General features: G+C 28.6%; 36 protein-coding genes across 36 annotated transcripts in view; 18 read left to right on the forward strand and 18 right to left on the reverse strand.

Moving 5' to 3' along the window:
- GO595_006543 (AGC family protein kinase) overlaps positions 1-901 on the forward strand; it is a gene marked incomplete at both ends in the record, with an annotated part of 1,164 nt that extends 263 nt beyond the window's left edge. Inside the window, one exon of the mRNA XM_067919908.1 lies at positions 1-901. This exon is cut by the window's left edge and continues 263 nt beyond it. Coding sequence (XP_067773421.1) covers positions 1-901 — 901 coding nt within the window.
- A 120-nt stretch (positions 902-1,021) lies between these two features.
- On the forward strand, positions 1,022-2,035 carry GO595_006544 (AGC family protein kinase; the record flags this gene model as incomplete). The annotated part of the gene is made up of 1 exon (XM_067919909.1): positions 1,022-2,035. One exon carries the CDS (start codon positions 1,022-1,024, stop codon positions 2,033-2,035), a length of 1,014 nt encoding a protein of 337 aa, XP_067773422.1.
- Positions 2,036-9,806: 7,771 nt separating this feature from the next.
- Positions 9,807-10,790, reverse strand: GO595_006545 (CMGC family protein kinase; the record flags this gene model as incomplete). Its single annotated transcript, XM_067919910.1, has 1 exon — positions 9,807-10,790. The coding sequence occupies one exon, from the start codon at positions 10,788-10,790 to the stop codon at positions 9,807-9,809; it is 984 nt and encodes a 327-aa protein (XP_067773423.1).
- A 1,078-nt stretch (positions 10,791-11,868) lies between these two features.
- On the forward strand, positions 11,869-12,429 carry GO595_006546 (DJ-1 family protein; the record flags this gene model as incomplete). The annotated part of the gene is made up of 1 exon (XM_067919911.1): positions 11,869-12,429. One exon carries the CDS (start codon positions 11,869-11,871, stop codon positions 12,427-12,429), a length of 561 nt encoding a protein of 186 aa, XP_067773424.1.
- A 450-nt stretch (positions 12,430-12,879) lies between these two features.
- GO595_006547 (uncharacterized protein) lies at positions 12,880-14,055 on the forward strand (the record flags this gene model as incomplete). The annotated part of the gene is made up of 1 exon (XM_067919912.1): positions 12,880-14,055. One exon carries the CDS (start codon positions 12,880-12,882, stop codon positions 14,053-14,055), a length of 1,176 nt encoding a protein of 391 aa, XP_067773425.1.
- A 650-nt stretch (positions 14,056-14,705) lies between these two features.
- On the reverse strand, positions 14,706-18,383 carry GO595_006548 (Response regulator receiver domain containing protein; the record flags this gene model as incomplete). Its single annotated transcript, XM_067919913.1, has 1 exon — positions 14,706-18,383. One exon carries the CDS (start codon positions 18,381-18,383, stop codon positions 14,706-14,708), a length of 3,678 nt encoding a protein of 1,225 aa, XP_067773426.1.
- Positions 18,384-19,510: 1,127 nt separating this feature from the next.
- GO595_006549 (glycosyl hydrolase) lies at positions 19,511-22,132 on the forward strand (the record flags this gene model as incomplete). Its single annotated transcript, XM_067919914.1, has 1 exon — positions 19,511-22,132. One exon carries the CDS (start codon positions 19,511-19,513, stop codon positions 22,130-22,132), a length of 2,622 nt encoding a protein of 873 aa, XP_067773427.1.
- A 1,053-nt stretch (positions 22,133-23,185) lies between these two features.
- On the forward strand, positions 23,186-24,070 carry GO595_006550 (AGC family protein kinase; the record flags this gene model as incomplete). The annotated part of the gene is made up of 1 exon (XM_067919915.1): positions 23,186-24,070. The coding sequence occupies one exon, from the start codon at positions 23,186-23,188 to the stop codon at positions 24,068-24,070; it is 885 nt and encodes a 294-aa protein (XP_067773428.1).
- Positions 24,071-27,032: 2,962 nt separating this feature from the next.
- On the forward strand, positions 27,033-29,297 carry GO595_006551 (dnaK protein; the record flags this gene model as incomplete). Its single annotated transcript, XM_067919916.1, has 1 exon — positions 27,033-29,297. The coding sequence occupies one exon, from the start codon at positions 27,033-27,035 to the stop codon at positions 29,295-29,297; it is 2,265 nt and encodes a 754-aa protein (XP_067773429.1).
- Positions 29,298-39,142: 9,845 nt separating this feature from the next.
- On the reverse strand, positions 39,143-40,594 carry GO595_006552 (enolase family protein; the record flags this gene model as incomplete). Its single annotated transcript, XM_067919917.1, has 1 exon — positions 39,143-40,594. One exon carries the CDS (start codon positions 40,592-40,594, stop codon positions 39,143-39,145), a length of 1,452 nt encoding a protein of 483 aa, XP_067773430.1.
- A 384-nt stretch (positions 40,595-40,978) lies between these two features.
- Positions 40,979-41,461, forward strand: GO595_006553 (calmodulin-like protein 4; the record flags this gene model as incomplete). The annotated part of the gene is made up of 1 exon (XM_067919919.1): positions 40,979-41,461. One exon carries the CDS (start codon positions 40,979-40,981, stop codon positions 41,459-41,461), a length of 483 nt encoding a protein of 160 aa, XP_067773431.1.
- A 527-nt stretch (positions 41,462-41,988) lies between these two features.
- Positions 41,989-43,491, reverse strand: GO595_006554 (RhoGEF domain containing protein; the record flags this gene model as incomplete). Its single annotated transcript, XM_067919920.1, has 1 exon — positions 41,989-43,491. One exon carries the CDS (start codon positions 43,489-43,491, stop codon positions 41,989-41,991), a length of 1,503 nt encoding a protein of 500 aa, XP_067773432.1.
- A 657-nt stretch (positions 43,492-44,148) lies between these two features.
- Positions 44,149-46,245, reverse strand: GO595_006555 (protein kinase; the record flags this gene model as incomplete). Its single annotated transcript, XM_067919921.1, has 1 exon — positions 44,149-46,245. The coding sequence occupies one exon, from the start codon at positions 46,243-46,245 to the stop codon at positions 44,149-44,151; it is 2,097 nt and encodes a 698-aa protein (XP_067773433.1).
- A 1,100-nt stretch (positions 46,246-47,345) lies between these two features.
- Positions 47,346-48,665, forward strand: GO595_006556 (TPR Domain containing protein; the record flags this gene model as incomplete). Its single annotated transcript, XM_067919922.1, has 1 exon — positions 47,346-48,665. One exon carries the CDS (start codon positions 47,346-47,348, stop codon positions 48,663-48,665), a length of 1,320 nt encoding a protein of 439 aa, XP_067773434.1.
- A 648-nt stretch (positions 48,666-49,313) lies between these two features.
- GO595_006557 (uncharacterized protein) lies at positions 49,314-52,238 on the forward strand (the record flags this gene model as incomplete). Its single annotated transcript, XM_067919923.1, has 1 exon — positions 49,314-52,238. One exon carries the CDS (start codon positions 49,314-49,316, stop codon positions 52,236-52,238), a length of 2,925 nt encoding a protein of 974 aa, XP_067773435.1.
- Positions 52,239-57,180: 4,942 nt separating this feature from the next.
- GO595_006558 (putative phospholipase B-like 2) lies at positions 57,181-58,752 on the forward strand (the record flags this gene model as incomplete). Its single annotated transcript, XM_067919924.1, has 1 exon — positions 57,181-58,752. One exon carries the CDS (start codon positions 57,181-57,183, stop codon positions 58,750-58,752), a length of 1,572 nt encoding a protein of 523 aa, XP_067773436.1.
- Positions 58,753-59,348: 596 nt separating this feature from the next.
- GO595_006559 (3'5'-cyclic nucleotide phosphodiesterase family protein) lies at positions 59,349-61,709 on the reverse strand (the record flags this gene model as incomplete). The annotated part of the gene is made up of 1 exon (XM_067919925.1): positions 59,349-61,709. The coding sequence occupies one exon, from the start codon at positions 61,707-61,709 to the stop codon at positions 59,349-59,351; it is 2,361 nt and encodes a 786-aa protein (XP_067773437.1).
- A 1,582-nt stretch (positions 61,710-63,291) lies between these two features.
- Positions 63,292-64,638, forward strand: GO595_006560 (WD40 repeat-containing protein; the record flags this gene model as incomplete). Its single annotated transcript, XM_067919926.1, has 1 exon — positions 63,292-64,638. The coding sequence occupies one exon, from the start codon at positions 63,292-63,294 to the stop codon at positions 64,636-64,638; it is 1,347 nt and encodes a 448-aa protein (XP_067773438.1).
- A 1,346-nt stretch (positions 64,639-65,984) lies between these two features.
- GO595_006561 (uncharacterized protein) lies at positions 65,985-67,361 on the reverse strand (the record flags this gene model as incomplete). Its single annotated transcript, XM_067919927.1, has 1 exon — positions 65,985-67,361. The coding sequence occupies one exon, from the start codon at positions 67,359-67,361 to the stop codon at positions 65,985-65,987; it is 1,377 nt and encodes a 458-aa protein (XP_067773439.1).
- Positions 67,362-72,592: 5,231 nt separating this feature from the next.
- Positions 72,593-73,315, reverse strand: GO595_006562 (TIGR02452 family protein; the record flags this gene model as incomplete). Its single annotated transcript, XM_067919928.1, has 1 exon — positions 72,593-73,315. One exon carries the CDS (start codon positions 73,313-73,315, stop codon positions 72,593-72,595), a length of 723 nt encoding a protein of 240 aa, XP_067773440.1.
- Positions 73,316-80,764: 7,449 nt separating this feature from the next.
- On the reverse strand, positions 80,765-84,136 carry GO595_006563 (actin; the record flags this gene model as incomplete). Its single annotated transcript, XM_067919930.1, has 2 exons — positions 80,765-81,936; positions 83,578-84,136. 2 exons carry the CDS (start codon positions 84,134-84,136, stop codon positions 80,765-80,767), a joined length of 1,731 nt encoding a protein of 576 aa, XP_067773441.1.
- Positions 84,137-85,183: 1,047 nt separating this feature from the next.
- Positions 85,184-86,074, reverse strand: GO595_006564 (inositol hexakisphosphate kinase 3; the record flags this gene model as incomplete). Its single annotated transcript, XM_067919931.1, has 1 exon — positions 85,184-86,074. The coding sequence occupies one exon, from the start codon at positions 86,072-86,074 to the stop codon at positions 85,184-85,186; it is 891 nt and encodes a 296-aa protein (XP_067773442.1).
- Positions 86,075-93,641: 7,567 nt separating this feature from the next.
- On the reverse strand, positions 93,642-94,667 carry GO595_006565 (CAMK family protein kinase; the record flags this gene model as incomplete). Its single annotated transcript, XM_067919932.1, has 1 exon — positions 93,642-94,667. One exon carries the CDS (start codon positions 94,665-94,667, stop codon positions 93,642-93,644), a length of 1,026 nt encoding a protein of 341 aa, XP_067773443.1.
- Positions 94,668-95,715: 1,048 nt separating this feature from the next.
- Positions 95,716-97,230, reverse strand: GO595_006566 (CLPTM1-like membrane protein cnrB; the record flags this gene model as incomplete). Its single annotated transcript, XM_067919933.1, has 1 exon — positions 95,716-97,230. The coding sequence occupies one exon, from the start codon at positions 97,228-97,230 to the stop codon at positions 95,716-95,718; it is 1,515 nt and encodes a 504-aa protein (XP_067773444.1).
- Positions 97,231-97,688: 458 nt separating this feature from the next.
- Positions 97,689-98,063, reverse strand: GO595_006567 (Profilin A; the record flags this gene model as incomplete). Its single annotated transcript, XM_067919934.1, has 1 exon — positions 97,689-98,063. One exon carries the CDS (start codon positions 98,061-98,063, stop codon positions 97,689-97,691), a length of 375 nt encoding a protein of 124 aa, XP_067773445.1.
- Positions 98,064-98,968: 905 nt separating this feature from the next.
- On the forward strand, positions 98,969-100,330 carry GO595_006568 (serpin family protein; the record flags this gene model as incomplete). Its single annotated transcript, XM_067919935.1, has 1 exon — positions 98,969-100,330. The coding sequence occupies one exon, from the start codon at positions 98,969-98,971 to the stop codon at positions 100,328-100,330; it is 1,362 nt and encodes a 453-aa protein (XP_067773446.1).
- A 921-nt stretch (positions 100,331-101,251) lies between these two features.
- Positions 101,252-101,773, reverse strand: GO595_006569 (HMG box family protein; the record flags this gene model as incomplete). Its single annotated transcript, XM_067919936.1, has 1 exon — positions 101,252-101,773. The coding sequence occupies one exon, from the start codon at positions 101,771-101,773 to the stop codon at positions 101,252-101,254; it is 522 nt and encodes a 173-aa protein (XP_067773447.1).
- A 1,129-nt stretch (positions 101,774-102,902) lies between these two features.
- On the forward strand, positions 102,903-107,057 carry GO595_006570 (ABC transporter family protein; the record flags this gene model as incomplete). Its single annotated transcript, XM_067919937.1, has 2 exons — positions 102,903-103,805; positions 104,949-107,057. The coding sequence occupies 2 exons, from the start codon at positions 102,903-102,905 to the stop codon at positions 107,055-107,057; spliced, it is 3,012 nt and encodes a 1,003-aa protein (XP_067773448.1).
- A 1,915-nt stretch (positions 107,058-108,972) lies between these two features.
- GO595_006571 (SWI/SNF and RSC complex subunit Ssr3) lies at positions 108,973-110,064 on the reverse strand (the record flags this gene model as incomplete). The annotated part of the gene is made up of 1 exon (XM_067919938.1): positions 108,973-110,064. The coding sequence occupies one exon, from the start codon at positions 110,062-110,064 to the stop codon at positions 108,973-108,975; it is 1,092 nt and encodes a 363-aa protein (XP_067773449.1).
- Positions 110,065-110,125: 61 nt separating this feature from the next.
- GO595_006572 (alpha--mannosyl-glycoprotein beta-2-n) lies at positions 110,126-110,740 on the forward strand (the record flags this gene model as incomplete). The annotated part of the gene is made up of 1 exon (XM_067919939.1): positions 110,126-110,740. One exon carries the CDS (start codon positions 110,126-110,128, stop codon positions 110,738-110,740), a length of 615 nt encoding a protein of 204 aa, XP_067773450.1.
- A 348-nt stretch (positions 110,741-111,088) lies between these two features.
- Positions 111,089-112,327, reverse strand: GO595_006573 (C2 domain containing protein; the record flags this gene model as incomplete). Its single annotated transcript, XM_067919941.1, has 1 exon — positions 111,089-112,327. The coding sequence occupies one exon, from the start codon at positions 112,325-112,327 to the stop codon at positions 111,089-111,091; it is 1,239 nt and encodes a 412-aa protein (XP_067773451.1).
- A 696-nt stretch (positions 112,328-113,023) lies between these two features.
- Positions 113,024-113,950, reverse strand: GO595_006574 (cell cycle control protein; the record flags this gene model as incomplete). The annotated part of the gene is made up of 1 exon (XM_067919942.1): positions 113,024-113,950. The coding sequence occupies one exon, from the start codon at positions 113,948-113,950 to the stop codon at positions 113,024-113,026; it is 927 nt and encodes a 308-aa protein (XP_067773452.1).
- A 319-nt stretch (positions 113,951-114,269) lies between these two features.
- On the reverse strand, positions 114,270-116,843 carry GO595_006575 (WD-40 repeat-containing protein; the record flags this gene model as incomplete). The annotated part of the gene is made up of 1 exon (XM_067919943.1): positions 114,270-116,843. The coding sequence occupies one exon, from the start codon at positions 116,841-116,843 to the stop codon at positions 114,270-114,272; it is 2,574 nt and encodes an 857-aa protein (XP_067773453.1).
- A 345-nt stretch (positions 116,844-117,188) lies between these two features.
- Positions 117,189-118,115, forward strand: GO595_006576 (Succinyl-CoA Synthetase subunit; the record flags this gene model as incomplete). Its single annotated transcript, XM_067919944.1, has 1 exon — positions 117,189-118,115. One exon carries the CDS (start codon positions 117,189-117,191, stop codon positions 118,113-118,115), a length of 927 nt encoding a protein of 308 aa, XP_067773454.1.
- A 4,233-nt stretch (positions 118,116-122,348) lies between these two features.
- Positions 122,349-123,338, forward strand: GO595_006577 (DNA-directed RNA polymerase I and III subunit RPAC1; the record flags this gene model as incomplete). The annotated part of the gene is made up of 1 exon (XM_067919945.1): positions 122,349-123,338. The coding sequence occupies one exon, from the start codon at positions 122,349-122,351 to the stop codon at positions 123,336-123,338; it is 990 nt and encodes a 329-aa protein (XP_067773455.1).
- Positions 123,339-126,164: 2,826 nt separating this feature from the next.
- On the forward strand, positions 126,165-126,990 carry GO595_006578 (uncharacterized protein; the record flags this gene model as incomplete). Its single annotated transcript, XM_067919946.1, has 2 exons — positions 126,165-126,864; positions 126,971-126,990. The coding sequence occupies 2 exons, from the start codon at positions 126,165-126,167 to the stop codon at positions 126,988-126,990; spliced, it is 720 nt and encodes a 239-aa protein (XP_067773456.1).
- Positions 126,991-144,179: the final 17,189 nt, after the last annotated feature.

Below are 144,179 nucleotides of genomic sequence, written 5' to 3' on the forward strand. Positions count from 1 at the left end.
AGCTAAAAATGCAATACCATCTATCAGGGCTTTTATTGAAAGTGAAAGGTTACCAACAAATGTCAAAAAGCTATGTCAAAAAGTTTTATCTTCATCCATAGCATTATCTCGAGTTTTTTCAATCATTGAATGCGTTGAACCACCAAAACGCCCTGTAGATGAGATGCCAAAACCATCAATTAAGCCCGAAGATATGCTTGTTTTGTGTCGTATTTGTGAAGAATATGTTCCTTTGTCTTTGATTGAATCTCATTCTAACTCCTGTATGCGTGCGTATGAATCCGAGTATAAAATCATGACTGTTGACGACAGAATCACTAAGCTTGAGAACTCTATCAGAAATAATTTCCTAAATCAGCCATGGCCGGGTGATGAAAAAAAATGCATAGAAACTTATCTCCCCATGTTTCATCTTATTCTTCTCCTTGAGAAGGTTCGTAAAGTCAGTACATCGTCATCTCGAGATGCCGAAATAATATCATATACTAACAAATCACTCAAAACTCTGCAAATTCCGCCAGACCAGAACGCAGAGTCTATGCTTTCTAAAGCCAAAGAGCTTACAATTCAAAAGCTTCATGCTTGTTCAACATTAACAAATGCTACTAACGAACTTCAATCTACACGTGTTACTGGCAATAATACGCCTTCTATATCGTTATATGTTTCCATAGCTGATTTTGAGTTTATTAAAGCCATTTCAAGTGGTACATATGCTCGAGTATTTCTTGCCATTAAAAAGAAGACAGGTGACATCTATGCGATTAAGGTAACATCAAGGTCATCACTTGCGCAAAAAAACCAGCTCCAAAGGCTCATCACAGAGAAAGACATCTTGCTCCAGAACGATAACCCATACATTGTAAATTTCTGTATGTTTCAATGCCCATCAAAAAGTTGACATCGGTTTTTGATGTGAAACAGGTCAAAAAGTGACGCTCATCGAATTTTGATGGGCTTTTAAATGTTTAACTAACACATAGATTATTCAATTATAGGAGTCCATAACCTATATTTAGTGATGGAATATCTCCCTGGTGGTGATTTATATTCCTTGTTAAACAAAATCGGATGTTTAGATGAGGTAAATGCAAGAATTTATACCGTTCAAATAGTTAAAGCATTAGAATGTTTACATAACTTAGGTATTATTCATCGAGATCTTAAGCCAGATAACATTTTAATTACGGATGAAGGTAAACTTAAACTTACAGATTTCGGTTTAAGTATATTTGGTACAGCAGATCGTTGTATGGTTGATGACACCAACAATATGACACAATCGAATGATAATGATAATGGATCATTTGTAGGTACACCTGATTATTTACCACCAGAAATCATTCTATCACAACCACACGATTTCACAGCTGATTATTGGTCATTAGGCATTGTTATCTTTGAGTTAGTTATAGGCGTACCACCATTTCATCATAACACTGAGTTTGAAACATTTTCTGCAATATTGTCAAATCATATTGATTGGTCCCTTTATGAAAATGACTTAAGTCCTGAACTAATTTCATTATTAAAAGGATTATTAGAATCAGATCCCACTAAAAGACTTGGAGCTAAAGGGATCAACGACATTATGAGTCATAAATGGTTTGAATCAATTGATTGGAATAATATTGATTCATTACCACCACCTTTTATACCAGAAATTGATAATAAGTTAAGTACCGAATATTTCGAACAAAGATACACTTGGAAAATTAAAGACGATGAAGATATTATTGAAGATATTAAAGAAGCCAAAAAAGGCGAAAAAGAAAAAGGAAAAAGTGACGAAATCGATGAAGACATTTTACAGTTCCCGTCGGTGGACGTTAAAAAACTGTCGCATGCAAACAAAGAGTTAATGAGAAAAATGAAACATAGAGCAAAAAGTGACATCGACGATACGTTGGGGGGTACCAAATTTGCCGATATACCAATATCAAAAAGTTTCACTGCAGATATTGTCGAACAAGAACTACCAAAAGTTTATCTTCAACAACAACAATTACATCAAAGTGAAAATGACAAGGAATGAAAATATGCGATAAAAGAAATGTATTTAGTAAAAAAATGTTTGTAATTAAATGATTTACCAACAAAATAATACCAAACTGTTTGCGTTTAAGGAAACATTCTGAAGCTGAAGTCAATGAGAAAATGTTCGAAATTGTTAATTTTTTGGATTTAGAGAATTACATGGAATGTTATCACTTGGGTGTGGTTACATCATGAATTTAGAAAATTATATACAAGTTTAAACGCAATATTACTCATAAGAACAATTGGATCAGTCAGATTTAGAACTAAATCTTTGGTAAATGCGTTTGCTGTTCTTAACAGATGAAGATAAAAAATTACATGTATAAAATTAATAATAAATTCTATTATATTCATGTTAACCTTAAAAACATTTGAGGCACCATTTATAAATATGAAATTAAGTTGCTTCAGTGAATGATAAATTGAATAATATATGTTTATTTAATAATGTTGATGAGAAATATATTTATAAAATGTAATGCGACTTGAATTAAAATGTAATTTATTTCAAAACTTTCTGTGTTTTAAGATTTTAGCGAGTATCTTTGGAATTTGCAATTGCGTTTAATGATGATGGACTTCCGTCTCCATTAAATCCAAAATTAGTATTATTTTCATTAGTTTGAAATGATTTAACTCCAAATCCATTAAATCCAAAATTAGTATTATTTTCATTAGTTTGAAATGATTTAACTCCAAATCCATTAAATCCAAAATTTGTATTATTTTCATTAGTTTGAAATGATTTAACTCCAAATCCATTAAATCCAAAATTAGTATTATTTTCATTAGTTTGAAATGATTTAACTCCAAATCCATTAAATCCAAAATTAGTATTATTTTCATTAGTTTGAAATGATTTAACTCCAAATCCATTAAATCCAAAATTAGTATTATTTTCATTAGTTTGAAATGATTTAACTCCAAATCCATTAAATCCAAAATTTGTATTATTTTCATTAGTTTGAAATGATTTAACTCCAAATCCATTAAATCCAAAATTTGTATTATTTTCATTAGTTTGAAATGATTTAACTCCAAATCCATTAAATCCAAAATTTGTATTATTTTCATTAGTTTGAAATGATTTAACTCCAAATCCATTAAATCCAAAATTTGTATTATTTTCATTAGTTTGAAATGATTTAACTCCAAATCCATTAAATCCAAAATTTGTATTATTTTCATTAGTTTGAAATGATTTATCAGAAATTGGATCAAGTTCAATATCTTTAGCAGTAATTTCAATTCCTTTTTGTTCAAGAAGTAATTTAACTATTTCTGTATGACCTTTACCAGATGCCCAAATAAGTGCTGTCCAAAATAATTTAAATAATTTTCAAATATTATTTTGAAATATCAAATTATGAAAATAAATATTATCTTTAGCATTGATATCAATTCCTTCTTGTTCAAGAAGTAATTTAACTATTTCTGTACGACCATTCCAAGATGCTGTAATAAGTGCTGTTTTAAATAATTTAAATAATTTCCAAATATTAATTTGAAATATGAAATTATTAAAATAAATTTTAAATAAAACAAATAAATATCTTTAGCATTAATATCAATTCCTTCTTGTTCAAGAAGGAATTTAACTATTTCTGTATAACCATATTCAGATGCTCTAATAAGTGCTGTATTAAATAATTTAAATAATTTCCAAATATTATTTTAAAATATCAAATTATTAAAATAAATCCAAAATAAAACGAATAAATATCTTTATCATTAATATCAATTCCTTCTTGTTCAAGAAGTAATTTAACTATTTCTATTTGACCATTTCTAGATGCAACCATAAGTGCTGTTTTAAATAATTTATATAATTTTCAAATATTATTTTTAAACATGAAATTATTAAAATAAATTTTAAATAAAACAAATAAATATCTTTAGCATTTATATCAATTCCTTCTTGTTCAAGAAGTAATTTTAATATTTCTGTATGACTATTTGCAGATGCTAATGTAAGTGCTGTACTAAATAATATAAATAATTTCCATATTTTATTAAAAAAACTTCAAATACTTAAAGCAAACATAAATCACAAAAAACAAAAATCACTTGCATTAAGATCAATTTCCTTTTGCTCCAGAAGGAATTTAAATATTTCAACATATCCATTTTCTGTCGCTATGATAAATGCTGTTTTAGAATCATTAAATAAAATCCAAATATTTACATAAAATTTGAAATGGTTAAAAGTAATATTAAAAATTCTTTGTAAACGCCTTTTGCATTTATATCAATTCCTTTTTGTTGGAGAATTAATTTTACAAATTCAATATTTCCAGAAGAAGTTGCAAATGGTAATGAATATGTTGGAAATTCTTTTCCTTTAAGGAGATATTTCACTAAATTTATATTACCGCTTTTTATTGCGATTTGAAGCATAATATCATTAATGTTAAGACCATCATCTTCTAAAAAAGAAAGAATTTCATAGTTATTTGTCTCAATACATTTGATTCCAAAATTTATCCGCTTTCCTTCATCGTTATTATAATTTTGTGTTGAGCTTTTATAAAGAAATGAAAAATTAATTAATTTAAAAGACCCAAAGTTTGTATCATTTTTAGATTCCTTATAATTATTATCATAAAGATAACGAAAAACATCATTTCTATGAAATTCAATTGCAGCGTCACAAGAATCAAGAAATGAAGTTTTTTTTTGTTCACAAAGATGAATTATTTCAAGATTTCCTCCTGCTATAGCAAACTTTCCCGTATTTTTTATATTAGAACCATTTGATAATAAAAACTTAAAACAGTTAATTGATCCATAAAATGCAGCATAATCAATTAATGAAACATTTTCTTTATTAATAAATGTATATCTTTCATAAGGTGATTGTGCGATTTTTTGATTAAAATCAAATCCGTTTTGTGCTGATATTTCTTGAAGTTTTTCAATATCATCATTTCGAATGATGATTATTTGTAAAATTTCTGATGGATTTCCTTCTTCAATCCATTTTCTATGAAGTTTCCAATTATCATTTCTAATTTCTTCAAGTGTTGTTTCATTAAAGTTCTCTTTTCGGGATATAATATTAAATAATTCGGATTCATTTTCATTCATTAAATGTAAAAAATAAATATTATGCTTTATTTTTATGGAACTTTGATTAATTAATTTGTCATCATAAATTTTTATAATGAGATAATTTGATTCATTATGTAGTTCTTGCTTGAGAATATTTTCTTCTTTAGATTCAATATTTTTTAGAAAATGAAAAAGGATTTTATAATTTTTCTTTTGCGAAATGAACGACGAATATATAGATTTGCAAATTATATTATTAAATATGATAGGAAAATTCTTATCAAAAAATTTCATTGTTGATTGTGCAACGAATTCAATATTTTCTTCCTCTAGCTTAAAGATCATTTGGTTGATGAATATTAAGTTTTCAATTTCTGTGTTTTTATTAGACTCTTTCAACGGGGAGCAATCGTGCGATATTGCCATTTTCAAAAATCTATGGGTTAGGTACATGCGGAAGTTAAGTAGTCAAAAAGCGACGATTATTGTATCGTCGCATGGCAAACCTTATTTTTTATAAATGCTTAAACCTGTGACTAAAACGTATTTTTGTACTTCACAAAAAGAAAACCGTTTTCCCCCTGAATTTGTCGATTCACAAAATCCTAGATATATAGTAGTACAACAATGTAAGTGTAATTTTAAGGATTACTTAATATCTGATGTTTCAATGCACGCTGATTTTATTGAACGTGATCATTATGATGATTATTTTTGTATTTATACGAATGAAAATAGAACTAAATATAACAAATTTGGATATAAAAGTAGAAAACCAAATTTTAAAATATGGTTTATAGAAATGAATGGTAAAGAAATTGATCCAGAATATTTTATGTTAGAATTATTATTAATTTATTAAATAAAAATCATTTTTTATCAATGTTTAGTATTGAGAATGCTACGAAAGGTATAAAAACTAATGTTGTTGTTGCTTCTGAAATTATTGATAAAGATGACTTACAAAAAGTTTTAGAAAATTACCCTACAAATGATCAAATAACAAAAATACTTAATACTATAACTTCGATTACATTACCTCAATTATACTATACTAAATCACAATCAGATGAAAAATATTCTACCAAAAGTCATACTCATAATACAATAAATAATGATTTAACAGTAAATGGGAATGTACAAGTTACTTCATTAAATGGTTTTCAATTGGCAACTTCAGAAGGTGGTAAATGGGATACGAAATTATATGTACCATCTATTATTACATTAAAAGAAGATGGTGTTGTTGAAGTTGGTCAATATATTGATATGCATAATAATGCAGATTATGATAAAGATAATACATGGAGAATAACTGCTAATACTAATTCATTAGATTTTAAATCAAAAACTGGTTCATTATTAAGTTTTGGAAGTAATGGTAATATTAAATGTGCAACTATTAATAATGTAGATATAACTAAAATATTTTCAAATGATCATAATCATGATGAGATTTATGCTAAAAATAATCATGAACATACAAACTATGCGTCATCAGTTCATACGCATAGTTATAATAATTTAAATGATTTAACAAATATTCCTACAGGTTCAAATACAGAAGATATCCATTGTTCAACAATTGATGGTTTTGCTTTAAATCCGGGACCTTCATCAGCATTTGTCGATATTAGTGTCCCTTCAATTGCAGTTATTAAAGGCGATGGTGTTTTAGAAACAGGTCCATACATAGATATGCATACTAGTGATGGATATGAAACTGATTATAGTTGGAGAATACAATGTATTGATAATGATATAGCATTTAAACGAAAACAAGGAAATGGCTTTTCTTACTCCTCATCTGTTGATGCCTTAGGTTGTAATAAAATAGGTTGTAATGAACTAATGTACTCTGTGAAAACTAATGGCATTGATAATACAGGAAATATAAAATTCAATACTGGTCAATTCACTAGTTTAGTAACTACTAAATTAACATTATTTCACAGTATAATTGAAGAATCAGGCGATACATATCAATTATTATGGAGGATATATGGAAGTACACCTACTGCATATGTAAAATATGGAAGATTATATTCCGAATCAGTAACACATAAGAAACAAAATGATGGTACTATTTTTGATACATATAGTTCAATATATTATATAGCAACTACATTTAATAACTACTAAAATATCAAATTTAATAGTTGGTGAAGTAACAGGTAAGATAGATGAACATTTATTAAATATATTTAAACACTTACACTATAACAATGTTAAATTTTCCAAAGGTTCTTGGAAACACAATCATAAGATTGATGTTACTACATATGGGCAATTACGTCTTTTGACAAATGAATATAGGGAAGAAATCATAAATTTCCAAAAGATTGAATAATCACCTGGGATGACTCGTTGAAAGTTTGATCTAACTATTAACGCGAGTCAATTTCATAATATTTGCAGGAAAGTTCTATCAGAAGAGAGAAATATAGTTTCCATTGTAGATAAACTTAGCGAATTATCATCGAGATGGGTTATTCATTGTCATTATAAAGAAGGTAATTTAATAGCTATCGTTCCAATCCCCAGATGGTTAATATAATCGGCCATGTCAAAAGATATATGGAGAACAGATGACACATCATGTACAAATTCCTAACAAATATATATTGTTCCAATTTTAGTAATAGATAAGTTTGGTAGTCCACTTATGTTGGGATTATCTTGTATTAGTGACAGAACAGAAGAATCTCTAAAAATAATATATTCAGATATGTTAAAATATGTACATAGTGTACGCATCGGGATAATGGATAGACATAAGGGACAGTACAAGGCATTCAATGAAGTTACAGGAGCTAAAATTGTATTTTGTCAGTCACACATTCGAGAAAATATTAAGAGAAACTCATTACGGCTTTTATCGCTTTCGATAATTTCATTCATTCTGAAATTTCAGAGAAATAATTTGTAGAAATAATTAATTGTAGATTAGTGAAAAAACCTGGTAATTAGCACTTAAAATTATTGATGTCAGATCTAGATAGTTATAGCCCGAAAAGATCGAAAGATCCTCGTCTTGACAGGAATAAGATTCACGAATTATGTCGAAGGTGCTTTTGGTAATGTAAAAAACATAATGGATCATAATATATCATAACTATATTATGTAATTGAATCTTTTGACATATGAGCTGAAATGCAAAGGGAAAATCACTACAAAACAGTGAGAAAAAATAGGAATATTGTTATAAAAAAATGTGATGTAAACTCGTTGGGAACTATAGCAATGGAAAACCTAAATGAAGTATAAAATCAATTGAAGAGTGTTTGTATGTTATTCGTTGCAAACAATATGGAAAAAGTCAATGATTAGATAAATAATTGTGATCACTATCATTTTACTGAATATGGACTCCCTTGTATATGTAAATTGTTTCAGAAAACAAGCAAAGATAATATTTAATTAATAGAAAAGATATACCACTCCGTCTATTAATTTATGATTCAACAACGGAATATAAGTTAGAAGATATTTCGAGTGGAATCATAAAAAATAAAGTTGCTAACACACAGTTAAACAATAGATCATTCACAAGTACCATGTCCCTTTTTGGACCAATTGTTGCAAGGATTGTTGGAAATTATGAAAAGATAATCAAACTAACTGAACAATATTCCAATTCAGTTCAACAAATTTCTCAACCTGGTGGTGCAAGAGTTATAGTACCAGCTTTGAATGCAAATATCAATTATATCAAAAAACGGAAAAGATGTGTCAATTGTAAAGAAAAGAAAAATAATCAAAAAGCATATATAAAGACAATGAAAATAGATATAAATACAGATTTCAATCATGTGACCAAAGAAGGAGCATTTTCCTAAATGAGGGTATATCACTTTTTAAGGAATAACAAACCAAATGAAGCTGTAATATTATATAAAAAATCATTTGAATCATTTCAAAGTTGTGGTAACCTCAATATACAAATATTAGCCTATTATTTGCTTGCAAATATGTGGGCTCAATACAAATGCGATTTTTGTTTGAATCCAGAGATTCAAAAATTTTGTTCGCATCCATTATTCGCACCTCTATATGATTTGGCTGCTGCATATGATAAAAGAGATATAGTATTTTTCATTGATAGATTAGAATCAGTGAAAAAAATATATGTTGATGAAATTTTCAATGATATAATAGAAAAAATATGAAAGTTTGTACTTCAATGTGCTATTGGTGATTTTTGCTGTGCTTTCAATGAAGTCGAAATCAGTTTTTTAGCAAGATCATTACATAGCAATATAGAAAAATGTAAAAAAATATGCATCAATTTGATTATAAATAATGAAAAGCGAGCTTTGATGAATGAAGAAAAAGGAATCTTTCATGTGATTCCTGAAATAAAGGAATCAATATACTCGAAGAACATAAGGGAAATGATGGAATCCATTGAATTTTATGTCCATCAACTAAAGTCAAACTCAAAATTAAATGAAAGTATGTATTTTTTTTAATTTTTCATTGGATGTTTATTATAAACAATGAAGCCTGCACTCTAATTTAGGTTTAAGTTTTGGCTCCAATAATAAAGAAAAGCATTGAAATAATATCTTTTCTAATACTGAAGCACTGTTTCCACATGTCATTACTAATTTTTTAAAATTTATCCAATTGCTCGAATCTTTAAAAAACTGTTACAAAAGATATAACATTTATATAAATGGTATTTTTAATAGTTTTAATTCGCATCATCCTTTCATTCTTTTGGATGTTCGTTTTTCTTTTCTCCGAAAGCGATTGTTCCTGTTGCATGTCGACCCAAAATCATCTTTTCTCCAGGTTTATTGTTTGCATGAACATGTGACTTTCTTGGTGGCGTTTTCATTAAGACTCTCTTCTGTTGCATTCTCGTCATTTTAATTGGGACATCAACTTGTGGCAATTGTATTCCATCTTTCTTTTTCGTTATGTTCATTTTAACAACGTTTCCATCATCTTTAATTGTCTGCTTCAATTGTTTCTCTTGGTTAAACAATGCGCTAGGAATTGAATTTGGTTGAGCAAATGGCGCACTTGAATAATTTGCGTTTGGATTCTTGAAGAAACATTGCTGTAAAATATTAAAAGCGGGGTGTTTTAATGCCTCATCTGCTGTAATTCTTTCAGATGGAACATAAGCGATCAGTTTTGAAAGTAAATCAAGAACAACTGGCTCAGCCTTTGGCAAGATCTTGGATAATTTTTGTTTTGGATATTTTATAAACTCAAAGTCAAGAGTTTTGAGCTTGTTTGGAGGACATAGTTTTGACAAGGTTTGTTTGGTCGGAGTTCCCAAAATTCTGTGAATACGGTTAATTTGATCGATGGAGGTTTTGCCAGGGAAAAGTGGATAATTTGTGAGGAATTCGTACAAAATGCATCCAGTGGCCCAGATATCGATGCCAGGACCATAAGAACCATGTGATAGAATGCACTCCGGTGGACGGTACCATCGGGTTGATATGTATTCTGTAAGTTCTGTGACTTGATTAAGATCTTTGGCAGATCCAAAATCACCAAGTTTAAGTTCCATGTTGTAAGGATTAACAAGACAGTTTTCTGGTTTAATGTCTCGATGAATTATGTTTTTGGAATGAATATACTTGAGAGCAGAAAGAATTTGATATGTTAGTTGAAGTGCTTGAAAAACTGAAAGTGGGCCATTACGTTGACTCATGACTTCAAAAGCATTTTTGTCCATTAAATCTAAAACAAGGGAAAGACGGAATTTTGCTGGTTCATATATAACTTCATGAAGAAATACGATATTTTGATGCTTTCCTAGTGCTTTTAAAACAAGAATTTCTTCGTTTTGTTGTATATCTTCAATTCGTTGAAATTTTTGCTTGAAGACTTTGAGTGCATAAAGTTGGTGGGTGGTTTTATGTTGTATTTGATATACGGTACTGAAATTTCCTTCTCCAATTCTTGCTATTACCAAATAATCGTGTAAGCCATCTATCTTCAAGGACATTTGGGCTTGGGAGTTATATTCAATTTTTGCTTACGGTCCCATAAGGGCCGCCCCAAATTCAAATAAACCAACTAAATTCAAAAGATTATGAGAACTGAAACAAATTTAAAATTTTTCGCTATTATTCCATTTTCATAAAAACAAAATTTAGGATATTAAAAAACATATAAAGTGTAATATGTAAAAAAAGTATTTTATAAAAATATTTTTTATACGTTGGTAAAAAAGCATTTTATATGAATATGGAAAATTTTATTCTGTTGATTTTTGTATGAATTCAATTTTGAAACTGAGGCGAAATTTTCAACGAGCCCTGCGTGAGCACGCAAATCCTCATAATGCATTCAATTCATTGTGTAAATCATGCAAAAGTGGTTGAAATCCATTTCATGGACAAAGATTCAATAAAATCAAATTTTAGATGGCCCACATAAGATAGAATTTGACTCTGTTCTCATCTTTATTTTTATGGAAAGTTGAAACAATTGAGTTGAATTAAAACCTGCGTCAAAGATAATAAATTTATTACGAAACAGTTATATGCTTGGTTAGCACGGCAGAAGCATTTGTCAATCTTTCCACCTCATTTCATCAGCGGCAGTTTTGTCAGAGATGGAAAAATTCATTCTTGTTGCCCTAACAAAAAAACAACTATTGACAACATGATTTCCTTTGTTTTTCTGGAATTACAGTCGTGTATTGTAATTAAATTTGGAAATTTTAAACAAAGAAGAAGAATCTGAGACAAGTGTCGGATAAGAAAAGTGTCGATAATTGTGAGCTTTATTTGTTCACATCACAAATAATGAAAGCTGTCATTCTCATTGCCCCAGGATTCGAAGAAGTTGAAGCAATAACCCCAGCTGACTTCCTTCGACGCGCAGGAGTAGAAGTAATTTTGGCTTCAGTTGGACATGATGATCTTTCAATCAAAGGAGCACATAACATTGTTATTAAGTGCAATGCAAAGTTTCCTGAAATCTCTAAAAACATTTATGATGCAATCATTTGTCCTGGAGGATTACCAGGTACAACAAATCTTGCCAAAGATGCAAACGTTGTTGAAGCAATCAAAGCTCATTTAGCTGCTGGAAAAATTGTTGCAGCAATTTGCGCAGCACCAGGTTTCGTACTTGCTGAAGCATGTGGAATCATGAATGGAAAGACAGGATGTGGATATCCTGGCTGTGATGATAAAATCACCGAAAATGGCGGTACAAAGGTTGAAGATCGTGTTTATGCTGATGGAAACATAATAACATCACGTGGCCCTGGAACAGCTTCTCTTTTCGCCTTGGAAATTCTCCGCAAACTTGTTGGCAATGAAAAAGCAGATGAAATTGGAAAGGGAACACTCACACTCTAAGGACTAAACACCAATTTTTAAATGAATTCGATTTATTTTTATCACCAACTGCACTCGATTTCATAAACTCGAAGTAAAATCTGCATGTTCAGCATTATCTTTAAAGAAGTCAGAAATCATCAGCATAAAGCATGTTATATGGAACAATTTTAAAAAGCAAAACTTTATGTTGGACAACTCGCTTTAGACTTTTTAAAAGGGGAAAACATTTGTTGTTGCACGAATGTACATATGAAAGTTGGATTTAAATAAAATTTGATATCTTAAGATTAAATATCAATATTTTTTCTATTACAGAAATTGGAGTCCAATAAAATTTTTTAGTCGTTTTATGTATAAATTATTTCCTATATCCTTTCTTTTAAGATTTTTGTATTTTTTTAATTATAATTTAAGAAACTGCGGAATTAAGAAACCGTTAATAATGGCGGTTGTTAAAACGACTCACAAATGCCAAAGATAAGACAAATCATAGGAATTGCAGAAATCTACATTATAACGCTTTTCATGTCTTCTTTGATTTTATTTATTGCATATGGGATTGCTGTTAGCACACCAACAAATATCGAAACATCCAAATGTGAATCTCCACCAAAGGTCACATTATACAAAAGTGTAGATCATAGTTACCTTACCAAAATCATCAATTCAGCAAAAAAAAGAATTATATTTGTAACCGGTAATATGAGCATGACTTCTTTCCAATATATCAAGGAACCTTTATTGGTTGATGCTAAAACTAGACTCGGTGAATCCAATATCAAGTTTGTTATATCTAACCAAAACAGTCAAATTTCTTCTTTTTTGAATAGCTATTTTCCGAATAATGTTATTGTTACAGATCAATTTGAAATCCCCATATATTTCCCAGTCTTCATTGTTGATGATACAGCATATCTCACATCTAGCATTTTTTCCAGTTACGAAGGAACATCAACACATTCTTCATCACAAATTATTATTATCGAAAATTGCAGCCAACTAATCGATGACATCACTGCTTTTGTTGACTCTTATGAAGCGAAATCAAAAAATCCCGAGTTATTTACTTATCCCGAAATTATTGAATATATTGGCAAATCATCACCAATTCTTCCAGCTAAATGTGGTAACACGACCAGCTTCTTCATCAATAACCCATCACATGTCTTACCTCTGAAGATTAACACATCATTATATCTTACCGAATTCTTCAAAACTCCGCCAAAAGAACTTTTAATTTATACATTTTCCACCCAAACGTCCGAAGAGAACTTCTATGACGACGATTTCTCTTTCCATGTACTTCTTAAATCATTGCAAATTTACAATCATACAAAAATTCGATATTTGGCATCTTCAAGTTTTGCACTCAACGACGAAATGTACAAATGGTGTCGTTCATTTGTGTCGTTTAGTAATTCGCGTCTTTCATTGTATTCGAGTGATTTCGATGGTCCGAATTTCATTGTTGCGGATAACACGTCAATGTTATTCAGCCACGAAATCAGAACATTTGAGATCGAGAAATACGCATCGATGCACTTGGTGACTGACGATGCGAATGTGAATCATGAATTGAGGGAATTCTTCGACGAAATATGGAACGATGATAGTACACATGAGTTCAAAGTTAATTGGAACTAATTGAAAAAATTTAATAAAATGTTTTTGTGGACTTCATAACTCGAAATATAAAATATGTAAATGTTTTGCATTTAAATTTTGTTCAACAAAAATGATACAAAAATTTATCGATTAATATTAATAATTTAAAGAAAACTTTAATTTTAAGTAAGTTTAAGCAAGTATGAAAATTACCTTTTTCCCCATGTGGTAACTTATATTCGAAAATCCTTTTGAAGTTTTATTATAATTTACAAATAATTTTTATTTCGCAATATTTTATAAGTTTGATTTTTTTTTAAGAAGTTTTACATGCTTTCTTGTTATTTTTATGAGATTCTTCAATTTTACTTACGAAAACTTGTGTTATAAATTGAATGACTTCTTCCAAATTTTCTTGTGGTATATAATATTTTTATATATTTTATTCAGACATATTCCCATAACACATGAGTTTGAGTCGTTTGGAAAATTTCCATAAACATATGTCCATAAAAAACACGATTTCCCTGTGTTTTTTCTATCATGAAACAGGGCTAATGACTTTTCAGTGAATAACTTCAAGAACAAAACCAAATTCTGAAGTAATTATTCGTCAAAACTCAATTCGAAGAACAAAAAATCGAATTATACCAAAACATTTTTTATTAAAAAGCCTAAACAAACATTTGTTATTTTGCGTTAAAAGGATGACTCACAGCGAAGTTGATACAATTTTCCAATTTCAACGTTGTTATTGGCTTACTTACGAACATGTTCATTCCAGCGCCCATACATTGATCTTCGTCTTCTTTTGCACTGTTTGCAGTCATTGCCACGATTGGAATATCTTTATACCAATCATCAGATTTTCTAATTTCTTCAGCTGCCTCAGGCCCATCCATTATAGGCATATGATGGTCCATAAATATCACGTTAAACCCTTTTTCTTTCTTTAAAGTGTCGATACATTCTCTTCCATTTGAAACGATCACAAATTTCCGACCCATTTTTTCGAGCAACTTCTTAATAACCCATTGATTCATTTGATTATCTTCAGCTATTAATATTCTAAAATCATTTGAAGCCGTCGTGACACTTTTCTCGTAATCCTTTGAATTCAGCACTATATGTGTTATAATTCCATGGAATTTCATCCAAAAAGTATGTATGAAGACAAATGTAAAGTCATTTAATTCATTATCATTATTATATTTTTCTAATATTTCTTTATTTGTATATGTAACGAGTACTTTTAACGATTGATATTTTTGTTTATAATTTTTAGCTTTATCTAAATCATTTTCATCACAAATAATTAAAATGAATTTCGATGTAATAATTTCATTTTCATTTTCTATCGATTGTAATCCATAATAATTACAATGTTCTTCGAAACAATTCTCATAAAAAAGATTCTTTGTTAATAACATTATTTGGAATCCTTTAGCTTTTTGTCTTGGTGAGAAATAACAACAATAACCAGGTTCGAAAGGTAAAGTTACGATGAAAGTTGTGCCGAAGTTAACTTTCGTATGATAATTAATTGTACCATTTAACATTTCGACCATTCTTTTCACTATTGTTAAACAAGCACCAAAACCTGGCGGAGGTCTATTTACGTTAACTATTAAAGTTGGGAAAGCTTCGAAAAGAGTTTTCTCTTCTTCTGGTACATAACCTATACCAGTATCTTTCACTATTATTATAATGTTATTATTATTAATATCATATTTTAATGATAATAACACTGATGCGTTTTCAGTGAACTTTAATGAATTCGATAATAAATTCCATGTAATCCGTGAGAAGAAATGTGGATCCCCAATAATACTTAAAGGTATTCCTGGCTCAACATATACTTGGAATTTATCATTTGCTAATTTAAATCGATTTTGAAATACAGGAAATATTGAATCAATAGCTTCGAAAGTATTAAATAATATCTTTTGTGGTATGAATTTGTTTTGTTCTATCTTCGCTAAGTCTAATGAATCATTTAATAAATCTAAAAGTTTATCAAATGATGCATGAATACATTGAACTATTTCAGCTGCTGATGGGGGAATCTTTGTCATCTCAAGTAACTCAAGTAATCCACTCATTCCATTTAATGGCGTACGAATTTCATGTGACATATTTGCTAAGAATCGAGATTTCGCTGTTAATGCTTCTTCTGCTCTTTGTTTTTCTAATTCGGCTTGACTTGCAAGTCCTTTTAACTCTGTCACGTCGACTAATATACCTGTGATTTCATTAGATTGATTATTATGTCTTAAGCCTCTCATCATAAACCATCGGATCTTATCAATCATAAATGGGATTTCGACTGAGATCGAATCTGTTTGATTATTTAAGAATTGTTTGATTTGTGATGAGATTAATTCTTGTGATTCTAAAACAACATTCGATTCGATAGTTTCCCAATTCATTAAAAATGGTTTATGTGCTATAGGTAATGATGCATATACTAAGTTCTCTCCTCGACTATCAATGAAATTCCACATACGAACATTAGAATATAATAAACCAATATCAATGAATTGACTTAATTCGGCAGCAGAATTTATCATTTGTTTATGTTCTGTTACATCATTAGCTAATATAAATAATATCCAACCAGAAGATAATGAAAATGTAAATTCGAAATTTCGATAATTGTTTTCAACTAACATCGATGCTGCAAATTGTATCGAGTTCCGTTTCGATAAATATATTTGTGATAAAGCTTCATGGAATTTACTTTTATCTAATTCATGAATATTTTGTAATATTTCATTAATGTTCTTCTCTCGATATTGTTCTATTAAATTATTATTACCAATCATTCCAAATATTTGTCGTGTTAATGGTGCTATACACCAAAATATGATATTACTATCAGAATTAAATGGAATATAATTCTTAGAATGATCAATACTTGCTTGAATACTTAAGAAACTTTCGAATTCGATAAACAATAAAAATCGTGTATGAACACTTATATATATAAAATATTTATCTTTTCCTTTAGCATTTCGTAATCGAATTGGTGATATAGTTAATGGATGTTTTAATTCTAATATCTTTCGATCATAAGAATTAATTAAATCATTTAACGTTAAATTAGATGTATGTTTATACCCTAAATATCGTGCTAATTCTGTACATGAATCTAAAACGAAAAAGAAATTGAACATATTTTCAATGACTTTTTCATCTTTTAATTGGAATGAATTATTTTGTCGATTCGGATAAAAGTTACTAATTTGTTCGACTAATGATATATTAATATTTTGATTATAATATTGATCAAAATATGTCGAACATTTAGTATAATATTGTGTATTATTAGAATCATGTTGAAATCCTTCAATTGTTGGATCGATATTTGAAAACATTTCATAATTACCTAAATGATGTATTAATGTACCATCTTCTTTAGTCTCGATAATACTTATATGATTATGAATATCAAATAAATTAATTAACTTCGGTAAATGATTCGATTTGGAATCTAATCGCATTAATCTTCGAAATGAAATAATTGCTGCTACATATATAATAAATTGTCGTTCATAAAAACGTAATTGTAACATTTCACGTCGAATAGAAAATATAATGATAATACAATGATGATCAACTTCAATCTTATTACCAATATATCGATACTTACCAATGTTACGTCCAATGACTCCAAAGTTTTCACATTCATCATATATCTTCTTAGCAAACTTTTCGATTGATGTCTTGTTCTCTTCATCAGTATATATCAATGATATCTCCGAAAATATTCCTTTCTCGACAGAATAAAACGCGGCGCCTGTAAAGTCCATTTTGTCTTTGATGTTTTCCATTAGTTTACAGATGTCAATTTCATGTTCGGCTTGTAATGACTCCTTTAAGATACCAATGTATACTAAAATGACATATGACGCATGTAAACAATGATAATCAAAGTTGGACATTTCTTCTTTGTTCCTACACGTGATTTTGCATTCATTGTTATACATATCAAATGTTACTTCTAATGATTTTTCATTAGTTTCTTGATCAACATTAACTTTACATTTGACTTGATTACTACTCTCTAAGCCATAGCCGGTGTAGAAGCCTCCATTAATGTTCAAATCCGGAAATATTGTGTCCGGTCTATAGCCATTTCGGACAAAGACTAAATGTGAATATGGTAATACTTTGATGACACCAATACGATAAACTCGTGACATATGATAATAAATGGTACTGAAGGCATTCTCTTTCTTCTTGTGTTCACGTAAAATATCAGTGATTCGTGCTTGAATATGTAAACAAATTTTCGACGGGGGTTTTGTCAGAGGTTTCCCGCGGTTTGTTACAAACCATAAGTTAACATCTAGAGGAGTCGTCATTCCAAAGATACGTGCAACTAAAAAGAGAATATATAGAAGTAATATAAAAGGAAAAATTTTGGAATAACTGTTGAAATTGGTTTGGGTATGACAGACTTGTGAATTATCTTCTTCGTGTCCAAATAAATAAATGGTAAAATGACGTTTTAATAAATATGATGAATTGGTTGATCTTTCAAAAACTAAATAATTTGGAAGATTTTTAGAAGGATTTTCGATTAATGTTAAATTACGCTTCTTAAGAGATATAGATACACCAAACTTATCTGGCGGTTGGCGAATAAAGCTGATGGTATTCGGAATTCCATTGGAAATATTCTTAACATAAAAATTAACAATGAAATTTGAGGAACAGAGAAGATGGTAATCATAAGAAATATTGTGAGCCTTTAGTTGAGAAATAGTTGATATAGGAATAATGGGTGAATCTGATAAAATAAGATCAGGAGATTTCCATTTTCCAATATTTTTTATTTTGAACATATTGGAGATATGTGCTAATGATGCAGGAGCTGACGTTGTAATTAATGCATTCTTTATTGCAACTAAAGCCCCAAAAAATAAAAAAAGCAAAACTGCAGTATAATAAAAGTGACAGATAAATTTAAACGATACGATATAACTTCAACGAACCCAATTTTCACAAAAAGTGACCGCTACTTTGGCCAGATATCAATTCAATTTATGAATGCAAAAAACACTTTATCCTCTTTGTTTTTTCTATTATTATACGATTTTACATTAATGCTGATTTCAAGATCATTAATATTTTTGTGGCTTGTAAAAATAACAATATGAATAAAACTTCTAAAATTAATCGATACCATTCTTTCACAAATCATGAAAACTTTTTTTTATCACATATATTTCATTTGAATTTTATGAAGCTATGTTTAAATCAAAATAAATTTAATATCCATTTTCAAAATGATCAATATGTGATATCATTTTCTTGCAAGAAATAATTTACATTTTAGCTTTGAACAAATACATCATTGATTACACTCGTTCTTAGGTTCGAATAAAGAAAATGGCCTCAGTTTTTTTTTCATTTTTTTATTTGGTCGCTGAAAAGGAAAAAATTATTTGAATGGATATAAACTATTAAAAAAGTTTGACTAAGTCAAATGTTTTCTTTCTTCCTGGTCTGGGCATTCGCTGTTGACCAATCAACATTTCGGCAGTGCAAAGACTCCTTGTTCTGTGAAAGGAATAGGTTTGTTGAAGATCAGAAATGGTCTGTTATTTCTACTGAATCTAAAATCGAAGATAATGTTTTCACAGTTCCAATCGAGAATCCAAGGTTTAAAAACCGCTTAAATCTCCTTGTTACTTTTAATCCAAATTTTGTACATTTTAAGATAACTCCTCCAACTGAAACATTTCAAAGATATGATTCTTCATCTGAGCCAACAATAGTAGACCAAGAAGCCTTAAAAGCGCGTTTTGAAATTGAAGAACATAAAAATGAAACACACATTACTTTAATTCGTTTAAATTCAAGAGTTGAAATTCAATTAAACCCATTCACAATTCATATATATGATCATGACAATCTCAAATTATCTGCTGGCTATGATGATAAATCAATTTTTGAAACAAATGTTAACAAAGAAGAATATCCAGATTTATTCAAAACAGTTGAATTTAACAAATACACAGAAACTCTTAAGAATGGCCCCACATCTGTTTCCATGTCATTTAAATTCCATGGTGATGTTAAATTCAGCGGATTAGCCACGCACACCCTATCGTTAAACCTCCCGTCAACCGTCAAAACCGGCGAAGCGGTTACCGATCCCATCCGATTTTTCAACACTGATATTAATCACTTTGAAGTCAACTCTGTTATGTCCATGTATGGATCCATTCCATTTTTAGTTGGTCATTCTACCGAAGAAAGCACAGGCTTATTCTGGTGTAATCCATCTGAGACATGGGTTGATGTTGATTCCGAAGAACATACCACACGATTCATTTCTGAGTCAGGTTTCATCGACTTTTTTGTCTTTTGTGGTTCTCATAAAGAAGTCATTCAATCATATACAACATTAACAGGTAAGCCACCAATGCCACAAATATTCTCGTTAGGATATCATCAATCACGTTGGTCATATACGTCAACAAATGAAGTCCGAACAGTCACCAAGTCATTAGACAATGCCATGATTCCACACGAAGCCATTTGGCTCGACTTAGATCACACTGACGATAAGAAATATTTTACGTTTGATTCAAAGAATTTCAAAGACATCAAAAATCTGACCAAAGAATTCTCACAAAATAACCGCCACATCATCACTTTGATTGACCCCCACCTCAAAGTTGAGCGCGATTACCAAATCTATTACGAAGCTAAAGAAGGGAACTATTTTATTAAGAACAAGAACAACAAAGATTACTTTGCCAATTGTTGGCCAGGCCGTAGTGGTTGGGTTGACTTTCTAAATCCATCAGCACGTGAATGGTGGTCCAAACAATATAATTATACATTATATCGTGGATCAAGTAAGTCAATATTCATATGGAATGATATGAATGAGCCAACAGTCTTTAAAGCGCCTGATGCAACATTACCACGTGATACAATCCATTACGGAGGTTATGAAGATCGTGATGTACATAATCTTTATGGACATTTTATGGTATTATCGACTTATAATGGATTAGTTGATAGAGATGAAGACAAGAATGAACGGCCTTTCATCTTAACAAGAAGTTATTTCGCTGGCACACAAAAATATTCATTCATGTGGACAGGTGATAACTCTGCTGATTGGGATCAATTACGTAATAGTCTTTCACAAGTATTAAGCTTAAGTATTTGTGGCTATAGTTTTTGTGGTTGTGATGTCGGAGGGTTCTTTAATTCTCCCGATTATGAACTATTAACACGTTGGTATCAACTTGGCGCATTTTGTTATCCATTCTTTAGATGCCATTGTCATCATTTAAGTGATCGCCGTGAGCCTTATACATTAAAAGATGAATGGTTCGAAGCAGCAAAGACTGCCATCCAAGAGAGATACAAATTGATTTACTTATGGTATACCGCTGCTTATCATTCATCGACTAATGGTACACCGATAATAACTCCGTTATGGATGGAATTTAATGATCCTGAAATCCAAGAAGTATCTTCACAAGTTTTAGTGGATGATATTCTTATGGTTAGTCCTGTATTGGAAAAAGGAGCGCATGAAGTTAATGTCTTCTTCCCGCGTAACTCGAGATGGTACGAGTTTAGGACATTAAACGAAATCAAAAACAATGGCGAAGTTATTTCAATACGTAACGTCGAAATTGAAGTTCCAGTCTTTATTAAAGGTGGGAAAATATTCGCATTGAAACAAACACTAAGAAAAAGTGCAACGGACATGTTAAATGACCCATTCGAATTGATCGTTGCACTTGACAATAAGTTTGAGGCAACAGGTGACGTTTACGTTGATGATGGTCATAGTTTTAACTTCAAAAAGAATAACGAATTCATTCATTTGAATGTCACTTTCGAAAATAACGTTCTGAAATTTGAAGGAGACGTTGATGCGAACAAAGATAGTGAATTCTGTCAGAACTTTGATGCTAAAATCGAAAAAATTCAAATCGCTGGTCTTGAAAAGATACCAAAAAGTATTAGGTCATCGAGAGAAGACGCTAAGATCCACTTCGAGGATGTGGACGGTGTTCTTGTAATTGATGCTGTAATAGGACTTAAGGAAGATTGTGCATTGACATTTGAGTACTAAAAAAAACAAATAAAAAATATTAAACATATCAAAATAAATAATTTTTATTATGCTCTGTGACGCGTTTTTAATAATGGAATTAAAATTCGAAGTTCTAAATGCAAAAATCATTTGGAAATAACAATTGTTATGAAAATTTGTGTTTTTAAAGTTGTTCTTTATGTTTTCTTGTATAAGAGCACAATAATAATTGCAACCAAAGCGACGACGCCAATGGTTACTCCAATAATTAAACATTTTTGATTTTAATCTTTAGTATACATAATAAAATGTATAAAAATGAAATGAAATATAGATTTAAAAAATCATAATGCTTTAGTGAAAGTTTCTTCATGCTAAGAGTGTGTTATGTATAAAAATTAATTTTGATATAACGTTTAAAAATATTTTAATGTCGAAAAGGCTGTTGCTCAACAAATTGTTCCTTCATATCGATATTTCATGTTGATGTAAATTTAGCTTTACCTCAAAACGTACATGGAAAGCATTGTCCTTATCATTTGTATAATAAAACTAATCAAAAAGGTTTTCAAAAACTAAAAAGAGAAAACAATTTCAAATAAAATTTTTATTGTAATGTCATCTCGAGAAGGATGGTTGTACAAAAAAGGGAAATTTTTTAGGAATTGGAAAAGGAGGTGGTATGTATTACAAGATAATCATTTAAGTTATTCCCAAAAACAAGGAAAAAGATCAATTAAAAGAATAAATCTTCAAAACGTACAAGCAATTGAAATATTAAATGAGGAAAATAAACAACAAGCATTTCAAATTGTGTTTTTTGGATCAAAAACTATAAAACTTTATGCGAAAAATAAAGATGATTGTATAAATTGGGTTGGAGCTCTTGAAAGAGAAAGAGCTCGAATTCAAACCAAATCTGATCAAAATTCAAAAGCCAAAAATAATGAGCCAAAAATTATTGGACTTCAAGATTTGAATATAATACGTGTTTTAGGTCGTGGTAAGTTTAGTAAAGTTAGTGTTGTTCGGAATAAGCATACAAAAAAACTATATGCAATGAAATCAATGAGTAAAAGACTTCTTGAAGAAATGGAGAATATTGAACAAAGTTTAACAGAAAAAAATATTTTATTCCAACTAAATCATCCATTTCTTGTGTCTGCACATTATTCATTTCAAACTCCACAAAAAATATTTATTATTCTTGATTATATTCCAGGCGGTGAATTATTTTCAAGACTAAGAGAAGAAGGACGTTTCAGTGAAGAACGTGTAAGATTTTATGCTGCAGAAATACTTTTAGGAATTGGATATTTACATAAAAAAGGATATGTGTATAGAGATCTTAAACCAGAAAATATTTTAGTTGATTATAATGGTCACATTAAAATCACTGATCTTGGACTTGCTAAAGGACAAATGAATTCTGACTCAACTACTACAACATTTTGTGGAACCCCTGAATACATTGCACCAGAAATGATTCAACAAATACCTTATACACGTTCTGTTGATTGGTGGAGTTATGGAATTCTTCTCTTCGAAATGATTTCGGGACTTCCTCCTTTTTATGATGAAAATACTAAAAAAATGTATCATAAGATTTTAACAGAAGATATTATCTTTCCTCCATATTTTTCGGATGAGGCTGCAGATTTAATATCAAAACTCTTAGATAGAAATCCATCAACAAGATTAGGTTCTTCTGAAAATGATGCAGAAGATATTAAGAGCCATCCGTTTTTCAATTCAATCAATTGGGATGATGTTTTAAACTTAAAATATACTCCCGAATGGATACCTGTAATAAGTAGTGAAACAGATACAAGTAATTTTGATGAAGAATTTACTAAAGAGGATGCAGTCGTCTCTTTCGAAGATGAAAGTCTTATTGTGAATGAAACTCAAAAGGCATTTGATGGATTCACATGCACGAAAGATGATTCACTTGGAGACATGTTAAATAATAAGTAATGATTTTTTCTAAATTTTAATAAATTATATTCAAAACTTTTAAAATAAAAATTGATTTTGGTCAAATTATTCTTAATTATAAAGATTTTAAGTAAAAACAAATATATTTATTGATTTTAAATAAATAAATATATATATAGAGCATTCCATTATATGCCAATGCAAACTAATTATTGACTTTACAATATAAGGAATAATATAATTTGATTTAAATTAAACATCGCCAAATGATATATATATATATATATATATATATAATATTTAATTAAATATTATCAGTGATGTTATTTTCTTGAAAATCTTTAGCAAATGGATCTTCTTCAATATGCGGAATATTAATTCCTGATGAGAAATTATATGTTTTCTCAGTTTCTTCAGAATTTGTATTTTCATTTTCGGAATCTGTTTCAGATTCTTTAGAATTTCGTTTTCGAATAAATAAAATGATAAGTAATAATATAATTAATATAACGATAATAACACAAACAACAACAATAATAATAACTGTCGTTTGATTATCATTTTGGTTGGAAACATCATTAGTTTCAACATTAAAATAATATTTTAAATAATATGAATAATATATAGTATATTGAATAATTGTATATTTGTAATAAATAAATTCTATATGCGTGAAAATATATGTTGTATTTAAATATGTTAAAGAATATGAATTAGTTAGAAATGAGTTATCGATAATAAATGTTTCTGTAATTAATGCTGATAATGAAATGGAATATGTTATGTTTCCATATGTACAACTTTGCATGAATGTATTTGATTGTGTAAATAAATTTGATTGCGTGTATGTGTTTGATATAGTATACGTATTACTATTCGTAAATGTATTTGTACTAATATTTAAATCAAAATGATATGAATATTCACAGCCTGGTTGTAATTTTTCGATTGCAAGTGCTTTACTATATGTATTTTCAGCAGCAACAATAATTATTTCAATACCTTCATCAAATGTTTGTGGAAATAATACCATATCGCATTTAATTGTTTCGTCATCCCTAAAAGTACAAAGATTTGTAATGTTCCAATTTTCAAGCGGAAGTGTTCCATTATTAATGTATGTTGTCCCATTATATATATCAAATGTTCCATTATGTTTTATGCCATTAAGAAAAATTAATGGAATCGAAGAAAGTTTCGTGTTGAGAATGGAATAAAAATGTATATTTAAAATTAAAAATGTCATTTTATGGCTGAATGTCAAACTAATAGATTGCACAGCAGAAGTTGGAATATCCTTTTTTTGAGCATACATGAAATTAAACCCTTTTTGATTTGAGATATTTTGATTACTTGTATCTTGAATCAATAAGTTTGAATTATTTAGATTTGTATTATATGGATAATAACAATACATATTTATAGGTAATCCAATAGCAGATGAATATTTTTTTGATGAATTAAAAAAATTATTGGATTTAGTGATAAAAGGAATATTACTTATATTCCCCTCTATAAATACACCAATTGTATCGCCTGACTCCCATGAATCTATGTATGAAAATAATATGATGTTAAGCATGGACAAAGTTTGTTTAAACATGTTATTTGTGATTTTGTCTCGCATACTACTTGGGACTTTGTTTTTAATAGCCATCAAATTTCTGAAATTTTCGGTATTTGAACCAGTAAATTCAGTTGATCTTGAAGATTCTTTATCTGTTATTTCGATTTGTCCTGGTGTTATAGCGATAGCAAGTGTTGCAGTTACAGGAGGCAATTGTGTTTTGATGTATTCATAAGAAAATATTGATGCAGCAAAAAAGAATAGCAATGTTTTAGTTTTGAATCAGCCTCGAACGGTTTCTTCTATTGTTTTTGACTTTGAAAGCATTCAATTTTCTATCGTTAAAGTTGTGCATGCTGTTAATTTACCTTTCACTAGAATTAGTAAATTAAATCATATTTTAAATACATATCTACAAAGCAAATTGCACTAAAGAACTCAAATAATGTCAAGCAAAATGATTCGTAATTAATTTTCAAAATCTAATGATTCATCATTGTTATTAATTTTTAATATTTAATTCTTATCTACCACTAGAACTTCCATTATCTTTATTTTTTCAAATTTTGTAAACATTAAATTTAGCAATATCACCACACCAATTGTAACATTGAGCTTATTAAAATTTGTATAAAAAATATATATATTTTATTCAAACACTTCTATAATACACAAATAAAATATGTTCATTTAACATTTCCTTTTCCCTTCGGAAGTTTGTTTTTCACAAAAATGTCCATTAAATACAAAGTATATGGATCAAGATTTTTCAAGTCAAAATCAACTGTACCAACGATTCTGTTGTACTCTGGTTGGTAGTGAGATAAAATTGCCATAAATTGATGAACATCTTTATCTGATTTGAGTTGAAGAATATTTTGTTTTAACTGATCAATATTAACATTGGGAATAGGTTGACGCGTAAAAGTTGCGCCAATCATTGGAACCGGAATAAATGTTTTGGATTCCAAAAAATCCTGATAATTTTGCCCAGAAGTTGGAAGATTGTTTGTAAAATTACTTAACTCTTCAACGAACCGTGAAATACAAGAAACCCATGGAGTTGAGTTTTGAGCTAAGATTGGTTTGGATTCATTTAATATCATTTTGTGGATTGCCATCAAACAAATCGAAAGTTCTGTATCAATACCAAGAAATCTAGTAATGTTGACCACAGTTTCATTCAGATCTTGAAAGTAATCAGTAGTTGTTTGATATTTATTGTGAATTAAAAAATCATAGATTCGAAAAAAATCGAGATTTTCCTGTGGATTTTGGAAAACAGTCTTAAACATCATTTCGAATGCTTTCCCTAAAGGTGAATTTAATGATTTTTCGAATATATCTAAACAAAATGAACAAATCTCTGTTTTCATCCTTTTTATTCACGTCACTTTTTGCAAAAGTGCTGTCCTATCGTTTACATAAAGCCAAATGTTATTATTTCTTCTTTATCTTCCAGATACATTATCTTCCATTTATGGCATAGACTTCGGCTCTCAAAATGTAAGGGTATCTATTGGCGTCCCAGGAAAGCCAGTCGCAATTGTTCCAAATGACGAAGGTTATCGAGCAACTCCAAATTATCTTGGATATGAACAAAACACTGAATTTACCAATGTATCTCAGGCGGAATGGGTTGTAGGAAGCAATGCAGCTAGGATTTATCAAAAAGATCCAAATCGTGCTGTAAAAAATCCTTTTCAATATTTCAACACAAATCAAGTTCCAATTGAAGGTGTAAATCCAATCACATTAGGAGCAATTACTCTTTCACTCTATTTGAAAAATTTCATGAAACAACACGATAAATTAATTATTACAGTTCCATCAATCTTTCCACCACAAGCAAGAAGGAGAATTGTTCAATCGTTATCCCTTCTTAACATTTCTTCTGCTCAAATATTAGATTCAAATGTTGCAGTTGCCACATTATATGCAATTGAAAGATTGAAAAAATCTAATGATCATGAAAACGTTACTGAAAACGTAATGTTTGTTGACATTGGATCCATTCAAACCGAAATATCCAACTGGAAATTTGAACGTTTAACTTCTGGTGTTATTCGAATTGAATTATTAGATTATCGTTTTAGTGATGAAATTGGTGGTGGATATATTGATGATGTACTTTATGAATATGTTGTTCAAAAGCTTCCATGTTCACCTACACCATCTGAATCTAAAAGTATTCGACAATTAATGATAAAATGCAAAGAACGTCTTGCATCAGGGCATGATCAATCCCTTAATCTTCTTGACATGTTTAATATTTCTATTCCTATTACCACAGCTCTAATTGATGAAATTGCATCAGGCATAATTTCAAAACTTTACAATTTATTTAACGGAATCCAAATTAACGGCTCCATTGAACTTATTGGCGGTTCAACACGACTTCCATCATTTCATAAAGTGATTCAAGAAAGATTTTCGAATCATTCAATTCGTCGCTCATTAAATTCAGATGAAGCTGTAGCATTCGGTGCCACATATTATTCCTCATTACAATCGGGAACAATTATTGGGTCACGTTTAGAAATAATTCGTCCATCCATATATGGCCTTGAATTCTTCTGTAATAATCGATTAACAAAACTTATTCGAACGGGAGAAATTAGTGATCGTAAATCGATTACAATGCATAAGTTTAAAGATTTTAATTTTTCATTATATGTAACAAAAGATATACAAAATGATAACATAACATCCAAAGTATATAACTCTGTTAGAAATGATTTTACTAACGTTAGTCTTCTCGGGTTAACAGAAATCACAAGGAACATTACAAATCGTATAGCAAATGGAAGTAAGCCATTCATACGTATTAATTTCGGTAGGTCTCAAGTTCTTGATTGTCATGATTATATATCGTCATCACTTTCTGCTAATGTATCCATTAATGTCAGCATTAAAGGCGAATATAATTCTCTTGAATCAGCACCAATGAATACGAATCTTCGAAGTAAATTAATGTTTTCCGATGAAATTAATTTCAACAAGACAAATAATATTAATTTCATCAAAGATTATATTAACACTTCAACAGAAAGAAAACTTCATGCTGAAGTATTAAATAAACTTGAAAGTTTTATCATCGATCTTCAAGATAAGATCCAATACGATAATGATTTCGCCGATGTTATAACAGACGAAGAAAAATCCGAAATCATAAACATATTATCACATGAAAAAGAAGCAATTGATTTCTCAGGCGCACGTGTCACAAGTAAAGAACTTGAAAAACGTTATGAGAAAATCGAAGAAAAACTTTCGGATATATTAAATCGATATAATGAATATAAACAACGGCCATTGTACATAATGAAATTAAATAAAACAATACAAAGGGCATATAACGAATTAGAAAAGGCGAATACTGATAATCAAACAATTTCCGAATTTAAGGAAATTATCCAAAAAGGCGAAGAAATGATAAATGATACATTAAAAATCGAACCGAAGAATAACCCAAACATATTCATTAAGGACTTACAAGAACAAGAACGAAGGCTATTGAGGAGATTCTCAAGTTTGAAGGCGCCACGTAAAGTGTATAAGCAAACAAATTCAACAACTAAAGTAAAAGATAATAATTCGAAAATGAATGTGACGAATAATGAAACTGATCATAGTAATAATCAATCAGAAATTATTCGAAATGACCAAAATGAATCAAATTTCTCAAAGGAATTGTAAACAAACACTTCAATATATTTTTTTATGTAATCGAAAGTATACAAATAACATTTGCAATATGTTGGAAATCGCAATTGTTTCGAATGGACTATAAAGCATCGACTTTTTGATGAAACTCATAGAAAAAGAGAAAAAGTTGATACGATAAATTCAAAGTGCTGTCATAACTATTCAAACAAAATTAAGTTCACAATTACCATACGATAGGTATATTGTGGTTACAAAATCGTTCAACAATTCATTTTCACCATCATACATATTAAATTTGATGTAAGAAATAAAAAAGAAACACATCAATTGTAAACTAATGCTTAGACGAAAAGCTATATTAGGAATATGCCGACTTTATTCGAAAGATTTGCAATAAATTTTTTTGTTTGCATTGAATAGCCGAATCAAATATATGATATTCAAACTCTTTCATTGTCACCTGAAATTACAATGATATGGCAGGCACGCATGCAAATAAATGGCACATTTTTTTTTTAAAAAGGAGCTACAAAAAAACTCTATCGGAGCGGTTATTATCGCAATCACAAAAAATTGTTTTCATATAAAAGTGACTATTTGCATTTTTCTTTTAAAACATAATATTATTAATGTTTCGTTTGATTTCCGAAAGCTCTTTATGTCACCGTACGAGAAAAATATTATTATTATTTTTCAAAATTTGTTGCCATATTTGAGAGCTATTATTGCCGCGTTTGATTGATATACAATTTGATTGACTAAGTTTGTTATCATTTTGTCTAAGTCTGTTGCCATAAATGAGTATATGAAATAATCTGCGATCATTATAATTCAAATATTTCCTAACAGATTGTGATTTGACAGTGATCGTTGTCATATGACAAGAGATTTTGAAAATGTTAATATGGCACGATTGCCCCCATTTGATAGAGTCTATATTAGACATATAAGAATTTATTAACATTGTGAATGTTGTGTGTTTTTTGTTATTGAATCAAAACAATACATGACTCAATCTGAAAACATTTGGTTTACGAACCTCTCAGAAATTTTTCTTTGAACAGTCTTCAAAATAGCAAACCGCTAAATTATATGAACTTTTTGAGAAAATTTTTGAAATATGCCACATATCTCAAATATATATATTTTTTTTAATGGCTCAGAACTTCAATAATCAATTTCTCGAACTTTTATCGTTCTTGAATCAGCAAGGAGGATTTGATATCAATGCCAAGTATGTTGGTTTATGAATATTTGGTGTTTCACATTAAAATTTGGTATTTTTTAAATTTTTCTCAAACACTATTTCAATGGGCATTCACCAAAGGTTACCCAGACGTTGTATGCGGTCTTCTTCAGATAAAGGGATTGAATATCAACCAATCGGATATTTATTCATTTTTTTTAAAATTTGTTTTAAAAGTATGATGACTTATAAAAATGTTCGGAAATTATTTCAATTATTTAATACACCACTTATGTGGGCATCATGGCATGGTTACACAAAGGTAGTTAAACAACTACTTGAAAAAGGCGTCAATGTGAACGATAGAAATATTTATTTTTTGAATACAATGTTTTTTTTAATAATTCGAGATTTTACAATGATATTTGGTATATATTTTAATAGTTTAAGACTGCATTGATGTATGCAAGTGAGCATGGTTATTCAAAAATTGTTAAAATCTTCTTAAATACTGAAGGAATTGAAGTTGGTGCAAAGGATTTTTATTCAATATTATTAAAAATAATTTCATTAATTTTATGCTTTCATATGATTTTTGGAGATTATTTCAATTTATTGGCACAGTACTTTCTTATGCAACAGAAACCAATCGTCCCGAGATTGTGGAATTACTACTTAACCCAGCATCTAAAAAAGATAGAAGCAAGAATAATAACAAGATGGCTCCTCTTCAGAAGGTAATCGATAGTGATTCTGATGATATTTGTTTGTTATGTTTCATGTTAATTTTAGTGATTTCATATTTCAAAATTTCATTTGATAATTATTTTAATTATTTGAAACTAAATATACAAAAGCATCTAAAGAGAGTACCAAAGAAACTAGTAAGTCTACAACCATTACAAATGAACTTGATTTCAACTCAAGAAATATTTTTTTGTTTTATTTCATATTGATTCAAAATAACATTTGGTAATTGTTTGATTAATTTGAAACTCCGTTACTTTTTGCCGCAAAGTATAATTATCTCAATTTAGTTAGAGCTTTACTCGAACTCGAATCCATAGAAGTCAACACGATGAATATTTCTTTTATTTGTCTGACGTTTCAATATATTATTTGGTAATTGTTTTAATTATTTAAAACTGCGCTCATGTTAGCAATACAAAACCATAATACAGAAATAGTGAAATTGCTACTTGAATATGATGCAGATATTCACATTCTTGATATTTATTAATTTTGCTTGGTATTTATTTAAAAAATTTGAAATTTCAACATAATATTAGGTGATTCATTAAAAATTATAAAAATGTACTCACGCTTGCAAGTGAAATTTGGGCTATTGATATTCTCAAGCTACTTATCGAAAAAGCAGAAAATCCATCGTGTACAAACATCAGAAAGCTATAAAAAAATGCAATAATTCAAGATCTTATTCATCAAAAATGTTTTATCTATATTAGAAATAATCAAGATCTTATGTATGAAAAAAATTAAAAAAAAAAAAAATATTAAATTTATGGATTCAATTTTCATCCAAAATCCGTAAATAATGTTTTTACATATATATGCTTTCTTCTTCAATAATAGCACTATAAATTATGGTATGAATTGTAAAGTACACGTTAAAACAGCACTTTATCATCATTACAAGAAGTTGATTCATTATTTAATGAAATCTCAATATTAAAAGAATGAATACGTAACATTTGCAGAACTTAAAAGCCATAGAGATACTATGGAAGATTCATTAATCGTGTTTCCTAATATTAGGAATTCCCAACTTTGATTTGTTTTGTGTTTGATGGACATGGACGAAGTTATACTTCTACAATTTGCTCATATGAAATTATAAAATATTTTCAATCATGTGATTTAGCAGAAGATGAAATCATTAAAAAATTCATTGAACAATTTTTCGAATGTATATTACTGAAATTAAAAGAAATGAATGTTAAAGATGGTTCAACTTTAGCTTTAACATTAGTGTCTAATAATGAAATCATAATTTCACATCTTGGCGATTCACGAGTTTTATTAGTTGAAGAAAATGGTGAAAGTAGACATGTAACAATCGATCACAAACTTGATGACAAAAATGAGATAAAACGAATATTAAAGGAAGGAGTTAAAGTTCAAAGGAGAAGAGTTAGCGGAACACTATCTATTACACAATGCTTAGGCGATTTCTATATACCTGGAATAGGTAGAACACCAACAACAGTTAAACTGGAGTTAACACATGAAGATAAATGGCTGATTTTGGATGCGACGGATTATTCGATTTGATTACAAATGAAGAATTTGCTAAAATTGCAATGAAGGCTGATAATCCGACAGAATTGGCTTACGATTTGAGAAATATAGCATACCATAGATAGAGCCCTGATAACATATCGGTAATTGCGGTGGATTTGCAAAAGAAAAAAACTATTTAATGTATTTGAATGTGTAAGCGAGTTGTTGTTTTCTGTTTCTATTATATATAAATTTATTCTTTAATGTTAAAATATTTATTTATTGTTGAATATTCGAAACACACCGCATTCTGTCAAAGCATATGCTTATTTACAATTAACGAATAAACTTATTTACTAGCACACAATATTTTTGTATTCTGTTAACGTTTTAATAATTTTATTTATTCTCAATGAGTTCTTTTTTAAAATTTCTTATTGTTTGCTTTGCTCATCGAACAACGCGAAGCTTATTCTTGTGAAATTCCGATACTAAATATTCAATTGAAATTGTGAAATTGTTAGCGGAAATGAATTTATGATTATATGTATCTCTTGGTTGACTCAGTACAAAAATGATAGCAAATTATTAGTTCAAGCAAGCTTAATCCAGTTGGTGAAAATAAAACGCGGCCGTTTAGAGGAGTACTCCTCAAAATTCTAATGCGTCATTGCCGTTAATTGTGTAGAAGTGAACTTTTTGAGCGTTTTTCTTTCATTTGTCCGTTAATGTTGAGCGATATCACTTTCTTTCTTTCATTTTTTTGTTGTTTTGGCAATTGAAATGAGGGAAATTTCTGTCACTTTTCGATAAAAACATTACGTTTTCAGCTTTGTAAACAGCTTCCGATCGCAAAAACAACAAAACATGCATCAACAAAAGTTAAATCAATGAACCAACGAAAACGCGGCGCGGTTGAAACTCTCTGTATCGTTTTTGACTGATTTATTAGCAAGTTTCTCAAGTTTTCTCGCAAATGTGTTCTTTCTTTCTGGTTTTACCCATGTGTTTCTTTTGCTTATTACAAACCTCTCCAAAAAATTCAGGTTCAAAGATTTTTAGTGATCAATTATCTATTTCTCAAACTCTCAAACATTCTCCTTATTTCACTTTAGAATCCAAAGGGCATACATGTTTACCTATCTCAGCCCATAACAAGGAGTGTGTATCCATTAAAATCACAAAATTTATTATGCAAACAGCGAATGAATCAAATACATTTAATTATATCACAGAAGAATATCAGCATCATTCCCCTTTATTAAAGTTACCGATATCATATGTTAAACATTATTTCAAATTCTTTTCTTTGACATTTAATCATTTTTCATTAAAAGCTCATTTACCAATTTCAATGAATAATAATTTCATGAAGAAAATGTTCAAATTCAATGAAAATGCTCAAGTTCTAACGTATAACTTTTTTATTTTGGGATTTTTTTTCTTTTATGAAATCAAATTTTTAATGAATAAATTGAAAGCAAACGAAAAGAAAAAACAGAAAAATATTTTAATTTTTGTTATGTTTTTCATGAACTCTTATGAAATATTTTATGAAAATACTTCAACACTTACAATCATAAATTCAAATGAATTTAATGAAATTTCTCAATATAAAAATATAACGAAATATATAATTATCAGTGAAAATATTTATGAAATTCCAGGCAGTTCATTTACAGAATGGTCTTCAGTTGTTTCAGTTGATTTTGGTAATTCAGTCACAACTATTGGAAGTTATGCATTTTCGTCATGTTCTAAATTAGTTACGATTATAATTGGAGAAAATGTTACAGAAATTGGTGGTTCATCATTTTCAATGTGTTCATCGATCAAAAACATTACAATTCCAAATTCAGTTACAACAATTGGAAATTCAGCATTTTCAATATGTTCTAATTTAACTTTATTAACACTTGGCTATGGAATAAAAGAAATTGGAGGTTCAGCATTTGGTAATTGTTATAATCTTGAATGCATTTATTATTATGGAGACACCGAACCAGAAATTAGAGTAAATGCATTTTTTAATGTATCAACAAGTGTTATCACATATCCAACATATGTAGGAAGTAAATTTGGAAATTTAGATGTTGCCAAAGACAACACAGAAGGAACATGCGAACCACTTCTAACGCATTCATTTAGTCAGTCAAATACATTTACTGCATCACTTCAAAGTGATATTTCATTATCATTTTCATACACATTAACAATTACATTATCAATTACACATTCATTAACTATTTATGAAACAAAAACGAAAACATTTTCATTATATATAAGTAATTCGACATTTTCATATATTGAAACAGAATTTATTTATTACAATTACACAATTGTTATTTATTCGACTTATTATAATTATTATTCCAATTTCTTTACAATGTTTTACACTTCCGATGAAAATTCACCAAATGGAATTACGACAAATGCTTTGATTGGAATTATTTGCGGATCATTTGCATTTGTTTTGATCATTGTTGGAATTGTTATATTTTTAGTGAAAAGTAATAAGAAGAAAGAAAAATCGAATTCAAAGTTACAATTTAAGGACACGACAACGTCAAGTACAAAGCAAATCGAAGAAGTAAATAGTTTAGTTGAAGATATTGCGAAAGAAGATGAAGACAATTGGCTATGAATAAAATGTGTAATAATGAAAATTTTTTGATTTAATTTTTATACAAATTAAGTGTTGTCATATAAAATAAAATGAAATCATATTAACGATCATATCATTTTGACTTTAAAATGTTTTGAATTAGTTTATTTGATTATGGAATTTTAAATTTTATGATGTTTAAATAGTATCACTGACTTTAAATATAATAATGTAAATATTGTTGCACAACGATCAATAATTTTGAATTATGATTGTGTTTACATTAAATGTTAGCTTTTGAATAAAATTGGATAAACTTTAATTGAATTCATTATTCTCAAAATCTAAAAATATTTTATAGATTGAAGATACAATGTAATTGATTTCGGACATAAAGAGCTCTTAATCTTTTGTTTATTTCATATAAAATCATAAATATTCAAACAAGAAATAGCTGAATTGCCAATGTTATAAAAAAGTATTAATTTTATGATGATGGAAACATCTTAGATAAATGAACGGCACACCAAATTAAAGCATAAATTTAGTTCTATAACATATATTCATTATGTTATTTAAAAGTGTATTTATAATGTTATAAAGCTGTTTCTTTGATTGTCGTTTTAAAAGATCGATTCAAATATCTCAAAATTGGTTTGAAAAACGACAATAAAACAACAGGTTTTTAAAAGTTTAACCGTGAGATTTTAAACTTTTGAGATAGCCGATGTGTAATTGGTGAAGGTCTATATATATATTACAAGCTGAAAAATGAGGATCTTTCTTTTATTCAGCATTTCGATCATGATGAAACGATTTATAACCGATACAAAGCTTATTACACCTTATGTTGTTCAAAAAGAAATATTACAAATACAAAACCACGAAAACATGAAAAGTATGACTTACAAATGTGATGGGGATGTATCAATTAATGAAATTATGAACAAAAAATTAAAAAGATTTAACAATAATTATAAAGTTTTGATAAACAAATTATTTTTAAATTTGATACCATATAATGAATCTACAATAGTTGTACATCAGAATTTTAATAACAAACGAAAAATTCAAAGAACATATTTTTCAAACATTTTGGAAAAATACTTTGAAATTGATATATTTGTCAAAAATGGTATATTTGATAAATCATACAACAAATCTTATGAATATGTATATCCTATAAAACGTGAATTTTCACATTTTTTGATGATGCGAAACCACAACGAAGAAGGACCAAACATTTTGAATGTTTTACATCATTTAACCATCATTTTTTCAATTACATTTCCGGTTATTTATATCAAATTTTATCAGAAAAACACAATTTCAGTTCAGAAAATATTAACGACCAAATATACATTGAAAGTAAAAGATAAGAAAAAAATTGAAAATATTTTAATTTTTGTTATGTTTTTCATGAACTCTTATGAAATATTTTATGAAAATACTTCAACACTTACAATCATAAATTCAAATGAATTTAATGAAATTTCTCAATATAAAAATATAACGAAATATATAATTATCAGTGAAAATATTTATGAAATTCCAGGCAGTTCATTTACAGAATGGTCTTCAGTTGTTTCAGTTGATTTTGGTAATTCAGTCACAACTATTGGAAGTTATGCATTTTCGTCATGTTCTAAATTAGTTACGATTATAATTGGAGAAAATGTTACAGAAATTGGTGGTTCATCATTTTCAATGTGTTCATCGATCAAAAACATTACAATTCCAAATTCAGTTACAACAATTGGAAATTCAGCATTTTCAATATGTTCTAATTTAACTTTATTAACACTTGGCTATGGAATAAAAGAAATTGGAGGTTCAGCATTTGGTAATTGTTATAATCTTGAATGCATTTATTATTATGGAGACACCGAACCAGAAATTAGAGTAAATGCATTTTTTAATGTATCAACAAGTGTTATCACATATCCAACATATGTAGGAAGTAAATTTGGAAATTTAGATGTTGCCAAAGACAACACAGAAGGAACATGCGAACCACTTCTAACGCATTCATTTAGTCAATCAAATACATATGCACAGTCAGATTCAATTTCAATCTCAGCATTATATTCATTTAGTCAATCGAATACATTTTCTATTTCGAATACATTTACTGCATCACTTCAAAGTGATATTTCATTATCATTATCATTTTCATATACATTAACAGTTACATTATCAATTACACATTCATTAACTATTTATGAAACAAAAACGAAAACATTTTCATTATATATAAGTAATTCGACATTTTCATATATTGAAACAGAATTTATTTATTACAATTACACAATTGTTATTTATTCGACTTATTGTAATTATTATTCCAATTTCTTTACAATGTTTTACACAGATAATAATGATAATCAAAATAACGATAATAAAACAACGATTATTATCATTTCTGTTTGTGTAATTGTTATAGTAATAGTCATTATCATATTATTAATTATATTAATGAAACATATTCGAAATAAAAAAGAAGAAATTTATGAAAATGATAAATCAGAAGAAAATGAAAACGAAACGACGAATACATTTACTACTGGAATAAGTAACATAAATATTGCAGAAGATCCATTTGCCGAAGATTTTCAAGAAGAAAAATTTATTGAACAAATATAATTTTCAATATTAGATATTTGTAAATTTTGTAATGATAATTATAAATATTATATGAATCTTATGAAATCAAATATTTTGATGATCCATAACATTAATGCATTACATCTTCTTAAAAATAACTTTAAAATTTTTGTAATGATATTAAATGGATATGATCAAATATCTTTAATACATTCAATACGATGAATAATGATGTATAAATATCAAAGAACATATGGCTTATTTACATCACAAACTATAACTTTCACACTTACACTTAATTAACATGGAACTAATTATCAATCAATCAATAATAAAAAAATAAGTGCCAATGGTAAAATAACATATTCAAAATTAAAAAGTAAAGCGAAAGTAATAAATCAATTCATAAATGATGAAGTAAATTAATGCTATAAATAAAAATGAAAATAAATTTAAAAATGTTTATTTATTGTAAAACTATTTTAGAAATGAGTGTTAAGAAGCATAAAACCATAATGTGTATAATGTAAATCCAACATTCCGTTTAAATAGATTTAAAAAATTGAATAGTTTCAAACATCATTAAAAATGCAGTAAATTGATTTAGAGTCAATGAAAAACAACTCGAAGAAATATTACGTTGCAATTATTTTTTTGATTTTGTCATGAATATAATTTATAATCATTGAATATATTCATTTTTGTGTTATTATTTACCTGTTGGTTTTATTTGTGTTGTTGTTTTAATAAAGAGAACTCATTTATAAGAAGACTAAACTATTGGGAGACCGAAAAAACAAATTCAAGAAATAAAGTTAAACATTCCAAATGTCACGAATGAAGAATGTTTAAAAGATAAAAATTAGTTCAAAAATTCTGAAAGAATTTAGTGGAAGATTAAATTTTTTTTGAAATAGCACAAGTTTTAATTATAAGTAGTAACAATGAAGAAGAAGCTATAAATTTCCTTCATACAATGATTTGATATTAATAACCATTAAATAATAACTCCAACATAAGTTTTTCAAATTAATTTAACTATTCTTTTATTTTTTTTGCAAAACGTTAAATCACTTCAGGTGTATTTGTTTATAGACATGTGACATGAAACTTTTTTTTTAAAAATCAATTGAAAAAATTAGTTAAAACAATAAGTTGAAAATATTTTCATTTTTCTGTTTGCAATAAATGCAAAATAAAACATATTTAAAGCGTTTTCTGTCATTACCTTTTCATTGTTTATTCATCGAGCATGTCCTTCTCCTTCAAGTATTCATATATCTGAAGTAATCGCGTGTACTTTTCGATCCTTTCTCCGCGTGCTGTTGATCCAGTCTTTATCGCCTGCGCTCCAATCGCCACAGCCAAGTCGGCGATCACTGAGTTGCATGTTTCGCCAGACCTATGACTTACCATAACGTTTTGTCCCGCGTCGAGAATAAGTTTTGCTGCTTCCATCGCTTCGCTTATTGTACCGATTTGATTTACCTTTAGTAACAATGCGTTGCACCATTTCCCTTCAAGTCCCTTGCGAATAGTGTTTGGATTTGTTGTGTATAAATCATCGCCAACAAGTTGGCACTTTTCGCCGATAGCCTCATTCAATTTGACCCAATGTTCGTAGTCCTTTTCATGCAATCCATCTTCGATTGAGACAATCGATGGATGTTTTTCGATTAAGTCCTTCCAATATTGTATCATTTCATCGCCGGTCTTCTTAACGCCAACTTCAACTTCATATAATTTACTTTCTTCATCATAAAATTCGGATGCTGCTGCGTCAAGGCCAATGCGAATGTCCTTTCCGGGTTCATAACCGGCATCACGTATCGCATCTTCGATGATCGAAATTGCTTCTTCTGGTGTGTTGAGAAGTGGCGCATAGCCTCCTTCGTCGCCAAGGTTCTTAGCGGAGATGCCATATTTCTTGACAAGTAATGCCCCAAGTTTTTGATATGTCTCAGCTACCATACGAAGTTGGTCTGGATATGGAATGCCTGGTGCTGGTGAGGCCATGAACTCTTGTAATTTGAGATTACCACCTGCATGCTTGCCACCATTGAGAATATTGAAATATGGTGTTGGCAATTTGTACTTCTTGGGAAGATTATCGCCATGGTATTGACGTGCAAGGTATTCGAAGAGTTGGAGGCCTTCAAGTGAGGCTCCAGCTTCGGCAAGAGCAAATGACGTGGCGGTACATGCATTTCCTCCAACTTTTTCCTTAAGTTCTGTGCCATCGGTTTCACAAATGATCTTATCAAGGGCTTTGAGATCATTTAATGACTTACCTTGAAGAGCTGGTGAAAGAATAGTGGATACATTTGTGGAGGCTGTGATTGTTCCTTTGCCACCATAACGTGGTGATTCCTTATCACGAAGTTCACGTGCTTCATTAGAACCTGTGGAGGCACCAGATGGAGCAGAAGAACGTCCTGCTAAAATAACTTCACCAAGATATTTAACATAAACATCGGTTTCAACAGTAGGATTGCCACGGGAATCAAGAACTTCACGACCTACAAGATGATCAATAACAGGTGCAGCAGCCTTTTGCTTAAATAAGCGGGAAAGAAAACCAAAAGCATCTTCTGGTTTTTTGTCAAGAAGTTCGTTCATAGCGTTTTGAAGAATTTCGGTGACTTGATGCTGTTTAAGATATTCAGCAGCAGCTGATTTGTTATCAGACATAAAAAAGTGATCTGGCCATTTATATTCCGGTTGCCCAGATTCAAACGATCAGATTTTCACTCAATTTGAATTTTTCAATATAACGATAAAAAAATTCCCAAATTATAAAATCATTTTCTTTCATCAAATTTATTAATAAATTTTTATCGCATATTTGAAACATAGTTATGGAATGTTTTTAATTTTCTATTGGATTTTGCTATTATTCTTCATTTATTTTTTTTAAATTAGCAAATTGAGAGAATAAAATACGGAAGTTTCATACTAAAAAACATATTATGCTGAAGATAGAAACTTTAGAAATAACATAGAAAGATAAAAAATTGGAGATAACTTCAAAAAAAAAATTTCGAAAAATAAAAAATTTATAAAAAAGTGACAAAAATGACATCGGCATCAGATGCTGAATGGGAAGAATTAAGGAAAGAAATGCTCCAATTTTTCAAGGAGTTTGATGTTAACAATACAAACCAACTTGGGCTTGAAGAAGTTGCAGCTATTTTAAAATCAGTTGGTTTAAGATGTACAATTGAAGAAGTTCGAGAAATGATAAGTCAAGTAGCTACACCAAATGCCACATCAATTGACTTTGAACAACTCATGAACATACTCAAAATTCATACACATCAAGAAGATGAAGATGAAACCATACGCCAAGCATTTGAAGCTATTGATATTGACGGCGATGGCCTCATTTCAGCCGAAGATATACAATGCTTCATGCAAAGTATTGGAGAAGATTTTGACAGAAAATATGCAGAAAGAATGCTCAAAGCTGCAACAGGAAGCAAAGAAACGCCAGTCGACCTTGAGCGTTATCGCCTTGTTCTTAAGTCACGCTGGGGCAAAGCCGAGCAACCAAAGTAAACAATATTAAACATTCTAATCATAAATCCTTATTCCAAATAATGATTTTGTTATTTCTAACAAGCACTTCAGTAATAGTACTTTATTAAACTCAAATAATTTATTTTTAATATTTTTTTAAGTTTTTGTTGGTGAAATTATTATTAGTATTTTTCATTATGGGCCAATTTTTGATTATTGTCGCACAGAAGCTTTCACATAAAGCGGTTATTTTATCGGTAAAATAATAACACTATTGCTTATAAAACATTCATTAATCTTGATGATGATTTCTGAAAATCAAATCATGTTGATTTCCTCCTTTCACGATTTGAATTGCGGGAAAGGGAGAATTGCGCAGTATGCTTTATGTGCATATGCGTTGTTGTCACATGATTTTGTTATTTATTAAGTTGCAGCATTTTTGATCGAACAGTTATCAAAAAGTCGAATTTCACTACAACCGTTTTTTAGTGTCATTTTTTCAAAAAACGATACACAACCTCCACATCAAAACGCATCAAATACAAATTACCATTTACAAAACATCACTCGAGAGACATTAAAGCTTCTTCTCTTGATCTCGACTTCCTTTCAGACGTATAAAGTTCGGCCAACTTACCGAAAACATTCTGCATATATTCCATTCCATCTTCAGATTGCTTTTTCACTTGGCTCACAATCTGTTTTTTCTGGGATTTTACTTTGTTAATGAATTCGTCTCTTTTTCTTGAAGGTTTTATGTATAAATTATATTCTCTTGTATCAGTTTTCATGACAAAAGCACGATCGATCATTCTATCAATAGGGAACATAGAGAATCGAATTTGCGTTAATGGAACAGCATCATGATAAGTTAATTTGTTCGAAGAGAAAAGATGTTTCTCACGTTTTGTCGTTATTAATAAAATGTCGTTCATTACGAACATTACAACTGCACCAAGTAAATGGCCATCATTGATATCAACAAAATGAGCACGCGTTTGCATAAGATAACGTCGACCTGGCTTAAGAAGACACATAAAAATTGGAATTTTGTTAACACTTTCGGCAATTGTCAACAATTGCATTTGCGATGTTTGATCACTTTTCTCGGCATTCATCGTGGCACCGACTTCTGATATCATATCAAGCGCATCTTTGAACGCTTTGTTCTCATTTGGATATGTTTCGATTGGAAAATATTTGATGACACGTTCGAACAATAATTTGTATCCGGCAATTCGCTGCGTCGGTAATATCAAAAGATCTTCGATTTCGCGGCATTTGGAACGTGGATTGAACAATGCCTCTTGAAGAAATTGATTGAACTTTCGATTCTTTTTTAGCTTCTTGAGAATAGCTTCAGAGTTCTCTGTAGCGCTAAGGTATTGTGGATATATTTGTTGGAACTTTGGGACAATTTCGATGAACGCATTTGCTATTCGAAGATATACTTCATGACTTGGAAATGAACTACGAAGTTGTGGTGCGACTTCATCGATAACGTTGATAATTCCGAACTGGTGGACATCACGAATTTGATCAATGTTACCAAATAATTGACCGAGTGTAGATGAGTCAATTAATGGATTCTTCGATGTAATGGTGCGATCTAATGGTTTGTAGTATACTTCGTGACAAATTGATAGGGAATCGACATAGTTTCTTTCGGTTTCGATTAATTCACGGATAATACTACGCCGTTTAGTGTCTTTGGCTAATCGAATTTGAACTACTGCGCGTTTAATAACACGTCTGATAATTCGAAGAGCACGTGCTTCTGTCATTTGAAGTTGTAATTTTTTGATATCTCCGGTTGAAAAAACTTCTGTCCTCGGATATGGCATAATTGGTTCTATCTTCGGACGCGCTATTGTCTTTTTGATATCGCCTTCTTCGGAAGCTATTGCTGGGATTGCCGGATTTGATAGAATTGGCTTTAATGGTTTAACGCGTCTTGTGTGCCTACGCATTCGTGTCTTATGCGGTGGGTCAATTGGTGCTGGCGAGTCTTTAAGCGCGGAAGGAGGCACCAACATGGGACTTATTTTCGCTGGTGAACCAGACATTTGCTTAAGGGTTGACACCTTCAGTACTCTGAAAAAGTTTAAAAAATTGAAATGAATAGACACTGTCTTTTTGACGCTACCATTTGACTTGGAATAAACGTTCGCAAATAACCATCAAACTTCTGACAGTTCAAGCACAAAAATCATTTTCACGTAATTTGTTACTGTTGTTAAACTTTTTGTTGCGAATGCGCTTTAGATTTAAACTTTTTATGTTTTGTGATATATTCGAAAATTACATTTCGAATTAGAAGGAAATGGAAGTGTACACATAGTAAGGACACTATAAAGGATTTAAGTTTTAACGAAAAGGAAAAAAAATCGTTGGATTTGTGAAATTTTGTTGGTTAAAAATACATTTTATTAAAATTACTGTGTGCCTACTTTCTGTTCTGCTTGTTTGGCTTGCATGCTTTGATAGTATTCTATCTGGGATGACATTTTTGAAACTTGTGATTCTAATTGTTGGATTTGTTTTTCTAACTCTGATGTGACAGTTATGTAGTGGTGGTCGAGTTCATCTATTAGTTTTCTTTGTTCCATTATTTTCTCAGTCAATTCCGAACTCATTTTAAATTTGCTGTTGATCAAAAGTAAACGGTCAAAACTATCGGTTATTGAAATTTTATTAAAAGCCGGGGCACCCCAATGGATTGTTTAGAACAATTCCTTAAATATATCAGTTGACTTTGTGTTGTTATTTCTTTGTCCTCCATTTGTATATCCTCCAGAAAACTGTATGTTTTGTTGGTCATTAAATATATTTTGTGGTTGGTTATTGTTATTTTGGTCAAAAGTTGTAGTTGTCCAACTGAATCCTGCGTCGTCAACGTTGTTATTACTGTTTGATGTCATTCCCAACGTATTGTTTTGGTTCATTGTGTTCATGTTCTGTGAATTACTGCCAAATCCAAACGAATTGTTTTGATTTGACGCGTTTTGCGTGTATCCAAAAGTATTATTCTTATTCATTGTACTCTGTGTATTATCAAATCCAAACGTATTATTACTTTGGCTTTGCGTGTTACTATTCATACCAAATGTGTTATTTTGATTATTTGTTCTGAACGTATTACTTTGTGTATTACTTTGATTTGTTGATGCGCTTTGCGTGTTAGAGAACATTCCGAATATGTCGTCCAAGTCGTTGTTGCTTTTATTTTTCTGCACTCCAATTTTATTACTGTCGCCAAACACGTCGTCGATTATCGGGTTACTTTTAGTTTGCGCATTTTGTAAGTTTGGCGGCGCTTTGCTCTCATCAAACGGGTTATCGCTATCGAATTTACTTCTGCTTTCGAATGCCTTCGGCTCTTTATCCTCTTTAAATCTTTGGATCACCGAAACCATCCAATCGCACAAATTATCTTTTGATACCTCATTCAACACGTGAGTTCCAGCAATTTGTGCTGCAACAGGTATAGCTTTTCTCATTAATATTTCATGCGATGCCTTTAACATTCGAAACAATTTAACTGTTGCCTCGCCAACGTTATTTGTTCTATTGTTTTCCCAAATTTTATTTAACTTGGGCAACATTTCAGATGCGAAATTGTCGTTGTTAATTTTGGGTAAACATTTAATTATGTTTTCAATAATCGAAGTGCAAATGTTGGAATCATTCGAATGCGATCCAAGCGCTAAAAGCTTTGGTAGAATTAATTGATTTATATTCGTTTCATTCATTTCATCAATGAAATAACCAATGCTTTGAAGACATTCTTTATGTATTTTAGGATCATTAGTTTGAAGAGAAGTAACAATTATTGGAAATATGTAATCTTTATGATATCTCTTGTCAACTTTCTTGAGAATTATATTTAAGTTTCGTAATAATAAAATCGGAATTTCAATCGGAGTTGTGATTGTGGTTAAAAATGTTAACTTTATCCATATAACATTTAAAAAGTCATCATTAGACATCGATTCTCCGATAGTGATTATTGGCTTAATTAAAACTGGCGCATATCGTACATCTGTTTTACATTCGCTTAAGAAAATGGGAAGTAATTTAATACGTTGAATATTTGGACTAAACTCATCAATCTTTGAAGATAACCCTTTGTAGAATTTAAACTTATCCGCAGGTTCTTTAACAAGAATACTATCAATGTATTTAAGAGACTTGAATTGCATCGTCTGAAAAAGTGGTGATTGAATGATCTCTGAAAAAGTGGGCCGATTTGATGGATCAAATTGCAAACATCCTTTGATAAGTTCGAGAAAACCTTGCGGCGGACCATGAAGTGATGATACAAGAGTTGGCAAAGAACCAAGAATTTTATTGGGCGCGGTTTCAGTATTTAAACTTGTGCCTGTAAAACATGTATATGATAAAAGTCCAAATTCAAAAACATCTGTTTTGGATGTGACGCCTTCATTATTAAGAATTTCAGGAGCATGATAACGTATGTCATTAAGAATGGTTGTTGATATAATTGATTTTGAAATTGGAGTGGGTTGACCCGTGGAAGAAAGAGCTACAGACCATTGGAAATTCCAAAGACGAATAGAAAAATCTTTTGTCAGCAAAATAGAATTTGGATTAATTCCAAGATGTGCCATTTGTGCATCTTGATTTAAAAAATAAAGTGCTTCTGCAACTTGATATGAAATGTAAGCTGCATCTAAAGGATGCATTTTCTGGGTTTGGGAAGAAAGAATAGAAGAAACAGGTTCTGCTGAAAAACCTATTGGTGACTTTTCATTAACTTCATAAATTTTAAGAATTCTCGGATGACGCAGCTTCCTCATGTTCTGTATGGAAAGGAGTGCCAGTTTTGTATATTGATCTCTATCTGCTTTTCTAGAATACTTTTTTTGAAAATATTCAGTATTAATTATCCATAATGAAACTTCTTCTCCTGTTGTTTTATGCGTGGCTGAGTGAACATTCCAGACATCTGTTTGAAATATTGGTTGAATGTTGTTATAATTTGTGGATAGCTGTACGCCCATTTCTGTGAAAAGTGGCAATGTATCGGCAATTTCCCACCGAAAATTTTTAAAGATGTATTTAATAAAATAAAGATATTTTATATATTATATAAAGTCTACTAATGTCTTTTTAATTATCCCTAATGTCAGTCGATCTAAATTTTATTTTTTGATACGTGATAAATTATGTTTAAAAGATCTTCTCATTTTCTGACTTTTTTTATACATCAAACCTTTTCCGAAATGTTATGTTATTGTTTATCAAATATAATAGCTATAATTTCTGAATTTCTCACCTAGATATGATGAAAATTGATTGCCAAACTATTTAAAAAGTGTCATTATAATTTCAATGGGGGAATAAACCCATTGACTGCTTTACAATACACAGAGTTCAGAATCTGAGAAAAAGTGACATTTTTCGATTGCAGATTGACAGTTATTTTGAATTAAAAAAACGGTTCACGGTAAATGATTGCCTTCAAAACTGATGAAAAATTTCAATGACAACGATAAAAATGAAACGAAAAAACCCGATGATCAACTCACAAGTTTAACATAGCTCATTGATTATTGAGAAATTTTATAACATTATTTCATTATATGCTCATGAAGATAAAAAACTAGATTCGTCAAAAAGCATATAGAAATACAAATCGTATGCTATGAACATCTTGATATTTAAAAATTGATGTATAAGAATTGTGACTGTATTATTTTATTGTGTTTATTTAAAGCAATAATTCTATCAAATTACTTCTTATTTATAGTTAAAATTTCATATTCAAACTTCTGCAGCTTCTATCATTTTATGTTTCCTGCACACAGTTGTAAAACGAGCTTTCAAAAAAATTCGGTTTCTACGGTTTTAATATCAAAACCTCAAAAAACGGTTTTTCACTTGGTGGGGTTGAAGAATGTTGTCGAACACTTTCGAGACTCTTACCCGGATAAACGAAGAATTTGAAAAGGGCTTCACATCTGCTTCCTCATTAGCAAAATTAATGGGTTGTAATGAAGAAGGCATATATGGTGCAAAACGTACATTCAGCTATAATCCAAATTCCCAAACAATATTAGAATTATACCCAGAATTTGAGCCACTTGTTGATAAGGTCTCTGACCTCATTCAAAGTCTTAGTCGCAAACTTGATGAAGATTCTAATAATTCTCAGTTATGGAAAACATTAGGGTATTGTTATTTAACACTTGGCGACTTTCCGAAAGCATTTTCAACCTCACTTCGAGTTTCTGCTGATCAAAATGATCCCACTTTTTTATATGCACTTGGGATAATTTATTCCCATTACAAATATTTTGATAACTCCATCAATTGTTTCCAGCAAGTATTACAAATTTCTCCCAATTCCATATTTTCTTCCGAAATTAATTTTCTCTTTGGAATTATTTATCGCAAAGTCCAAAAGTATGATTTCTCTCTTATCTATTTCCAAAAGTCGCTTGATTCACCACCAAATGGTCTCTTACCTGAAGATGTTCAAATGCAAATAGCATATACATATCAATTTACTGATCGTTCTTCCCTTAGCAATGACATATACAGTAACATTTACAGCAAATATCCCAAATCCCAATCCTTTTTACAACAATATTGTTTATACTTATTCATCCAAAGCAAAGGTATTAACGCCGAATCATTACGTTCGTTATTATCATACTCATTAAACCTCTATCCGAATGATCCCACGTTTCTATTGATATCGTCACGCTTAGCGATGCTCCAAAACGACACAACCACAGCTTATGAAAATTTGATTTCTTGTGTAAACTATTGTAATGATGCGCCATCGTTCTGGTGTGAACTTGGCACGTTATATTATCGCAATGATCAAATCAATGACGCGTACATTGCGTTCCAAAAGGCCCTCGATTTAAATCCCGACTTTTTCGAGCCGTATTTAAACATGGGATTAATATATGAGCAACGGAACCAATACCAAAACGCAAACCAATTGTATATTACGGCACAACAAAAGTTCCCTAATAACCCGATAATTAACGAGAGAATCGCTTCGAATAACTCGAAACTAAATAATAAACAAAGACCTCAACTGATGTGCGTGAAAGATACAAAACTAATTCCTTCTTCTGTGGAGGAATTCTCGGAAATCTATTTGATGGCCACTCCAAAATTACCAGCGGAATGCTTTGGGAATTGTGAAATGGCTGACGAATTCGCGAAATTGTCTTCGTATCCAAAGTCTTTCTTTAAGTAAATTGTTAAAATAAGAAAAATTTGTATAGTTAAATTTGAAAAAATTCTTATTGAAAGACAATAAAACTAATTAATTAATGTGACAATATAAAAATTTCAAAAAATATGCTTAAAGTATTCGTTTTTTGGTGGTTTTTGTTAATGACAAATCAAAAATTCCGGTCGAGTGGCACTTTTTATGATGTTTGCAACTTTTGTATACTATAAACAATTTCAATAGAAAATTGAGAGGCTTTCAATTTTGAAATCTTTGAAGACCACTATTAAAAGTAAAAAGTGGTGTTGTCATCTGAAAATTTGACATAAATAACGGTTTCATAACAGTTATTGAAATTTTTCATATCAAATATCATCGAATATCAAAATGAGAAAAAGGGATGAATTGATTGATTTTCAAGCAATCAATATACCTGCTGAATTCGCAGATCAACCAGCATTCCAAAAATCTAATAATAACAAAGAAAAAAAAAAATCATGGCAACAACCAAATTCTCATGCGGTATTTCAAAATGCTAAAAATCCTCAAAAGAACGAGTTGTCAGAATCATTACAAGATTTTATGCAACTTAATTCAAGTCCAAAAGTTGTAGTTGTGAAATCTCTTGCTTCTACCCCTGGAAGAAGTGTAATTAAAAAATCTAACCATAGTATGATAATACCACCAATGTCTTCCACCAACAAACTCCCAGAAATTTCACTAATTAGTAGTAATGATATAAATGAAAATAAGCCAACCATTAAAAAATCACACAGCTTTATAATTCCACCAGCGCCAAGTTCCTGTGATGAGAAAAGAAGTAGTTCAAATATGCTTAAATTTTCATCTGATGATAAGATCAAAAGTTCGATCTTAGAAAACATTAATAATGAAGACGAAAAAAATGACTTCAAAAGCAAAGAAGGCTTATCGCCGCTCGAAGATGAAGAAAGCAAGCCAAAGAAAAGGTCGAAAAGATCAAATTCCAAAATCAAAGAAGAAAAGAACAAAGCGAAAAACGAAAGCAACGAAAATTCCTCGAAGAAAAAATCGGGAAAAAACAAACGAAAAGAACCAAAGGAACCGAAAGAAGAATATTTCTCGTCAATCGAAGAATACAAAGAACAAAATTCGAATTTAAGTAAAACCAAATCGAAATCAGAAGAAATATTTATAGATAATTCGGAAAACATAAAGAAGAGAAATAAGAAGAAAAAAGAAGAAAAAGAAATCGATTATGAGAAAAACGTAAACAATGAATTTAAAGATTTAATCATAAACAAAAGTAACGAATTAATTAAAGAAAAACCAAATAAAGTAAATAATATGGATAAAACTAAAGAAGAAATTGAACAAAATAAAGAAAATGAAAGTAATAGTAAAAAAAGAATTAAGAAAAAGAGAAAGGTAATCAAAAACGTGGTAAAACTAAAACGAGTTTCACCTGAAAAAACTAAAAAGAAATCAAAACGAAATAAATCCATTGGGAATGTTGAAGAAAATGATTCAAGTTCAAATGAAGAAAATGAAGCAAAACCAAAGAAGAAACCTAAAAAGATTAAAATAGTTGAAAATGTTGATGAAAATAATAATAAATTAAATGAAAACATTGAAGAAACTTCATCAAATTCAAATATAAAATCTAAAAGTAACAAATCAAGTGAAAACAATGAAATTAAAGCGGAGGAAAGTGAATCAAAATTCAAGAAATTCTTTAAGAAGAAAAGTAAAAAGAGTAAATCAGTTGACATTGATGAAACTTCTTCAACTTCAAATAAGAAATCTCCAAGCAAAAACGAAAGCATTGATACAAATACAGAAGAGAAAGAGTCGAAATTCAAGAAATTCTTTAAGAAAAAGAACAAAAAAAGTAAATCAGTTGACGATAATGAAGTTAATATTGAAGAAAATGAATCGAATTCAAATGTAACAACGCCAAAGAAGAACAGAAAGAACGAATCAAATGAAAATATTAACATTGAAGAAAATGAATCGAATTCAAATGTCGAAATAAACACTGAAGAGAAAGAGTCGAAATTCAAGAAATTCTTTAAGAAGAAGAACAAAAGTAATAACAAATCAAACGAAAACATTAACATCGAAGAAACGTCATCGACGACAAATTCAAATGTAAAATCCAAAAAAGAAATCCAAACAAATGAAACAGAAGACAATGTAACTAATGAAGAAACCAAATCGAAGACAAAGAAGAAGAAGTTACGAAAGAAGAGCAAAAACAAATCGAAAGAAGTTATAAACATTGAAGACAACGAAGCAACTAAAGAAGAAAACGAAACCAAACCGAAGAAGTTATTACGTAAAAAGAACAAAACGAATGAAAACATCGAAACAAACAACGAAGAGAACGAATCGAAACTCAAGAAGTTCTTCAAAAAGAACAAAACTAATAATGAAGATGCTGAAAGTAAAACGAATAAAAAGCAAAAAATCATCATCAACAAGAACAAGATAATTGTTGAAGAACAAAACAAGCCAACAAATGAAGAAGAACAAAACATAAGTTCGAACGAAGATGCGACGAGTGATACGAAGAAATATTTAATGGTTCAGCAGCAAGTGCAAAGTTTAGATTCATATTATGATAGTGCAATTGATCAATATCGCAGTGAGCCAATAATGCCATCGTTTAATCGAATCGTTAAAGTTAATGATGATAATATGCAAAAACATAACGAAGACAAAAGCATCAAATCGAACTCTGAAATGGATGAAAATGTTAAACATCATAAAAGACATCATAAAAAACATCAAAGAAATGTACAACAAAATGAAAATATTTCGTTCCCAAATCTAAGTAGAACAAGAAGATTTAGTTCTGGTACAGATCTTAGAGCTTCTTATACTGAAGGAGAAAAGTTATTAACGAAGCCAATTCTAACCAAAAAAGATATACCCGCAATACAGAAAAGTGACTACATTAATCTTAACAAATCCTCAGAAATATTATTGAGTGATTTCCCAACTTTCCAAAACAATAACGATGAAAGTCAAAAAGTGGCAGAGCATAAGACCGTTTATAACATCGCCGATAGACAACCGTCGCCGTCACAATTTGTTGCTCGAGTTCATGTAACAAGTATTGATTCATTCTTTGATAATGAGAAGGAATCGGTTGTAAATGCATTTACTTTTAAAGAAGCAGATGATACTCGCTTAAAAAGGGATATTGAAAAACTTTCAAATGAATGTAATGATGTTGAAAATGATTTAGATAATATGTTAATTAGATCCGATAATTATCTGGATAACGTGTCATATAAAAGGAAATCAGCTGAAGAAACACATGAAATTTCAAATAATGTGTTACGCGAATGTAAAGAAATGAAAAATATTACAAACGAATCGAAAGAATCAATTTTGGATCGAAGCAAAATAAGTACAACAATTAGAAACATTAATGCAATAGTCGCATTCATATTTTGGACAATTGTAAATTTGTTGCATTTCTTCGCAAGATTATTAACAGGAGGAGAAAGAAAACAAAACAAAACAAACACACTGAAACAGGTCCAGGAGAAGTTCGATGTGACATTTAAGAGTATTTCGGATAAGAAAAAATTGGAAGAATGGAAGTGATTGTGTATAATAAATAAAAATTTGTATATTTTTTTAATTTTTTTTTGTTAATAAACACTAAAATGCAAAATAAAATAAAACATTTTATGAGTTATTTGCTTTTAATAAATAAAAATTTGTATACTTTTAAATAAATTTTGGACATATTATTAAGAATTCTAAATTTTATGCAGGAGAAAACAAGAACGATTTTATGTAAGGTTCAATTTAATTTGATCGTTTATCTATTCAAATGTTGGGGCGCCCCAATACACCTTATGAAGTGAATTCAATTGCACACATTGAAATAAACGTTCGTTAAAGAATGAGTGAATGCTCAGTGGAGAACTTAAGAGAATTACTCGATGTAATAACAGGCTATGGACTTAGCAGCGCAATTGTAGATTCTGAAAAATTTGTAGTGGTTTCAACACCAGGCTTTCTGATAACTCAAAAAGATATTTCTGCATTGTTTGCATTGTTCGAAACAAACAATGTTGAACCTTACTTTGGTTTTAAATTCCAAATGGAAGATTATGTTATCACAAAATCAAATTCAGAATTGATAATTGGAACAAATTCAAATGCTGATTTAGTGTTGCGTAAACTGAAATCATTTATGGTTTTAATTTATTTGGAGAAGAGGCGTGCAAGTATTGATGATGCACTCAAAAAAATAGATAATTTGGTGGAAATAAATAAATTATGATTCTTCAAGTACATCAAGCTATGCTTAAAATACATAATCAATATAACAGTAATACCATAATTAATAAATTAATAAAAATATTTTGTTGGATTTTTAAGAAAATGATGTTTGAAAGTTCTCATTTAGACTTTGATCATGACAATATATCTACTATTCTCGGCATTGTTTGAGATTTCGTGTTTTAACAAATTTTGCTACTTCATTCAATTTTTTTCCATAAATACGAACATCTTCCTCAATCGTCATTTTCATCTTGGCTAAATGCTCCTTTCTTTATTCATGAAATGATTCTATAGATAAATAATAATATAATTCATTGTTTTCTATATCCACCAATTTTTGTGATTTGATGCATTCGATTCTAAACAGTTAATCAAATCCCAAATAAAAAATAAAAATTTTTCAACCAAAGAAACCGTTTAAAATGTTGGGGTTTGAATCTTCAAAAATATCTTTTTTCCTTTTATTTTATATTAGGTTGAATATGTTTTGATTGAAAAACAAACTATAACTCTTCATGGATTTTTCGCGTATTTAGTATTTATATGATCATTAGCTGATTTTTTGAAAAATTGCATTCCATAAAATTGGTAAGGGGGATTTTAATCAAACCTTAATGTTGTATTCACGTTTCTATAGGTTGCTTATATTTTGAGTTAGGCTTAATGTTACCTTGATGGGGTCTCAAAACTCAATTGTTTGTTCAATTGACACTTTTGAATTAATGAAAGTCAAATTTCCACTATAGTTGAAATCTTTACAAATGAGAGAAGAGCTTTCGAAAAAACTTAAAAGTAGATTAAATCTGATGTTTGAACTCGAAAGAAGAGTTTTTAAGGAAAAAGAAAATATTACTCAAACTTCAAGTTTCATAATTAACAATTCTGATAATGAATATCCTTTATCTTATGATATATTAGTCAACCAAATGATATATAATTTATTTACTCTAAAAATCAATAATCCAGATGAATATTTAAATTTTATCATAGAAATCTTAAGAAATAAATCTAAAAGTTATTTTATTAAAATACTTCTGAATGATCAAACACAAGAAGCTTATTATCTTCTTGAGAAAATGATTGAAAATAATTTACTTGAACCAAAAGTTATAAATGAAAATCCATATTTTGTACATTATATGAAAGAAAATGAAATTGAAAATATGCTTAGAAATAACAATGAATTTATTAACGAAATAAAAGAAAATTATGATAATCTTTCAAAGAATGATTGGGAACTTCATAAGCAATTAATCAAAGAAGGACATAATCCAAATGAAATTGCGAAAATAATTCGAAATGATGAAATTGAAAAACTTCAAGAAATATCATCACAAACAAATTTTAATTTTAATCAAACAATTAAACCATCACTTTATGAAAGATGTTCATTTGTTAATCAAAACAATGTTTCATTAATTGATTATGCAGCATTTTTTTCATCAGTTAAATGTTTTAAATATCTGCTTTTGAATGGCGCAAAAGTAACGAATGCAGGTAAATATGCCGTTGCAGGCGGAAATGAAGAAATCATTCATTTGTGTGAGCAGAATCATTCTTCATTTAATGGCGCATATGAAGCAGCAATTAAATTCCATCAAGATGATATATTTAAATATATTTATGAAAATAAAATTGAAAAAATTAATAATTATGCAGAATTAGGATGGAAGTGTATTTTAGTTCAAAATTATACGATTTTTTCATTTTTGTTTCAAAGAGAAAAAATAGTTAATATTTCTCTTATTAATGAAAGCGCAAGAAAAGGTAATCTGTTTTTGACTTTATGGCTTTTAACAATATATATTCCACCAAAAAATATCCTAATTTTTGCATCAGAATCTGGAAATACTGAGCTTGTTAAATCACTTCTAAAATTTGAAGGAATTGATGTTAATGTTAAAACTATTTATTTGTATCATATAACATTTATCTTAATAATTTGATATTTCAAAAAAATATTTGGAATTTTTTCAAAATATTTAATACACCACTTATAATTGAAGCAAAAAATGGTCATATAGAAACTGTCAAATTACTTCTTGAACAAGAAGGAATTGATGTTAATGTAAAAAATATTTACTTTTTGAATTTAAAATTTATTTTATTGATTTGATATTTCAATATAATATTTGGAAATTATTTAACTTATTTAAAACAGCATTTTTTTTAGCATTCGAAAATGGTTATGTCGAAATTGCTAAATTATTTCTTGAACATAAAAAATTTAATTTGTATTGTATTTATTTATTTAATTTGAAATTTATTTTTATAATTGCAATTTGATATTTCAAAAAAATAGTTGAAAATTATTTAAAATTATTGACGTATTAGTTGTAATTGCATCAAGCAAAGGCTATACAGAAATAGTTAAATTACTTATTGAGAAATACTTAAATGATGTTAATGATAAAGTATTTATTTATATGTTTCATATGATGTTTCAAAATAATATTTGGGATTTACTTAAAATATTTAAGACTCCACTTATGGCAGCATCTGAAAATGGTCATATAGAAATTGTTAAATTACTTCTTGAACAAAAAGGGATTAATGTTAATGAAAGAAATATTTATTTGTATTAAACAAATTTTATTTATACCATTTTATATTTTATAATAATTATTGGAAATTATTTAAAATATTTTATACGGCATTTATTTTAGCATCAAAAAATGGTCATACAGAAATAGTCAAATTACTTATTGCACATGGCGGTATTAATTTTAATGCAAAAATTATTTATTTATTTTATTTTGGGCTTATTTTAATCATTTGGTGTTTTATAATAGTAATTGAAGATTCATCAAAATATTTTATACGGCATTTATTTTAGCATCAAAAAATGGTCATACAGAAACTGTTAAGTTACTTCTTGAACAAAACGTATTTGATATTAATTATAGTGGTGCTTATTTATTTTATTTTGTATTTGTTATAATTATTCGACATTTCAAAATAGTAATTAGAAATTCTTTAAAATATATGATACACCACTTATCTATGCATCAGAAAATGGCCATACAGAAATTGTTAAAATACTTCTTAAACAAAAAGGAATAGATGTTAATGCAAAAAATATTTACTTTTTTAATACGAAATTTATTTTAATAACTTGCCATTTCAAAATAATAATTGGAAATTCTTGAAAATATTTCGTACAGCATTAATTTCTGCAGCACAAAATGGTCATATAGAAATTGTTAGTTTACTTCTTGAACATGAAGGAATTTCTGTTAATGCTAAAGGTATTTATTCGTATTATTTTATATTTATTTTAATAATTTCATATTTCAAAATAATATTTAGAAATTCTTCAAAATATTTGGTACAGCACTTACATTTGCATCAGAAAAAGGTTATACAGAAATTGTTGAATTACTTCTTGGACATAGAAGAATTAACATTAAAGCTAAATATATTTATTTGTTTCATTTAATATTTAAAAATAATATTTGGGAATTATTGAAAATATTTAAAACATCACTTCAGTTAGCATCTGAAAATGGCCATACAGAAATTGTTAATTTACTTCATGAATATGAAAGAATTACTGATGACGGAAAGAAAGATTGTTCTATTCAATAGAAATGATAAATATGCGAAATAGCTTTTTATATATTCTGAAAATAATAAAAACATATTAAGAATGAAGGTATTTTTCATACATAAGAATCAAAGTTTTATTACACATCAGATGATCCCAACTGAAATTTGAATTGGAACACAATTTTCCCCACACATACGCCACTTTTTTACTATAGTTCACAATCTCTATCGTAAATATCCTTTAATCAGGGGTGCTCCAATGCTATGTCTGCAAGTAAAACCTGATTTAAGAACGAGAATGGAAAAACAATTAGAAGAAGAGAAGATTTTTCTTCCATAATATTGATAAAATTATTTAATTTCGATTTTTTGTATGTTTTTTATTTAGCACAAAAATGGATTAATCCTAATGCTAAAAATATTTATTTGTTTTATTTAAAAAAGGCCGAAATAACGTTTGGCACTCATTTAAGTTATTTAATACATCATTTATGCTTGGATCTAAACACAACAATCATTTTCAATCCTGAAAACAGTAAACTTTTGGAATAAACGATAGAATTTATATAGCCCGATAATAATTTTCTAAATAAAACGATTAGATGATCATTGAATTTCCTATCGGTAATGTGCGATGATAGAAAAGTCACTTTTTATATCAACGAGCACTGTAAATTCAATCGATTGAACCGTTGTTCTGACAATGCTTTTTTCCCTTCTTTTTGTATCTTCTGCATTATCAAAGTCACTTTCTGTTTATTACAACATTTCAAGTACTTCTTACTATGCAGTAGAAGATACATATGATTCAAATGCTTATGCTCGCGCACTACTTTTTGATAATGTTCAAAAGAATGGATGGTATGACCTCCATGTTGAATCAAACGGAGCGCAAGTTGATCAAATTCAAGCTTATGCAGCTGGATACGCTGAAGGCGTTATAAATCATGATTTCTACAAAAATTTCAGATCAAACTTTATCACAAATTTGTGTAACAAATACATCAAATGTGACACCCAAGGTTCTCTTCCTGCCAATGTTGTTGAATGGCTTTCTCAAAATTATGATTGGGTTTCAAATAATATTGCTCAATCTGAAAAGAATACTCCGTTTTATTGGGCCGCTGATGTTTTCCTTGAGCAACTTAAAGGTATTGTTGCAGGTTATAATTCAGTTGATCCAAATTCTCAAATCACAATTCTTGATCTTTGGATTTTAAACAGTCGTAGTGAAATATTTAACATATACCGTAAACTTAATGGCATAGATCCAACTGTAGAACCAGTTATAGAACGTAGAGGCACATCTTTTGTAACTCCATTTGGTGATCATGAAAATCTTGTTATTGCTCACTCAACATGGGCATCATATGGCGATTCGATCAAAATTTCCAAACGTTATCGTCTTCCATTCCACAATGCATATTCTAAAATTGAACGTCGATCACTTTCTAGCTATCCATTCATGCTTCACTCTGATCAAGGCATGACAATTACTGATCATGGAATGATTATTACAGCCACATCTATTGCCATTGCCAATCAAGCACTTTATTATCAAATCAATTTCCAAGGATTTCCATTTTGGCTTCGTGAACTTATTGCAGATCAAACTTCCCATAATAACTTTGAATGGTATGACAATTACAAGCCATTCCAAAGCGGCTGTGCTGGAATTGAGTGGACAATTGTCAACATGAAGCAGTTCCTCTATCGTAACGCCTTTTTGAGGCACACCGTTTCGGTTGTTGATGAAATTCCTGGCTCAATTACGCGAACTGACGTCACAGCGGTTGCCGAGTCCAACGGTTATTTCGCATCGTTTGATGTTCCGTATGACGAAGACATCTTTAAAGAAGCTGGTTACCAAACACTTGAAACCAATCACCCTGAGTTTTATTCATATAACCAAAGCGCAAGGCATAAGATCCTTAGAGACAGAGCACCACTTGTTAAAGATCGCGAATCAGCAAGAACTTTAATCAGATATAATGATGTAAATGATCCTTACCAAGCAGCAAGAAAGGACTTAGGTATATCTGCCAGACAGGAAAATATCGCAAACGCATATTGCGCTGGAGCAGTTGATGCAAAACTAACAACAATTCCAAAGGCACTCCACTTGAACTGGGAAGGCGCAATCGGCCCGAACTTTGATGATGGCGATAAATTCGAATTTAGCAAGTACCAGATCTGCCAGTTCAGCAAGCACGACGGAGTGCCTGACCAGCTGGCATTCAAATGGGCTCAACATTACTTTGATATTGACCTCTGAATAAACCATTAAACTAGATGAAAAGTGTTTCATGAGAAATATTTCACATGCATTTTCTTTAATGATGTTGATTTGTTTGGTACGAAAGTACTTTTTGGCTGTAAATTGTTGTGTTGCAGATGTTTTTATATTCATCATTCACTATTTTTGGTAAGAATTAGTAAAAAAAAAAAAAGATTTTGTTATTAGGATATGAATATGGTATTTTTAACATTCATTGTGTTAGGAATTGAAATTAATTGAGTAAATATAAAAGAATGCGATAAGTTAGAAAAGTTTGAATTTAAACATATAATAAATATATTTGTTCGCGTAAATGTATTTGATAATGATCTTCTTGGTTTAATGGATGGAATACTTGTGATAATATATATGATTTAGTAAAAGTATGAATCTCTCTCACAATATATATAATACATGAAAGCGGATTTGTCAAATTTCGTACCATAAGATTGGGAACAATTAAAAAGAATCATGCATGTTGGTGCATAATGATAAAATAATGTTTCATTGGAAATTTATTTAATTCCAGAGATTAAAAACACAAATTGTAATTTATAATATAAATTACAAATTTTATTCATAGACAAAAAAAATTATCCGCTTTGTACTCCTGCTTTTTCTTCTTCTGCTTCTTTAGCCTTTTCTTTCCATACCTCTAAATTAGCACTTACAGAATCCGCATTTACCTGTAACTCTGGAAGCATTCTGGCAACCGCCGTGTAAAGTGGTAAGCATACAAAAGTATAGAATCCTATTTGACCGTTAGGTTTGTCAACGTTATCTCTATCGTTCAGTTTAGACGATACACCCCAACCGTGCGCCTTTTCGAGATCGCCCTGTCTCCAAAACTCTTCTGATAATATATCACACCATCTATCAGCAATTTCAAATGGCCTTGACACGTTTGATATATCTGCGATTTTAATTAACATTGTCATAACCATCATTCTATGCATTTCATTTGATAAGTTAATAGGACCTTGATCCATAATATCGTTAGCATTTTTCAACAACTTAAAGTGGTGAGCCATATCTGTTGCCAAAATCAGTTGAATAATCCAATGCCAAATTTTTATGCTATCATTTTCTGGTATTGCGTGGAATATATTACAATTACTTTGTGACAATATTTGTATTGTCATTGCACAATGATGCATTTCCATCACACTAATATCCTTATACAATATGCCCAAAGGTGTTTCAGCCCTTTGATTATAAGGATTATTTAACCCACTATGATTAGTATCATGACAAATGGCTGCTGTACAAATTGCCAATAATTCATTAGATGTCAAAATTGAATCCAATTTTGCGATATGTATTTGATACACCACATATTGTAACACGTCAATAGCGTGGATCCAATTATGATAAGGCACGTCATTATAATAACTTTTCAACGTGTACAAAAACACGAAAAACAATTCGTTATGAATTTGGTACTTTTCGAGTAAACCAAACGAATTAAATGCGAAGAAAGCGACTTTAAAGAGGCCGATACCATTCCAATCCACGCAGAAGAAGTTAATCGAAAGTATTTCATTTTGTTTCGCAGGTTCTATTTGAAGTCTTTCTGGTATAATATATGATTTTCTTTCTATTTCACCAATCCATTTTGCCATTTCTACTTCTGCTTTACCATGTTCTATAATCATTTTTTGTTTTCTATTTTCGAGACGTAATCCAATAAACGCTGCGAATTTCTCTGCTATTTTTAAGTCTTCTTGATTATATTCATTATTCACTTTCTTATTCACTAATTCAAGTACTGCTAATGGCTCATCATCATTATTAGTATTAAAAATAGGAACAGCGATTAATGACTTTGTTTTATAACCATTATTTAAGTCACCGCTTTGATTAAATACTTTCTCTCGATATGGATTATTAGTTAAAATTGGCTTTTTGATCTCAATCGAATGCCCTGCAATAGAATTTGGTATTGGAAATGTCGATGGTATTTTCGGCCCATTAATAACATAAGTTGTAATAACATTTAATATATTATCAACTAAATATAATGTGGAACCTTCTGAGTTTGTTGATACTTGTACTAAGTTTATTATCTTCTTCATTTCTTCACGTATATTATTATCATGGAAATCAGAAATTAATGAATGAAATTGTATTGTCCGCTTTTTGAGTTTGGTGAAGTTCCGATAATTCGCTAATATTAACGCGGAAAGTTGTGAATATATTTTAGCAAATCCAATGTCGAGTTTCGAATATGGTTTCCCGTCTAATTTGTTGAGTAGTTGAATAACGCCAATGTTTTTATCATGTATAGACTTAACTGGAACTGATAATAATGTTTTCGTTTTGTATCCTGTTTCTAAATCGATTGTTGAATCGAAATTTGGATCTTCATATGAATCAGGAACATTAAATATCGTCGAGTCTCTATACGTGGCACCAACTATACCTCTGTCAACAGGTACTGTAATCGAATCTTTTAATGATGAATAATATTTCGTTTGTAATAACTTCTCTTTTTTGTTATATATAAATAATGAGCAACGATCTGAAGTTGTGACTTTCTCAAGTTTCGACATAATATTTCCAACGATTTTCTCCGGGTTTTCGTTCTTTAATATCATGTCAAAGATTGTGATTAAGTCTTGAACACAATTATGTTCATTTAAGTTCGATTGTCCCGTTTTGTTTTGTGTGGAATGTTTTTCGATGTTTGAAATTGAGACGACTAAATATGGTGCGATTTTCTTGAGGAGTTGTTCATCATGTTGTGTGAAGACTGATGAATTTTGTTTACCTTTTAAGACAATCGCATAATCTGAATCATTAATACCGGCTAAAACTGGTAAGATTAAAAGTGATTCATTAATGTCCCCATCAACTGATTGATAATAACTACTCCGCATTTTGGAGGCATCACAATTAATTAATAATTGCTTACGAAACGCTTCACCTATAATTCCGCATAAACCATTCGACATTTTGACTAGAGAGCGGTTGTACTTAAAAAGTTCATCCGTAACGGTGTTGTGCTTCCAAATCTCGGCGGTTTCACATTGAAATAATATTGACACTTTCTTTTGAAAAAGTAGCAAAAATTGATCGATTTCCATAAGCTGAAGAAGCTCTAATAAGATTTGATCTGGTTGTTCAATGGTTGTCAGCCATCGACTATAAATTTTAAACTTTTTTACAAAATATGATATAAAAGATTCATCTTCACTTGAAAAATAATTAGCTGGCGCTTTAAATACTTGAACAACTGCACAAACACTATTGGTATAATCCCATAAGGGAAAATACATTTGTGGATAATTAGAAGGACCTCCAAGACCATCAACTTCAGGTTTATAATCATTGTTAGATAATGGATCGTTTACGATATTCGTATGTCGTGAAAAAAAAGTATTCCCAATAATTCCTTCAGTATGGCCTATGGATTTGGATAATTTAGATGAATATAGAACTTGTAATGAAGGAATATCTTGCCAAAAAATTACATTCTCGGCATATAAATTTTCTTTTAAAATGGTTTCTATTGACTCAAATACAGGATGCGTGTGAGTATATGTTAGAAATGAATCCATAATTTTTTCATACCTTTGCATTTTTTCAAGTAATGCATGTGTGATTCTTGAAGAACGAGAATTATCTATAAATGTTAAACCTTTATCTAATTCTTGTAAATGTGGATTTGGGTTTTGGTGTTGTTTTTCTTGTACAGTTTTTGTTGGTGATTGGAATAATGGAGGCTTTGAAAGTCCTAATGAAGGTATTTTATATGGCATTTGAGGATTTGGTGCTTCTTTTCGAATAAATGGGGTGATAGTTCTATGTCCTTTTTTATAAGAAAACGAATTTGAAACTCTGTTCCTCATCTAAAAATCCGTTATAAAAAACCAAAGAACCAAATAACCTCAGAAAAAAAATTTTATAACCAAACACCAAATATTTTTAATCTATATAGAAATATTTAGTGTTCCAACGGGAAATTATAAATATGATAGATTTTTAATTAAATTTATTTCAAAATTTTCATTTATTAAAATTATGATCATAATGTAATAATATTATTACTTCCACATCATGTAGTGTCGAAAACAACAATCTAAAAATGAATAAGTTACTAGGTATAAAATAAAATTCTGAAACGCAAATTTAATTTCTGCCCCAAATGATGGTTCTTTTGGAATTTTTTTGATATGTAAATATAAAACAACAAATCCGTAAGTAATGCCCCAACAAGATGTGCTGAAATCAAATGGTAAAGTAAATAACTTTGTTAAAAATCCAATAAGAAAACTTGCAAGAAATCTCAAAACAGATTCCTTATATCTTGGTTTATACATTTTTGGTGGTTGTGGGATTGGAAATCCAATTTGTTCGAGCATTTTTTGTTGGTTGAACATTTTATTATGGGATTGAAGTGATAACTTTTTCAATACTTTAAAAATTGAAGAGAACGTTTATTAAATGTCAATCACGTCGAAAATCTTACAACATCGCCTTGGAGATTCCGATGCTTTCGACGATTACCGAAATAGCCAATTTATGCCTTGTTCAATGACAAAATCAATGACTCTTTTGGGACATAAAGGTTGTATTAATACATGTTCTTTTAATCCTTATGGGAATTTTGAACTTACTGGTTGCGATGATGGAAGTGTTTGGTTATGGGATATTGGTAACCATCAAAGCAAACCAAAAATCCGACTTATACCTCATAAAACAAATGTTTTTACAACAAATTTCCTTTCTGAAACACGTTTTATTTCGGGAGGTAATGACGCTAGTGTTCAAGTCATTGAATTAGCTGATGGTAGAGCTGTTTCCACTAAATATTCAAATCATCATACTCGAAAAGTTCTTTGTTCTTTTGTTGTTGATGAACATACATTTGCAACATGTAGCCAAAAGACAGTACGTTTATTTGATACTCGTATTCAATATACAGGTCAATCACAGCATAATTTAGATTTTTTAACCGAAGCAGATTTCGATTATGATGGTCAACAAAAACTTTATGATGACCTTACAAACAATCATATTCGTCCACAAAGTGATGGAGGTGGCTGTTATCTTCCATCAACAACACCAACAGATCCAAATTCAATTTTACTTGATTTTACAAATAATCCAAACATGGAATTTTTCACAATGGATATTCATCCAATCGACAGGAAACGCTTTATTGCAAGTTGTGGTGATGGTACCGTTCGAATGTTTGATTTACGAATGATCAGACAAAACAAGCCACAACAAATTGGGTTTGAATTCAACAAACACTATGGAAGGATTATGTCTGTTACAGGTGCTACCTTTAATGAAACAGGAGATAGGATAGCAGCTACAATAATTGGAGGAAATATTCATGTTTTAGATCCTTCATTAGGAATTGATGTTTCTCATATCCAACCACCAAGGCCTAGAAGCTTTCAAATCAACTTGGCTGACTTCATTAACCAAGAAACAGGAACATTTGACTTCGCACTTTTGAATCGGTTTGCGAATCAACAGACTGTGGTCGAAGAGGAAGAAGAAGAAGAGAGGCACCCCGTTTTGGGGGAGGTCATTGAGCTCTACGGGGGGCACCAATCACAGTCGACGATCAAAACCGTTAACTGGATGGGCAAATTTGTTGTTACTGGAAGTGACAATGGAAGCATTTGTTTTTATGACCCTGATACAGGTGACCCTGTTAACATTGTTAAAGGTCATAAAGGAAATGTAAACGTTGTAACTGTTCATAAGGAAAAGATGCTTTTGGCAACAAGTGGAATTGATGACTTTGCGGTGTTGTGGGAGCCAATGAAGATATCGAAGGTTCAAATGAATGAGATTAAAGAAAGAAATGAAGCAGCGCTTCAAGAACCTGAAGAACCTGAAAATTTAATGTGCAATGTAATGTGAGGAATTTGTTTATGTGAACAACAATGTTAAATCATCCAATGTTTTTTGTTCAGATTTTTTTTTGATGTGTTTAAATAATAGCAAACCAAGAAAAATATGAACATTAACGTTCTCCTCAAATAAAATGTAATAGAACAAATAGTATATTCATTTGATGTTGAATTAACATGCGCTCAAAATAAAAGAAGATTTTTTTAATCCTTTTATGAAATAAAAAGATAAGATTAAATACATTAAAAATAAAGGAAGGGGGTCTTAGAGTAAATGAGATCTTCGTGATTTTGTAGTAAAGCTTATAGGATATCCTATAACTCAATTTTGGAACTATTTTTAGGTAATAAAGATTAAACTGCCGAAAATCCTGGATATCATGTCTTTTGAAAGAAAGTCATCAACATAACATTACGCGATCATTATTAGATCAATCTAAAGAAGAACTTTTTTCATTAAAACGAACGATTGAATCATATCGAAACAATCTTAAAACTCAAAAACTTTATAATACTGAAATTGATAATCAAAGATTAAAATCGGTAAGTAATATTGAGAAAGATGAATTTGAAGACAAAATGAAAATGCAAATTAATTATCAGAAAGAATTAAAAGAAGAAATTAATAAATTAAATCATCTAATTGACTTAAGAAATAATCAATTAACACAATCGGAACAAAAATTACAAACATTACTAATGAAAATTCCGGACTTTGTACAACCAGAACAAGCATTGGATAATTCATTGGAAAGTTCAAAGAAATATTAAGAATTCGTACAAAAGAGAAAATATGTTTTGGATGAAATTCAAGAACGAAACAGAATTTTGGAGATGCAGAAGATCCAAGAAAGCAAAGACAGGATGAAGCTGCTGAATACACTGATGCCGTCGAAAGAAGCTGAAAAAGAAAACGAGTTAAAAATTGAGGAATTGATCGAAGGGAGCCAGAAAAACCAAAAAGAAATGGATGAACTGATAGAAGAGATTGGAATGAAATGAAATTTGTTAATAAAAATTGTTTTATTTCATAATTCAAATTCTCTTGTTAATTATTTTTTTTCATTAAAAAGTAATTCACATCAGAAAAAATAAATGCAGAATTCGATGTGAATAAAAAATAATTTTCATTATACAAAAAAAATTTTTAAGCATTTTTCAATAAATATTTTTCATATGTCATATTAAAAACAAATTCAAAATTCCTTTTTTTATTTTGTAAGTACCTCTTTGATCAACAAAACCAAACCCCGTTGTTATGAATTCAAAAATGAAGTGATGTGAACATAAACCATTCAAAAAGTTCGTGAAGAAAAAAATTTTATTATGACGATTAAATATATCAATAAATGTAATTCACTCCTGTAGGAAAACCCGAACAATGGATTTGATGTAAGTTAGTGCTTCGTTAACACCTTCACTTTCATTTTCTTCTGCAAAACTCTGTATCTCATCAATCAATCCCGAGTCATTCATAATAGCAACAGCACCCTGTGGATCTAGTTGTATTATTGATGTGAAAAAATCCATGAAATTCACAATTAACACTGGATCTGATGCGATCAAATCACATATATATTGGAAAGCGCCACACTTCATGTACTCAATTCTAAATGGAATAATCTCAGGAGATGTGTTTTCAGTCAGAAACACACACATACAATACGCACAAAATTTTTTGTTTTCAAAACATAAATTGTCAGAAATTTTCAGAAGTGTATGAAAAAGTCCAAATTTGAATACTTCAGAAGTGAAGCAATGCGTCAAATTCTCGATGTGCTCATAAAGCTCCAAAGATGGAACAGATGCAAACTCGACCAAATGAGCAGTAAGAAGATTAAGCATATCCTCTTGTATGAAAAGTTTCATTTTGTCTTTGGCAATAGATTTTAAAGAATGATAACCAGCCATCAAATGTTTGTGATTTTTGGATTGTACAAGAAGACCAGTGATTTTCTCGGTGTAGCCAAGTTGTGAAATGATCCTTTCGCAATCAACATCTTCAGCTAGACTTGAAATTAAATTTAAAGAAATTACAAAAAGATCATCATCAATTACGTACCCAAGAAGCTCATTAACAATCTGAATTATTGGAGAAAGTATAGGTTTGAGGTCTTTGTAAATAGAAGCTTTCAAAAAGAAATTTATAATGGCAGTAAGAAGAGGAGTTGATTCAGTCGACTTTAGAGCAACCCTAAAAATCTGAGTGAATTTTTCAAATGTTTGCGGTGTAAAAAAGCCTTGTAAAGCTTCAATTTTGTTTTCAGTTAAATATGTTAATGCTTGGAGAGAAAGAATTTCAGTTTGCGCATTGATACCAGAAAGAGCAATGCTACAAACAAGTGTTACAAGTTCTGGATCAACCAATAAATCAAATTTTTCGTCGAATTCTCTCCACATATTAGAGATTATTTGCAATGCGCACAACCCACTTTCTTGATTTTGAGTTATTCCTTTTAGATAAATGATCAATTTTGTGAAAAATTTTGATGGAATTTCTTTTTGAAATTGAAATCCTTCTTGATTTGTAAAAACTACGAGATATCTGAGTGCGTTCACATCGTCTTCATCAATTACCTTTTGAACAGCCAAGTTAGCTTTTGATACGTTTTCGATTTCTTCATCATCGTTGTCGCGAATTATTTGGTAAGCACGCTTGAGAGTTCCGTCAACACTTTGAAAGTTTGGAAGTTTTCTTCCAAAATTAGAGACTTCTGAATCATTTTCCCACATATGAAATGAATTATTGAATTTTTTTCTTTGTGATCACCCAAAAAGTGAAAAGTGTCATGTATACGTTTTGAAGAAAAACACAAAAATTTCAGCATATCAAATTGTTTAGAAGCACTTGCAGTGGACCAGCTTCGTTGTATTCGTCACGTGTGATAAATTATATTTGTACATTTTATGAAATTTGATGAAATCTGACGATTAAAAAATAATAAATTTTATGACTCATTTATACTAAATTATGAATAGCTTTCAAAGAATGTTTGGGAACTTCATAAGATGTTAATCAAAGAGGACATAATCTGAATGAGGTTGTAAAATAATTCGAAATGATGAAATTGAAAAACTTCAAGAAATGTCAACAAAGTGATTTTGATATTAATCAAATAATAGCACCATCACTTTATGAAAAATGTTCATTTATTGATAAAGGAATTTCTTTGATTATGCAGCATTTTTTGGATCGATCAAATGTTTTAAATTTTTACTTATGAATAATGCATCAACGGTTTAATAAACATCAAAAAAAGGCGACCGTTTGCAGGAAAGCTAGCGGTTTTGTATCGTCCAAAATCAACCATACAATTTTTATACAATGTCACAAATTAAAAAAGTAATCGTAAGTGGTTTATTTTAATTATTTCAAACAGCACTTATGATAGCATCTGAAAATGGGCATTTTGAAACCGTTAAAATTATTGAACAAAAAGAAATTGATATTAATGCCAAAAGTGAAATTTCACAAAATAAAATAAGCTGAAATATTTATTTTTTAGTCAATCTCAATAAATGAACTTTATAAATTCTCTGTTTTTTAATTCCAATTTTTTCAAATGATAAAACAATTTGCAGAAGGCGTATTAACACTAATACACTTTTAATAAACTAGCACTAAGATGACTTAATGATATAACAACAAAATATTAAATTTTCTCAATAAAATGTCATTTTTTTAAGTGGAGCAATTTTTTTATTTATAAACATATGTTCTATATCCAAATATGTCGTTGCAAAATAATGTTATGCTTTACGTTTAAATGCTTCTAAAAAATATCCTATTTTAGACGAGATATTAACATTTTAAAACATAAGTTATTCAAAAGTGATAGTCACTGTAAATCAAATAAGAAAAATCACCTTTAAAGTTTTTTTCTCAAGATTTCACTAATGATTTAAAAAGACCATTTATTGCCCCAAAATGTTACTTTTTTGTCCCAAATGAAAAACCCTAGTAAATAATAGAGTATAAAGAATAACTCAAAAGAGAAAAGGAAATTACAACTAATGAAAAGAAAATTAATAGAACATGTTTTGGAATTAAATATGTCAAAAAAGTTTTTATGAATAAGAAAAATAAAAAAATTAAGCATCTTAAAGAATAGAATCTCAAGGAAATTAAATGTAAATGAAAAGAAAAAGAATAAAATATTTTATTAACAAAAATCCACTAAATAAAAATTATTAAACATGATAAATAAGTTAAAAATGTCTTACATTTATATCAATTTCATCATTTTTTTTATCCATTTTGATGATTTTTGCTTTCTAAAATGAATTCTTTTTATTGTAATAACAGAACAACAATATTTGTTTTCTTCTAAAGATATCTGAAACATTCAAAAAATTGATCCATTTCAAACATTAAGAAGAAATCCAAAAGAATTATAATATTACACAATGTGAATGTGAATAACGTTGAACGTAGAAGAGTTTTTTATTAAAAATATGTTTTGACAAATGAAGAAAATAACTTAAATTTGAACTAGAGGAATTTTTTCCACTGAAAAATTGATTTTAATTGATGTTCTACATGTTTGATTTACACCATTTCTTACAGTGTGTGATTTTTTTAGAATAAAAATTAAAAGAAAACTCAAAGGAAAAAAAATAAGGCCAAAAAGCCTTTAGTTGAGTTGCTTATGCTGAATAAGAGCATTTGATGAGTTAAGAACAAGTTCGAACTCAAAATCTCTTCCGGGACATGAGTTAGTTACAAGAATTATATTTGACTTGATATTACCATCTTGTAATTGATCAACAGTTTTAATTTCCTTCAAAACAAATGGAAATATTTGATCTACCATCGTGTTCAACAATTTGATAGACTTTTCAACAATCTGTTGGGCTTCTTGAGAATTAGTATCAATTGAACGTGACATGCTTGTACGTGCAAATTGAAAAAGTATATTTTGATCGTCAAGATTCTCAAAAAGTTATACAAACACGTTTATTAAGACGTTAAATTCATACACACAAGCCTCCAGAAAAATGTCAAATTAACGGTCTTTTCTAAGAACATATAAATCATATTGAAAAATATCTCATCTTCAGCCTAAAATTTTTATTAGCTTTATGTAATTAGTTAGAAGGCGTTTAAAAAATAAAATTTTCATGATTTAAAGAATAACGCATAAATATTAAATTTTGATATTTCGAAAATTTTATTTTCTTTTTAAAGCATTTTCTTGATAGCAAAGTTAAATTGGGTCATTATTTCGTCAAATGAAATTTTTCCAAAATTTAAAGCACTTTTACAATTGATTAAAAGTGACAAAAATTACATGTAAAAAAAATGCCTCTCAATATAAAAATATTTTTTGAGAGATCCTCAACTTCAAATCTAGCAATATTTTTGTTAATAATATTTTTAAGTTAAGAATGTAATAGGAAGGAGATGACAAAAATTGTTATTATGAAATGTTGAGTGTTCAATCTTTTTAGATGTTATCTAATTTCGACCATACATTTTTAGGAATCTTGAAATATTTCCTATATAGTAATATTGTAAATTGGTTATATTTATTTTGTAAATTATTATTTGATAATATTTTTACTAAATTTTTGAGAAAAAGTTAAAATATATGAAAAAATCTACTTTTCCAACAATTAATCAAGTATAACTTTTTATACCATTTTCATTTCATTTTTGGCCAAAAAAAATGGCCAAATATGGTTTCAAAATGATATTTATTTAGTGATTTAACATTTATTTAATCATATAGGAATGCACTTTATTTTGAAGTTGAAAAAAAAGTGATATAGAAATCTATGCATGAAATCTATGCTAAAAAGATTGTATCGGTTTACGTAATTATTGTTTTCTATAGGTTTATTTTTTTATTATTATCACCAGTATTCGAGATTATATAGGGACAAAAAAAATCTCTTTGCATTATGAAAAAATAGTTTCCTATTAATTTATTATACATTCATATATAAAAACAGAATCTATAAAGGAATACAATTCAATTTGCAAATATAAATTACATATAATACTTATTCATCTAATAATTTATTATTTTTTATCATTTGACTTGGTTTTTCCAATTCATTTTTTTCATTTTCCAGATTTATTTATTGTATTTCTTGATCAAGAAGTTTTTTATCCATTAACAACATTTGTTTTTCATTTTTAAATTTACTTGTTTTTCTTAAAAGTGAACGAATTTCTGATTTTCCTGAATGCAAAGAAATTGATGATCTTTTCAAAGTCTATATATCTCTAAGAATTCTTCTTACCTGCGTTTCGTGTTGACTTTTGAAGGTTACATAAATTTATCTTTGATAACGTCACAGATTCATTTGATGCTTTTCGTTCCGTTCTGTAATTTCTTTGTTATATTCGTCCAATTCCTTCGTTTTGAGATTTGTGATGAATTTCGACTTATGAAATGAATTGATTAATTGTTGATGTTCAACCTAAATTCTTGATATTTCGTTGTTTCCTTTTTGTTCGAGTTCTGTTGAAGAGTGACTTAATCTAAGAGATTCAAGCTCCGACTTCTTTCACGCGATTGTTTGAGATAACTGATGTAGAATGATTCTGCTTGTTCTATGAGTTGATTATTTCGTAAATCTAATAGATACTTTAAGCGTTTCTTTATTAGTAAATAATTTTAGTTTATTAATCTCATTATCAGGGAAATTAGATTATAAACATGTTTAATGTTCATTTAAGAATCATTACTAGCAAAATCTTTATATTTAAATACAAATATTATAGAAAAAGCACAATATCTATCCTTTTAAAAAAAAATTATACATAGCTTTATTAGTTTCATTTGTTAATTATAAATAATCCATTTTAATACCAAACAATTTCAATTCCAGAAGATTTGTTGTTTTTCTCATTAATATACTCCAATCAACAACTCACAAATGAATTCTAATCATTTAGCTTTGAATCTCAACCCAAAACTTTTGAAATTATTTATATATGTTTATGAAATTATTTTTAAAAAATTGAAACAATAGATAAAATTTTTAAAAACTAACATCTTAATTGACCAATTAACTATGTTATAATTTTCCTGTTCATATTTTAAAGAGAATATATAGAAAAAAACTACTTTTAGATTGATTTAATAATATACAGATATAAATATCAAATTTAGAAAGATCTATATAAAAGTATGAATTATAAATATTGATATAATTGTAATTTTTTGAAATGTATTATAAATATTTAATAGAAAAATAATTAATTGATGAAAGGAATTTTTTCCAGTTTAACTTTTGCTATGTCAGAGGATCATTGTTGAATAAATAAATAAATAAATAAATAAATAAATAAATAAATAAATAAATAAATAAATAAATAAATAAATAAATAAATAAATAAATAAATAAATAAATAAATAAATAAATAAATAAATAAATAAATAAATAAATAAATAAATAAATAAATAAATAAATAAATAAATAAATAAATAAATAAATAAATAAATAAATAAATAAATAAATAAATAAATAAATAAATAAATAAATAAATAAATAAATAAATAAATAAATAAATAAATAAATAAATAAATAAATAAATAAATAAATAAATAAATAAATAAATAAATAAATAAATAAATAAATAAATAAATAAATAAATAAATAAATAAATAAATAAATAAATAAATAAATAAATAAATAAATAAATAAATAAATAAATAAATAAATAAATAAATAAATAAATAAATAAATAAATAAATAAATAAATAAATAAATAAATAAATAAATAAATAAATAAATAAATAAATAAATAAATAAATAAATAAATAAATAAATAAATAAATAAATAAATAAATAAATAAATAAATAAATAAATAAATAATGTTTACCTAATATCTAGAAATTATTTAAATTCTGCAATTTCTTTGTAGACTTTTTCGAATTGTGAATAATTTAATTTGTTTGATCCATAAATTGGATGAACAATCAAATCAAAGTATTTCCCAAGACCTTCATCAACTAGTAAGAATCTGAAATACTCCCGCAACATCAGATGCTTTGTTTCGAAAAACTCCACAGCCAAAAGCGCCCAAAACGATTACATGTTCATCATGATCAATTGCCCGAAGAATTATTTTTCGGCATCTTTCTAGCATAACCCTGTGAACATCCTCCTTCGAATTTTTCAATTCAAAGACCCCACAATTGTTAACAGCTGGAGATGTAATAATTGATACTTGATATGGGTCGTTAAGAAACTTGCCATTATCTTCTCGAAACACTGGAACGCGAGGAGAATAAATCATGTAGTCACTATATAATAAACTTTGTTTTCGATTATAATTATACATTTCTTGATGAACCGTGAGAGTGGAATACAAGGCAGAGCTTCGGCAAAGCATTTCTTCCTGAGCTTGTGCCCCAGAAAGAAAGCCACCTCCTGGATTTCTTGCAGCCGCAAAATTTAAACATACAACATTGTCTCTATTTTCTTCGCGGATTAAACGATAACATGCTTGAAATGTTGATTCCTGAGTAACTTGAATGATTCCTGCTCTATTGGGACATTGTGGTAATTGCGACTTATATTCAGGATCATAAAGAACAGAATTTGCAATAGAATATTCAATTTGGTCTTTGATATTTTGGACTTGACCATTAGGTGATGTATAGAAACCAACTTTCAAAACATCTAATGTTTCTTGTGCGATTTCTTTGTTAATGTTCTTTTTGTTCATAAAGTTACTGAGTTAAACCTCAGTCAAAAAATGTTCGTACTTGAGTAAACTGTTTGATACTTTTCTACCGATAGCATAAATGAAAAAATGGATTTATCTCGATATCATCAAACAAAAAATAGATACAATTGAATAGAAATATACACAATATAAAATGGGTACATTTCCAGAGCACACGGTGCAACGTTGTCTGGAACAGAGGTTTTAGAGAAACTTTCGAAAACGTAAAAAGGATTTCAAAAGTGATTTTTTAAAAAATAAATATCACATTACGCATTTTAAAAATTGATTTTTGTTTAAACATTTTATTTCTACAAATCAAAAATAAAAAAATGCAGCAAATGCATTTGATCATTGCAAGGCGATATAATTATTTTCTAAATGTTGTTAATGTTTAAAACATAATCCTTATGATATTATTTCATAACTAAAAGCTATTTTCTACATGAGCAATTATGAATATTGGGAAGATATGCCGAGCTAAGTAATATATATTCTTTAAAATATATCATCAATTTTGGAATTATTCGATTTACCAAGAAATAATAAATTAGAGACGGCTTTGATTAAGCTTAATTATGATGATTTAGAAAAATATGTTTTTATACCATTTGATGATTTTGCGCATGTATGTTCAAATGAAATAAATAATTCAATTTCATCAATTTGTTGAAAATTTTTGTCTAATATAAATGACGAAAGTAGTTCGATGTTTGTTTAAGTTTGCATTAAAAAAGAAAAACAATTTTTTGAACCATTTTTAGGTATATGCAAAATGTAAATGAAATTAAAACAAACATTCCAATTAGTTATATCTCAATATTCTTATTAGCATCGAATACTAAAAGACCTTTTCTCTCTAGTAAATTCCGTTTGCAAGCAAACCCAAATGACATAACAAAAGAATTATTTCATTCATATCGCCAAGTTTAATTGCATTGTCACCAAAAATCACAAAATTTCGTTTGAATATTTTGGAAAAAAGTCATTAGGCGAACTTGAGTTAATTGGGGATTTAAAGTTAAGGAAATTTGTTTAGGAATAAATATACATGATTAAAAATTAATTATATTAGAAAAAATTTAATTTATTTGTTATTATGGTAAAAGATTTAATATCATTTTGGTTTTAGTATCAAATATTACACTTAACTATTTTGTTCAAGTAATTTAACTATTTCTGTATGACCACTCCAAGATGCTCTCATATGTGCTGTTTTAAATAATTTAAATAATTTCCAAATATTATTTTGAAATCCAAAATTATTAAAATAAATTCTATATAAAACAAATAAATATCTTTAGCATTAATATCAATTCCTTCTTGTTCAAGAAGTAATTTAACTATTTCTGTATAACCATAAGAAGATGCCCACATAAGTGCTGTACAAAATAATTTAAATAATTTCCAAATATTATTTTGAAATCCAAAATTATTAAAATAAATTCTATATAAAACAAATAAATATCTTTAGCATTAATATCAATTCCTTCTTGTTCAAGAAGTATTTTAACTATTTCTGTATGTCCATTTAAAAATGCTAAAATAAGTGCTGTAATAAATAATACAAATAATTTTCAAACTTTATTTTGAAATATTAAATTATTAAAATAAATATTTTTAGTATTAATATCAATTCCTTCTTGTTCAAGAAGTAATTTAACTATTTTTGTATGACCATTTTCAGATGCAAGCATAAGTGCTGTTTGAAATAATTTAAATAATTTCCAAATATTATTTTGTTATCCAAAAATATTAAAATAAAAATCAAATAAAACAAATAAATATCTTTAGCATTAATATCAATTCCTTTTTGTTTTAAAACGTATTCAACTAGTTCAATATTTCTTGATTCTGCTGAAAATACCAATATATCATGAGGAATTGAATGCTCTTTAAGAAAATATTCAACTAAGAAAATATTTCCAATCATTGTTGCTTCATTAATAACATCATCATTAATTTTCATCCTTTCTCTAAGTAAAAATGAAAATATTTCGTTTTATTAAAATCGTTAAAATACTTCTTGAACAAAAAGAAATTGATATTAATGCAAAAAATATTTAAGTATTTTATTTAAAATTTATTAAAATAATTTGATATTTATTTTAATTATTTGGAATTTATTTTAATTATTTGATACAGCGCTTATATGTGAATCAAGAAATGGTTTTATTGAAATCGTTAAAATGAGATCATTAACTTTTACTGCATTTTGGAAAGTTAGAATGACTATATATAGGTACTTACCTTGTTCTTGTGAAATTTTCGTAGCTCAATGGAACGGCTTTTTTTATGAAACAATGATGACTAGGTTCGAGTCAAATGGCATACTTTTTTTTTGACATTTTTAGTATTATCAAATGAACTTTGAACAAGGCTGCATTTACCTTCAATTAGGTTTAAGACAGAATTATCTCAATACTGTATTTCACAAGCAATTGTCTGTTTTAAAATTTCCAGGTTCTCCCTATTTATCATATTTCGATATTACAAAATTTATTCAAAATTTACCATTATTTATTACATGTAAAAAGCACACCATTAGACAAAATAATGATATTAATTTTTCGATATCATGTTCCAAATGTGATCAAATAATTTTCAAATTGCATCTACAAAAAACCTCTGAAACAGGAACAATAGGCTGCCGAATTCTTTGCGAACATGTAATCGACCTTCTTCATGAAGAAACAGATAATACTTTCAGAGTGTTTATATTTGTGTTTCCATTGGATGAAGAAATAATAGACAATCATAAAAAAGATTTCAGAATAATTCATCCGCTTCGGATGATCGGTAAAATAATATATAAAAATACTTCGAATGGAATTTTAAAACATTTTTTGAGGCAAATTATTTTTTCAAATTGTTGGAATTATAAACTTTCGAATCAAAAAACAAAATGTTTAAGTTTGGATAAAATTATTTCTTCAAGGAGTGGTTTTTTCTTCTTATATTTATATGAAAAATCAAATATTAAAAATTTATTAGTATATGATAATAAACCGATTCAATGCTTCATTTGGATTTCTCCTGGAATTTCAGAATTTCTATCTATCGATGGTGGTAGTCTTTATATTCAAATAGATGCTTCGTTTTATGCTTTACGTCCTTATGTGTATTCAATACCACTTTTAATATTCAATAATGCATCGATTCCGTTAGGGATTATTTTAGGTCCATCGGAATCTGAAAATTTATATTCACTTATTTATCAATGTATCAAAAAAATTACTAATTCTGATCGTTTAAATAATTTACCAGTATTATCTGATGAAGGGAGTGCTATTGAATCTTTTGTTAATCATGAAAATTCAGAACAATTTTTATGTTATAGGCATTTAATTGATGAAATTGGTTCGGGGTCTTTTATTGCACAAATTGTCAAAAGATTATTATTTCAACCTAATATTGATAGTTATGAGGTTCAATTAGTTCAATCTATTGCAGATGTTAATGAACTAATTATTAATAAAGAAATCGATTCAAAAACGATTATGAAATTTGCGAAAATATTTGATTTACAAATATTAAATGGTAAACTTATTGCAAAAAGTAGTAATCATCGAAATGGTTTATGGAATAGACAGACATTAGGAATCTCAACATGCTCAAATCACATTGAAAGTTTGCACAAAAAAATGAATGTGAATGTTTTCCGATTTTACAAAATTAATCGAAGATTACAAATTGTTTTAGATACAATTTTTGATATTTATAATAATTTTGAAATAAATTCAAGAAAACAAACTCATAGATTACTTTGCAATTTAAAGAGAGTTGCACAACAATCTTCAATCGTTCAATGTGAAACATGTTATATGAATTGTGGGTGGGGTGATATATATTCAAATATATTTGGAATTAATGATTTTCCTTGCATACATACTATAAAATGCTCAAGTTTATATTTTGAAAATCTTGAACTTCCGATCTTTAATAATGACATAAATTTTGTTGAAATTTATCCATCATTTGATTCTTGGTCGTTTTCTTCAAAAGCACCTGTATACTCTTTTGAAAAAACATATGATGAATATAATTATTTCAAACAAAATATTAAAGAATGTGATTTTATATATGAATTAGCCAAAGATATATATAACATTAAAGGATGCTTATTAAATTTAAGAGAAACTTTTATGGAAGTTTCTGAACTATGGGGTGTCGAAACTAATAATAATAAGGAAAATATGAATAATGTGAACTTCAAAGCAAAATTTAAATCTAAAGCATATAAAAAAATAAAATGAGTATTAAACCATGAATTATGTTTCAAAATAATTAAGTAAACATATTTTAATAATTTCAAATTAATGCTGAATTTTTTATTATAATGAAAAACGAATAATAGGGTATTATTGTATAAATATTCATTAAAAATAATAAATTAAATAATAATGTGTTTTGAATGATTTTTGTATCAAATTAATTTTGGAGTTTATATTTTAAATCTTGAGAATAATTGTGGCAATATAGAAAATGAATATCAATAAATTGCATATAATTGTAAGATAAATAAATATTCATATTTTCTCATTGTATGATTTTTTGTAGTAATCTGAATGTTAATAAAAAATTGATTTTAAAAAATATGCATAAATATTATAAAAATATTTTTCGGGATTATGAATTTTTTTTTCAGAGAATGGTTTATGAAAAACAAATATTTGAAAATTAGAAAAACGAAAAAATTGCATAAATTATCGATAATTTTCTATAAATAACTAACAACCATAATAATTTCCACCTTATCATAGATATGTCAAACTAAATTAAAATACATTATGATATAAACAGTAAAAAAGTATAATTGATCTTCATCTCACAACATGATTTTTTTGCCTATGTCTGTTCGCAATTTTTATCAAATTTCATATCGTCATTGAATTTCTTAAATACAAAAATAAGAATATTTTCATTATTTATCTGAGTATTTAAATAATTACAACATTTTATGATTTACCTAATTATCTTGTTATAATTTTTAAAATATGAAAAAAAATAAGCATTCAGTAAAAAAAAGTCAAAAAAATATAGAATCATTGAATCGAACCATCGGAATACAAAATGAAAAACAGTAAGCCTTCAAATAAGTTACATGAAATTCAAATAAGTAAAATCAAAATTTATATATAATCATATTAACTTTCGAAAATGCAATAAAAATTTCCACTCCCGTTAAAATGCTTCTTGAACAAAAAGAAATTGATATTAATGCAAAAAATATTTAAGTATTTCTATATTCCCTTGTTGAACTGCTAAATCAATTAGTGTTATAAATTATTAAAATAAATTAAAAATTAATAAAATAAAAATCAAATGACTAAAATAAATATATTTCGCACTAAGATCAATTTCTTTTTGTTCTAAGAGTAATTTCGCTATTTCTAGATTCTCTTTTTCAAGTGCTATATGAAATGGTGTTTCAAATTATTCATATTAATCGAAAATTATTAAAACAAATCCAATTTTTTTAAAAAAAATTGTAAATCATTAAAATAATCATGAAATTATTAAAATAAATTCCAAATTATTAAAATAAATCATAAATTATTAAAATAAGTTCCAAATTTTTAAAATATATTTCAAATTATTAAAAGAAATTCCAAATTTTTAAAATGTGTAAATTAATAATTAAAATATCCTTTCTATGAAATTCAATTGCTATTTCGATTTGATTTTCACATATTGAATCGTATCGTTCACATAACTGAACAATTTCTAAATTTCCTCCTGCAATTGCATATTTTAATGAATTTTTAATAATTGATCCATTCGTTAATATATATTCTTGTTCAAGAAGTATTTTAACGATTTTAATAAAACGAAAATATTTCGATATGAAATACAAAGATTTCCTAATTCTTCTAAATTATTAATTTCTTCTAATTTGTTTTCATAAAGATATTTAAAGATATCATTTCGATGAAATTCAATTGCTGCTTCATATGCTTTATCAAATGATGAATGATTTTGTTCACATAAATGAATGATTTCTTCATTTCCACCAGCAATTGCATATTTACCTGTGTTATCTATTTTAGAACCATTCATAAGTAAAAATTTAAAACATTTAATCGCAGAAAAAAATGCTGCATAATCAATTAATGTAACATTTCTTTGATTAATAAATGAACATCTTTCATAAAGTGATGGTTCAATTGTTTGATTAAAATCAAAATTTGGTTGTGATGATATTTCTTGAAGTTTTTCGATTTCATCATTTCGAATTATTTTTACAATTTCATTTGGATTCTGTCCTTCTCTAATTAATTTACAAAATCATTTTCCCTTAAATAGATTGCTAATTTATCTTTAGACATATAATGAACAAAATAAGCACACTGGTTGTTTTTTACAATATTTGGTTCAAGAAAATTATGTTCAATCATAGCTTCAATAAGATAAGATGATTCATCTGTATACTTATTGATAAGAAATCGCCCAAATACATCATATATATTGGATTTGATTTTATTACTCTCTTCAAATGTTCTTATTTCTTTTATAATATTCAAAAATAAATATACGTTATTATTTTTAATCACAAAGGAATAATATATCATTTGAATAATAATTAAGTCATAAGATAAAGGATGGATTTCATCAAATTTGTTGAACATTAAACCTAAAGATCGAGAGAAATTTTCTTCATTCAAACTAAAAATTGATTGATTTATTGATAGAAGTGTTTCCCAGTTGCGATGTTCCTTTGGTTTCATGTGGAAAATTAACAACTTCGGGCTCAAAGCCTTCAAACCGCCTATCGGCAAGCCGTTACAGCCGGTTATGAATTTAATTTACATTGACTGCTAATCGTTATTCATTTCGGATATCGTATCAAAAAGCATTTTGATTTGAGGGGAATTGCTGGCATTAAAGACGAAGGAATTTCATTAATTTGAAAGTAAATATATAAACTTGTTATTTTTGTTTTCTTTCATTACTTAGACGATACATTTCTTTAAAACTTCTTTAACAATGTTTTTCATCAATTATGCCTCTGAGCCCAAATGGCCCATTACCAATTGACTCTATGACCATTTTTGAACTTCTTCAAATCTCCATTCTTAATTTGAGCTCCTTCCCGATCAGTAACTTTAGCTGCTTTCTCAATCTTATAAATGAATTCATTTGCTTTGAAATAAATCCATTTCTCTTTTTCATCTTCTGTTCATTGTAAACCAAAAACAAACGACTTGCCCGATTTACATACAAAAAATATGTGGCTCTGTGGGCAGAGATCTGCATTGCCAAGATGAAAACCCTACATGAAACATTTAAACTCAAAACTCGTTCAATTACATGGCTAATAATAATTTGATGATAATGTTCTACTTGTAAACACTTTTAGTTGACATCAATGTTAATGAATAAAGATTTCATCATAAAGAATTTGTATACAAAAAGAAGCAAAAACAAAAAATTGACAATTCATGTTGTTTAGAAGCACTTGCGGTGGACAATTCCTGGACCAGCTTCGTTGTATTCGTCACGTGTGATAACCATTTGTGGGAATGTGGCGAGTGATGCGAGGATGGAGCCACCGATCCAAACTGCGTACTTACGTTCTGGTGGGGCGACGACTTTGATCTTCATTGTTGGTGGTGCGAGGCGGACCATTTCCTTCTCCATACGTTCTGGGAGACCTTCGAACATTGTGGTACCACCAGAGAGAACAATGTTAGCGTAGAGATCCTTACGGACATCGATATCGCATGCCATGATGGAGTTGAAGAGGGTTTGGTCGATACCTTCGAATTCGAAGCCATTGAAGTGTGGCTTGAAAAGAAGTTCTGGGCACCTGAAGCGCTCGTTAGCGATGGTGATGACGTTGCCATCTGGAAGTGTGTATGAGATGTCGCATTCGGATGTTGTGGCGGCCTTGTTCATTTCTTCATCGAAATCAAGAGCAACATATGCATGCTTCTCCTTGATATCACGAACAATTTCCTTTTCGGCGGATGTTGTGAAGGTGTAACCACGTTCGTTGAGGATCTTTTGGAGGTAGGCTGTGAGATCACGACCGGCGAGGTTGATACGCATGATGGCGTGTGGAAGGGAGTAACCTTCGTAGATTGGAACTGTGTGGGAAACACCATCACCTGCATCGAAAACGATACCGGTTGTACGACCTGATGAGTAAAGGGAAAGAACGGCTTGGATACCAACATAGAATGCTGGAACGTTGAATGTTTCGAATTGGAGTTGGATCATCTTTTCACGGTTGGCCTTTGGGTTCATTGGGGCTTCTGTAAGAAGAACTGGGTGCTCAGCTGGGTCAACACGTAATTCGTTGTAGAAGGTGTGGTGCCAGATTTTTTCCATATCGTCCCAGTTGGTAACGATACCGTGTTCAATTGGGTACTTGAGGATAAGGATACCTGCCTTAGCGCATGCTTCATCACCAACATATGTATCCTTGTTTTGACCACCAGCGATTGTTTGGACATACTTTGGACGACCAACAATTGATGGGAAAACTGAGCGTGGTGCTTCATCACCAGCGAAACCAGCCTTGCACATACCGGAACCATTATCGATAACTAATGTTTGAACTTCGTCTTCAGCCATGAAAACTAAAATGAAGTGGAAATCAGGTGATGTGACTTCCTCTGAAAAAAGCGGACAATTTCCGTTGGCGGCAGTTTTATTGAGGTTACATTCAAAAATCAGTATTCAATTTTTGGACAATTTTAATGTGACTTTGTGGGAACTTTCGTTTTTTTGTTGTTTCGTCATGGGTTCGGAATTCTATTATAATATTTCAATTTTTTTCATAACAAAGATAAAATATATTGTTGGATGCGAACTAATTTAATTTTGAAATCAATTAATTCTAAATTATGTATAAAACAAAAGTACTTAAATCTGTGCATATTATGTTGATTTTTATGCATAAATTTATTTGTAAAATAAGATAAAATTGCAAAAAAATGGTTTTGAACATTGATGCAATTCTCTAAGTTTCAAAAAAATTACATCATAAAGTATATAAATGTGTCAGTATTTAGCATTTGCTATACATGAGATGATTTAAATAAAAAAGAAACAAAAAATTTTTGAATCTATTTACTTATTTTTTTGACAGCTGTCCATATTGTTCTTGCCACCAAAAACTAAAATTTAGAACATATTTATCGCAGCTTTGGAATGACAATTATAAAATTCTTCTCCCCATCAACACAATTCAATTATATTTGTATCGTCTTCTATGAGAATTTTCAACAAGTTAAAGCGAATGGTTATTTATGTTATATACAAATATTTCTGTAACTGAATGACATATTCACTTGGGAAAGTTCCAATAACGAAATTCAAGAATTGTTCCTTTGACAAATTATATAATTTATGTGATGTTACCATTGGATTTACATGTGAAAAATAAAATGTATTATTATCTAAATTAAAAGGATTTCTATCCAAATAATTCAAATACAATTCATAAGATTTTACTTTAAATTCATTGCCAACATTAAATGAAAATAATAAATAAAAATAAAGATTAATATCAAACTGTAACCCAGTGGTATTAAATCCATTTAACAGTATTTCATACAAAATTTCAAAAGAAAAATTATTTTTTGGTAACCATACATCAATATTTTGTTTGTCAATTGAATAGATGAAAGCGAACGTTAAAAATAATATCGTTCTATCGGTAACCGTTGTTGTATTTATGATTTGAATCAAGTAAAATATCAAATTCAATACATTATTTTTAGTGTTTTCAGTACCATTTAAATATAAAGCAATTGCTAAATCAGAAAATCTTAAATCAATGTTTGATTCTTTATATTTATTATTAGAATATTGTAAAAAGAATTGCTCTATTCCATCAATAACGCCAATACGAGCGAAAAATGCAGATATACCAAATATAGAGCAAATTATTTCGGGTGAAATAAATGATTGCGATATAAACTGTATGAAACAATTATAAAATTTCTTTAAATTTTCAGTAATTACAAAATCTTTGTTTGGTAGCGATGAAAATATTAATGATGAAAGTTGAATAGTACTTATTACTTTATTCGAATCGAATAAAAATTCACATAAAATCGGCAAAAAAATTTCTTGAATAATTAAACAATAATTTGGATACACAATATAATCAGAAATAAAATGTCCAATATCAAAAGCAACGTCAATATTTTCGACATAATTAATCCACATTTCCTTATAATATAATAAATATTCAGGTATTATTTGTTGGTAATTATCAACAAAATTTAATAATATTTGATTAACAATACTGAGCACATCGACAACAATTCCGGTTGTAATACTTTTAGCAATTGTACTAAGTGGTCCCAACGCTGTGTTAAGAAGTAATTTAGAGTTGTCTGTGTTTTTGATAGAAAGAGCTTTAGATACTAATAAAGGAATTGCAAAATGATTGGATTGAATATATTGTTCTGGAATTTGTTTTCCAGTGTAAATACAACACATTAAATACCTTCCAATAAGTATTGGATCATCATTAGTGACGGGCTCTGGAATTTTAATATCAATATCAGAATCAAAAGTCTGTGTGTATGTTTCTATAATATAAAATGCAGCTTCTTCACTTCGTGGATCACTAAACATATTACTTAAATGGGGAAAAATTTGGTCAAATTTAACTTTATATAACTTGAGAACTTGTGCAGCTTCTTCACGGAGAAATGTGTTTTCTTCAATATCATTACAAATATTCTCAGCAACAAAGAACTCTAAATCATTCAGCCACATCTGATATTCATCATCAGATGCAATACAAAGACGAATGCAAATAGGAATAAATGGTGTTTGCACTATTGATTCGTCAGCCATATACGTAAACATATTGAGAATTGAAATAGCATATGTCGAAAAGCTATAACTGGTCCTATCGGGCAGAACTTTTTCAGTTGGAAAAGGGCAAATTTGGGCTAAATTTGATAGCTGAAAAGTGACTGATTTATACTTTTCTTCACTCTCAGGAATCAGCGAAAGGAGGGGAAGAAGCTCTGAAAGTGTTGGCAAGAAATTGATAATATCACTCTGGGATAAGAAGTATTGAAGAACAAAATTGAATAGTGGAGAAAAAAACTCATAATTTGTTGAATTTAATTGATTGCTTACAAACTTGGTGATACAACGTGCAGATAGAACAAAAGAAAATACATCTGTAGGTTTCATGATGATTCCACAAAGATATTGAAAAACATTTTCTGAAATTTGACGACGAATTTCAATGTAGTGAAATAAAGTCAGAAGAATGCCATAAATTTGAGTGTCTTCTTGGAAAATAAATTCTTCTATATTATTTATGGATTCGCCTAAAATATAGGAAACTGGAATAACAAGATCATCAATTTGACCATTCAAAAATGGAATTAACAAATGAATTGCTTCTGTGTTTAGCTGTAATTTGTGTCTATAAATTGTGTATAGTAATAATTTTTTAGAATTTAAATCTGTTTTTTCATCTAAAATCAAGTTTATAAATTGCGATGCCAACTGTACACCATCCCTAGATGCCATGATTCTTGTCACTCTATGAATTTCATTAAGTAATTCTGAATTGCCTTCTTTGTAAGCAAGTATTAGTGATTCAGGAATGTTCATTTGAACAGACATTGTCAAAATCTTGTTTGATTTTTAACGGTCGCCATCAATTGCTTGTTTTTTGTCCTCAAACCTAAGCTTTAGCAAGGGCTTCTCGACTTTGTTTATTTGACATAAAAAAATATTTTTTATAGACAAAGTAAAGAGAAAAAAATTGGTTATTGATAATAATGAAATGCACTTAACAACAAATTAATTAAAAACATCCAATTTTATTACTTGCTGATACACAGGCAATAGAATTCATACACATTTTAAAACTTTTTCAACTTAAATATTTTTTAATATATCTTTCAGATTTGCAACTGCAGAAACTATTTCATCGTCACAAGACTCATATGACTCACCAAATTCATCTGCAGCCTTTGTAAAGTCTAAGTAAGACTTTTCGAAGTCCAATAATCTGCAGTCTACTTTTTCAGGATTCTTTTCATCATAAACGATTAAAACGGAAGAAGAATAAAAGCGTATGTTTCTTTCGTGAAGCCTCTTAAGCCCTTCTTCAAGCTTGTTTAACTTCTTAATTACAAATTGTAACTCATTCCGATGCTTAAAGAAATCAGATAAAAATTCTTTAAGTTCTTCTAATGAACATTTTGTGGAAAAATCACGTCCGACATATGAAAGATGGTCTTCTTTGTTCCATTTCTCGGGATTATTGCTGTACCAAATTGCACCTCGAACTCTGAATTTGGTGATTCCGTTCGGTCCTCTGAGATTCTTGGCTGTCCTTCGTGCTGCTTTTTTCTTGCTTGCGCCAATTCTCCATGTTCGTGTTCCGACTTTAAGATCAAGTATCGCTGGTTGTGTAAATCCGGCAGCTACATCTTTTTGTACTAAATATGGAATGTGATTAGTTTCGTGTAAATTTAAGTCAGGGTATGCATCGATTTTAACCTCTTCGTGAGCATAAAATTCACTTATTGGCTTTTCGAAATATACAATGCCAAGAATTTCTGGTAAAAGTGAATTTGGAAAGAATTCAGTAAGGTTTCCTTTATAATAGCGATAAAAACGAAGCTCATTAGGTGTTGCTTTTTTTGCAATATAGCCTTCCTCAAATGGATAGATACTATTGTCGTGACCAAATATTCTTCCGCGTTGAAGACATCCTGGTCGTCCGTCTATATGAAAGGTAAATTCGTTGGGCCCTTGTTCCATGTGGATGGGTTTGGTCATGTGCCACTTTTGGACCTTCTCAAATGAAAAAAAACTTAGGAAAATTGTTAGGAATAAGACCAACAAAGTCCCTCAATTCAGCGGTTTTCAAATCCTTTTTTAAACAGGATGTAAATGCACAAAAAGCTGTGACGATAAAAATGGTTGTTATCAATTTAATGATAATGATAAACCTTGGCTCACAGCCAATTCGAAATAAATTTCGATGATTTTAAAAGCCTATGAAATACATAATAAGATATTTAGTAATTTTAACTCCAAGAACGAATACAGTATATATAAATAATAAGTCCTATCAGATAGAAATTATTAAGTTTCATCTAAATTTAAGCTAAAATACCATACATTTTGAAAGCTCATTTAAATGTGATGGAATTTGATTATTTTGGAAAAAGAAATCAACAAGGAATTCACATCTTTTGCGACATTGTTAGTTAAAAAACCAATTTTTTATTAATTAATAAAATTTCCATATTCTTCACAATTTCTTCATCAAGTCGAGAATATCTTTTTTTTTTATTTTTGTGCAGTTTGATTTTGTTGAGGAAGGTTTCTTCCACATGATCAATTAGAAAAAGGTAATTTTGTTTTCAAAAAGATATATAATGATTTTATCTAGGCTTAACTATATCAGAACTAGGCAAATATTCTTCGTTAATTGTGGGTGTTGTGGAGTAAACAGATGTTGAAATGGTAATTTACCATTAAATTTCGATTGAATATTTTAATAGAAAAAAATTATATTTCTTTTATTTTATTCCATGATAAACAAATCTTAATGCTACAAAACAAATAACACACTTTATATATTATGAAAAATACAAATATGTATATAAGAGAATTTTGATTTGTAATGTCTTAATCGACTTTTTCTATGTATGAAACTGAAAAATATTTCAATATAAATAATGACAGTATGATATACATATAACCAAGATGCACAAAGAAGAGCAAATAAACGAAATAAATCAAAAATCTCAAAACGAATTAGAAACATTAAACACATTCAAAAATATAATATTTTGCTTAAACATAAATAATTTTGCTCAAACAGTAGATTATATAAACAACAATTTTTGCGAAAATCATCCATTATCTTATCACTTAATTGTAAGTCGTATGATATGCGCATCATTTTTTATTAGAAATAATGATCTTGATATGAATATGTATTTGAAATTATTACAGGAAATCGAAAAAAAAAGAGGAAAATTATAAAACCACTTCAAAAATAATTGATGTATTTTCTCATTACCTTCTTAAAGAAAATACACAAGAATCATATTATTTTCTTAATTGTATGATTGAGCATAATTTACTTGAACCATAAAACATTCCAAAAGACATTCCATTTTTCGTGCATTTAAATCAAGAAGAATTAAGTAAATTTAAAAATTGGTTTTGTCACGAAAATGTTAATTTTGAAGAACTAGAAAATAATAATTGGGAACTTCATAAGAAATTAATCAAAGAAGGACACAATCCGAATGAAATTGCGAAAATAATTCGGAATGATAAAATAGAAGAACTTCAAGAAATATCATCACAAACAAATTTTGATTATAACCAAGAAATTGAACCATCACTTTATGAAAGATGTTCATTTATTAACAAATGGGATGTTACATTAATTGATTATGCAGCATATTTTTCTTCAGTTAAATGCTTTAAATATTTACTTATGAATAATGCAAATGTAAATAACACAGGTAAGTATGCAGTTGCAAGTGGGAACATTGAAATCATTCATTTATGTGAACAAAATCATTCGACATTTGAATATGCATATGAAACTGCAATCCAATTTCATCGGAATGATATTTTTAAATATCTTTATGAGAATAAATCAAACAAAATTCATAGTTTAGAAGAATTAGGGAAAAAATGTATTTTACATAATAATTTTGAAATTTATATATATTTACTAGAAAATGGAATGAAAATTAATAATAATATTGTTAATTAATGAATCTGCAAGAATTGGAAACATTTTTCTTGTTAAATATTTCTTAAAAAATAAACAAATTCCTAAAAATATATTAGTTTATTCATCAAGATCGTGTAACATTGAACTTGTTAAATATATTTTAACACAAAAAGAAATTGAAGTCAATGTTAAAAATATTTATTTGAATAAATCGAAATTTCAATATATTATTTGGAAATTATTCACATTATTTATGATAGTAATTATGTATGCATCTGAAAATGGCCACACAGAAATAGTTAAAATACTTCTTGAACAAAAAGGAATAGAGATTAATGCCAAAGATATTTGATCATTTGACATAAAATATAATTTTGCATTTTAAAATTCCAAAATAATATTTGAAATTTATCTAAAATAATGAAAATTACTTAGAATATATGAAACAGCTCTTATGAAAATGGCCACACAGAAATAGTTAAATTACTTCTTGAACAAGAAGGAATTGATATTAATGCGAAAAATATTTATTTGTTTTATTTGAAATTTATTTTAATAATTTTATATTTCAAAATAATATTCGGAAATAATTTAGATTATTTGGTACAGCACTTGTATTAGCATCTAGATATGGTCATATAGAAATAGTTAAATTACTTCTTGAACAAGAAGGAATAGATATCAATGCTAAAGATATTTATTTGTTTTAATTATTATTTATTGGTGATTTGGCATTTCAAAATAATATTTGGAAATTATTTAAATTATTTAATACAGCACTTATGTGGGCATCTTACAATGGGCATGCAGAAATAGTTAAACTACTTCTTAAACAAAAAGGAATTGATGTTAATTATAAAAATATTTTTGATTTTAACTTTGTATAGGGGGTGGAAAAAGTCTTTGCGTGCGAATTTTTTTATTCAAAATAATTAAGTAAATATTTTTTTAATTATTGCTAATTAATGTACTCCCCTTGGTTTTCAATTACCATGAAAAGTCGGTTCATCCATTCATTATACACGGATTTAAATATATCTTTTGGTATATTGTATAGCAATTCAGTCACTTTTTTCCAAAAGTTCATTTTCATCCCGAAATTCACATCCTTCTAGTAACTTTTTAACATAAAAAAAAAAAAAAAAGTCCGAAGGAGCTAGATCCGGTGAGTACGGAGGATGATCAAGTCTTTTTATGCCTAAATCATTGAATTTTTGAGCAACCAAATGTGGTCTTGCATTATCTAAATGTAAAAAGTATCCTTTTGTTTTGATTTTTTGAGCTAAATCTACAAGAACAACTTCCGCAAAAAACTCCCTATTAAATTTTCTATCGAGCGGAAGCATTGTAATTGATTTAATACCTGTTATTCCCCAAATAACAGATATCATTGCTTTTTTCGCTCCGATAGTTTGTTTGACTTTTTGCGGACAAGGCTGCCTCGATTCAAACCACATTGTATTTCTAGGGTTTACAAAGTATACCCATGTTTCATCTTGTGTAAGAATCATCCTTATCTTTCGCTCGTTTGCAGTTGTTAAAAATTCTAATAATTCCTTTGCAATATGCACCCTTTTTGCCTTAATTTCTTCAGTAAGTAAATGTGGTACCCATTTGAAATTTACCTTCCTCATTTGTAATTTGTTTATTAAAAATATTTTTTCACAGTTTTTATATCAGCATTTGTAATTTTAGCAATTTTTTTTGGTACTTGCATAAGGGTTTGACGTTAAAAAAATTTCTGATTTTTGGCTCTAAATCGGTTCTTTCTGGTCTTCCCTTTTCTGGGAAGATCAAAAATCGTACATGTTCCTTCTCGTAACTTTTTTTGTTCTATCTTGAATAGTTCTTAATGCGGGTGCATCATTTTTTATATACATCAAGCAACTCACTATATATGATAGAATTATCTAATCCTTTCTTCCAAAGGAAGTTGATAACTGCGCGGATTTCAACCTGAGTTTCATTCATTGAAAATGTTTAACGTTTTTTCTGACAATCCACTTTTCTTGTATGAATTTTTTTTGAACTAGTAAATAAAATGCCTTAGTTTTATTTTAAAAAATAATTCATTTAGAACATGTACTATTTAATAATATATTTCAATTTCTTATTAAATAACTTCATTACATAAAAAAAAGCTCGCGCAAAGACTTTTTCCACCCCCTATATTTATTCGTCCAATATAAAATTTCAAAATAGTATTTGGAATTTATTCTCATTATTTATGTCAGCAGCTACGTATTCATTTTTTAGTCATAACACAGAAATATTTCAATTATTACTTGAGAACAAACATAAATGCTTTATTTTTTAAGGATCTGATTTTCTTTTATTCTTATAGCATGAAAATTATCCATTTTTAATTTTATCAGATAAAATTCTATTAAAAAAGAAACGCAAAAATGAATTATTATTAAATTTATTGCGTGCCAAACTTATTCAGGTGAAATACCCTCCAAACTATCCCCAGTTCCTGGTATGATCAATAATCTGTGTTAAAGTATGAAAAACGTTACTTTTCTTGTGTAAATTTCTCAATTTCCAACTTTTTCATAATATATCTGGTCGTTGCCCATTTTTTCTTACAACTCTCGAGAATTTTTTCTGTAATGGATCCATTTTTTCTATCTTTCACTGATTTTATTTAGGACGACGTTAACACAATTTCCCCTCATTTTTATATGTATGCCTACTGGTTTATCATAGCAGTTTCTATCCAATTTGACAAATTACTAATAATAACTAAAAAATATTTAAAATAATGCTTCATATTATGAAGAATTCTTCATAGTGCAAAATTAATAATAATAATTAAGAAATCTCTCATATTTCGAGATAAACTTAGAATAGATGTTAAATATTTAAGTATACTATCTGCACAAATTAAAGTCATTAATTTTCAACATGAAAACATTTTAACTTTGGCTTTGAAAAATATTTTATACAATCATTTAAATGAGCAATATTTCAAATAAAGACAATTTAAATTCTTTAATTTATTAAGTCGATTTTTCATTACGTTTTTTAAACTTTTCGATTCTTTTATGATATTGATCACAAAACCTTTCATAAAGCCTATTTGAAATTTGGCTTAATTTACTAGGCTCTTCAATAAAACAAACGATTATGGTATCGAAAACTGCTTCTGTTGGTTTTATCAAGATGACAAACAAAGAATAAGTAAAATTAGCCGCCCAAATAAACGAGATAATTTCAAATCCACGAGGAGCAATAAATGATCCAAGAAGACCTGCTATCATCACATAAAATATTTCATTTAATGTGATTGTTGCAGTAATACATCCATCATGAACTAAAACATCGGAAAACTTACGGCATGAGAGTTCTGTCCAACGTCGACATCCTTCCATAAAAGGTACTCCATAAATAGCGCAATAAGTTAATGACAATTTGGTAATAGCTGAAACCATTTTCTTCAAACATGATCTTAAATATTCGCAACAACAATAAATACATGGAATAAAACAACATGCGCGACCAAAGTATTTAAGAAGACTATTAAGATAATTCAAAACAGTAAGTAAAAGTCCTGCAAACGCTATACTTCCAAATGATGTTGTAAAAGATCGTTTTAATGATCCGAGGAGTGGATACTTTGGGAAATATTCTGTTCCTTTTAAGAAATACCACGAGGCAGTTAAACCAGAGATTGACATATATACAATGTATCCCATTGTTTTTGTAACCCAGAAGAAAGAGAAAAACACAAAAATATCCCAAAACTTTGAGTCTACAAAATGAATGAATGCAAAAAGAAAATCAAAAAATGCTGTTGTTGCCATTAAAACTAAAGAATATATAAATATGAAAACAATAATTGATGGATATTTTCGAATAATAGTTGATGAAAGTTCCATTATATCTATTGAGAATTTAATAAAAAGTCTGATACATATGAATGCAATAAAAACTACAATTGCATATAGTACAGGGTAAACAAATAAATATTGAAGATGAAATACTTTAAAGTGCCAGACAGAAATTCCTATTGCAATAATAACATTAAGTAATAAACTTAACTTCATATAAAAGCGAGGTAAAAATGTTGCATAAAGAAAATGAAAAAGATTTAATCCGAATGCAATAAGTGCATCAAAACAAAAAAATTTAATGAAATTTTCTATTTTCTGTACGTGAAAATCTATTAAAGATGATTGTGTATAATGAAGTTTATATTTTTTATATATGATTACAAATAATGTAATTGTAGCGATAAGATTAATAAGAAATAGAAAAGCCCAAAAAATATCATTGCAACGCTTTTCTTTCTTTGTGTTATTAGAAAATTGTTCAGGCTCAAACTGTGTTGGATCATACCAATATTGTGAATATTGAGATTGATCAACAGGTATTTGATGCCATTGATCAAATTGAATATGTTGATACTCAATATTATATGGATCATATTCATAATAATAATGATTTGCTTGATTTTGATCATAATTCTGGTAATATTGCTGTTGTGCATTTTGATTTTCGTAATTGATGTTTATATCGATATTATCTGCCATGAGAAAAATTAAACTAAAAAATTTTGATTTAAGTTATGAATAAACTTAAAGTTTTATTATACTAAATAATTAAATTTAAAATGTCTTAAATTTTATAAATACTTTGAATTATAATAAATTAATTAATCCTCTGGATACTTTTTATGCAATAAACGATAGAACCAATTTGCCTGTAGCTAAATTTCAAAGAAATTTATTGCTTTAAAGAAATTTCAAAGAAATTTTAACAATTATTTACACGTAGCTACATTTCGTACAACATATTAATTTTTTGAAAAGGGTGCATCCCAATTTGAGTAAATTTGTTGATGATTTTTTGAAGTAATATTCACTAAGATCATCATCCAAATAAAATATATAAGCAACGTACAATAAAAAAGACAATAAGATATTAAGCTATTGTTCATCTTTGAAAGTGCAACAAAAACCACTGTTTGCATCATGTTCATTTTTTACTCATTATTATTTTGAATAAAAACACACAAATAAAATATACTCTTATTGTTGCGCTGTTTGTTCTTGATATTATCACTCAGATCTCTATTAAAAGTGAATTAAATCCTTTCATATTAACAGCATCCATAGCTTTTGTTCTGTCTCTACAAATTCACTTTTCCAAATGATAAAAGAGAGATTTTAACAGATCTTATTTTTTTCTTCCGTTGCAACGGCCTTTTGTCGAAAATTTCAAAAGATCACAACAATAACCGCTGACAGAAAAACACTGAACGTCCATTATTGTCGGTTTGACACAAATTTTGAGAATTCAATAAGAACGTTAATATCTTTCATACGATAATTTTTTCTTGGTATCAACCGTTGGGCTATTTGAAAAACATTCACAAAATTGTTAGCATTGAATATCAAGTAAAACCGTGTAAATTCTATGCTTTACAAAATGCGGTTCTGCAAACAATGCAATTTACAAATGGTTTGGACAAATCCAAAACATTTCAAGAAAAATAAATATTCGAAAGACATCTACAATTTACTCAACAATCCAAACAATCCAAAGGTATTTACTACCTTTTCTATTATTACATCATCATTTGGACGTGGAAATCAGCGTCTATAAAAAACGTTGTAATTATGCAAACGTGTGTTGCATTTTGGACTTTAGTCTGTTCTGTTGGTTATTTAATACACAAGCTTTTGTTCCTCGTCGATTCGATATAATTCGATTGTATGAAAACGACGCAGGAACGTGAGAAGGCTTCTTTATCTGTGGCGCTTGAGACACACCACCGGATGCAGGGCTCATAGAAGTGAAATTATGTTTCTGGATTTTGTCAAACAATGGCGAATTAACAAGATTCTGTAGTGGCTCTCTCTTTGCTGGATTTACAACAACCATTGAACGTATTAAATTACAGAAATCGCGATCTGCGTGAGTTGGGAATGTAAGCATCCCTAAACTGATGGCCATATCCATGTCTTCCTCAGTACATTCGCCCCACGGAAGATAACCAAATGCGATCGCATAAAAGGTTGTCCCAAGAGACCAAATATCTGCAAGAAATGGATCAACATTTTTTCGAAGAATGACTTCTGGAGCCATGTGCTGACGAGAGCCGCTAAAGCTGTTGATAAGTTCACCTTTCTTGAGCATTTTGCTGAGTCCAAAGTCGGCAAGTTTGATTCTCCCATAGTTATCTAAAAGAATATTGGACGGCTTTATGTCTCGGTGAGCTATGTTTTGTTCATGGCAATGTAAGAGAGCGTTTAAAATTTGATAACAATATGAATATAATAATGGGGGTTTAATCGGGCCTTTCCTCTCAATTAAGTCTTTAAGGGACCCGCCGCGGCAATATTCTAAAACAATGTATAAAAATGAAAGGGTACGATCAAAAAAGAATTCATACATTGAAATTATGTTTGGATGACATAATCTAATAAGTGCTGTTGCTTCATTTTCTGCATAGCCATCATAGTTTCCTTTATGGATTTGGATTCTTTTGATGCAGAAATCTTGATTATATTGAGAAGAACGTACGATAAAAACGCTTCCGCATCCTCCCTTCCCTAAGAACTTCGCATTGTAGTAACTGTGTTCAGGAAAAAGCTCTTCAGTTTCTTTTATGTCGAGTTGTGGGGAAGGATCAAAAATCATATGACAGGGTCAACTTTTTTTAGGATTTCAATAGCTCTTTCAAACATATAGAAATAATGATTAAATTTTCCGGTCTGTCTATTGAAAACGGAATTTGTTGTAAAATTATAACATTTTGAGAAACAGAACGTTTTTTCTTAGTTTTCTGTGAAAAAGTTTGAACAATAAATTAAACAACAATAATGTCGTAAACTGATAACATGTCAATAGAAGAAATACAATCAATTTTTTCACAAATTATTTTTACTATACATTAAATTTTTAATTTCTAGTTAATAAACTTAGTTGATCTTTTTTATTATTTTCGTAAATATTATTATTGATATATGGAATAATTCATGATGAAGATATCAGTAAACTTCAGAGAATTCGTGGTTTGCTCCTATGATAATATCATATCTCTAATATTACTTATTGTAGTGCTTCTGGATTTTCGTGTTTTTTGAAGAGAACATATTTACAACGATATCGCAGAAAGATGAGATCATTTTGCAATTTTTCAGATGATTTTATGACAATCGAAACAAGGCATCTACAATTGAAAATTGAATGGAGGACATATTTTGACGGTTCGTTTACAACACTGTGTCAAACGGTCGCCCAAAACTTTCAATTTTTGGAGAAGTGTACTTTCGTGGCAAAACAATAAATTTGGTTCAAAAAGTGATTTTCCTTTCAAAATCCGAACAAATTCCACATGACGATGACGCTTTTTCTGGTAAACGATATTCATTGAAATCTTCGCCAACAGCGTCGATTGTGAGTTCATCATCCTATCCCAAGCAAGATTGTTATTCATCGAATATTTGTCCTCTACTGAATCAAAGTATGTCACCTAAGTTCTATCTTTAGTCTAAAATTTGCAAAGAATCAATTTATCAAATCAAATAAAAAATACTTCCAGTTAAAAATAATCAAATAATCCTAATATGTAACTCTGCAATAAAAGTGAAACAACACGAAAAAAATTATACATTATATATTTTTTATATCAATCGATCAAGTCAATATTTTTGTTTCATAATTAACAAACAGCAAATTTCTTTTGTTAATCTGTTTTGACTTTATTATTATTATCGTTATCGTTCTTTTCATTCTTTTCCTCTTTTTCTTCCTTTTCTTGCGGATTCTTCTCCAACAGCCCGTACTCGTTTGGCCTCGTTGGGTCCACTGGATATATGCAGCACTGTATTACCCAAACAACGAACACAACGTCATCTCTAAAGCATGCGATCTTGTACATAAGAGGCATCTTAGAGACAAATGTGTACAGATCGTCAATGAATGTCGATATGAACTTATAAACAAGCGCCGATTTGCTCATTCCGGCAACTGTTTTGAGTTTATAGTTGACATAGAGCTGCGGTAACATCATTAAAAACCCAAACGAATAGACTGCGCCTGAGGCACAATGTATTATATATGTACGAAAACTTCTAAACTTTCCATGTCGTAATTGATATATTGAATATCCAATGACTAATGGTGTAAGAAGAATGTAAAGAATACGCATACCAGCTGAATCAGCTTCATTGGTTTCGCCGCGATATTCTCTTCGGACTTTGAAAAATGGAAAACGTCGTGATAATTTTGCAAGACGGAAAATCTTCCATACTTGCATAATGAGATTAGCAAAGTCAATGGCTTTGATGTAAAGCGGTATTCTGTTGCTCTCGAGGAGGTTAAGGAAGAGAATAAGTTGACCAATAAATTGAATAACAATGGTCGATAAAGATACTCCTCTAAGAGATTCCTTACGTTGCCAAAACTCAAGGTCTCGCTCAAAAGCAAGAACTTGGAATATAAATTTGAGAAATGAGGCAATTCCAGTTGTCCATAAAAGAGCTGGATTTGTTTCAATAAAGATACGTTTCATTTCATCAAACTGATCTTTGATAAATTCATTCATTGACTCAATAAAGGTTACATATTCTTTGATATACCAAACAAATCTCCCTCTAAGGTTAAGTTGAACGTTAATTGGAAAGTCGGAGGACGTTAAATTTAAACGTCTTCTTTCTGTTGGGATATCAAAAAATGTGTCTGGTTTGAAGGCTGGTGAAAAGGTATGTCTTGCACGATTAAAACGTACGTGTGGTGCAATCATCGGCATCATCGCTTGTGTGTTATAATCTTCAGTTTCAACAACAAGATCAAAACGAGAAGTTCTAAAAATGAATGGAACTGGCTTTGGAATTGGAGTGGGTGTGGATGACTCAAGGAGTTTGTGACGCGTGTCTGGTTTTGGAATGTACCAATGAATTACTTTTGAATTGGTACGGAGCTGGATACATTTTTGTGGTTCACAATTGTTTTGTTTTGCTGTAAAAATAAGATATACATCAGACGTGTTTTGCGAAATATCTTCAGTTATAGGGATCCGAAATGTCTGATTTAAAAAATATTTCTTTTTTCGGTAAAAGACTTCTTTTTGAGACCAAATTGGATCACCTATTGAACGTACAGTTCCTGTTTTATTTTTATCAATTCCAATATAAAGAGCCATTGATAAAGACTCATTGAATTTGAGAATGTTTTTACAGTCATATCTTTTATCACGCATTAGCCACGTCAACTCAGGTCCTATTACAAATGAAAACAAAATGGTTCCAAAGAAAAATAAAAAGATATTCCGACTTCTGAAGATCCTGAAGATCATCATCTTGCAAGATGACCGTTTATAAATGGACATGAGAACATTCTATCTCCATTATCATGCATTCTTATGTCTTTATTTAGCTTTATCCTTTGACGAAGTGGTGTTGAAAGATTGATTTGTACTTTTGATGTTTTTTTCATTATAATTAGAAATTAGAAAATTCGGTAAAATTGTCCAACTAGAAGAGAGTTAAAGCTCGAAAACATGTCTGAGGAAGAACTTGAATTGAATTATGTATGAAAAAAGAAATTTTTTTGAAATTGCAATTATCAAAAAAAGTAAAAAGTCTGGAAAACTCGCTTAGAAGCTTTAAATGGGTTTGTTGAAGAAGAAAATTAAGTTCTCAAGATGTTGTTGTTTATTTAGCAGTTTGCAGCCATTAATTTAGCAACGCACTTGGAAACTCCGGCAGCAGCGTTAGCTGGGACTTGACCATCAACGCACTTGGCAGCAACGAGAACGGTCTTAGCCTTTTGGAGAACAAGAGCTTCCTTTCCGAGTTGAGCGAGGATTGAATCATCGACAGCACGAACAACGATGTACTTCTTGCCATTGTATGTGATTCCCTTTGATTGAGCAGAAGCGATGTTGTTGAGGCAAGCAGCATAGTTTTGCATTTCGGCTTGTTTGGCTTCCCACTTGCCTTCTTTGCCACAGAGAGCACCTTGGAGGGAGATGATGGCGCAGCCAGCTGCGATATCCTTGACATCAGCAAGATAAGCGTTCCAACCAGACATGATTAAATGTGAAGTGAAAAGCGACTGGTTTTGCCTACTCAAATTTCAAATAATTATATTGTCTCTTTTTCTGTCCATTTTGGAGTTATTTTACTTTTTCAATGTGGATGTTAGGTGACCACTCATAGCAACCGAATGTCATTTCACCTTTCAACTGATCAACAAATCATAAAAATCAAATGCTATACAGTTAATTTTATGAACTGTAAAAGAAAAAAGCTTTCTACAATCGAAGGAAAAAGCAAATTCATTTATAAATGGTTTTTTCCAGAAAACAAAATTTCATATTTATTTATTTTAAGTAAACTAGTACTTTCAGCCTGAGGTAATCAAGTTTATGATCGGAAAAAAAGCGTTTTTATGTGCAACGCTAGCAAATTTTTTTTTCTCCAATGTAATATTATTAATTATTTCAAATTTCAGATATTTTTCATATTTTGGTTATTGTTTCCCTCAAAGTGTTTACGTTACTCTTCAAAATCATGTAACAATTAATGAAATTAAAATTCTAATTAATTCAAGGATAATCCATCAAACAATCATCCATATTTTGAAGTAATGGTTTAACGAGCATTTCTTATGGTACGAAAAGTTTTCTAAACATTTAAATTAGACATTAAAATTTGTATATTTTCTCGATAGCATGTTCTGGTTTGACCAAAAGCCTTTAATCTTCTGTTATATTAATGATATATATGGATTATGATAGATAACTCAAAGAAGTGTTCTCAATGATTTCCAATAATATTATTTTGAGGAAATTAATAAAATGAATAATAAATAAAACAAATATAGACCTTATTCTTTGATATCTATTCCTTCTTGTTCAAGAATTCTGTAAACTATTTCTGTGTGACCATATTTGTCTTCAGTGTCGATCTGCTTTTTATTAAGTGTGTTCGAAAATGGAACCACTTTTTAAACTTATTCAAGATGACTCAATAGTCAGCTATCTTAAAGAAGCTATTGAATACTCAGAAAATGTTGAGGATTTTATCCAAATCGCCAGTCCTTTCCTTATAGATATTGAAGAAATTGGTAGTTCAGAAGAAGCTCAAAGGTTCGCATCAAATTTATTCCAAACTCTCCGTACTGAACCAAAAGTCTCTACACATGAAGATAAACTCGAAACAAAAATTTTTATTCTTTCTGATAACATTTCAACAAAAACTCCCGCTTCAGCACATCAAGAAAAAGAAGTTCCTATATCAAATACATTTACGAAGAAATGTAAGAAAGAAAAAAAGCAAAAGAAACTCAAACGTTATCCAGTTGCTTTATTTGAAGAATCAGTCAATCAATATTATTTTTCATTTATTCAAGAAATGCCTCATCTATTCGACAAGCCAAGTTTTGTTTTTTCTCCATATTCTTTTAGTCACACCCTTCAACTTGTTGCCATGCTTGCTCCACAAGACATCCGCGAAGAAACATTTCTTTATCTCAAGTACATCGGCAAACATCCATCGACTCAACTCAATGATGAAATCTTTACCTCCGCTGATTCCCTCTGGTACAATTCTACCATAAATTTTCCCGAAAGATTTATCGACATTATTGAAGAGTATGGTTCAATTCACCCATTTACTATTCCAGGATCTATGGATGAGATCAATGGATACATTAAAGAGAAGACGCATGGATCAATTCCTGCAATTCTTCATGATGAACTTGATCCAGACACATCATTACTTGCAATTAATGCTTCTTATTTCGAAGGCGAATGGGAAAAACCATTCGAAAGTATGAACAAAACTGTAGTGTTCCATGGTAAAACTCGAGATTCAACGCCGCCAATGATGAGAATAAACTCAACTTCGGGAATTCAAGCTTCAAGTGATGAAAAATCTGTTTTTATTCCATTTAAAAATGGTTATGCTATGTTTGTTTGTATGACTGATTTTCCTTTGTTTAATTCACGTTCGTTTTGTGTAGCTGTTGATAGTTTGCATTCGGGTAAAGTAAGACTGGAAATGCCAAAATTTTCGGTCAATTCTTTTTACAAATTTGATAATGAGTTGAATAATTTGAGAATTAAAAATGAGATTTGTTTGCCTGGAAATTCATATTTAAACGAAGTTTTGCAATGCGCGAAAATTGATGTGAATGAAAAAGGTGCAGTGGCTGCAGCTGGAACTGTGTGTATCGCATTCCCAAAAGCAAAACAAAAAATTTATAATGTGGTCGTCGATAAGCCTTTTCATTTCTTTATTATTCATGAAGATTCAAAAATGATTTTGTTCGCTGGTCAAGTAAATGATTTATAAACATTTTTATTCATATCATTTTATTTAATTTGACATAAATTCGGCAAGTTTAACTATATAATTTTTATTTATTAAAAGAATAGATTTTATAAAGCGGTGATTTCATTGTTTGGTTTATCTCAAAATCATTTCGGAAATATTTCAAGAAGTGATCATAAATCTTCTTCTTATGTAATTTTGTAATTCTGAATAGATTAACATTTTCATTTAGGTTTTGTAAATAAAGTTATCTTATAAAAGATTCACGTACTATATACAATTCCAAAAAATTGTGATTTTACTTTTTTGTTTTCCACTTTACAAATGTATTTAATTTTTTGTATTTTTTATTAAATTTTAAAAAGGAAAAATGATTTTTATGTTTATTATTTACAAGATATTTGAAAAAAATTAGCTAATTCTTCACTTTTATTTTTTTAGGCATTAATCCATAAAATGTATATAACACATAATGATCACTGTTCACGTTAGGTGTTTATTTTAGAAATTATCATCAAATATATATAAAAACCTCATGAAATAAAAAACAAATAAAAATAAAATAATTAAAAATAATTTTAAATTTTCAATACAATATAATCACAGAAGATATTAATAGCTTTAAAATTATATCAAATATATTTTCATAAATTCTTTTTTTTTTTTTTTTTGTTTTATATAGAAGCATACCCACAATTAAAATTCAGAAGAAATATTTCATTTTAACTTTCTTGAATCCTCAAAATGAAGAATGCACAACTTATTTATTTTAAGTCAAATCCTTTCAGCTATTTATATAAGAAAAATAAAATTATTTAAAGAACTTTATCTAAAAATAAAAATTCTATATAATATACAATAAATTATTTATTACTACTATTATATTAAAAATAGTAAATCTTCCCTTATGTCATTACTTTTATTAAATTTAAAACAAAAGGATTACCGTTGGTCAAAAAAATCAATTTGACCAAAAGGATGAAAATCATTGGTCATATTATACTGAGGTTCAGAAAGACCCGTACTCATACCAGGCACAGAAACATTTTGCACTGGCTGAGTCTGTTGGTTTTGTTGAAAATAATTACTTGCTTTCATAAAGCTCAACAATGTTTCCAAATCGGATTGGAGTATTTCATTGGAATGAGCTTGGTTTCTGTTTTGAATAGCCATTTCTTGTGCCAACCTTCTTTCTCTAGCTTTTTCATATTTATAATCAGGACATTTCTGCTTGAAATCTGCCTGCAGAGCTTTAGCTTTTTCTTTGTAAGGCCTCCGCTCTGATTCATCAAGGGCTTTCCAATTATCTCCCAACATTCTAGAAATTTGAACATTTGGAAGATCTGGGTGTAAACCCCGAAGTTCAGTTCTCTTTTCCAAGCAGTACAAAATATATCCATTTGGTGGACGTTTTTGTTTCTTTTGTTCTCCAAGAACTAGAGAAAGTTCGTCCTTGTATTCCATTCTTCTGTAGGATGACTTTATTGGCAGAAAATATTTCCACAGAAAATAGGGCTGACATGATTTTAGAGGTTTTTCATTCCTATTGAATTTTTTTTTCGGTTTGATTCTGGCGCCAATAGAATGTTGTAACGGTTTCATAGAAAAGCGCTTGCTCAAAAAGCAAACGATAAATGTAGAGTACCGGGAAAACCCCTTTAAGGGTCCCTCTATGAAAAACTGGAGTAAATTTCACAAAAAGTAATAAAAGCATATGACGATCGTCATAATACATATATTGTGAATATTTTCTATGAGTCTATTCAATTTCTTGTGAGAAAGAGATTGAATCTTGTGAGAAGAGAATAATAAGATCACAGATTCCAAAGCTTTCTGTTCATTTATCAGATGGGAAATCGATTTAATAAAACAATCTTATCATGATAAAGTTGCAACAAATAAGAAAAAATTGTAAAATCTGCTTTTTACTAAGCCTCCCAGGGGTCCCTGACCTGAGGGACCCATCTAGGTGCCCTGTTTTACTGTGGAACAAAAAAGATCATTTTATACAATTACAATTGAGTATTTTATTAAATGCATACAATCAATTAATTACCTTTATTCTAAAAAATCAAAAATATTGTGTTTTTAATAATTTTTGTTTTTATTTCGAAAAAAAAAAAAAAAAAATTGAACCAGGTACTTTTATTTGTAAAAAGCTTTGATTAAAATGGAAATTATACAAATAAGCTACAAAGGATTTTTCGCCAGTTTTGATGCTATATAGTTATTCGATTCAAAGGGGTTTTTCCAGCTACTCTAGTTGTGAAAACATGAGAATTGTTTGTAAGTTTTAATTTTAAGATATATTAGAGATGTCTTAATATAACAATAATTTTTATGTTTATCTTTCAAAACACTATGAAAATTTACTTATTTTTTCTAATGAGAATGAATCCAACATTTCTATCCGAAAAAGAAAAACATGTAAGGATAATCTAAAACAAAGCACAACATGATTCCTTCCAACGGTTCGATTGCATAAAAATTTCTTCTTTGCGAGCTTGACGATACCCATCGGATATTTACAAGCATTCAATTCGCGTGTCACTTTTTTATCAATTGAATCCAGAAGCTATTTTATTGCAATACAATGGATAAAACAAAAGAAGTAGAATTCACAATTCTTCCACTTGTTACACCAAGTTACGGTCGTGAGTCATCCATTGATATTGAAAAAATACGCGAATATGCAGCCTGTTCTTTTGATGAGTATCCACCAGAAGATCGTGCTCTTGCATGGCTTGCTCTTCTTCACGTTTATCCAAACGATCCCACGAAATGGGTGTCCACATATCAAAATATAAAGAAAACATATTGGGATTTTGTTTCACTTCATAATCTTTCTAATTGGCATACTCTTAACATTCCTGGTCAAATCAATTACGAATCACTTCCAGTTGAATCCAAGAGCCTAATGGGTATTATACATGGCGACATAGTTCGTACCGGCAAATCGATATTTTGTTTCAAACCTTCACCAATTCCACTGAAAGAAGGCGAAAAAGTATCCCCAGCTGATGATGCCATGTATCAATTTGCAGGTGATTCTCGACGTCTTGAGCGTATATTATATGTATTTTCATCACTTAATAAAGGCCTTGGTTATATGCAAGGTTACAACGAAATTCTTCCACCATTTTATTATGTCTTTAATTCCGCCATTAGTTTATTTAACAATGACATTGATTTAGTCGAAGCATTATCATTTGAATGTTTCCAAGTTCTTTTAACGCAAACTCGACTCAACGAATTCTACACCACAGCAGACAAGTCGTCTATCATCATGCACCGGCTTAGTGAATTCTCTGAGCTTGTCCAAAAAAATCTTCCTGAAGTTGCTCAGATCATAAAAGAGCTCGACATACATCCTGTGTTATATTGCTACCGATGGTTTAATCTTTTGTTCTCGCAAGAACATGACTTCTCTACATTACTACTGATTTGGGACGACTTATTTGCGCACTTTGACGAGTTAATGGACTTTGTGTATTACGTCGGATTGGGGCATTTAAAGGAGCTGCTTGTGCAGAACAAAATACAAAGGAAAAATTACCAAAAGACTTTGCAGAACCTGCAAAACATGGAGGGATTAAATATCAAAAATATTTTGGTGTACGCAAATAAAATGTGGGAGGCAAGCCATAAAATACCAACACTTGAAAGGTTTAGAAAACTTTTCTTTTAAGGTTATGTGAAAACCGCGAAATTAAATTATTAAAGTTAGTATGAAATATATTTTTGTTGCTTTCGGATTTCTTTTTATATCAGTGAAATCAATAAAGTTATTTCAGGATAAATAAAAAACAGAATGTTATACTTGTTTAGTTAGTGTTTTATTTAACTTTAATAATCGTTTTAATAATGAACTCTTTAGTTCACATATTTTGGAAACATAAAAATGTTTCACTGGGAATAAGAGTTTATATTTGAAGCACAAAAGAACATTTGTTTACAATAATGAATAATATTTGAATTAAATTTTATAAAATATATGGTATTTTGACAAAAAACTAAAGTGCGTTGGATTCAGGTTTTTGTAGGTTTTCAATATTTTTGATTGAAAATTATTTATCCATTCATTATTTTCAAAAAAATTATAGTGCCTTACAGTGTAGTATGTTGGCCAGATCTAAATTAAATGAACAAATTTCCATTACGTTTGTAATTGATTTATCTTTTCCAAACAAACGAAATTCATTAAAAATAAAATAATATAAAAGGCCGCAAAGATTCTGTGGCATACAGGTTAACCTTGATTTAATTTTTCATTATATATTATGTAATAATTTTAAATTTAAAATATTCATTGATACTACTATCATGTTCGGAAGGTTTTACGTGTTATTGTGCGATATTTTCTTTTCTATTTGCTTTGCTTCTGAAAATGCAACCGGAAGATGCCACCGGAAGATAACGTATTTTTGTTGTTTTGCACAACTTTTTCTGGCTGTTTTTTAAACGGCGGATAATTTTTTAGAAAAGATCACACATTTTTAGTCACTTTTAAATTTTGAATGATCTCTGGTCGTCACCCTGATCGTTCTTACGCCCAAAAAAGAAACCTTTTTTGAAAACTTTACGAAGTTTTTGAGAAAAGATCGTATCTCAATAATTCAATGAAAGGTTGTTCGGGCAGGGAAGCTTCATTATTTTCATGTCCGCGACTCAAAGACATTCTTCTGAGTATTCAGGCAAAGGTCGAGAACTCAGTTCATATTCAAAGTCATCAGATTCACGAGAAGTTACCGATTCAGAGAAGAAAAGGGCGAGGGCCCAAATTTATGGCTATCTTTTCCATAACTGGATGGCCATAGTTGCTGTGTTCCCATCATTCATTATGGGCGCAGTTCCAATTTTAATGTATTTTGTATTTGGTGATATGATTACAGCTCTTGCAATGTATTATGCAGCTGCAATTGATCCCCTCGATACAATTTCAACACAAGCAATTTACTTGGTTATTATTGCAATTGTCAGTGGCATTTGTAAGTTTGCAGATTCATTATTATGGATTCGTGTAGGTAACTACATTTCAACCCATCTTAAGAGAAATCTCTTTTCCAAGCTTATGCAAAGTGAAGTTTGCCTTTTCGATGTTAGATCAATTGGTAACATTTTAGCCTTACTTAACGAAGATTCACAAACAGTCGAACAAGCATTTGGTCAAACAAAAGGTATGCAAGTACAAAGTATTGCCCAATTCTTGATGGGTATCATTTTATCATTTGTTTATTCATGGAAACTTGCCTTAGTTGCACTTGCCACAGTTCCAGTTATTTTCATTTTCACAGCCATTCTTATTCCATGTATGATCAAACAATCCACGATTCGTTTTGGTCATGTTGCAAATTCAATGACAATTGCCGATGAAGTTCTTGGTTCAATGCGTACTGTCAAAGCAGCACGTCGTGAGCAAAAGGAATACGAACGATTTTCCGAGAAAGTTTATGCCGCACGTCATAATGAACGTATGATGGGTCTCATCATTGTTCTTCTTATTACACTTATTATGGTTACAGTTTGGGCCGCATGTATTGGTAACCTTTATTGGGGCGCACATCTTGTTGCCGATGGCGAAATGGAAGTTGGTAATCTTTTCTCTGTTTTCGGTTTCACAATGATGGGCTGCATGGGTATGATTCAACTCCAAGGCTCACTTCAAGGTGAACAAAAGGCCATTGTCTCCGGAGCACGTATTCTTAATCTTACCAACCGCGAACCAGAAATTCCATTTGAAGGAGGTGAACAAATCGAAGACTTCAAAGGAAGGATTGAGTTCATGAATGTTTCCTTCAAGTATCCGACACGTGATATATATGTATTACGTAATGTTTCATTTGTTATCAAGGCAAACCAAATGGGTGCATTAGTAGGACATTCAGGTTCAGGTAAATCAACATGTGTACAATTACTTGAACGATTTTATGATGTTGAAGAAGGAACAATTCTTCTTGATGGACATGATATTCGTTCATTAGATCCACGTTGGTTACATCGTAAGATTGGACTTGTACAACAAGAGCCAACACTTTTCCAATTGTCAGTCAAAGAAAACATCAAATATGGTGCGCCAGATGTCTCTGATGAAGAAGTATATGCCGCCGCAGAAGTTGCAAATGCTCTGAAATTCATTGAGAAACTTGATAATAAATTCGATCAAATGGTCGGTGAAAAAGGTGGCGCATTATCTGGTGGTCAAAGACAACGTATTGCCATTGCAAGAGCTGTTGTTAAGAACCCAGTCATTCTTATTACTGATGAAGCTACATCTGCACTCGATGCTGCTTCTGAAAAGAAAGTACAATATGCATTAGATAAGGTTATGGAAGGAAGAACATCTGTCATCGTCGCACATAGACTTAGTACCATTAGAAACGCCGATATCATTTACGTGTTCGATACTGGTGAAATTAAAGAGCAAGGTAAACATGACGAATTGGTGAAGAAGGGCGGATACTACTTTAACTTGGTAAGAAGACAATTAACAGAAGAAGACGTGAAGAAGGCAACTGAGGAACAAAAGAAGAGAGAAAAGGAATTGGAGAAAGAGGGTAAAGTTAAGGAAGAGCCAAAGAAGAAACAACAGCCAAAGAAGGACGAAAAGAAATCACCAAAGAAGAACCAAAAACAAGCTCCAAAGAAGAACCAAAAAAGTGAATCTTCTTCAGAATCATCTTCAGAGTCATCATCATCAGAAACTTCCTCAGAAGAAATCTCAGATTTAGAATCATCAACATCAGATTAAATAAAATAAATTGATTTTCTTTTAAATGTGATTTTACTTTATCAATAGTTAAATACGTGTAAATCTTTAAAATGGAACTGTGGAACTAATTAAAATAATACTTTGAAGTAGTTAAATTTCTTATTGATCATTTGATGATATTAATGCTAAAATGTTGATTTGCTTAATTTAATATTCGTTTGGATGATTTAATATTTTAAAATGATATTTGGAATTTATTTAAAATACTTATGGGAGCAACTATTTATTTAATTAAAAAGAATAACATTGAATTAGTTAAATTATTTGTTGAAATGGAAGGAATTGATGAAAACGTCAAAGATATTTGTATGCTTTATTTAATTTTTATTATATTAATTTATGTTTTAATGTGGTATTTGGAATTGATTCAAAATATTTAAAACAGCACTTATTTATGCAGCTTCAGGTGGCAATGATGAAATTGTGAGACTTAAACATTAAGAAATCAATGTCAATGCACAATGTAATAACAACTTGTATTTAGAGATTTTTAATATTATTTTGGGTTCAAAATTGAAATTTAAAAACAAAGTAATTTATTCGAAACAGCATTGATTAGAGCATCTATATATGGTTCCACTGAAATAGTGTAATTATTACTTACACGAAAGGAAGAAAAACATTTCATTATGCAAATGTAAATAGTTATAGTGAAATCATAAAATTACTTAAGGAGGACAAGGAAAATCTCAATGAATAAACTATTGATCTTGGAGATACATTACCAATAAATTCTTAATATAAATTTCATTTTGTTACATATAAAATTATAAAACCATTATTTATTTCAAAAACATAACGAATTTATATTATTTTAAGTGCAGACAGTACAAGTCTGTTTACATAAGTTAGATGTCTGTGTACCATAATTAATTTCTTCAAAAATGTTTCTTCGCCTCAAGCACAGACAATGCTCTTTGGTAATTGTACATATTATTTGATGTGGGGGACAAAATCAGTGAAATGCTGTTCAACTTCTTCAGCAATGTTGAAAATATGCTAAAGAATCCTATAAATTGAAGAACTTGTGGAGGTCTTTGAAGAACTATAAGTAAAACATTGTTGAATTTGAAGTCGTTTAGATGTGTTTAGTGAATTTTGTTGCTATTTGCTAGTATACATGAGTTGGATTTATCTCATTTTGTTAATGTTCTATAACAGATTTAATTTCGGAGGACAACCAATCATTGCCATCAAAACTTTTGGGGATATTTGAATTTATGATGCAATTTGAAGGATCAACATTAACAACTGATAAAGCATTTTATACTTGTGCAAAATTATATATATCTTATAAATATTTAACATAATAGATGTTAACAAAAAATTTGGAAAAACGATTAGATAATTCGTTTTTGACTTCTCATAAATCATTTTCATGAAAAATTGAGTATATACATCTAAAAATATGAAAAACATAATATATTTTATTTTGGATAACTTTAATTGATGGTCCACGCTTTCAGAATTCCTAATACAATAAATCCAACCCGACCAAAGAGAGAACATCATAACATAACAAATCAACACAAGAATAGAAATCATATATTTTAATGAAATGTTTGTAATCCTTTTCCCACAGATAAAATGCCAAATAAAACATAAATATGATAATCAATACACGAAAATTGAACTTAAACGAAAAACCTGTTTGGTCTTTTTAATGAACAAACGACAAAAATCGAATATCAATAAAAAAGAGATTCAACATTACCAAGTTTTGATATCGAAAATAAAAAGCACAAAATAATCACAATTGTATTATTAATAATTTCATTTTTTTTTTTTTATTATCAAAACTCCATCTAAACGAATGTTTTACTTTTAAAGATTTAATTAATCAAAAATCATTTCTAAATTAAAACAAATATTACATTTATTCATAATAAATATTTCACTTTTTCCTATTTCTTGGCTTCTGCGGCTTCAGATACCTTTCGTGTATTAATTTATTCTCTTCGAGATACTTCGGCGCATGGTCTGCCACCCACGATTGCCAATAGAACGGCGTTGATCTCCTTGCGGCGTTCAATTCTTCCACGCTAGCGCTCGGCCCTTTACTGTTATTCTCGTCGGACAGTTCGCATAGCGTCGCGTGGCCGGCGATTTCCGCCTCGATCGCTTCGAATGGATTTCGCGCAACCGCCGAAAGTAATTCTATGTATTCCATTTGGGTCAGTGCCTTCGCTAGAGACGTATTTAGCTCAGGATTAAGGAGAGGTTGGATCGGAGTTGCCAAATCGATCAGATCGGGTAATGTCAAAAACACATTATGCCTTGGATTCTGTTGGGAGAAGTTGAATGTGAGCCTGACGGGCTGAAGAGGAAGAAGGTTCTGGCGAACGAGGTTGGGAAGTTGGCCAAGTGAGATTTCATCAGCTTGAAATGCATTACGAAGACAATCATCGCAATGAATGATCCCATCATCAATGAGCGAATGAGATGCTATGTAATCACTAACAGTTAGAACGATTTTAGCAAAAGATTCTGCTGAAAATCCAACAACGGGTTTGAGTTCATCAGAAACCGAGTAATAGGTAAGTGGGAAACTGGGATAGAGTACACATGTATAAGTGAGTGGAAATGATGGAGAATTGATTATATATTCAAGGCCATCTATTTCTAAACATTCTGGACTTCTATTCCATTCAAAATGATCTAGACCCAAATCAATTGAAATCTTATCAAAGTATGATGAAAGAATATTTGAACATTTTTGATGAAACATCGTGATAAAAAAACGAAAAGAATTCCCAACAAATGGCTCAACCTTTGATGATACTAAAACTGAAAGCGGCTCTTTGTCTAATTTTTTTATGTTGTTAAAAGAATTCTTTTCTAAAGAAAAACGATCCTTAAGAAATTGAAGTAAAGATATATAATAACCTTGTTTTTGACATTCTTCACTAAGAGAGTGGACTTCACTTTTAGCTTTTTCATCATCAATACTACATGGTTTGGAGAGAAGAGCGAGTTTAGCTTCCATTTGTGAATTGAAAAGTTTTAAACGGCTTTTCGACCGTTTATTGTTACTCATCCACTAAAAAATGGAAACAGGAACAGACGTTTCATCAAATTTATCTTTTGAACAAAGTGTACTCGGTGATTATGATACCCTTTTTGATCGAGAAGTAATTATTAATTTTAATTCAAAAGAAAAGCGTATTATTAGATTAAAAATCTTAAAAAAGCAAGATGAAGAAGGTGCAACAGAAGAAATTTGCATTGAAATGATTGATGATAACAACATTTGTTTTTGCGTCGAATGTATTATTACACCTGATAAATTTAAAGAAATTAAAAAAGAAAATTCGTTACTCATTGATTTTGAACAGTTTCCAAAATCAGTAATCGAACTCCTTGAGCTAAGTGTCAAAAGCCCAAAAGAAGCCGAAATTATTTTTACATTTGATGAAAATACATTAGACGGAACTATCTCCTTCATACAAACATTAAGGCTTAGGAAAGTTGTGATTTTCAAGCTTAACTTTGTTAGGTCATCTGATGAATTCACCAAAGCTGAAGTTCAACACAGATTCAACAAAGCAAGAACAGAGTTGCAGAAAAAAACCAAAATACTTGAATCCAAGCTTGCAAAAATTGAAAGCATTAATCCTTCTTATGCGAAGCAAGTTTGGAAAATCATCGAAGCAATTGAATAATGTATTCATTTTGATATCCTTATCATATCTCAATTTCCTCTTTTGATAAACAATTTTAAAATATCATTTTTATCAACAAACGCATAACTTTTTTTTCCTGTGCACAGATATTTTTTGCTCACGAACCCCTTCTTTTCGATATAACGATAAATCTATTTCAGAATATTACGATAAAATAATCACTGAATTTTGTATTGATTCATTGAATATTCAATTTAACACACATTGATACAAAATATAATTTTCCGTAAGCCTTAAAAAGCATTTTAATTCATTAGCTCAACCATATTTTGAATTGGATTTGGCACGTTGAAGAAATAATTATTCAGAAAAATGTATTTATGAGGCTTAGAGATATGTGATTCTGAATTCTTGTTGTTTCTTAAGTTCGCTTGATTGCTTCATCATAACGAATGGGTTTTCTCCGCCCACGTAAGTGACTGCATGATCGTTTTGTACTGCTACAACGCGCTTATTCTTATATGTGAATCTTTGGTTATGTCGTCCGTGAACATAAAACACGTAAAATGGAGTGCCTTCAGGTGGGTCGAGGTCATCGGCATTAGCAACATCGAACACCCAACCTTCTCTTGACAATGCTCTGACAATTGTGATGTCATCGCCATCACCGAAAACAAACTTCTGAGCAATGTCGTCGCGGTTTGGTTGCGCAAGTTCGAACTTGTAACCAGCGGAGTTAAGGTAAAGTTCGTCAGTTAACCTTAAAGCAAGTTTCTTGCCATCGACGGTCATTGTGAGCATGAACGGCTTTCCGGAAATTGGGGCGTAGCAAAGGTCTTGCTTGAGGGCGGCAAGTTGTGTGTATAAGAGCTTGTCATCGACATTGCCATAAAGATCTTCTGGATCAAGATATACTGGAACACCGGCCTTTTCACATGCTTGAAGAGCAATTGCGGCATTCTTTTCGGTCTCTTCTGGGTTAAGTGAGTCGTAGTCAACACAGTCTGGTCTGAAGGAATGAACAAGTGCGCAGATGGAGATTGGATAATCTTCAAATGGAGCAGCGGCTGGATAGCCTGCAACTTGCTTCTTGCACCAGGCAATGAGTTGTTGAAGAACATTGTTGGCTGGCTTTGGCTTTGGTTGGGATTGTGGCTTTGGAGCTTCTTCACCTTCAAGATCAAGGTCAATACTGCGCTCAACAACAGGTGGTTCTTCATCATCATCAGAATCAGAACTTGTTGTACCTGCAACTTTTGAGATGTTGTATTTCATGATGAGAATCCAAACAAAACCAAGTGTAAGCTTGATGTCACCTTCGAAAATATCTCTACCTGAGATGTTAACAAGCTTGACACCTTCATCTTCGATGTGCTTTACAGCAAGGTTGCAATTTTCAAGCATTTGAATGTCTCTTGTTGGTTGGCGAGACCACTTTGCTTTAAGCTTCTCACCAGTGAGGAGTTCAACTAAGTTGACAAGGTTAACACCATCATGGAATTCTGTTGTGATGTCCTTGAAATTAATATTTCTCTCTTTAAGGATATTGGCAACCCAACGTGAGAACACTGTAACTTGACGTGTTTGGTATTGAAGATCAACCTTTGACAATGAGCTTCTTGGCATTGAATTAAGTGAGATGAAAATTTAAGCCATGTCAAACAGTTCGATTTGTTCTGAAAAAGTAAATGAGTGGTCGGGCACTTACCGATTATACATGATTCAAAATTTGGCGGTTGGAGAGCTGACTGTAGTGGTGAATTTGCCAACGCAATTCAATTTACTTTTTTTGGGAAAATTTCAAAGAGATCTTCGTTTGCTTTTTCAATAAATTGAATATATTTTAGTTCAAATTTATTTATGACACCAGCGTTCAAATAATTTTTCAAGGAATATCGACCACCCAAAAAATTACTGGTTCGAATATTGTTCGGACGAGAAATGATTTTTGCAATCTATTAAGCGTTAACCTATGATAGGATGTTTTTTATTCAGATTGTTGAATTAATTTGCAGATTTATTTCATTTAATTACAAATTGTTGAAAACATGCATATCAAATAAATGTTACTATGATTAAATGTGACATTTACAATTTAATTTTTCATTTGACAATGCAATAATTCAACATTAAAGTATGAAAATTTTGTAATTGATCTAAAAATAATTATTATTAATGTACAAAAACAATTTTGTTGAAACAATTTTTGTTTTCATTAATAAAGAATCATTTCTTTCTCTCCCAGTAAGTTTCACAAACATTTATGAATAAAAATGCGCACTTTTATATGTTTATTTATCTATTTGACCTAACAAACATTTATTACCTCAAAACAGCATAACTCCTCAAGTTAAGCATTATCAAAACAAGGAAGAAAGCAGCTAAAAACACCAGAAATGCACCTGATACCATGAAAACAAGCGGCAGAAACAGTACACTCTGTTGCAAAACTGATGACTCCGTAATGATTATATGTTTTTCGCCACCAAAACTTTCTGTCGGATAATTTGATTGAATTTGTATTTCATATTTTCCTTCTTTAAGTTCGCAATCTTTGCAAATTCCGTAATCCTTAACAACATTTGAGAAAGAAGATGTACGCATCCAAACGATGAAGTGTGGATCTGTTTGATTTCCTGGGAAAAGTTGGTTATCCTCAAGCCATTTTAAGCCAGTTACATATCCTTCTGAAAGAGGCTTGAAGAGGAGTTTTTCTGCTTGAAGAGTAATTATGTCTTCTTTGAAAAATGTTGAATCATTTGTGAATACAAAAGTGTCATTAAAGACAGAGAGTGCATACATACCACATGGAAGAATGAAATCCGATTCATTGGTGCTTCCATTTATTGAACGATATGGCGCACATGATTCCATATCTTGGTATGATACATAATCGCCTGCGAGTTGTGAACTAACCTTAGAATAACTAAAGCGCCTGTGATTTTGATGGAATTTAGTAAGCTTGTATTGTAAATGTAAATCTCCTTTCATGTCTGAATCAATGTTTATTGGAACAGTACATATTAATTTTGTAACTGGACATATATCATCGTAGCGTACATCGACATAATGTATTTTTTTGTGTTCAAGATAATATATTATCCCAATTATGAATAAAATAACTCCAAGAACAAAAAACAAAATTACAGCACGTTTTGGTGTAAGGATTGGTCGCCATGATGGTAGTGTTTGTTCTTCAAATTTCTGACGGAATGTTTGAGGTTGGTTTGCTTCTTCCTCTTGGATCATTCCGCTTGGCCGACCAGAATTCTTTTTAAAATAAAATCCCAAGAAAAAATTGAATTGTTTACTTCATAAACCAACAATTTTTGAATGGGATCAAGACAGAAGTTTAAAGAAAAATCTTCGAAGACAAATATCATTCATGATTTTATCAATAGCCTGCCATTTGGAGCTCTAACAAATTTGAAACTATGTTTTGATTCAATTTTATGCTTATTTGAACGTATTTCTCATCCAAAAGCAAAAACATTTCACCTCAATTAAGTTTAAAAACATTTCTAAAGAAACAAATTTAAATTTTTTACTACATGAAACGAAACATTTCTTACGCTGTAATTGTTGATGAATTAATTATATTTGTTATTAACGTCATTGTTGCGCTCAGCAACTTATTTTGCTTTGATTGTTGTGGCATTGCTCTTTCATATTTATCGATTGAAGCCTTTATTGCGAGCGCCAATTTTGCGGGCGGCAACTTCAATGACTTTTGCGATCCACCGTCTTCCAACAATCTCTTTAATATATCGTTAATAATTTTCAAGAAGCTATTAATTGTATTTGTGCATATCTCTGTTGAGTCTTGTACGTACGCAGATATTACAATCACTTCGCTAATTGCTCTAATGTATGACGCAGGATCAATACTATCACTTGTCAAAACGGATGAAATGTTATGTGAAAATCGCTTATCGAATTCATTATCGAGCCAATTATATATTATATCTTTCATTGGGAATCCGTCGACGAACTTTGCAGTTTGTGTTGCGAGGATGAAACAATTTGACCATTGTTGTAAGTATAAACAAACGTCCAAATACGTACGGAATAAAAACATTGATAAAAATGAGTCATGTTTCTTAAGTGTATCGAACATTGTTTGAAATGAATTTTCTTCATCATTTGCAGCCGTTGATAATATCGCAACATAATCAGTGATTTCTTGCGTGATCTTTTGCCCATTATTTAAATTGGATCGAAGTCTTGTACGTGCATTATGATCTATTTTGGATAATACTTTAAATGATTCTTTTGGATCATCAAAAATTGTTGGATATAATAAGAAATATCCGACATCTAAAAACTTGTCCAATTTTTTGTTACGAATTAATAAATGTAAATAAGTATTACCAACTTCTAATGCATCTTCAAATGATGACGAAGCTAATACCATTACTATGTTTAAGACATCTTCGCGTGAAAATGCATCTAACGCAGCTAATATATTACGCTTTTGTGATCGTAATATTGTTGCATCATTCTTTTGGATTCCGCTTAATACTTTAGCAAATAATGTAAATCGTTTAACATCGGATAATTGTGATGATTCAGGCGCTTGTATTAATGAATTAGGTACAGCGGATGATAAAAAATATGAAAAAAAAGAGATAACTTCTTCAATCGGAGTGTCACTAAAGCCATGTGATAAATCAAAGTTTTTGTTGGTGGTTAACTCTAATAATGGAAATGATGACGTAACATCATCTTTACGCTCTAACACTCCATGGACATCTTGTATTATGGCCGTAAATAATTGTTGGTTTTGTCTGAAATATAAAAGTTTTTCACATTCTCGACCAAATGATGAATCTAATCGATGTGGAATAACTGGTTCAAAGAATTTCTCCTTTAATTTACAAACACCTGTCGACCCATCAACACATGAAAAGTAAAATGAATCAATTCGATTACACCCGGAAACTAATGTCATAACAGGTGAATTAGATGGATTAATGGTTTGAAGACAATGATGTGGTGGACATTGATTGTTAATGTTCCAGATACGGATGGTAGAATCAATACTTGATGAAAATAAAAAGTCACAACGATGATTGGAAAATTGTAATGAAGTGATTTCATTCGTGTGACCGTTAAGCTCAAGAAACGGTTTTTCGCATGCACCCCGAAGGTCCCAAAGCTTGATGACAAAGTCATCGGATGAGGTAGCTAATAAGGGCTGAATGATAGAAGAAAACTTGATGTTCGAAATGGGATGAATAAATGATGATTGAAAAGTTTTGATGGTTTTCTTTGCACGAAGATCTTGTAAAAGAATATTACCACCATATGAGCCTAAAGCCATAACATCTTTATATATAGGAGATGAATCAATACAAAGAAGTTGAAAACCATCACCACTACCATTGGCTTTAAGTTTATGGGTTGAGATATCCCAATTAAACCATTGTGAATCAGAAATTGATTGAAACGTTGTCGGATTACGATAATTAAAGGACATTTGACGAGCACCAGATGTAATAGGTCCTGACATTGGTAAAACGGGATATTTATCATCAAGTTTATGCTCATAAAAATGAATAAATTTGGCTTTAAATTGCTCTTTGTGTGCTGCATAATAGTTTTTAACAATCTTTTCTGCTTTTTCAAAGTCTTTCTCTTTGAGTTTTGATCTTTCAATAACTGAATGTGCTCCATATGGCCATGAAGGAATTTGCACATCACAACTATAAAATGTTGCTAAAGGCTCACCAAGATCTATGGGTGGTTTTTGTTCTGTGTATGTCATTTGCATAAAATCATTAAGATTTTGACCACGAGCAACATCAGCACAATTAACTTCATATTGTACAACACCTTTAGAGTTTGAATGAAAAATCAAATTATTAAAATGTAAAATGCTTGTTGCTTCTTCAGATAGACGTGAAGTAGATTTTGGTGATAGTGGTAAATCAGTAGTGCCAAGATCTTGGAATGTTGCTCCTAGTGAGTAAAGAGAGCAATGACCTGAATTATCAACGAAAAATGATAAAGGAAAAGAATAGTCAACTGCAATTTTTACATGTGTTTTAAAATTGTCTATTTTAAGTATTTCGATTTGTTCATCATCACATTTACTAAAATAATGTTTTGATTTCTTTCTCCATGTTGAATCTGGATTCATAAATTAATTGTCACTTTTTAATTACAAAAACAAAAAATGTGACAAATCAGAATTAAGCATATATCCAAAACATCCACAGCTTTTTTTGAAACTTTGGCGAGTTTTCTTCATTTGGTAATTCAAAAAAAGCGAGACTCACATATTATTGAATTATCATAAAAATTTTTTTTCACAAATTAAAAGATTAGATTGTGGCTTTACTGGAATTGAGTTGCTTTAAAATTGTTTTGAACTCATTTGCTTCTCATCTCGAAAATTTTGTTGTTTTTTTATTTTCATTTCACGCAACCATTTATATCCATTCAATTTTGAATGATGTCAGCCACTTAACAGATCCAAGAAACAATGCTTTCTTCCTCAGTTAGAAACCTTCACAAGCCACTTCTCTTCGTTGACGAGAACACCCGTGTTGTTGTTCAAGGTATTGGAAACCAAGGACAATTCCACTCACGTTTAATGCGCGAATATGGTACAAAAGTTGTTGCTGGTGTTCACCCAAAGAAGGCAGGTCAAATCATTGCCGGAATGCCCGTCTTTGCCTCCGTTAAGGATGCTGTTCAAAAGACAGATGCTAATGCATCACTTATCTTTGTTCCAGCTTCTGGTGCTGCTGCCGCTATGATCGAAGCCGCTAATGCTGGTGTTGGCCTTGTTGTTTGTATCACTGAACACATTCCACAACATGATATGATCAAAGTTAAGAAAGTTCTCAAAGAAAAGGGAGTTGAACTCATTGGTCCAAATTGTCCAGGTATTATCCAACCACGCACTCATTGCAAGATGGGTATCATTCCAACTAATATTCATACACCAGGTAAAATTGGTATTGTTTCTCGTTCTGGTACACTTACATATGAAGCTTCATATGCTACAACATTAGCTGGTCTTGGCCAATCCACAGTTGTTGGTATTGGTGGAGATCCATTTGCAGGACAACTTCACGTTGATGTTGTTAAGAGGTTTGCTGAAGACCCACACACTGAAGGCATCATCCTTATTGGTGAAATTGGAGGTCAATCCGAAGAAGATGCTGCCGAATGGATTCACAAGAATCAACTCACAAAGGAGAAACCAGTTGTCAGCTTCATCGCAGGCGCCACAGCACCACCTGGCAAACGTATGGGTCACGCAGGAGCCATCATTTCCGGTGGAAAGGGTACCGCTGAAGGTAAGTACGAAGCACTCCAAGCTGCTGGCGTACGCATCTCAAGACACCCAGGAAACTTAGGTAAGTTTATCTTCGAGGAAATGAAGAAGATGGGCCGCATCTAAACACTTTACCTCATCTCTATTTTTTGTTTTGTAACTATTCAAAATCTGATAATTAATTTTATCATTTTGAACAGAAAAAGAAATTTGTGTTTTCTTGACACAATAAACAAAAAATAAAAACATTTTTAAACTCACTTGCTATAAAATTAACCATGCAACTAGATATTATTGTTTGATTCCTCAGTTTACTTTTGTTTGATGAGCTCCTTTGGTATCTTTTTTAGTAAAACAAATCTCTTTTCACAATAAACGATTAACAAAAAATAAAATTTATTATCACATTTTAACATACTAAAGACTAAAATTAAAGTTGGTAGAAAATAACGAGGTGCCGTTGAACCATACTAAAAACGATTTACATTAGAACAAACTATATTTTATTGTTTATTTATCTTATTTACATTTGCTCAATGAATTTCTCTTCCTTGAAATCATCTGCAAAAGGATCTTCTTCAATATTTGAAATAGATATTCCTGTTGTGAATGTGTTTGTAGTTTGGTTATTATCATTTTGTTGTTCTGAAATTTCATTTTCATTGATTTCTTCTTTTTTATTTTTAATTCGAATCAATAATATAATTAGTAATGAAATTATAATAATAATAATAATAATAATAACACAAACGATTATGATGATAATTGTTGTTTTATTATCATTTGTTTGAATTTCGTTATTATGAATAAATGTAAAGAAGTTCGAATAATAAATATAATAAGTTGAATAAATAATAACTGTGTAATCATAATATATAAATTCTGTTTCAATGTAAACATTCGATGAATTAATTGTAACTAGAGAAAGCGATTTTGTTTGTATTTCATAATATGTAAATGAATGCGTGAATGATAATGTTATCGTTAATAGATATGAGAAAGATTTCGTTAAATCATTTTGAAAAGATTCAGTAAATGTATTTGATTTTGAATATGTATTACTACATCTGAATGTCTTTGACTTGAAATATGTGTTTGACTGAGAATATGTGTTACTTCGACTGAATGTATGTGATGCTGATAATGAATGTGTTGGAAGTGGTTCGCATGTTCCTTCTGCGTTTTCTTTGGCAACATCTAAATTTCCAAATTTACTTCCTACATATGTTGAATATGTGATAACACTTGTAAAAACATTAGAAAATGCATTTTCGCTAATTTCTGGTTCTGAATCTCCATAATAATAAATGCATTGAAGATTATAACAATTCCCAAATGCTGAACCACCAATTTCTCTTATTCCATATCCAAGTGTTAATATCGTTAAATTAGAACATAATGCAAACGCTGAATTTCCAATTATTGTAACTGAATTTGGAATTGTAATGTTTTTGATTGATGAACACAATGAAAATGATGAACCTCCAATTGTTGTAACATTTTCTCCAAATATAATCGTTTCTAATTTAGAACATAACGAAAACACTGAACCTCCAATAGATGATACTGAATTACCAAAATTAACTGAATTAACTAAAGGCCATTCTGTAAATGAACCACTTGGAATTGAATAAATTCCTTCACTGATATTTATAAATTTAGTGATGTTTTTATATTGATCAATTTCATTAAAATCATTTGAATTTGTTATTGTTAATGTTAAATTATCATTACAAAATAATTGAAAAGAATTTATGAAAAATACAACAAAAATTAAAACATTTTTATGTTTTTCCTTTTCGTTTGTTTTCAATTCATAGTTGGTCAATAAAAATTTCTGTATAAACAGCGGTTTTTTCTGAAAAAAATTGATATAAACCACCACAATCATGATTGAAAAAATAGCGGTTAAACGAACATAAGCATTGAATTTAAATGGTCGGCCTGTTTTATCGTTTAGCATCAATGCAAAAGAAAGAAATTCGTACTGGTTTAAAGATATATCTCCATAATGCATATCCAAAAGTTGTGTTGACATGTTGTTTTCAATAAGCATACTCGTTATAAAGAATTCCTTTTGTGTAATTGAGAAATATGATGCTTGGAATTTTGTCATAAAAGAATTGAAGTATTTCTGACGTACACTTGCTGTCAGTCAAAAAATTCCAAAAAAAATTTGTTTTAAAGAAAGTAGAATTATTGTTAAATATATCAAAATTATCATACTTAATTCCAAAGACTGGAACTTCTGCATTGTGTGTATGAGTGAGCCCTTCTTTGCTTAGGTTCTTTTTCATATTTGCCAAATACACATCGGCCAATACAAAAGTTAAAAATCGCACGGTTAACATGTAAAAATTTTGTTTCTTTTTTGAAATTTTTCAATTTAACCTAAAATTTGTTTGTTTCAAAATTTAAAGACACCTATAAAAGATAATACATTAAATGCTTGTAAAGACACTTTTAAATAATATAATGAATGGATGTGTTAGAGTTGAGTTTGCTGATTAAAATGATGTGTCCTTGTTGTTGCTGAGCACTTTTTATAGTATTAAATTTCATGATTTTTAAGAGAAATGCGTTTTAAACGTTTTATATTAATTTGTTTTGTGATACAAATTACATGAATAAATTAATCACATCCCAAAATATATTAGAGATATTATGTATAATTAAGTGATATATTAAGAAGAAAGACATATTATTGGATGTTAATAAATTGTAAATAAAGTCATATCACAAACTTCATATCTTATTACTTCTATATTTATGGTGACCCTTAATATATTGATTCTAATTATCTTTATACATAATGTTTTGAGGCATGAATGTTTTTCATTTAATTAATTTATTTTGTAAAGTAACTTAATGATTGATATCATTTACATTTAACATCTAATACTTAACGAAATATTTCTATTGTAAACTACAAATCATTTTGTAAATGAATAATCTGATTCTATTTGATCTATAGAATGCTACATCAAAACAATGTTCAATATATTCGACGTTTTCGTTGTTAATTATATCAAAGTGGTAATCTAAGGAACAGATTTACCATTAGTTGAGAATAACAAATTGTTCATCGATTAATATTTCTCATTGCGAATCATTTCATAGTTTTTATTTAAATTAAAAATATATCATTTAAAAATATATTTTTATTTTAAATTAAATCATAGCCAATTGTCTTCATCTTCTTTAACAATATCTTCAACTAAAGTATTGACATCTTCAATTTGATTTAAACTTGATGTAGTTGAATCCTTAAATTGTAATGTCGATTTTCCTTTTTTGTTATTACTTTTTATTAAGAATATAACAATTCCAACAATTATTAACACTAATGCAATTGATCCGCAAACAATTCCAATCAATGAATTAGTTGTAAGTACATTTGATTGCGAAACATTGTAATGAAATTTGAAAAATAATTGCAATGTGTTGAATAAATAATAACTGTGTAATCATAATAAAGAAATTCCGTTTCGATGTAAGAAAATGTTGAATTAAATATGGATAATGAAAGCGATCTTGTTTGCGTCTCATAATATGTAAATGAATAAGCAATTGTCAATGTATGTGTTAATGTATATGTAATCGAAAATGTTAAATCGCTTTTAAACGATTCAGTGAATGTATTTGACTGAGAATATGTATGTGATGCTGATAATGAATGTGTTGGAATTGGTTTGCAGTTTCCTTCTGCATATGTATTGCTAACATTTAACACACCAAAGTTACTTTTGATATATGCTGGTTATGTTATAACTGTTGTTGTAACATTATAAAATGCATTTATTCCAATATTTGGTTCGTTAGCTCCATAATAATAAATACATTCAAGTGCATCACATTTACCAAATGCTGAACCTCCAATGATAATCAATTTCTAATGCTGCAGGATATTTCTAAATGAAACCATATGCATTTTGACTCCATGGTGGTAACGTGATTGATATTTCTGAATCATTTTATCATAAACGCTAATTTTCGTAATTCCTTCTTTTTGAATTAGAAAACTCTAAAATAGAATTATCATCAACATTGATTTCATTAAAAATATCAATTTTATGGCCATGTGGATTATCACCAAGTGCAATTTATTGCGTTTCTTGTTCAGCTCTATAAGGATATAAAACTTGAACAAGAACTGATGCTATGTTATCTGTAATGGTTTTATCAGTGGCAGTAATAGTTACAAGAGCTTCTGCCTTTGAATATGCAATAGCTTTTGGATTAATTTGAAGAATCTGATGATTTTAATAAAACTTTATTTAAACGATTAAAACAAACAGAAAATAATTGTGTGTTATATGATCGTTGTATTTCTCGCTTGACCATCAGAGAAAGTGCCAGATGGATTTCTCAGAACCAACAATCCAAGACAACGAAATTCACGATCCGATCCCTGAAACAAGGGTAGAATTACTTTACTATGAAAGGTTCGAAAATACAAAAGAAGACAGAGTTGTTTTTGATTTGATCAATGCACCAGCATCTCATGCAAATGCTCTTCGTAGAACTCTTCTTGCAACAGTTCCATCAATGGCTTTTGATTTTATTGAAGTATATCAAAATGCATCAGTTCTTCCAGACGAAGTAATCTGTCATCGAATTGGTCTTATTCCAATCAACATTAATCCAAAATACTTCGAATATATTCAAGGTGACGCTAATATTGACACCATAGATGATCCAAAGACTACATTATTATTTGGTCTTTGTGTCATTGGTGGTGAAGGACCAGATCCCAATTTAGAAGGAGTAGATGCCACATGGGACAAGCTTCCACCATTTTACACAGGTCCTTCTGGGTGTGTTATGTCCAGTCATTTCGTCTGGATGCCATATCCTGATCAGCGTGAAATTCTTCCCGTCTTTCCCACAATGCTCCACGACAACATAGAAATCACACGTCTTCATCCCGGTCAAAAGATCGAGCTTTATGCTCGTGCAATCAAAGGCAGTGGTTCACGACATGCAAAGTTTTCTCCTGTTTCCACTGCATTTTACAGACTTGTACCCAAGATAGAGGTTCGCAATGACATTAGCGACGAGAAAAAGCAACTCATTGTTAATTGTTGTCCTCGCCATGTGTTTGAGATTGAGGAATCCGGAAATGTCATAGCCGCTGACGTTCGTAAGTGCACATTTTGTAAAGAATGCACACGTCTGAAGCGATTAAATGGATGCGTCAGACTCGAAAAGGAACCAAATCATTATGAGTTCACAGTAGAAAGTTTCGGTGTAAGATCAGCACCATCAATTGTTAAAGAGGCGCTACAGATACTTAATCAGAAAAGTATGAATATGAAGGCAGCGCTGGAAGATGCTGTTTCTCAATAAATACAAATTAGAAATTCTAAAAATGATTATGGATTTGATTGACTTTTGTTGCGGTGTATGCTTCGAGGGATTTTACGTGAATTGAATAGATCGAAAGTAAAAGTAACAAAAGAAAATTTTGTTAAACATAAAAATTATGTGTGATTTTTCTTGAGAAGTGGTTATATTTTACTCATTGAGAATATTACCAAACAAGAAAAGTGTCAATAGTATCTTAAATTGTGTTTTCAAAATCATAACAACCCAGTTCGAGCCGAATGATTTTTGAAATTAACAATATTTTATTTTTAAATAGGTTTTTTTTAGCCTAACCGTAGGATTTCATCTCTGAAGTGTTACTGTAAATTCTTTCTTGTTCAAGAAGTAATTTAATCACTTCTGTATGACCTTTTAATGATGCTTTCATAAGTGCTGCTTGAAATATTTTATATAATTTCCAAATATTATTTGGAAATATAAAATTATTAAAATAAATCCAAAATAAAATAATTAAATATCTTTAGCATTAATATCAATTCCTTTATAGTCAAGAAGTAATTTTACTGTATTAAAGTTTCCTAACATAGCTGCATAGATAAGTGGTGTCCAAAACAATTTACGTAAGTTCCAATTATTATTTTGTAATATCATATTAATAAAATAAACATTAAGCAAAGCATATTAATATTTTTAACATTAATATTAATTCCCTTTTGCTCAAGAAGTAACTTAACTATTTCTTCATTATTTTTTAGAGCAGCAAAAATAAGCGCTGTATTAAATATTTTTAATATATTCCAAATATTATATTAAAATATTAAAATATAATAAAAATTTTGAAATAAATTAAAAAAAATACCTTTAATATTAATATCAATTCCCTTTTGCTCAAGAAGTAATTTTACAATTTCAATTTTCGCTGTTCCAGATGCAATCATAAGTGCTGTATCAAATAATTTGAATAATCATCGAATATTATTTTAAAATATCAAAATATTTAAATAAAAACCTAATAAAACATATAAATATCTTTGGCATTAACATCAATTGCTTCTTGATCAAGTAACAATTTAACTATCTCTATATGACCTTTTGAAGTTGCCATTGTAAGTGAAGTTCTAAATAAATTAAATCATTTCCAAATTATCAAGATAAATATCAAATTATTTAGAAAAATATAAAAAAATATAAATAAGTATCAAATTAATTGAAGAAATAGATATATGATTGATATTAGTTTCTTTTAGACCTAAAATATATTTAACAAGTTCAATGCTTCCTGATTCAGCAGAAAATATTAAAATATCTTCAGAAGTTGCATTCAATCCTTGAAAATATTTCACAAGAATTATGTTACCAATTCGTGCTGCTGAATCAACTATATCATCATCAATTTTCATTCCTTCACCAAGTAAAAATGATAAAATTTCATAATTATGGTATAAAACACAGTTAAGTCCTAATTCTTCTAAAACATCAATTTCAATAATTTTATTTTCATAAATATATCGGAAAATATCATTTCTATGCAATTTAATTGCTATTTTATATGCATCTTCAAATGATGAATGATTTTGTTCACATACATGAATGATTTCTAAATTTCCACCAGCAATTGCATAGTAACCTGTGTTTTCTACATTTGCATTATTCATAAGTAAATATTTAAAACATTTTATAAAAGAAAAAAATGCTGCATAATCAATTAATGTAACATAATGATTAATAAATGAACATATTTCATAAAGTGATGGTTCAATTGTTTGATTAAAATCAAAATTCGCATGTGATGATATTTCTTGAAGTTTTTCTATTTCATCATTTCGAATTATTTTCGCAATTTCATTCGGATTATGTCCCTCATTAATTAATTTCTTATGAAGTTCCCAATCATTCTTTGAAAGTTCTTGGTAATTTTCAATGATTATATTCATAAATGGACAAAATCGATTTTTTTCAATATTTTCTTTTGTCATATAATTTGCAAAAAATGAATCTTTTTTACTTTTAATTTTATCTTCAAATATATTTGAACATGTTTTATCATTTTTTCAAGAATAAAATTTGATTCTTCTGTTCTTTTATTATTAATAAATTGGAAAAATACATCACAAATTTTTGACGTGATTTGATTATCTTCTTCAAATGATTCAATTTTTTTAATGAAATTTATATATAAATCAGTACAACTCATTGAGTTGTTATCGATAACAAGTTTTATATATATTATTTGACTAATTAATATGTTAAATGAGTATGATATATTGAAATCAAATAAAGAAATTAAAGAATTTATTGACTGAGAAAAGTTTTCTTTGTTTAAATCAAAAATTATCTGTTTAAGTGAAAGTAGTATTTCCCATTCTTTTCCATTAATTTGACTTGTTTTCATGTTCTTTTTTTTTGTATTGCAAGTCATTAAAAGATCAGATAAGTAATTAAACTTTTTCAGACAAAAGTCTTTAAATGAAAAAAATAAAAAATTCAAAATAACATTAATAGTTCTGATGTATCTGGTCTAATAATTTATCATATGACAAAGAAAACATTCATTTAAATAGAATAGAAATTTATTTTTCTCTATTTTCTACCCGACTTTTATGATGCTCTTTTAGCTTATTTCTTTTTTTATTATCCTGACAGTATTATTTGTTACAAAGTTTAAGAATTCAACATTTGGAACGACAACAAATTTACCATTCTTCTTAATTTTTGTCTGCGGTTATAGCTCAGAATTTAGCCGCAAAACTTTTTGAAATTTTTAAAATGTGGTTCTGAGTTGAACATCTTTTACAGAACTTTACATATATTATTGAATAGTATATAAATAATTCCTTTCCTAAATAAATGGAGGGCATCATACAACTTGCAACTGCTCGCGGGTCTGATGATCCTCAACCACAAATATTTAATTACAGAGGCGAATATACAGGGAGTCAACTTTTGACTTATGCAAGTTTTAATTTAAAATTACCAATCGATACAAATAATGTTATTAAGTTTATTGATCAAAAAGAAAAAACAAAAACAGTAAACCCAGATGCAACAATTGAATCACAAGGAATTATATCAGGAATGACAATTTATATATTATCAAGAAATGACCTAAGTTCAATTCCTTCTCGACCAATTTTTACTCCAGAGGAAGTCACGCTTCAATCCAATACAGGTGGTGTATATGAAAGTGTTATTTTTGAAAGTAATAGACTTAAATCAACGTTTGATAATAATGCATTATTATCAGGAACTCTTCAAATTCCAGATCCGGAATTTGACACTGGTGTTTCTCGTTTTGAGTATCAAGAAGTTTCTGATGACTTCAACTTATCTGAACCTACTGATTCAGAATCAGCATTTGGCGGTATTAAAGCTTCAGATCTTATTAACAACCTTGGGTATGAAGACACTACGTCAGGGAAGAATAATCTTACAATCTTAACCTATAACGGGTTCAATGATACAAAAAATGCAGAATGTTTATATCAACGAAGTGATTCGTTTGATGAAGTTCTTCGAACAGCCCTTAGCTTCTTATCGATCCACAACCGTACCAAATATGCCATTTTACTCCGGTTTTCTGATACCGAATTTAAATGGTTTGAACCCGGACATTTTTTAGAAGAATATAATCCCTTTAATCGAATGTCCCTTAGTGTCTTTCCACGCGAGATAGCTTTACGTATTTTTTCTCAACATTTTTCACCCCGACCATTTATCATTGATATTACTCGACCTGTTCGAGAACTTATTGAAACCATAGCCACACAAGCAGAACTGTCTACTACATATGGTTATTCATTAATTACACGTGAGAAAGGTCATCGTAAGAAATTATTAAATCCAAATTCACCGATACCAATGCAAGTGAAACAATTTCATGAATTATATTTTGAAAAGCGTTATTTTGTTTTTTCTCAATTAGATTTAAAGGATTATCATACATTAGTTCAAGCATTTATAGATGCAAAAAATTATTTTTTATATAAAATTACATATCCACATTCTGCAGATTATATTTCACTTATATCATTGTCAATGATTATTATCCCACCCAAATGTCCAAAAGAAGAATATATTAATCATATTCAAGAATATTTACCAGAACATATACGAAACACACCAAATATTGTTGAAGGTGTTAAAGAATATTTAGCAAATAATCAAACAATTACTAAATCAAATGCAATCAAAGAATATTTAAAAATCATTCGATTAATTCCTGGCTTTGGTTGTATTTATTATCATTGTAGATGTATGACTAAAATGAATTCTAAAAAACATACCAAAGATACAAATAATGAAAATAAATGTATTTTAATATTATCGCCAATACGAATTTTAGTATTTGACGTTGAAACCAATAATGTAATTTTGGAAATGTTTTATACTAAAATTACTTCAATTACTAATGAGAGTCATAAAGTTATAATTAATTATCATAAAAAAGGCGGCGAATTTTCAAGTTATACATTTAAATTATCTAAAGATTATGAAGATTGCATTGTAGACATTTTAGAAATGCAAAATACAATTAAAAGTATTATTAAAGCTAAAGCTTTATTACGTGCTAAAGGTGATTCTAATTTAATTATTGATGAAGATGGAGTTAATTTGATTACTCCAAAAACTTTGGATGATTCAAATCCTAAAAATTATACGTATGATATTACTATGACTGGTGAAAATTTATTAAAATCAGTAATAAAAAATGTTGGAATTAAAGATGCAACAAACAATGAATATTGTTTATTACTTAAAATGGATGTTAATGATAATGATTCATATAGATGGATAAAAAATGATGAAATTTTAGCTGATTATCATGTTGATGATGGAATGATATTATATCCATTACAAAAGAAACAAAAAATTCAAATAATTTTAACAGATGAAACTAAAAAAGTTACAATTTTCGACATAACTAAAACAGTTAAAGATTTAATTAAAGAAACTTTTAAGTTATTTAAGATGAATGAACTATTTGGATATACATTTTTTTCATATGAAAAAGATAAAATTATACCAATGGATTCAAACAAAACACTTCCTGAACAAACCAAAAATTTGACAAAACTTTTGTTTAAGAGAAGATTCTTCATATTAACAAGAGATAGTTTATTAAACAAAGTAATTTTAGCTCAAACATTTTCGGATGTACATAATTATATCCTTAATGAAAATGCTGAAATGACAAAAGAACAAATGTTTGAATTAGCAATTTTATCAATATATTCTAAAGCGCCAAAAGGTATGGATCAAAAAAAGATATTATCGAACATTGATTTCAAAAGTATATTTCCTAAAAAGCAAAAAGTTAATTCATCATTACAATCATCATTTCAAAAATATGCTAATCAATATCCTATGACTAAACCGAAGGTAGCAATGAGGAAATATTTAAAAATTGCACGTGAATTACCAAAATTTGGATCAGAAACATATCATGTATTATATAAAGACATCACAAAAACGAAGAATAAGAAAAAAGCTAAGTTTAATGAAGGTAATTTTTTAATATGTCCATTAAATATTATGCTTGTTGATAGTTCTAATAAAGAAGTATTCAACATAAAATATCAATCGATTATATCATATAAAGCACAATCATCTAAAATGACAATTACATTTACTGAAGATAAAAATAAAACTTTAACTTATGGATTTAAATCAGATCAAACTACACAATTAATACAATTTATGAGTGAAACAATGCAAGCATTAAGAGATTTAATAATAGAACAACAAAATCGTGAAGCTAAAGAACGAAATATTATCATCCAAAGATTAAATGGTAAATGGGTAGATGATAATGGTAAATTACGTTCACCAATGATTGATATGCAATTAAGCACTGACTTAAAAGTTCGAAAAGGACTTAAAAAGTTTTGGTTTGAAACTCGTTTAACGAAACAAGAATTCTTGAAATTATTAATACCAGTAATTAAATTACCAGAAAATAAAAAATATTCCGTTTTATTCCAAAATGGTAATCGTTATCGATTTTTAAAAGATGATCAAAAAATTATTTCATTGAAACCAATTCGTTTATCTTATGTATTTATATTAGAATCAGAACCAATAATTAAAATGACAAATGTTCGTTTAGGATTTGAACAAAAATCTTCATTAGTTTTACCTATAGAATATATTATTAAAGATTTAATACCTTTAATTGCACAAAGATTTCAAGTATCAAATTATTATGGTCATACATTATTCTACAAAAATGAACAAAACGTTTTAATACCTTTACGTTATTCTCATACATTACCAGAACAAATTCAATCTTATGATGATGATAATTTAATATTTCAACGAAGATTCTTTTATATAACAAAAGAAGATTTTATAGGTAATAATTTAAATGTTACTTATAGTGATATAGTTAAACATATTTCATTAGGAATCGTAGATATATCTTCGGAAATGTTATTAGAATTAATTGTTTGTATGTTAGCAGCAGATTTAAATCGTAAGTTAACTGTTTCTGATATACCTAAAGATTTACAAAAATATTTACCAAAAGGAACTTCTTCACGTTCTGTATCTAATAGTAAATTAAAACAATATATTCAAGATAGTAAAATCCAAAATAAAGTTCAAGCTGAAAATAGATATATAGCATTATCACGTACTTTATCTACTTTTGGTTGTGAATCTTATGATGGATATTTATTAAAGGACTTAAAAGGTAATCAAACTCATCAATCAATTCATATTTTGGTTGGACCTAAATTCATTTTTATTAAGGAAACTAATGGTAAAATATTATATCAAATTCCTTATGATCATTATTTAGGATTATTATCAATTAATAATTTAATATCAATTCATTATGTACCTGAAAATTCAAAATATTCATCTTATGTAGATATAGAATGTAATCAAGCGAAAATTTTAATTGATTTTATAAAGACTTATATAATAATTTTTGAAGAAGCTTTAATTAGAACTTCTAAAAACATTAAAAAAGATCTTAAACATTCATTTAATCAAAATCGAATAGAATTATCAGTAGAATATCGATTTAATTCTGAATCAAAACCTTTAAAGGCTTCATTTAATAAATATGATTTAGGTAAAGATGTAGCAAAACAAACATCGAAATATTTTGATTGTTATCCTGATAATAATTATTGTTGTTTATTAGAATATTCATTAGATTATAAACGTTGGTTACCTAATGATCAAATGCTTGGAATAATGCGACCTTATAATGGAATGAAATTACATTTATTTGAGAAATATATTTTAGTTACTGTATCAACAAATAGTTCATTTAAACATAAAATTATAATTGACGTCACTAAAAAAGTTAAAGATTTAATACCAGAATTAGCTAAATATTTTTATAAAGATGTATGGATTGGTTATTGTTTATATGCTAAAAATGAATCAAATCAATTAATACCTTTAGATATGCAATATAGTATTATAGAACAAGTTGAAAAATTCGATGATTTAATATTTAAGCGTCGATTTTATAATTTAACCAAACATGATTTAAATGGTCCTTATGTAGCATCAAATATTTATCCTGATTTCTTCCAACAAATTATGTTCGGTGGCTTACAATTAACAGATAAACAAGCATTAGATCATGCATATACTTCATTATATACTTCTTCAATACCTGAAGAAGAAGTACAAAAACGTCCATTACCTAATGATATTTCATATCTATTTCCTAAAGATTTTAATATTAAACCAAATTTAGCTAAACGTTTAGAACAAATGAAATCTAATAATCCTTTAGATACAAAAACAGCAATGGTTAAAAATATTATTAATGCACAACATGTTAATGAATTTGGATGTGAATTATTCCCTGGTACTTTAGTTAATGAAAATAGTGATAATAAAAAGAAAAATACACAACAAATTTTGATATCTGTTGGATTTAAAGGTATTCAATTATTAGCATTTCATACTAAAAAGGAATTAGCAAGTTTTGGTTATCAACAAATTCATAGGATTAAACATACAAGAAATAATTTGTTGATACAAATCCCTCATATTAAAGAAGGAGAATTAATTAATTTTAAGATATTATCAAATAAGTCTGAATCAATTTATTTGTTAATAGATTCATATATTAATATAATCTTACCATTAATTGAAGAAAGAGAAGAATTGCAAAATAAACAAATCGAAAGCTTACAAAAAACAGAAGAAAAAATTGGTAAAACTATAAATTTAGAAGTTTCTTGTCAAATAAATCATCCAATACCTTTACATTATATCATAAATTTAGAAGATACAGGTAAAGATATCGTAGAAAAACTTGGAACATTTTTCTTAATAGCAAATCGTGCATTTTATTCAACATTATTAAGTAAATCTACAAAAGAAATAATTTGGTTAAATGAAATAACTAAAATTAAATCATTAAATCCAGATATTACAGATAAGTTATATTTTATCTCACAAGTCCCCGAAGTAAAAGTAATTGGACCATTTGAACAAATTCAAGAAAATACAATTGATTTAACGGAAACAGTAAGATCGAATGTAAAAGGATTAATACAAAGTTTCGGATTACGATTTTCAGATGGTATTACATTATATCCTTTATTAAGAGATCATTGTCCACCAATGATAATAAATAAGACATTATTAGAACAAAATGTTAAATATGATCAATTAATAATGAAAAGAAGATTTTATATATTCCCTGAATATATATTTGATGATGATAATTCATTAGCATCAATTTATGAAGATTGTAAATCAATGATATTAAATGGGCAAATTGAAGTCTCCGAAAATATAGCATTAGAATTAATAGTTTATTCAATGTATGCAGATTCCAATGGTTCTGTCTATTTTAGGAAATCGATATTTGATGATTTAACTCCTTATTTACCACCAAACATTACTAACAATATCAATTTAACAGAGAAATTTAAATCATTATGTAAAACAATATTACCAATGAGTTGTAGAACTGCACAATCACGTTATATAGCAGCAATTGTACCTTATGCAGGTTATGGAGTTGAAATTCATAACTGTAAATATACTGATCTTAATAAAGTTAATCAAAGAACTAATCGATCTACAAAATTATATTTAGGTCCATTTAATATTCAAGTTTCTGATACTATTTCAAGTAAAATTTATGCATTTTTCGAATATAAAGATATAATTACTTATGTATCTAATTCGACAAGTGTTACATTTGAATATCATGATCCACGACATGAATTAAAGCGATTTACTTTAGTATTAGATTATCCTAATGAAATAATGTCTTATATTGAACAAATGTTTGAATATTTATCATGGTCCGATTATTTAACTACACCTGAAATGATTCAAGCGAAATTATTAAACCTAATTAAAAATGATAAAGATACAATTATGAAATATAATATCTTTGATGATTATATTGAATCTAATGAACAAAATGTTATATTTAATGAATATGAAGGAATTGATTTTAAAGATGAAGATAATTGTATATATAATTCACCACAAATTAAAGATGATAACAATAATAATAATAACTTTGAATTTAATCCAATTAATTCACCATTTGATCTTTATGGTTCTTCTGGTAAATTAAATGATAAAAATTATGTTTGGAGACTTGGTGAAGATGGTTTATTAATAGATAGAAGTTTACGTTATCTTGAACGATTAGAAAATGAATTAAATGATATCCAAAATCAATTTGATAATTTAACTATCGAAAGTTTTGCTGATAGACTTGGATTTATACAATATATTATTGATCAATTATCAGAAATGGATTTAAGTGATGAAGAAAAACAAAAAATCGAAAATCTTAAAAGATTACTTCAATTAATTACTGAGAATTCAAGTATTTTCGATGATTATGAATCGAATATGTCAATGTATAAAGGAATTTTCGTTGATAAAATTGTTGCAATGATTAATGAAATTAATCCATTAAGACAATTATTATTAAAAGATATTGATCGTCTAAAGAATAATACAAATCCTTTTGGTAAAGAAGATTATGTTGATGCTATAGTAAAGAATTTAATTGATACATCCGAAGGACTTGAAATGATGAGTCAAGCGTTATTAAATTCTTATAAAGATCTCAAAAATAATGACAAAGATCCATTTTATTATATGAATACATTAACTACAATGTCCGAGAAGTTAACAGCTTTAGCTACAATATTTGCTGAAACTCAAAATGTTAAATTACTTAATACAAGTATTAAACATTGTTTAAATGAAACTAAAGAAATTATGAAAAGTATTTATGATGAATTAAAAGAACTTGGAATTATTAATAATGAATTTAATGAATATTATGATAAAATGTTACATTTTATTGTCGATGTTGAAAAATTATCTGCAAAAATATCAGAAGTTAATTCTAATTCTAATAAAATGATTTATAGAGGTGATTCGAATGCAATGATTGAATCAGTTTCAATATTATTAAAGATCCAAGATATATTCGAACGAAATAAATCATATTTTCTTACTTCAAATGATTTATTAAATGTAAATATTAATTCAATAAATGAACAAATTAATAATATCAAAGAAATTTATACAAAGAAATTTGATTCAATTATTAATAATCCTTTGTCATTTAACTTATATCAAGATGTATACTTTAAATTACAAAGATGTGAGAAATCTTTAACACAAACATATTCTTCTGTTAAAAATAATTTATCAAATGATTTAATGAAAGAATTTTCAGGTTTGTTACAATACTTAAATAATACAATTTCAGGAATTTCAATATTTAATTTAACGCCAAATAAATCTTCAGCAATAATTGAAGATTTATCATTATTATTTAAGCGTTATGATACATTAAAAGAACTTGACACTAAATGTGCTAAAATGGAATATGCTTCAATCATTGAAATGATTACGAAACTTAAAGATATACATTTTAATGCACAACAATATCAAAGTACATTTGAAATTTATCCATATCGACCAGAATCTATTAAATCAATACAATTAATTCTATTAAAATTATTTGGATTATTACCTAAACTACAAAAAGTTATTCAAACATTAGATAATGTATCAAATGATTCAACGTTTTTAGTAATATTTGAAAAATTATCAATCGATTTAAATAATGCATTACGTGAAAAGATTCCTAATGAAGACATAAATAAGTGTCAACATTTACAAATGTTTTTACAAGTACAATATGATACAATTCTTTTTGCTAATGTTAATTATAAAATTAGTATGAATAATTCAATTTCTAATGATAAAGATTTAAAGGCTGGTTTAGATAGATTAGCGAAATCTTTAACTTTAAGTTATATCGATTTAATTGAAACACGTGAAGTTTTAAATGAAAGTCCTTTCATCGAGAAAAATATTAAAAAAGCAATTTCTTCATTAAATAAAATAGAATCAATAATAACAACAGCTGAAACTTATTCACGTTTAATTAATGATACTTCATTATCTATACAATATGAACGATCTTTACAAACTCTAACTAAAGATGAAAGAAATGCTATGTCTATATTACAAAAAACAGATTGTGTTTCATATAGAACTACGCCGAAAGTTGATGTTATTAAAGAAGTTATTAAATATTTAACAGAATTAATAAATTATTTAACTAAATCATTAGAATTAGAAAACATTGATGATGACTTTAAAGATGAAATTGAATATTATAAGAATCAAAATACTTTATTAAATAGTGAAATACTTAATAATCCAAGTTTATTATTTTATCAAATTGTTAAAGATATTGCAGTACATGTGAAATCAATTCCAGTTAAATATTTATCACATATTAAATTAATTACTAATCAAACATTTATGAAATTCCTTAATCAATTCCATAAATATTTAAATAGTGTTTTAATGCCTTCAGTACCTACAATTGAAGATGCATTAAACTTATTACAAAACTTAATTCCTTTATTTGATGATTTTATGAATGAAGTTAATAATTATGTTAATAATGGTAAATTAGATGAAAATGTTAAAAGTGAATTATTAAGATGGAATTATATTGTATCAAATAATGTTAATTTAATTAGAGACTTATTATCAAATTTCAATTATAATTCAGCATTAAAATGTAAAAATATTTTAATTGATTTAATGAGTCAATTCCCTTCAATACCTCCATATGTACATAAATTCTTAACAACAGAACAAATTAAATCACTTTCTATCAAATTAGGTAAAGCTTATAATCAAACACAATATATAATTGATTGTATTCGTAGTTTATCATCCACTGAACAAATTAAATTAGATGAAACTATATTTAAGAAGATCGAAAATGATAATGAAATTATTGAATCCATTAATTTAGTTATTAAACAATATATTGAATATCGAAAACTAATAATTAATGCACAACAATTACCACAATTAATTAGTCGACCGTTTACTAAACAATTATTCCAAGAAATGATTGAATTAATTGGAAATTATGAAGAAGAATTTAAACAAAATATTTCAGATGAAGATAAAATCATTGAAATATTAAAGAAATGTAAAGCAAGTATACCACAATTAACTTATTCAACTGATTTAATTGCACCTATTATAGGTTTACCAAAACTTTTAGATTCATTTAAGAATTATGCAAATAATATAAATGTTTTACTTAAACAATTAACAAATCCACATTTGAATTATAATTCATCACTTGAATTTATTAAGTTAATTAAACCTTATCTTGAATCATTAAATCAAACTCTTAAAGAACGTAACTTATTCCAAAATATAACAACATTATTAAATCTTTCATTAAATCAATTTAATTATGAAGTATCACCGAGTAAATTACAAAGAATTTGTGATGATATATATTCAAATGTTTCATCAATATTACCTTCAATTATATCAAATCAAGAAATAGATCAAATTGTAGATTTAATGTTTAGGATTTATGAGATTTGTACACAATATACATCATTACCTCATCAATCAATTACATTTACAAGTGAATTGCAATTAAACACACAAATTCTTTCATCTAATGAAATCGATTTACTTACAAAATTAATTGATAATTTATTTGAAGAAGATTTTAATCATATAACACTAGAATTAAATGAAAATATTTCTGATTGTTTGAATGTTATAAATGAACGACAAAATATTTTACCAAAATATATATCAAATTCAGTAAATGTTTTATTAAATAATTTAACAACTCAAAATATTATTCCATATTTAAATTCTTATAACTTAATATTAGATACTGATATTGATTTTGAATCTAAATTTAATAAATTATTAAAAGTCACATTACAAACAGAAGTTTTTACTGCAAAAATTTTGGAATCAATAAAAATTTCAGTTGATTCAATTAATCAACAATTTGATGATACATTAACTAACTCAACAAAAGAACAAATTTATTATTTAGATTTATTAACACAATCATTAAATGAAATTGATTATAATTTATTAATTCATAGTAAATCACTTTCTTCAACTATATTAATATATCAAGCAATGCATGATGTCGAAGAATATTTAACGTTATTTCTTTATTCGATGAAAGATCATATATTAATACAATCCATTTCACAATTATTATATGATTCGACAATTCAATTTATTGAATATATAAATCAAATCGATAAATCAATTTCAAATATATATTATATATTAATGGAGAAATTATTTATTCGTTTAGATGATTATTTACATAATACTAATACGCCTTTAACTGGATTAAACTCATTTATTAGAAAAGCTACAATTTTATTATCTAATCCAAATCGAATTCTTTTATTTGATATCAATAATATATTACAATTAAATGATTTATATATATCAAATGATAATATATTAAAAGAAATTCCGAATGATTTAATTAAAGATTTAACTCCTTACTTAAATATGTTTGAACCAATACTAAAGATTTGGGCTTCTAAAGAATTTATTGAAAATATTCGATTTTCTATCATATATAATTCATTTATATCTAAATCATTAATTAATTCATTGTTTAATAATAATACATTAAATCAATCACAAGTTAAATATTCATTTTATTTAGCTAAAACTAAAATTTGTAATTTAGAAAATGTTATTAAACATCAAAATATTAATGAAATTATTGAACATATTAAAAGTATTTCAAATTATTCAAGTTATATATTAATAGGAAATTATAATAAAGATGAAACAAAACAAATCTTCGATTATTTAATTAAAACTTTTGAACAAATTATAAATATTACAGAACAAAAGTTCGAAATTGATTTCTCAAAGTTACAATCAATTAACTTGGACATGTTATATGAAAAGGCGCAAAAAGTTATTGAATTACTTAATGATAAATATTTAACAGATATAACTAAATCTGCATTAGAATATTTAAATACATTAATTAAAAGAATTAAATCATTACCTATTCAAGAACATAATACCAAAACAAAACATAAAGAACATTCATTTCTATTAGTTCCACTTTTTGGTGAAAATTCAAATAAATATTCAAATAATTTATTAGAAGAAATTAATAATAATATTAATGTAAAAGTTGATTATAATTATAATGAATTACAATCATTAGTTTCAGGGTCTTTTGTACATTATATTAGTACATTTAAATTACTTTTATTACAACAATTTCAACTTTCAGAATTTCCACAAGTTTCACAACAATTACAACAAATTAAATCAATTGACGATTTATCAAATATTGAACAAAACATTCAATCTATAGAAGAACAATATCAACAAATTAATAATATTAAGAAATTACAAAAACTTCAAATAAGTTATAATCCAAATCAAATTAAAGTTCAACAATTTTTAATTACAAAAATTATTAAATTTTCAATTAATCAAAAATTTGATAAGTTTTCCGAAGATTATCAACAATTACAAATACAATATTTACAAAAACTATTAGAAAATGAAAATAATTTTAATGAAACATTTAAAGACATTGAAATTAATCATAAAATTAGTTCCAAATCAGCATTAATTAGATTAATTCCACAATTATCTACTATATTAATATCATTCATTAAAAATAATCCAACAATATTTAAATATATTAAAACTAGTGATGGAGAATTAATGTTAACATATGAATTAACTACACAACAACTTATCGAAAACCAACAATTAATTCAACAACAAATTCAAGCATTATCAAATCCAACGACATTAAATTATATCCAAAATTATTTAACATTAGATCAAATAATAATCCAAACACGAATTATATATCATATCTTTAAGTTAATTTTAGAAAATAATTATAACGAATCAAATGATCCGTTATCATTACTTAAATCATTGATTATATTACAAAGTAATGTTAATAAAGAAAATCCATCAGTTTTATCAACAAAAGAATTTATTGACTTAGATTTAATTGATCAAATACAAGATAAATTAAAGTTTGAATTTGTTCAATATTTAATATGTGAAAAATTATATTACATTTATAATAAAAGTAATTCAAAGATTAATAATCAATTAAATGTATATGAAATGAAACAATTAATTCCAAAATTATTTGATAAAAATATTAATGTTAATGATAATAAAATTGTAACATGTTCATATCAATTATTAAATTGTATTTTATCAAATAATAATAATTTATATGTTAAATTTGATGATTTATCATTCCAATCATTATATCAAACAGAACAAATTAAATCATTAGAAAATATTAATGTATTTGCAACTAATGATTTCCATCAAATACATTTAGGCTTTGAATCATTTTTATTATCTGAATCACACATTCGTGATACGAATTCAATGTATAATTTACTTAAAGATAACAATAAAGTTAATGATTTAGATCAAACTCAACTTATAACTGATCAATTAATGAATTCTATGAATTATTTATTAGATAATATTGATGAAGTTATTAAACAATCAAATGAATCCAATGTTAAATCTTATTTGAATAATGAATTAATTAGATATAATCCAGAATTCTTAAAAGAATATATACCGAATTTAGTAACAAATTCACAAATATTAAATCATATTACATTTTTACTAATGACAAATACAAACAAAGATGAAATTTATGATATTAATAAATTAGAAAATGAATTAAATGAAATGAAAAATACACAAAACAATTCACAACTTGAATTAGCACAACAAATTATTGATTTAGTTAAATTAATTCCTAATCCTAAAGTTGAAGAAATTGAATTAAATATTCCTCCAAAAGAAATTTATAATTTCTATTTAATATTACAAAAATTATTACCCGAACGTAATTCCAAAGAAAACATTAAAGAAATAATATCAACTTTAACAGAACAACAAATTTCATCATTAAAACATTATATATATGGAATTATTGATGAGTTAATACATGATAAAGATATCTTAAATAAACAAATTAATTTTAATCAATTAGAACCAAATATAATTAACAATAATATTCATAAACCAACAGAACGTAAATTATTAATATTATTTGCAAATTCTATTTCAACATTTATACGATGTTTACCAATCATTACACAAATACCAATAAATGAATGTAACTCATTATTCAGTTTACAAAATTCAACAATATTATCATTACTTAAAAGTAGAATGTCAAGTCAAGGAATTGAATTTGATTTAAAGATCAAATCAATTATAGAAATGATACCTTCGTTGTTATCATCATTAATTCGAGTGTTACCTACATATAATAAGAACATTCATTCATTAATTATTGATGATCCAATACAAATATTATCGAAACTTGAATTATTATTAATATCAACAATTAAATCTGATAAACAAAATCATAATAAAGCATTAATCGAATTAACATCAATTTTATCTACATTTAATGCAGTAAATACTAATTCGGATTATACTAATGATTATATATTAACTAAATTATTAGATTTGATTTTGTCTATTGATGAAATTGACATTAAACGATTATGTCAAAATGTAATTGAAATTGATGCAATTAGAATTAACTCAATTGCAATCGAAAAGTCAATTGATTATCTTCAACCAATTTCTAATAAATTATTAATAATTTCAAACTCTTTGTTTGATACATTTGGTCAATCAAATCGAATAATTTCAAAAGATTTGAAGAATGCATTAAATGAAATTCGACAATTAAGTATTAAAGTATTAATGAATCAACTCATTAGTCCATATACATTATTTAATTCGATTAAATCACAAAAAGATATTTTACATTATCTTAATAACGCTTCATTAAATATATTAAAGAATTCTACAAATAACTTTGTAAATGGTAATGCAATCGAAAGAAGTCATTTAATATCACAAATGATTCAAGTCATATGTAATAGTCAATCAATTGCATCTAAAATATTTGATATTAATTCAACAAATTCATTAAAATTAATGAATGATTATTTCATTATACCGAAAAACATTATTAATTCGATTCAAGATTTATTAGCATTCACATCGCAATCTTCATTATCTAAAACATTAATAAAACGAAAAACACGTTCATTCTATCGAATGATAAATTCATTAAATGATATCATTGAAGATACAAATTCAAATGAACAAAATGATAATAATAATAATGAATTATATAAACATAAGTTAATATTAATGAAGGATTTGTATCATTTACTTCAAATGTTATTTATAATTATTTCATCACGTGCACTTTCACCTGTTAACGATTTATATTTTTATATGATTGAACCAGTACAAAAAGAATTAAATACTATAAATGATAATCTTAAAAATAATATTAAGAAACCTCTTGAATTAAATAAAGATAAAAATCATGGTGAAATCTTTGAAGAAGAAATGAACAAATTATTTAATTATATCGAAACATTTAATAATTATATATCAAATAATGACTTAAATGAAATTATTAATAAATTCTCATTGATTCCTTTACAAATTTATATCGTTACACAAATATTATTAAAGCTTACCGACGTTGAATCAGAAGTACCTGATTTCATTTCTTCAAGTAAATTACCATTAAACTTTAATTTGCCTTCAATATCATTCGATAACTCAAATGTTAAAATTCAAGAAATTACAAAGAAACTTATTTACAACATTGAAAATCACCAAAATAATTCATTGAAATTTGTACAGGAAATCAGTCAATTGAAAAATTCTGAAATCGTTGAAAATATTCAGAACTTTACGGATCAAATGAATGAAATTTTACTTGACATATTGCGGATTTCTACAAAGACTATGACGTTACATATTCAAGCCGAACTTGCATCATTAGCATCATCTATATCACAACAATATCTTACCATAGTTAAAGGCATTAATGACAAGTTTTTACTTCGTGGCGATTTAACAAATCTTAATAATATGTATAATAAATTAAATGAATTATTTACACAAACAATTAATGTTAGTAAAGAAGCATCGAAATTGGCTGATGAAGAAGCTAATACTAATGATACAAATTCATTAGCGATAATGTCAATTGTTAAATCATATCAAGAATTAGACATCAAATATTCGAACCAAAACAATGAAATTTCCAAATTGGATTCGACAATGACTAAAGAATGGTGCAAACAAACGATTGTTATTGGTTCTACTTTATCACGTGCTGTAACTAAAGTTCTTTTACATGTTAAAGATCATCAACAAACACAAAAACAAAACTTAAATCAAATTTTAACATTTTCTAAAAATGTTTTAACCGAATTAAATCAAATTAGTTCAATTGTTGATAAAATGCTTAACGAAAAAGTCGAAGAACCCGAAAAATTAATTAGTGACGTAATGAAAGCAATTAATAAATTGGGTAATGAGTTCGTAATCAATGACGAAAAATCATTGAAAGAAGGAATTACTTCGATATGTAACGCAGCGTTGTCATTGGCGAAAATGGCGGATTCGTCACTGGAGGCAAAGACAAAGAAGCGAAGGAAGTCATTAGTAATGAAAGAGAAAGTAAATTCTGTGACAGTGAGAGAAAGATTATTGAAGAGATTGGAGTTGGAATCAAGAGTTATAAGGGCAAGAATAATATTGGAAAAGTCGGAGGAGAACTTGAAGAAGTTAAACTGATCATAGAGTTCAGCAAATTGAGTTATGATAAAATTTTTTGATAATTTAGTTTTTTAAAATGTATATCTTTTTAATCAAATATTTGATTTAATCCCATATGAAAACAAATGATATCGAAATTTTTTGTATTTCCTAAATTATTGAAATATACACAGTTAAAAACAATTCAATTATAAAAAATGAAATTTAAAATGAATAGAGAGGAATGGATATAAAAGATAAATATCATCAAAATAGTCTAAAATAAAGTAATATAGAGATATCAGAGAAATTTTGAAAAAAAAATTCAATTGTAAATTACAAGATAACATCATAATATTATCATATTTTTTAAATTTAATATATATATATATATATATATGTTATTTATTTAATGTAAGAGAATTACACTTAAATATAAATAATAATAAGAAAAATATATTTGGATGATGATAGATGCCAGCGAAAGGCAGTGGATAATAAAGTTGTTTCATTAACGAGAGGTGCTTTATTTTCTTCAATGTTAAGGAGCGTTCGAACAGAAGATCTGCAACTTAAAAAATTCATTTATCTTTATCTTGTTACATATTCAAGTCAGGAACTAGAACAATCCTTATAGCAGTAAGCACGCTTGTTTCAGGTTGTACTGATCCCAACCCAATTGTCAGAACTCTAGCATTAAGGACCATGGATTTTTAGAGAAAATATTTGTAAGATAATGGACTTGTATTAAAAGAGAAACTTAAATTATGAAACTGTTAATTTTTAAAGGATATTTTATAACCAAAATTAGTTTATTTATATAATAAACATAGACATCAAGAAAATAGAAGATAAAGAAAAAGAATTTAGTTATTAATTAAACAATATTTTCTTTAAGAGGATATGAAAATGTGTTTCAAGTTAAAGATATTTTAAACACCACAAAACAAATTAATTTGATGAAGGTTAAATGTATAAAAATTGGTTACAATTTTACTCAATATTATATCGGCGAACTAGTAAGCCTTCCGCATACTCACCAGATGCGAATTCATATTCATCTTTTATGTAATCTGTCATTTTCACCTTTTCTAAGTAATTCACAATTTCCGTATTTTCAAAAACTAATGGCCACCATTCTTTCTTTTCTGTTTCTGCAAATCTTATAACCGTGTACAAAGAATCTAAAATTTCAAATACACAGGAATCTGACATTGCCTCGATATATTCTGTTAATAGAATTATGAAGTTCATTTGTTCAATGAACATCCCTAATTGTTGGAAATTAGATATTGACACAATTTTGCATATTGCTTTAAAGACTTCTTCTTTTGTTCGAAATGGTAAATTATAAGTCATGATTTCAAACAATGCAACATGAATACCCAACTCAATACAAATTTGAACTGTTTCTGGTGTTGATAATAAAGTTAAAATTGCAGAAGAAGCATCTTCTATTAAGTCTGGATCTTTTGTACATAGGCATTTGAAAGAAAATTCAAAAAGTGGAGCCTTAACGTTCGGCGGAATCAAAACTGACACAAGTGAACTTCCCTCGTGAACTGATATTTCTGTGTTGGAAAATGTCTTCTGAATATAACGAAGAAATGCGCCGATGAAAGATTTGTTTTGGAGATTAAAAATGTTATTAAGAAATTCTGGAAATTCGGTCCTTTGAAAAAGATAAGGTGAAAATTTGGCATTAAAATGATTAAATTGACCTAAAGCCCAAAGACATTTCATAGATGTTTCAATGGATTGAGTACTAAAAAGTAAGTTACAGGCATTGGCAATAATTTGTTCAAAATATGGAATTAATGATTGATGATTATTTTTCCTGTTAGGTGAAATGTAACGTGCGCACGATGCTACACACAAAAGTGTAACATTGGTTTGTGGTGATTCAGGAAATAAAAA

The sequence above is a fragment of the Histomonas meleagridis genome (genome assembly GCF_020186115.1).
Source record: "Histomonas meleagridis strain 2922-C6/04-10x chromosome Unknown contig_44, whole genome shotgun sequence".
Taxonomy (NCBI): Eukaryota; Parabasalia; order Tritrichomonadida; family Dientamoebidae; genus Histomonas; species Histomonas meleagridis.